The 107,427-nt window shown below is 39.3% G+C and overlaps 1 protein-coding gene across 3 annotated transcripts; it reads left to right on the top strand.

The window, feature by feature from the left end:
* The first annotated feature begins 3,272 nt into the window (after nucleotides 1–3,272).
* ATG5 (autophagy related 5) lies at nucleotides 3,273–79,991 on the top strand. 3 transcript variants are annotated; one of them, XM_071548835.1, is made up of 8 exons: nucleotides 3,273–3,358; nucleotides 4,057–4,226; nucleotides 9,532–9,659; nucleotides 16,535–16,613; nucleotides 23,198–23,360; nucleotides 36,563–36,657; nucleotides 52,259–52,376; nucleotides 77,832–79,991. In XM_071548835.1, the coding sequence occupies exons 2-8, from the start codon at nucleotides 4,119–4,121 to the stop codon at nucleotides 77,966–77,968; spliced, it is 828 nt and encodes a 275-aa protein (XP_071404936.1). In that variant the 5' UTR covers nucleotides 3,273–3,358; nucleotides 4,057–4,118; the 3' UTR covers nucleotides 77,969–79,991. The 3 variants fall into 3 exon arrangements, with proteins under 3 accessions (XP_071404936.1, XP_071404938.1, XP_071404937.1); XM_071548837.1 differs by lacking the exon at nucleotides 77,832–79,991 and adding an exon at nucleotides 54,334–54,436; XM_071548836.1 differs by lacking the exon at nucleotides 3,273–3,358 and adding an exon at nucleotides 3,365–3,488.
* The last annotated feature ends 27,436 nt before the right edge of the window (nucleotides 79,992–107,427 follow it).

Below are 107,427 nucleotides of genomic sequence, written 5' to 3'. Positions count from 1 at the left end.
ATAATAATAGCTAAGTTGGCATTCACTTCAGGTTTGCTTTATTTGTTCAGTAGTCACATTATATCTTGTGTATTTATCTACAGTCATCTTTGTCCAGTAGCAGAGCCTCCTTTGCCTGTTGAACTATTGTCTTTATAATCTCACATGGATTATTACAATGTATCTTGCTGCATGTGTGTCTGGTAACATCAGACAGTTTGCTAGGACCTTTAAATAGGAATACCCTCTAAATTACAAGTTATCTCACTTTATAACTTAACTATGTTTTGTTCCCTCCTTGGCATCCTGTATCTAGATCTAGCAAAAAACTTGGGCACTCAAAGGTGTTTAATTTTCAGCCTATGAAATGGAATCCATATGCCTGAGTCCTTATACTATAGATGAGAGAATAATGCAAAAATAAATGTTTAATCTGTTTGGCAGTCATCATTAAGAGAATGCTGATTGCACAGTCTAGCTGGCTAATGCCATGCTTCAAGAGCCACAGAGTGGAAGTTAAGATCCTAGGAGGTGAGCACAAGCAGCATCAAGAAGGGGTCATATCCTCAGTACAGACACTAACAGTACTATTGATGATAGCAGTGCTGACAGTCTCCTTCCTGCCTGTGAGAAAAAATGAGCTGGCATTATCTTTAGTGGTGCTGCTACAGTGATCAATCAAACCCTTCAACCTACAAATCCTACCAAAACAGCCCTCTCCTATAGAAAAACTCTGAGGAGCTCACAGGAGGAAAGGCAAAGAACCCATGGTTCTCATTGACTTCCTGTAGAGAAATCTATATGTGCAAAGCTTTCTGAAAATTTGTAGATCTTGTAACCAGGAAAAATAGTTGTAAAAATCTTACTGGGTTCTTTTTGGTTTTGTTTTCTAGTGGTGGCATCCCACAGCAGCTCCACTGGTCAATTCATTCTCATGTGACTGGTTTTAGTGGAGCTGTAAAGCTTTAGGGAGTTCTTGCAGAAACACACAGAGAAGCCTGTAGCAATGTGCAGTGCTTGTGGGTTGGATGCCTCTATAATTGTGGCATCACTTCTGTGCATGTCTCCTGCCATTCCAGGTCTGCAAGACAGTAATTTCCACACCATCCACACTATTTAAAAATGTGGTGAGTGCACAGGCAATACCTCTGGAGGAACCTCTCCCCTTCCACCATCATGCAGTATGTGCACCCAAGGTGAGTACAGGTTGCTTATATTTAGGAGTGTAAGGGAACTGGTCCCTTCAGAACCTAAAGCCCTTGCAGCATCACATGTGTTTCTTCTTTCCCTGTGCTTTGGGTAGACCATACCAAATATTATGTTTTTATTCTGGGTTTACAGCAGTTTTCCTGCTACTTTAATTAATGCATCACAAAAACCCTCGGAGAAAAGGTAAGGAAAGCTTCACCAAGTATGTCTCCAATCACAAAAGTGCCATGGCTTACCTTTTTGCTTATAGAGCAGTAACGAAAAAGGTAAATTTTATATTAGGGTTCATGTTTGGAATATTTATAAAAAATAGGTCATCATGACAAACTTGCCTAAATTGGGGAAACAAAACTAAAACAAACTTTTCAGACTTTTCTAATCCTTCAGACGACTGAAAAAATCGTTATGCAAGTCATACTATTGGATCAGCAACACACAAATTTAATATAATGCCAGTCTTGGTGTAAACCCCACGAAAAGGCAGTAATAACTACAGTCAGTTTCCTTAAGAATTCCTTAAGACTTCTTCAGCAGCAGTGGCCACTGTGTGACATCTGGTGGCCACAGGGCGGCATGGCCAGAACGTGACACTACTGAAACTGCAGTGTGCCACCCCCCGGCCAGGTAAACCCCGTCGTACCAGCTCTCCTTCAAACGTGCCATAACACCCACTGTAATGTTTGCTGCAGTTGTATGTTTTGCCACGAACAGCCCTGCTTCGACTACTGATGGTGCGTGGAACACTAGATACATATCTTCTTTGGAGTTATGTTGTTCCCTCCCACCTGAAAAGTGTTGTACTTGTGTGCACTCTTACAGCTGTAGGACATCGAGATGGAGATTTTCAAAGAGAGAGAATCGTGGGAGATGTCCTTTAAAATGCACTGTGAACTTGCACCTACTGGGCCAATCCAATCCAGAGTGACGCTTTGGTATGTAAGAAATGTTGCTGGTGGCAGCAGGTACTACTCATCCTCCTGTCATTGTGCTATAAAATCACAGAATTATAGTGTTAAGCGTTGGAAAGGACTTTAAAGATCAGCCAATCCCAATCCCCTGCCATGGGCATGGATGGGTCCCACAGGACCAGGTTGCTCAAGGCTTTATCCAGCCTGGCCTCAAACACTGCCAGTTCTGAGGCATCCACAACCTTCCTGGGCAACTTGTTCCAGTGTCTCACCACCTTCACAATAAAGAATTTTTTTCCTAATATATAACCTAAATTTCCTGTCCTTCAGTTTATACCATTATTCTTTGTCCTATCATTGCAGTTCCTGAGCAAGAGTCCCTCTCTCTCCAGCTTCCCTGTAGGCCCTTTCAGACACTGGAAGGCTGCTATGAGGTCTCCAAACAACCTTCTCTTCTCCAGGCTGAACAGCCCTGACTTTCTCAGCCTGTCTTCATAGAGGAGGTGCTCCAGTCCTCTTATTATTTTCGTGGCTCACCCCTGGGCTTGCTCCATCTATGAGGGTGGATGAGATCTACTATACAGAGTAACACAGTATTCCGAGTTGGAAGGGACCGACAAGGACGGTGGAGTCCAATTCCCAGCCCTGCACAGGACACCCCAGGGATCACACCATGAGCCTGAGAGCTTTCAAATGGTTCTTGAACTCTGGCAGGCTTGGTGCCGTGACCACTTCCCTGGGGAAACAGAAGAGATCAATCGGGTAAGCGAGAACAGAGAGAGTGCTCAAAATCCGCAGACGTGTGGCCTATCGGCTGAGCTACCCCGCGACGCCCCAAGAGCGGCGCCGGCACAGCTGCAACCCCCCGCCTCTGGCACTGCCTCTGCGGCATCCACAGCGCGCTGGGGGTGGCCCGAGCCAGTCTCTCTCCTTCACCCCGGGGCCAGTCTCCCTCCCCTAGGGCCGGTCTCTCTCCTTCACCCCGAGGCCAGTCTCCCTCCTTCCCCCCGGGCCGGTCTCTCTCCTCTCGGGCCAGTCTCCCTTCCCTGGGGCCGATCTTCCTCCTTCCCCTCTGCCCGGTCTCTCTCCTTCCCCGCCCCACCGCTTCCGGCTTCCGGCGCCGGCGGGAGTGGGGCCGGCCGCCGGGCGGAAGTCCGCGGCAGGCAGCGCGTGCGCGGGAGGGCGTGGCCGTGGCGGGGGCGTGGCCGTGCCCGAGTTCCTGCCCCGCGCGCGGGCGGCGGGTGTCGCCGGTCGCGACAGAGGTAACGGCAGGGCCCGCGACACGGCCCCGTCCGCGCCCTCCGCGGCGGGGCTGCCCGGGGAGGTACCGCGCCCCGGCCCTGCCGCTGCCCGGGGCCAGCACGCCCGACGCTGCCGCCGCGGCTCTCCCCGGTACGGCCCCGTGGGGCGGGAGGGCCGCCGATTCACCTCGGGCGGCCGCCGGCAGGGAGACAGACAGACAGACCGACCCCTCGGGGCCTGGCCGGGCCGCCCCCGTCGAGCTGCTGTCGGGGGCCCCCGGGGCTCAGGCGGCGCCGGGCGATCCTGGGGCCCGTCCTGCGGCCTCGGTGACCCCCGGGCCGGTCCCGGTCCCGCCCCCACCGGCGGAGCCCGGCGCGCTTCGCTGTTCCCGGCCCGGTGTACGGGGGGATCAGGGGCACTGTGCCCGGGGCCTCGGCGGCGGGTGTGGGAGCTGCGGGGGCACTGCGAGGCGGGAGCGGCAGAGGCCCCTTTGGCTCTGCGGCCGGGGCGTGATGCAGCTTTAGGAAATGCTCATTTACTCCTTATCCACCATGTGTTTGTAGTTGAACTTAACCCAGCCCCTTCTTTGTATCAAGGGATGCATTTAGTGCCCCAGTGACAGCGTTGATCGCTCCTTCTGGAGAGTAGTTGCGGGAGAACGTTTAATAACACTTACTTTATTCAGAGTCGTGTTGACTTATTTTTTTGTGTGGGGAAGGGGTTACAGTTTTAGCTGAAGAAACAAACTGATCTACATGTGCTTCACTGCCCATTGGAAGAATGACAGATGACAAAGATGTACTTCGAGATGTGTGGTTTGGGCGAATTCCGACCTGTTTCACTCTGTATCAGGATGAGATAACTGAGAGAGAAGCTGAACCTTACTATGTGAGTATGACAGAGGTAGTCCAGTTCCATGGCTATGTTTGTTTCCTTCATTCTCATCATATGTGCTACTGCATGTTATGAAACAAAACAATGTTTTTCTTATTCGTGGTACCTTCTGAAAGTAAACATACAACCTTGCTGTGTGATTCATCTCTCTTCACAACAGATTGAAAACTTCAATTTTGTTTCACTAGTAAGGGAAACTTACCAAAGATAATTAAGATTTATTAAAAAAAATTATGAAAAAGTCAACAAGTGATTAGGTAAAAAGAAGAATCTCTACATGAATTTGGATGTTCTTGGATAATGTTCTTGGGAGAGAACTTTTATGTTGTCTTAATAGGAAAATACTCAGAGCTTTATGAAATCTTAAACAGTAAGATCGGTCACCTGTATAACACAGACTCATAGTGACCACTGGCTCCAGTATTTCTGCTCACGGATGACTTCTGCCTGTTTTCTTTAAGTGCCTGCAGCCATGAGATCTAGCTCAGCAGTGAGAAAAGCAAGTATAATGATTTAACAGAACAGTGCCTGAACTGGATTGCTAGCTGATGATAAAAATGAGGATGATGGATGTATTTGAGTTGTAAGCTGGAAGTGCCTTCTGTAGTCACGTGGTATTTATTTATAGTGTGCTCATCAGTTTTCATTCTTTCGGCACCTAATAGGCATTTGATTCTTAGCAAATGTTAGCTGATTCAGTGAAGCTTAAATTTGAAATGTAACAAGTATATGGGAGGAAAATCCTGAATTACTAGTTTTTGTGTGATTCTGAAATTCTTAAGTCTTGTTATATCCTATTCTGCATTGGATAGAACTGTTCAACAGCATCTTTGTGTCATCAGTTTCTTATTTACATGAGTGTTCAGTGGGGTTTTGAAACCTAATAAACCATTAATGCTTTTTGTTCAGTGCTCATCTTGCTGTATTTTAGTTTTACTGCTGGTAAAAGATAAGCACTTTTACATCATAGGTAGCTACTTTCCTTCTGAGCTGCCTATTGGAAGTCTCACACTTTAAATTATATATATGTGAGTTAAAATATAGATGTCTGTGTTGTGAAAGAGCTACTTTAAAGGTATGAGTTTACATATAGAGAAGAGCAATCTCAATCTGTTTAATATCAGCATGAAAACCCTGAAACCACATTATCTTCATGGTGTGGCCATCTTTCTAAGCCAAGGAGATAATTCTAAGCTGGCAGCGTTTATTTTATTTACTCCACTTAAACTGTGCACAAAAATTCTCAATGCTTTGTTTCTGCAAAATATGTTTATTCACGCAAATCCTTTCTAAAATTTTTAGCTTCTTCATTTTTCAGGTAATTTTTGAGCTGGTAATACAGCTTTGCTTCTTGAAAGGGAGCAAGGATTTATAATAGTAAAAGGCAGAATAACAATCGAGGTTTTAAACCATAGCTCAGCTTTCATGGTTTCAGAGTGTGTTTATGTTCATGGTTTTGTTCAGACCTGGAGTGCACTTTGAAGCAAGTCTTCATCCTTTTCACTTACTGTGCCCAGGTTGGCATCACACAGCAGTCTTACAGCCCCAAGGCTGAATCATTTTCATGTGCAGCTGAAGCAGCAGATGTGCTTTGGCTGCTAATGGACATTGAGCATATGGGATCAAACTTGAGCTACACTGAAGTAAAACAGCATCAAACCCCCTAAAATTATGGGTAAAGTAGAAAAAGTATGTGCAGTTAACATTTCCAGCCCTTGACATCACCTCTTCCTGTCTCTTATCTCAACTTTCAATATAGACATAGTCTTTGTGTTCCAGACTGCCTTTTGTAAATGGAAAGGTTGCATGGGAAGGAAATAACAGGCATCATTATGTTAAGTGGGGATAAAGGATTCTACTCATAGGAACTTGCTTTATGAAGACGAAGTCTGTGTCAAGACTTGAAAGGGTTAGAAAAACAACCCAGAATCTGCATGATGGATTTTGGATTGTTGTGAGTGGTGTGACAGGAGACCTTTGTCTGTCAGATGGGTTGGGAAAGCACAGGAGTGATGCACGTGTGTATTGCCTTATGGCAGTCCATGGGGCGAGGAGAGGTAATGTGAAATTGTCTGTCTTTTGGAAAGAGTAGTGACCTAAAGACTAGGCAGCTCTGGTAAAACACTGTCCTGTTTCTTGCTATAGTCAAATCAGGTAGGTTTGTGCAGCATTACACTGGAAATGGGTACATCAGTTTTCATGGGAGTGTTTCCTACAGATGCTTGTTTTGAGGGGAAGGGTATTTAGGAATAGTTAGGTTGAATTGCTTTTGTTGCTTATCTGTCTGATTTTTCCCTTTTCCTAAAATTGTTACAAATTTTATTTTTAAAAGATACACTGCCTCTTGGTGCAAAAAACAGAAAGAAAATATATATGGGAAGTAGAGCTCTCATTGGTTGAGACTTGCCAGGTGTATAAAGAACAAAATTACAGCAGAAGACAGTCTTAGAATGATGTTCTACCCAAGGGACTAGTCTGTAACAGGTTCACTCTTTTAGCTTCCTGTAAGAGTGAGCAAGGTGAAGCCATTCCAAGTTAGGATGCTTTGTGTCATCTTCCTGGACACTTTGATGATCAGACTAGTCTGGTTCCTGTTAAATCTGTAATTTTTCTGTTTTACAGTGTTTTGCATTTTGCAAGGATATATAGCAAGCATTGACATTAGGAGTTCCTTGTATTTCATTTAACCTCCTGGTTAACAAGGAAGCATTCCTGGTTATTGTGATTAAATACTGTAGCAACACATAGTAAGAAGGTGCTGCTGTTTGTGTATTTAGGGATGGCATGTTCTAGCCTACTAGGATTTGTTCTGCCTGGTAATGTATTTGGAGACATACTTATGTTTTTTAATTTAATGAGGAGTCTTATTTATCTTTCAACTGGTAGAGAAGGGATATTAAAAGAGAACAAAACATGTTTTTAAACTCTGCTTTTAAAGGTCTCACTTAGCAAATTTAGTATACTTGTAAATCTCTAGGATAATTAAAGGTAGAAAAGCGATAGAATTGGATCCTTTCATTTCTCCCATGGAAGAGGGAGACTGTTGCAAAGTACAAGATGTGAGAAGACCACAAAAGAGTTTCGTAGAGTCTACAAATGCTCAGCATCTCTGAAAAACAGGTAGTCCCTGTTAAATCTGATTAACTGTTGGGTTTTGTACTCCAGAGAGGAATTTTGGGAGTGCTGGCTGCATTGTGTTAAATTCGGCTAAGTGCTGTTTGGTTATTGTTTACGATTTCTAATTGTGTTGAAATAGAAACTGCATTGTTTCTTCACACTGCAAACTGAAGTAAATAATTTTACAGAGGAAGTTATGCAGTTTAAAGCATTATGTCAAACACTGTTGCAGTAAACAATGTTATTTATCAATTCCAGCATGGCTGTGCCACATGCAGCATGCTGAGAACTGGCTTTTGTAACAGTCCAAATAAGTCTCATCAGAGTACATGTGCATTAATTTAACTGTAAATATCACACAGAAATAATACAGAATTATCACTAAAAAGATGAAGGTTTGATTGGAATAGCCTACGCTATATTGTCTCAAGAACAATCAGTGGATATGGGGAATTAGGTTAATAAAGGATAAGATTATATTGTTGTTCAGGTCATTGAAGTACCAAACAATTCTCACTTGAGTGTGTACATGATTTCATTGAACTTAGTGAGTTTATTTACCTTTTAAAAGTGAAGGCTGTGTTTTGATTACCTTGTGGAATTAGACTCCTATGAAACAAGGTAGAAACAATATGATGTGGTAATAAAAGCAACAGCTGGAAAAAGAAAACCATATGGTACATGGAAGATTGAGTGTTAACTGACATGATGACTGTTGACAGTGGTGAGACTTGATCTTAAGTAGTTTTACATAATTGTAAAATGTAGCTGTGTCACAAATGTAACCCAATGTAGCATTATCTAAAAGACAAATCAGTTCTTTTCTTATAAGAACTTGATTTATATTCCAGACTTCTGTACGAATCTGACATTTATAAATTATAGTATAATGGCCAAAATATTACCTAATTTATATATTAAAGTGTGGTCTAATTGTTCAAGAAATTCTGGAGGAATGTTGCAGCAAAGATCAAATTTTCTGTCAGAGAAAATATATCCTTATGTGGTTTGGGGTGTCTGTACCATAGATGTGCACTTAGGGCCGAGTGTTATCATGTACTTCTAAGAAAATACTTTAGGATGCAACACTAGTTATGAGGAACACTGGAAAACAAATGTTTCTCTAAATAAATATGCAAAGTATAATTTATGTATTCCTTAGGTCCATGCATTTTTATTAATGATTATGAAGGAAAAATTTACAGTATAAATACTATAAATTTTAAATGTCTGTTCTAAAGCTAATTGTGTTTTTATGGGGAGGTTAATCTTTTCTCGTTGGGACACTGAAATACATTGTTTGTTATTGCTTATGGACTGATTTATCTTAAGTAAATGAGCCACACAGTCATCAGTCAGTGCACTCATTGATGCATTCTGATTAACCACTCTTATCAGGCATGAAATTTTTTTTTAAAAAGTGGGGGGAGGAGGTTGCAAATAAAAATAGCATGGTATTCTGATTTGGGTAGGATATAATGGTACACTTGAGGAAAAAAAGAGAAAGCTGTAAAAAGGTGTCTTGTTTCAAGTGATAAAATATTTACAGTTTTCATTCTGATTTTAGTTGCTGGGCGAAGGTTAGATAGTGGAAGAATAATAGCAGCCTTGACTAGTATGTTGAATTGGCAAACCCAGTGCAAAGAAAATAGAAACTGCCAGCTATTGGAAGTAAAAACACTTGGTAATCAAACCCATAAGCAGCTAGTTTTCAATCTTTGTTTTCTTTCTGATGTAGTAATTTCCATTTTGAGATAGTAGTGGATACACAGTTGCTCATTCTATTCAATAAGAAGTTAGAATGTCTCAAGTGTTCATGCGGGAAAGGTTGAAATTTCACTATGTAGCTTGCTTCAACACAGAAGAGCAGAAATTGAATTCCACTGTTCTCCATCCCACCCCACTGAAAGAATCAAGAACTTCATTTTCTACTATTTTTTACTATTAATTTTAATACTATTTTTGTGTTAGTGTATTGGATACTGATATTCTGCATCTTCTAAGTACATAATTGTATAGCCTTTCATTGACAATTAATAAGTAAACTGTCTAAACGACACCTTAAAAAGGGGGAAAAGAGAATGGTGACTGAATTTTTCATATGAAAATGCATACTTGTTACAGATTTTTATTAATTTAGTATATTTTATATATCCTTAAAGCTTCTGTATTTTGTTTTCAGTTGCTTTTGCCAAGGATAAGCTACTTGACACTGGTAACAGACAAAGTGAAGAAACACTTTCAGAAAGTTATGAGGCAAGAGGAAGTTAGTGAAATATGGTTTGAATACGAAGGTACACCACTGAAATGGTAAGTTTATTTAACTTTGTACCTTTAAGGAGTTTGTCATGTAAAGAGTTCCCAGGTTCAGCACAGTGTCAGGACTTTTCCTGAAGTAATCACTCCCTTGGGTTTCAAAGATGGCAAAAAAGGGGGGGAGTAAAAAAAGCACATTGCTTGGGAAAAACAAAAGAAGGTTTGGAGTTATGCCTATAGTAAAAATATAAGCAGAATAATAAAGAAATATGTTCAAGGCTGTGGTTGTGCTATGCTTACAGTTTTTGTTCTAGTTGTTACTTTAATACAAAGTGCCTGTGGTTTTGGCGTTGCGGTTTCTTGCAGGAGAATCACCAAAAAAAATCTTGCTTTAACTTATTCCACCTTCTCAAAAGGTGCTTAATTACACAGACAGGAAGTAGTATCTCTGGAATCTGAATGCAAACATTATATGCTTAAAGAATAAAACATGTGCAACACTTTGCACTGGTGTGGTATGTCCTTGCACTGTAAAACAGTCTAATACTGACCTGCAAGCCTTTGTTGAATTCAATTAGTTCAACTTTATTGAACTAATTGCTGTTGATTCTAATTTTGTTCTGTCCTTTAGTATATTAAAACTATCTTCTTTTGGGGTTTTGGTTTTTTTTATGAGAGGTTAGGAAATCAGACTGACATTGTTTCATTTAATTGATTTTCATAAATATTGTTCATCAGACATCTTCTGCCATTAAGAATTATAAAGAAAATATTATCTTCTTGAACCTGAATTGTTTTATGATTAGCAAGCATCACATTGTGGAGTCCCTGTAGGCTTGGTGATGCAGTAGATCTCTTTAGTCTTTTGTTTCTTTGAGACCAACCTTAGTGTAAGCCATGAAAATACATAAATAGAAAAAGTATAAAAATGACCCTTTTTTAACTTTCTCATAACTGGCTAGCAAAGCCAGCTTTAGACATCTATTTAAATTACTAAGAACTTAACAAGAATTTCTTGTGTGCCGTAGTGACCTTGAGTTGTGGATGCTTGTCTAAATAAACAAGGTACCAAGCTTGACTCAGTTTATTCATAATCTCAGGTAGATAATGGGAGGAAACTGTAAGTTTTCACTGAAATTGTAACAAGAAAGGAAAGAGAGGCTTTATATTTCAACAAAAAATAGAATTATATTTTCTATAATTTTTTAAATACCATCATGTTTAGACTAAAGTAAAAATAGAAAAATTGTAGAATATATGTAGAGAGTAAAAATACAAATTATAATTCTAAAATTAACTGTTAGTAAACTCATTGAACATTGAAACAAAAATGAATAGTGTAATTATGATCTGCTAATTAAGGCTCCAGTCTTGGAGAAAAGCTCAGCATATTCTGCCAGGAACAGTGCTGATTTCAATGGAATTGCACTTCTAAGGAAAAGGCTGTCTGCACACCATTATTTTAGGGGGATGGTAATTCCCTGTATAGCTGAAGCTTCTCCCAGAGGAGACCCAAATACCAGAGCAGAGAAGTAGATTGTTAGTAGTTTATAGAGAAGGAATAGTGAGCACTAATGTTTAATCTTCTCAGCTATCCCTTCTTCATTCAGTATCAAATATAACTTGTTAATGTTGCGTATTCTAATTGCCACAGTGAAGTCATACTGCTTTCAGGCAGTGCTGGTTCACACCTGGTTGGGATGAAATGTTTCTCTGTTCAGCTGCAGCTCTTCTGTTTTGTAATGAGATTTTGGAGGAAATCTGAAACATAGTTTCAACTTCATGGTCTGTAGCAAGAGGTCCAGGCTCCTGAGGGAGAATGAAGCTCTCCAGGACTGGAGTTACAGCGGCCTGGGGCCTCCCACTGAGATTGTTCAGACAGGGGAGGGTGGTCTCTTTGCCTGCAGGAGGTGTGTGGATTGCAGGGGGAGGGTCTGTGCCACCAAGGTAAGGAGCAGCAGGAAGGGGTTGACTGTGCAGCATTAGTGACTACAAGAGACCCCGCAGATACAGGAGCCAAAGCCTACAACTGCACTGAAGGAGATGTAAGCAAAGTCTGTGATTATTGGATTAGAAAACAGTCTCCAAGTTAGGAAAGGGCAGCAAGTTTATGACTTCTGGCAACAGGAGGAAAGTTCCTCCTACACCTGTGTTTGTGTAAATACAGGATAGCTTCAGTGCTCTAGCTGCAGGACTGAAATCTTTGTCCAGTGATGCATGTGATGTTGCTGAGCCTGAACTGTGCAGGGCATCAGGAGGAAATGACAAAATTAGGTCAAAAGCCTGTATTCTGCTTATTGTAGTTTCTCCAGGATTTTTAATGCAGTCATTTCATGGTCACTACAGCTAAAACTGCTACTGATTATCACATCCAGAACTCTTTTGTCATGTTTGTAAGTAACAGATTCAGCTGTGGGTCATCTCTGGGCCATCCAATGTCTTTATCAAGAAATCTTGACTACTCACTGTGTTGCTTTTCCAGTAGATGTTAGAGATTAATAGGAGCCAGGGTCTGTGATGCAGACACTTCTTGAGGTTTTTTAAGAAGACATTTTTCTATTTCCTTGCCTGAATTGCATGATCTGTTGCCCTTTCTAGTCCCTCCTCTGATCCTGAACCACAAGAACTCAACCAACCTGTTGTCTGTCCCATTAAGTTTCATACATCTAAGTTCCTCCCTCACATGGAAGACAACCCTCTGTCCTCATCTGCCCTGCCTATCTTTACTAAGCAGTTTACGTCTGTTCTTCCACAACAGTATTCCAGTTGTGCAAGCTGTCTCACCACACCTCAGGTAGACCAGCACTGTCATGGTTATATTGCTACATGTGGAGCTCTAGTTTCTACTGCTGGTTTCCCAAGTGGTGTGCACTTACATGGATACCCTTGTGGCAGGCTGTCTTCTTTTATCACTGACATCTCCCTTGTAGCTGTCACCTTTCACCACTTGCTTTCCACTCATGTCCATTAATTTATATTTATCTGTGGGATGTTATTCACACTGCTGTTGTTTATTGTCTAAAAAGCTCCTCACGGAGCTGGCTAATCTGAAGGCAAAGATACTTTTGCCCCACTTAGGTGGATTCCATCTCTCCCCAGCAGTCCTTTACCCCAGAGACTCTCCTGTGTGTATGTAAAAGCCAAGTCCTTATTGTCACACCAACTGCACAACCAATTGCTGACCTGCAGTTACTCATATCTCTTTGAGCTGTCGTCTTTAATGGCAAAACTGTAGAGATGCCACCTTGCCCCTGGAGCTGTTTAGTCACTTTTGATATGCTCAGGGGCTCCCTTGCCGCACGTAAGGTTTGTGCCCACGCAGGTGAACAGCAAGGACTAATAATCCAAGCACAGGACAAACCTTGCTTGTCTGCAACTTCTTAACAAGCAGCAAACCTTCACACCTCCGCAGGTAGCAAGTGAGGTTGACAGCTGGGGAGGGCTCTCTACTGTGCAGCATAGTGTCTTTAGTGCTATGACTGCTTCCTCTTGCTGTGGATATGCTGTTCCTCAGAGCTTCCAGACTGCTGCCTGCCATTGAGTCACTGAGAAGGTGGGGAAGGAGCCTGCCCTCTCTTGCCAGAGATTAAAGAAACTTATCTGTCTGATCAACTAGGATGGTCTGGCAGTCACCACCCGAGCTGGGATGAAGACCCCTTTGCAGCTGTTGGCTCCAGGGACCTGATGGTTGTCCTGCCTGACTGCCTACACACCCCACACCCACACAGTCAGCCAAGATTTCCTTACCGGATTGATCCTCGGTTTCCCAGAGCAGTCCCAGACGTTTGAGTCTGAAAATAGTTTAATCATGGTGCAACAACAGAGTAACAGCTGGAGCTGGGTGCCTCTGAGGAGGGACCCCAAACAAAGAAAGCCCTGGATTTTTATACTCTCACAGCCTGTGTTCAGTAGTCTGGCGTTTTCCCACTGGGTCATTGGCTCCTGCTGTGTCTCTGAGCGTCAGGTCCCCTGGCCCACAGCCCCCTAGTGCCCCTTGTTATGCAGAGGGTTGGTGCCAGTTCTTGGCCTTTTGCTTCAGGCTCCCCCCACCCAGTGCTCAACCTGCAGCTGGCACTGCAGCTCGAATGTAGTCCTGAATAGCAGAGGTCATAAGACTCTGATCTTCTCCATCTTGTGAGTCTCCACTGACCCCTTGGATGACTGCCAACTCTGCTTCTCTCCAGTTCTCATCTCCACAAGGTCTCAGCAAAGATGCCATCAATCTCTTTTTATCTTTTCTGGCGCTGTGCAGCCCTGTTGACCTCCTGCAGCTCTGTGACTTAGTGACATAGCTCCTCCACTAAGAAGCACCTCTTCTAGGCAAGGACATTTTCTCTGCTTGGCTCAGCCCTCAGGAGAGGTCCCAAGCTCTCCTGGCAGCTTGAGACCTGGAGCACTGCATCCGTAGTTAGGAGCCATGCCTGAGTCAGATGCCACTCTGATGTGCTGGAGTGGTTTCTTCAGCAGGTGCTAGGGAATGACTTCCTTTAGCTCATTTCCATCCTGTTTGAGCACTTGCACGTGGCCTTCAGTGGAGTTTTTGTCCCGTTTCTATGGATTGTGCTCTAGCCCTGGTTGCACAGGTGTCTCTAGTACCAACTGGGTGGATGCTCGAGCCTTCCTATTTGTGAATCAGTGGAAGATAGAAGGTCAAAGCATCATTTGATCAGGCATCTACCAACTCAGCAAAGCACAGCGATTTTACTGAAAAAAATCTTAATTACACAAACTTAATTATATAATCTAAGCTGGGTAGAAAATACAGAGGTAACCCAAGACCTCTTGCAGGGGTTTTTGTGGAGGTGTGATGTTTGGATTTTTTGTTTGTTTGTTTTATTTTTGAAGTTTGTTTTGGTTTTGTAGTTATGTGTTCTATTGTATAGATTGAAAGTAACTGGAGGTCACTGTTCATGTTTGTTAAAGTTTGCGTTCATCTGATTAGCAAAAGAAATCTGATTTTTCTTAGCTAACTCACCTGGAAAACCATTCTTTCACAGAACTCTAGCTGAATTCTTATTAAGGGACGTCATTGGCAGTTAGTATTAAAAAGTCTTTGTGGTAAAACCTTGAGCATTAGCAGTGAATCATCATAAATCTGGATATTCATTCTCTTTATTCTTTATTCTCAGATAAGTTCAGAAATCTTAGTCGGTTTTAGGTTTTTAGTTTGCTGTTGTGGTGAATTTGCCTTAGCTTTGAAGTGACTCACCCGTAGAGGGTGCTAAAGCACTGTTGTATGAGGGTTTAACAGCTCTAGTAACTGGCTTGGCACAGGTGCTTTTAGAGCAAAGCTCTAGGTTATTGCTCTCCAGACTTTCAAAACTTATGTATGTACTTGGTCTACGACCTGAGATCAGTCTCCTTTAATTCACTAAAGCTACTGGGTTTACAGTTAAGTGTTTATCTCTTTGTAGGATAAAAAGCTAAGAAAGCTATTTTAGTTAAGATTTTTGAAAGATAAGAGAGTGGAGCTTGATATGCTGAATGCAAAAAAAAATCTTGCCTTGTCTGCATGTGAGAAAACTGAAGAACTTTTTTACCAGTGCCTGTAGAAATTTTGTGTATATGAGATGTATTTCTTATACTTCTGGGGTCTTTATCTTCTAATTAATTTAAAGGAGAGAAAGCTAGAAAACAGAAGTAAATATTTGGAGGATACAAGCTTCTTTATGTAACTCTTTTAATCCAGAGTACCACGGAAATACAAAATTCCAGTTAATCTTTTTTTTCCTGCCATTTCATTCTTTTTAATTTAATAGCAAAGATACAGAGTTCATACTGATCGATCCTCTTCCAGCCCTTTAACAGATAGGTAATTTTTTCACTTTGCTACTTATTCTCTACAATGACATCAGGCATGTGGGAGAGGGAAGGGATATTAAGGGTCAGTGTGTTATGAACCCAGGGCATTGAAATATCTGTAAGCATGTAGGCTTTTCCTACCAGCTATTTCTACCATTGTTATGCATCTTAACTGAAAGTTGTGTTTTGAAGGCTTCCACAGAGCAGCTGTAGGCCGTGTAGTGCTGTTGCAAAAGTAGCAATGTTTGTGGGCCCATCTTGGAGACCACTGGTTTAAATATTGCGCATGTAAATTCCAGACTTGATTCTGCCAGAATATGTCACTCATTTTACACTTAACTGTATAACTTTTCTGAATCATAGAATCATAGAATCAGTTGGGTTGGAAAAGACCTCCAAGATCATCAAGTCCAACCCCAGTCCATTTACTAGATCATGGCACTCAGTGCCACGGCCAATCTCAGTTTGAAAACCTCCAGCAATGGTGACTCCACCACCTCTCTGGGCAGCCCATTCCAATGCCTGATTACTCTGTCTGGAAAGAATTCTTTTCTGATATGCAACTTAAATTTCCCCTGGCAGAGCTTGAGCCTGTGCCTCTTGTCCTATTGCTGAGTGCCTGGGAGAAGAGACCAACCCCCACCAGGCTAGAACTTCCCTTCCGGTAGTTCTAGACAGTGATGAGGTCACCTCTGAGCCTCCTCTTCTCCAGGCTAAACAACCCCAGCTGCCTCAGCCTCTCCCCATAGGACTTGTGCTCCAGTCCCTTCACCAGCCTTGTTGCTCTTCTCTGGACCTGCTCCAGCCCCTCAGTATCTTTCCTGAACTGAGGGGCCCAGAACTGAACACAGTACTCAAGGTGTGGCCTCACCAACGCAGAGTACAGGGGAAGGATCACTTCCCTGGTCCTGCTGGCCAAGCTATTTTTGATACAGGACAGGATTCCATTGGCCTTCTTGGCCAGCTGGGCACACTGTTGGCTCATGTTGAATAACCAATAAAGAATGCCAAGTGTGAGATTCAGACAGCTAATTTGTTTGTGTGTGTGTAAATGCAGGTACGTTAACTGTTATATGTAGAATTAAATGCACAGCTTTTGCATTAAATTAATATCTCATCATTTTTAGGCATTACCCAATTGGTTTGCTGTTTGATCTCCATGCATCAAATACAGCCCTTCCCTGGAGCATCACAGTGCATTTCAAGGTAAAACTGAACACCCTCAGTTAAGAACAAGTGCACATAAGTTTGCATGAAGTGTGGAAGTTAGGGAAAGGTTTCATAATTATTTTAGAAAATAAGTGAATCATTCCTCGGAAAGTGTATAAAGCTTTCTGTAAATCTGCAGTTGTTTTCCCTGAAATTGTATGTGCTTTCACATGACTTTCCTTAGAAAATTACTCTTTTGTTATCTGAAAATCCAAAATTGTTTTTCATGATAAGATATGAGACAACATCAGTGCAACTGAGTACATAAAAGAGAACTTTCTATAATGTTTTCAATTCTATCAACTGGAGTTGACTGAAGATTGGGAAGATTGAGGAGTGCTTATCCTTTTAGGCTTATATGAGCATGGATATGAGATACTGTAGAAATCCGTAAAGTCAGGGAATGCTGTTGTACTTCATGTACTTCACTTTTTAGAGATAAGTGAAATAACTTTGTTCTTGTGACAGCTCGGTCATGAGAGAGACATTGTTTTGATTACACATTGTAAAGCCATTAGGGATGACTTCATAGCACCTACTGATCTTTGTTTAGAAAGGTGCTTGAATCAGGGTTAGGTTTGGTGCAGGATTCTTGCATAGCCTGAAATGCATTGAAACAATAATCCTGGGTGTGTTTTGAAGCACAACTGAAAATCACAGATATTTGATTTTGAAATGTTGATTTCTCCATTTTAAAAAAGAAAGTGCAATAGGCAAATGGATCTGAAGGAAAGTGGTAGGTTAATAGGCTTGACTTTGGTGTGTGAGAGATTTGAGTGAAATGAAAAACATACTGGGAAACAGTTGTGTTGAACGTTTTCGTTCAAACAATTCTTCTCTTAAAGGTGTGTTAGAAACGGTTTTGCTAGCAGTTGATTCTTTTTGGAAGTGTATACTGAAATCATACGTTATTATGATGTATTTCTACATGTTGAAACTCGTAATATGACTGACTAAATGAATCTGAAGTTGGGTATGTTTTTGAAACCATTGCGATTGCTACACTTCTGTTTGCTAAATGGGATAAAGAAACTTCCAGAGTCTTGTGAAGGAAGTGTAGGGCATCTAGTTTCATAAATCATTATTTAATTGTTATGTTCTGAGAGCTCTGGGATATTAACAGTGGCAGTGTGTGGATGTTGCCATTGCAAAGTAGAGGCATCTTGAGAATTAAGTCACAGCACCACAATGCTTTTCAATTTCATGCGATAATGTAAATTGATTTTAATGTCCTTATATTACTGCTTGCCAAAAGATCAACTACTTCAAGTTTTTCTCTAAGGTGTATATCAAAAGATCAGCAGAAGTAGTTTACTGCTAAGGCAGTATTATTTTACAAGCTGATTCAATTTAGTAATATAATACCTTGGAGTTAGCACCTGCATAATCTCTCTTCCCATTTTGATGTAATTTGAAAGTTTATTTAAATAAACCCCTCTTAATCCTTAAAGTCAAAACATAACTGAAATATATCAAAGTATGTCAAAATATTGAAGACATTTTCATGTGCTACAATTCCTTACAGCTAAATAGTTTAGCTGTGGGATTTCCACCTAGATTATTCTTCTAATTTCTCTGTAGTTATTCTTCAAAGAGTCATAATTTTCGTTTGGTTTAATTGAACAGTGTTAGATTGTTTTTGAGGTTTAACTTTTGCTGTCAGGGCTGTCTCCTTTCTTCTACCAAAGCATGCAGTTGACAACAGATATCTCAAACATCTGTAAAGAGTGTTTTTCAACATTAAAAAAAGTCAAATGCCCCCTATCAGGTTTCTTTGTTTAAAGTTAAAAACATGAAAAGGGTTTATTTCTGTTCAGCGGAAGTTTGGAGGTTGACAGATGCTTGTAATTGTCCTCCAGTGTTATGTATGCAGACCAAATAATAAACACCCTTAGTCTTTGCATTGAAGAAACAGTTTCTTAATTTGTACTTCTGGTGTGTAATAAAACCCCATGCATTTGTATCTTGTAAAGTTGAAAACCAGTTGCATTAAATAGTTGTAGAAGGATGAGCTTGAACAGCGTACTAAGGTCTGAGAAGCATGAGAAACTGTAGCCTGGGAAGTTGCTTTTGTTACCCAGCTGTGGCTTTAGGGAAGGAGGGAAACTCTATCCCTTCCTGTTAAAATCATCTCATGTTACTCTGCAGCATGTCTAGCACTATTCCTGTTCTCAGGAATGAGTGTGGCAACCAACTCTCCAGATTTTGGGCAGTAGATAAGAAGTGGTGTACTGTTCTGGAAATGGCAGCACTACTGGAGGGGAGGAAATTGGGTGTGCTGGGGAAAGGCTGATATTCTCCTTCTGCTGAAGCCCTTGTCTCCTCATGTCTACCTCTCCACCCATGACCTGGTGTAGAGGAGGAGAGACCGCGTCTGTTCTCAGCCATCGTCTAAGGTTTTTAGGTGAAAGTTGGGTCAGATGGAGTGAAAAGAAAGTACTTTTCCATGTAGCATATGGATAAATTGTGGAACTGCTAGGAGATATTGCCGAAGCCAGAAGTACAAATGTATAAATTTTGAGAAAAAATACCTCAGGTGGTAACTCAGCACAGATGCATAGATGTTCCCCCTCCCACTGGATACATTCCTTATGGTTTTTAATACCCTATTTTTTGTAAATGTAGTCTAATGCAACTAGATTGTCACAGTATAAATAGATGTTTTGTGAACTAGAACTGATAGGTAAATATGGGTGGAATGGAGTTTATGAAACCAGACTGTTGAAATTGCCTGTGGAGTTTTTGGATCAGTTTAATGTGAGAGGTCATTTAGTCCTCCTACCTGTATAGGTAATACCTGTTTCTTTATGAACAGTTCATGCTGTAAGGGTCTGCTGGTATGTGAAAATAAAAAACAGTACTCCTTGGGCTTTCTAAGAAAATCTGAGTCAACTCTTAGTAACATAGAATCATAGAATTGATTGGGTTGGAAAAGACCTCCGAGATCATCAAGTCCAACCCTTGGTCCAACTCCAGTCCATTTACCAGATCATGGCTCTCAGTGCCATGGCCAAGCTCAGCTGAAAAACCTCCAGGGATGGGGAATCTACCCCCTCTCTGGGCAGCCCATTCCAATCCCTGAGCACTCTCTCTGCAAAGAATCTTTTCCTGATCTCCAACTTCAATTTCCCCTGGCAGAGCTTGAGCCCATCGTGCCCCCTTGTCCTATTGCTGAGTGCCTGGGAGAAGAGACCAACCCCCACCAGGCTAGAACTTCCCTTCAGGTAGTTCTAGACAGTGATGAGGTCACCTCTGAGCCTCCTCTTCTCCAGGCTAAACAACCCCAGCTCCCTCAGCCTCTCCCCATAGGACTTGTGCTCCAGTCCCTTCACCAGCCTTGTTGCTCTTCTCTGGACTCACTCCAGCACCTCAATATCCTTTCTGAAATGAGGGGCCCAGAACTGAACACAATACTCAAGGTGTGGCCTCACCAACGCAGAGTACAGGGGAAGGGTCACTGCCCTGGTCCTGCTGGTCAAGCTATTTTTGATACAGGACAGGATCCCTTTGGCCTTCTTGGCCACCTGGGCACACTGTTGGCTCATGTTGAGCTTCCTGTCAATTAGTACCCCCAGGTCTCTTTCTGCCTGGCTGCTCTCCAGCCACTCTGTGCCCAGCCTGTAGCGCTGCAGGGGGTTGTTGTGGCCAAAGTGCAGGACCCAGCACTTGGCCTTATTGAACTTCATCCCATCGGAATCAGCCCATCTCTCAAGTCTCTCCAGATCCCTCTGCAGAGCCCTCCTGCCTTCCAGCAGGTCGACACTCCCTCCCAACTTGGTGTCATCAGCAAATTTGCTGATGATGGACTCAATCCCCTCATCTAAATCATCAATAAAGATGTTAAACAGGACTGGACCCAACAACCCCTGGGTCAAAGATACAGAACATGGAGGGAGTAAGATATTACCAATGAAAGTACTTGAATTAAAGCCACTTATGGCATCTGTTAAAACTTTTTGCCAGTCTCCTGGTTGTATAGCCAGGGGTGGCTACCAGCTTGTTTAAAATTGACTCTTCAGGGAACTGAATAAAGTTACTTGTGATTGAACACTATTTCCTCAAGTAGAAAGAAGGCAAGTAGAATTTAAAAAAAATAAAAATACAAACATGAGTGATCTATATCTAAGTATGAAACTTATTATTTTGTGCCCTGATTTATAAATCAGTGGGGATGCCATTTTTTCTGTTGGTAGTCTCACATAGATGAAATGGTTTCATATGCTGCTTGTAGCAGTGTTTTTTTTCTAAGTTATCACTTTCGGGTTTAGGTTTTTCAGCTACTACTGTTTTTCTACCAAAGAAAAGAGTAGACAGCATTGAGATTGTTTCTCGGAGTGTTTCCAGCCTTTCACAGTGCTACTCCTTGGAAGCTGGGAAAATTAATCACGCCACACCTAGTTCTACTCTTGTGGCTAGATTCTTTACACTGGCTTAGCTAGCTTTGTCCAGTTTTAAATATCTCCTTGTTATTCTGCAGACTACACTGTGTATGATTTCTGGGACCCATCCCCAGGGAGTGAGATTTCATGCAATTTGAAATGCATTGGAAGGAAGTCAGCAGGAAGATGTCTACCTGTAGAAAGAGAGGAATGTCCAAAAAATACACTGTAGTTCCATATTTAGACATATGTGTAGCAAGACAGTTCTTGTAACAAAACTGTTGTTTTCATAAACTTAGCTAAAACATGAGCTTAATAAAACATGTTTTCATTAACTGTGAAAGTCAGTTTCTAGGTTTGTGGATTACTTGGCATTGGGTATAGTTCACTGTTTCTTCCCTTATTTTGAGAGATGGCAGTGTCTCATTTTGAATTCTTGCATGTAAGAGAACTTTTTTGATGTTTTAAGTATGCTGTTTCTGTCTGTTCATTTCTTCTGGATTGGTTACCAGAGGTTACATTTTTTTGTTTAATCAAGTAAGTTGAACTTCTGAAAGTACTTTACAGGCCTACACAGATGTCAAGTGGCAAATAATGATCCCAATAACATTTTTCTAGGAATCTTGGGCCCAGTTATGCCGAGACACTCAGCTTTGTTGGGTAAAACAAGAGTGAGGTCTGCCCCAGAAACTCTTCCCTTTTTTTTCTGTCCTCTTAAATGTCTTTATACTTGGCCATGCTCATCTGAGAAACTACATCTCTGTCTGTAGATTTCTAGTCGGCTTAACGTACATCACCCCTGAGTAACAACAGCACTCCCTTTGCAAGTTCAACATCAAACCATGTAAACTTCAGTGGAAAAGGTATTAGAAGTCTTCTCTTTGCGATATGGCACTGTTTTTGGAAAATATCCTTTTGATCCACAGTTCCCAGAGTTTCGATTCACTGTCATAAGGACCAATCCCTGTTTGAAATTCCTTTAGTGTCCAACTATTTCCAGTCACACAGTGAGGAGGGAACTATCACTGTTGTCCGCAGAATTTCCTTTGGGTAAGGCAATCCGCAGCTCCCTTTTACACTGCCTGCTGGTAATGGGTTTTTAATATTTTGTGTTCTTGTTTTTGAAGCAATCTTCACTGTTTTTCCTGGGGTTGTGTGGAGGAGTGAAGGTGCAGTAGGAGGAACATAACACTGGAAAAACACTGTGAAGTGTTAACTATGTTGTAAAAGTTTTTGAAAAATATCCCGTTACATGTACTTGTATTTCTAAAATAGTTTTGACAGTCCTCACAAAAGCTTTTTATAGAGCCAAATTGTAGTGGGTTAAGAGGAAAGGGCCTCTGGTGGAATGGCATGAGAATCAAAGTATAAAAATGTGACAAGCCCTTGTTATGGAGGGAAGTACTAATGCTACCACCCCTCTGGTTTGGCTCGGAGGGTTGCTCAGTTCAGTATGGTCATTACCACAATGGTGTGCATCTACAATGCAGGGCTTCTGATCAGGTAATCTCCAAAGACATGTTTTTTGTACCTGAATGAGATTTACTACTCTAATTCCTTAATAAATGAGATAGGAGAGAGAGCTGTCTTTTACTGAGGGGCTGAGAGTTACCCGAGGAATGGCAGTTGTGCATTTGCAATGCTGAAGTGCAGTGTGCCAGCTCTAGCCAAATAAAGGGCGTATGGAATCAGGTTGCCCAGGCTAGCAATAGTCACATGAATTGGGTAAAGTTGGAGCTGACAAGGATTTCCAGTATCTCTAAGGAAAAATGTTTGTAAGTGGCAGATATACTGTAGTTCATTTATGTGGATGATTCTACTTGGAGGAAACATTTTTCAAGTGCCTGCATAGAAATGGGTGATAAACTCCCATTGAAAGTCAATTTGAATTAGGTGCTTGTTGGTTACTTCCCCCCATTTTCTCCTATTTATTGCCTGAGAATTTAACATCTGCTTGAAACACCTTAAAATTCTGGTTTTTACAGAAAATTGTTCAGCTTTTATTTTTCCTGAAACATTTTCACTGCAAACTGTTTCTTTTCAGCAGAGAGAGAGAATGGTTGTTACCTTCTTCCATAAAATAGAAGATTCCAATATGCTTCTTTTGCATAAATATATGCCTGTTTAAAATTATCATTTATTCTTCATCATCCAAGGTATGTGATGCAGTTATTTTTCTTGATCTATCATTTCTCTTTGTAGAATTTTCCAGAAAAGGATCTTCTGCACTGCCATTCTAAGGATGTGATTGAAGCTCATTTTATGGCTTGTATAAAAGAAGCAGATGCTTTAAAGCACAAAAGTCAAGTCATCAATGAGATGCAAAAAAAGGATCATAAGCAGCTGTGGATGGGGTTACAGAATGGTAAATACAACACATTGAGTATTGATTATATTTAGGTCTAGCAAGCTAATGAATAATTTTTCAAATTTGAGTTGTGGTTTGGGATGTGAAATGTCATTGTTCTGCAGAATTTTTGTCTAGTGGCATGGAAAGCATTGGTGGTTTTGGTGGGTTTTTGTGTTGGTGGGATTTTTTTAACTAGTCATAATTTTGGTGATAATTCAAATGCAACTGGTGTTATTCAAGGAACTAGATTGGGCTGTGACTGTTTTAACAAATCAGAATTAAGAGAAAATGCAAACAGATAAATATTGTCCAGAGTACTTTTGTGCAACTGATTGTCTGTATTTGGGAGACACATGGTGTGTGAGTGCTCAGTATTAGCCATCTGGGACCATAAAGAAAAGAGATTGTCTTCTAGTTAATGCTTAAGGGTTGTCAGTCGTTAACAGTACGGGTAAACTTTCAAAAAAGTTGCCCAGTAGACTAATAATTTTACTTTTCTCTCTGCCAGGGTTTTTTTTGTTGCTGATACTGCCATGGCTTTCACAAAGATTTGGTGTAAATAACTATTGACTTGAAAAAGTCAGCAAAATAATTCAGAGCTGGATCTTATAAAATAATTAGTGTTCTGACTTTGCACAGATGACATGAATCTATACTGCAGTGCAACATAGAACTTCTTTTGTTTGTAGTGTCTTCTCTTACCATGGTTCTTAGAGTCCTTTAAGTTGAAAAGCTTTTTTAAGTATTTCAGAAACTGCTCTCTAGAATGGGTGCTCATGCCCCTTTCATTGCATTTTTCTCATCTCCTGAACATGTCATTTATGTTATTACTAGTAAATTTATTTAATGGAAGCATTTTACTGTAAGCATGAAGATGTATCATGACACAGAATAAATGAAATATTAAATGCTCAGAATTAACATGTTCCCATATGTGTATAAGAAAGATTAAATTAAACAGGAAAACCTTTTGACTGCAAGAAGACTTGAACCATGCATTTGATTTAGATAAAGAAATTACAAGTTGGTTTAAGTTTATTGTGTGTATTTAGTGATTGTGTGGGGTTTCTTTTTTTTTTTCTTCATTGTTGTTTAGTGGCACTGCCTTTCATATTAATGGTACTTCTTTGATAACTTTGAAGATTAGTGCTTACTCTGGTTTCTATTTTTTATTTAATTGGGTGAGAGAATTGAGGGATTATCTTTGTTTGTCATTTGAGTAGTAAGATCTTGAGGGAGGCTATACATACCTGCAAAATTTATCAAGTAAGAAATTACTCTCTATCTGTTTCAATTCCAAATACTTCTTGAGAGATTTGGTGTTGTATAAATACTAGTGAGCAAACTGACTGATAATATGTTCAATTTTGTGAATTAGCAGTAAATAGGAGTTCTAGTCCAGTGAAAGCCAGAATCAGTATAAAAACAGATGTTTCCCTAAAGGTTATATAATTACAAGCCAATTTAAAGTTCAAATTTAATAATACCATGGGAAAAAGTGTTTTGTTGTAATAGTATTTATCTTGCAAGCAATTTGGTTCGAATAGCAGTATGCTATGCCAGCATAACTTTGTTTTCTATTTCAAAAATTATTAGCTTTATTGCAAAGAGAAGTTGTCACTTTGTCCTAGTTCTCAGGTGTTTCTGGCAGTGTACTTTATGTGCTCTTTTTATTAATGCTTTTTAAAATTAAAGCTAAAATATCTAGTTACACTGTGAGTATGAATTGCAGTGTGAGTGTAATAATGATAGAAGGATTGACTATACAATGAAACAGTGTGAGTTAAGATTCTTTTTTTAACTGGAAGTTATAGAACTTTGATACCCTCAATATTTAAGGTAAAAGGACAGATACACAGCTGCTCATCTTAGGCTTTATCTTTTAGTCAATTATTTGTCTAAGAATATCTTCAGTTGTAGGGCAACCAGAATTTTTCTGTTTTGCTCTATAAAGTTAAAAACACAGGTTGCTTAGCAAGGTTAATTTCAAGAAGGTTTCACTGTACTCAATAAGAAATTGCACCTGTGGAATCTGACACCTAAATGAGAAGTTTAAGCAATCTTTTGAATACTTTCAAATGCTAATTTTAATTTCTCAACTCTTCATAAAAGAGAAACAAGAAAAGCTTGTGAAACCAAGAAGACTCTTTTTAAGCATGTTGTATCTTTCAATATGTTTTTATAGGCTTTCGTTTGAGATCTAATAATTTTAAACCCCTTTGTGAAACAGCATGAATGACCACAAAAAAGAAAAGAAAGTAGCATTTGTGATAACTGCTTTGTAAGTAAAGATACATCTGCAGGCTGGTTTTTTTTCTGTGAAACTTCAAACAATTTTCTTCAGTTCTTAAGTATAGGAAGTGTTATTTCTGTAACGAGTGATAGCAATGCTCGCAGGATATGTATTAAATTAGATTTTTGGGGGAAAAATCCAAGTTTGCTTTTTTTGAGAAATGTATCTATTAATGTGTAATTTAGTATAAATGTTTCTGATGAGAAGCAAGTACTTGAACAGGTAGCATGTGAGACTTAACAGTTGCCTCTAGATGGCTTTTAAGGGAAGAGGGGTAATAGTGAACTTGTGGGAAAGTCTTGTGCTGGTAACAGCTGGTAGTTAGTCATAACAGCCTTTACATCCCTCCTCCCACCATTTCTGGTTTTGTGTTAATCTGCTACCAAATCAGGAAAGTAAACATACTCTTCTATCTTATGCTGTGGTTTTTCTTGTTCTTCAGACAGCATATTTTTGTCCATAAATCAGATATTTCTTAGCAAGAACACTTCTTTGGGACAGGTACATTTGATCAGTGTCATGGACTGGGGTAGGGAATTGATAAAAGCAGACCATATACCCATACTGATCTGTGTTCCTTTGTAAGAATTGTTGAAATTCTTTGGTAAGAATTTGTGGAAAATATTTCTACTGGCTTTGCTTTAATAGAGTTATGGCCATTTTTATCATGTATAAAGAGGATTTTCAAGTGGGTGGTTTTTTTAGTTCTTGCCTTTTGTGTGGAAAAACAAAGGCTTTCAGCTTTGAAACAGTAAGACTCTGTGGGTCTGCTGATGAGTCAGGATCAAACAAATGAAATCTCAACAGGGGGAGAGCTGTATTTTTTGCATGGTTCAAAGAATTAATATCTATAACTTCAGTATATAATGATTCTGATAAATGAGGGGGCTTAGATTGAACACATCTGCTTTTCGTCAGTTGTGGAGTGACATAAGCAACCATAGCCTGAAATTTTCACAGGCATCCTTTATAACCAGTAATGACTAGACTTGGTATTTCTGATACCTGAGTAGGGGAAATAGAGAGTAAAAGCTCATAACAATTTTAAGTCTTCTTTTATATATTATAAAATATAATTAATTCATTACTGAAAATAATATAGAAAAAAGAATGTAATGCTCATTCTTACTGTAGGGCTTACCATAATTTAAGTGGCCATATTGAATTGTTCTTCTTAAAGGAGAAAAATCCCGCATCTTTTAATGCATGTGATCTCTTTCTTGTTTTACTGGCAGAATCAGTTTTGTGTTGTTCTAAATTTTATGTGAACTGTTCTTGGGTTTTTTAGAGGCAGTAGTTGTGTCTCTTCTGGATTATCACATTCCTGTTTAGAAATGTTTGAACTGCGAAAAAGGAAGTGTCTTACAGTATCAGCATCTCTTGTACTGTGTACATGTGGCCCACTCAGGTTTGATAGGTGTTTCCCCTCTTCACAGAGAACTGGTGGAAGCAATGCTATTCCTCACCTCCTGGTGAGCATGCTGTGGTACCTGAACAAATCTCTGTAATCTCAACTGATCATTTGAAAATTAATTTAAGCACTCTATGCTTCAAAAATCTTGAGAGGTTTATCAGGAGAACGAATGAACAAGCTATTAGTTTTTAAATCACAAAGGTATCTTTTTTTTTCTGTGTATTGCTACCAAAGTGGGGATTTCTTTCCATGTTCCATCTGAGGAGGTTTGGTGAACTGTGAAGAAAGGTTAAACAATTCTTTTGAGCTTTGAAAATGGATGTATTGGTTAAAAGAGATTTTAAAAATAATCGTTACCTTCCTGGGCTGGCAGTTAAAAATTTCCCCAAATGCATTGAATCACCTTATAATTAGCCACAGTATCTGCTTATTTGGGAGTTAAAATATCATGGGATACACCCATCATCAAGGTTGCTGATGTTACAGAACTGGGAAGGTGCAGTGTAGACAGATTCAGATAGCTCTACACAAAGTCAGCCCAGTGCTGTTTTGGTGCTGGACAGGGGATGGGTTCAGGCAGGCTGGACCTGCAGAATGAACAGCTGTGAACAGGCCTTCACATGGATTTTTTTAAGTTCATTTTTCCATGGCACTGGGGTTTGTCTAGGGTTTGGTTGGTCGTGGTGGTTTTTCTGGTAATGGATTGTGACCTAGACTTTATGGTTAGCTCTGCAGTATTTACTGGCTTGTTACCCTCTCTGCACAAATGACTAAGCCAGTGCTCCACCCATATGGGTGCATTATCACGAGTCTAAACTGCCATCCCAGTGAAACTGATTTTTGTCTTGTTACCCCACTGTGCTGGCCTGGTGTCTGCTTGCATAGCTGCCCTTTGTTGCAGTGCAAAGGCGGAGAATTGATGGCAGCCTGGATTGCCCCCCAGCTCTCTTCCTCCCCTCCCCTCCCTTCCCTCTCTTCTCCCTCTCCTCCCTCCCCTCTCCTCCCTCCCCTCTTCTCACAGTGCAGGGCTGCTCTGTCTGACCATTGAGAACCAGTGGGTCTCAAGGAGAATTGTATGAAGGGAGAGAAGGGAGGAAAGCAAAAGGTTACACAGCATTCACAGGCCTCCTTTATACTGAATTCCCTGCCATGAGAGGAGGCTGCCTAGAGATAGGTAGACAGAACTAGATACTTTCAAGTGTTTTCCACCATCTTGTGTTAGACGTCCGTGTAGCTGGTGAAAACCATTGCACTCAGGGGGAGCAAACTGAGGTCTCATTTTATTTCCTTCTTTACTTCCTCCCTTTGCCCTCAAAATAAGTAATTTCCTGAAAGATGTGTAGGGTCTAACTAAAACTGAACTATCTCCAAAAAACAGACTTCACTTTTAAAACTGACATTCTTTAGTTGTTGAGGGGTTTTTATGTTGCAATATGAAATGTTTCTGAGTTACTTTCTGCTAGTAAACTCCTGAATTTGACAGATACATTAACATAAAGGCTCCTTTTTAAGAAAGGCAAGTAAAGTAGGGGTAGCAAGATGTGTGGTGTTATGCTGCTCTGTTTTCATGTAAATAAAGAGGGCATAATTAGAGACAAAGAAATCGAAATGTCAGTGTTGTCTGGACTTGGAGCAGAGAGCTGGAGGATGGGTAAAATTGTCAGGAGGCCTTTTCCCTTCAACTGACTTGGGGAGGTTTGTAACAAGCTCTGCTACTTTATTCCTATACAACGTGTGTATTATGTGTTTCAAAAATGGGTAACACTTGTTTGTCGTTCAAGATTTTTTTTTAGCTTAAGTAGCAATACTTACTGAGATCACCTGCTTTTCAGGTACACAGAAAGCTTAAATTCTATAGGATGTCTGCATTTTCATATTTAAATAATAAAAAAGAAGTAGTTTATCTTGATTATTTTTTCCCGCTAAATCTTTTTTCAGGTAAACTGGTGGCCTAAAAGTGAAGGGAGGCAGTGTTAAGGAAACAATGTATTTAAAGTGAAACTTCTGGTTTGTGAGTACCTTTAGTAAGCGAGAAGAATGTTGGTAAGGTGTGGCTTGCTTGCCTGTACTACAAGAAAGCAGCGGGGGAAATTGCCTTTTTGAATCTGATAGATAATCTGAAAAGTGACACACTGCTTTCTCACACAGTTTTCAAAATCTGCCCTTAACCTGCAAAACTTAAGCAATATGCTCTTATTTCTCTATCTTCAGAACACTACTTTGCTATAAAAACTAATGGATAAATTACAGCATAAAAGCAAATATGTTAAATATACTGATCTCAAACCTAGTTGTACAGTAGTAGGAGAGGGATGCCCCTTTTTTCCTTGGGTTGTATATGTAGTTAAATTTATAGTGCAGCTTATAAATTAATGGTTTTTTAAACTATAGTTAAGAGCTAACTAGGCATACAAAGTTTGTCCTAATTGTTCTCTGGTTGTAAACATTGCTGTTGGAAGTTTGTTGTAGTGCATATAGGCAAGCAGAGTTGAATTGACTTGATTCATTTACATGATAATTGTACTAAAAAGGGAGTGACGGACCTAGGTAGACACCCTTGAAGCCCATACCACTGTACTTGACTGTTACTACTACTTGAGCTAGTTGGCATGAAGTTTACATTTGCAGTGAATCCATGTGTGATTTAGCATGGACAGGCCAAAGAAAGCCTATTTGTGTTTTACTTTGAAATTTTACAATTGCTACTGCTTTCTGGTGGTATTATGTAGGAACACAGCAGCTGAATGCAAATTTGGAGAGTATGTGAGATTAATGGGCACATCACATGGTGCAGATATTTCAGATAATGACTCTTGTATACTTGCAAGGCAAAATTATGATTACCTCAGATAGGTACATTCATGTTGATTTTGGTTACTTTACTATCTGTGACATGAAGAATATTTTCACATGTTTCTGTAGTTTCTGCCACATTAAGGCAAAGCAGTTCTAAGGTCCAGTCTCTCCATATCTGATACTCATGTGCGAAGGTGGTCTGAAAAGTTTAGTAAACCTGTGTTCCCACTTCAGTGGTGGATTTATATTACATGCTGTGATCTTTCAAAATACCCAAGTGTTTAATAGCAAGAATATTTTAACCGTGGCATTGCGTAAAATGGAAAATAAAAATAAAATAACTTAATGATGCCATATCAGTATTTCAAACTGTGCTCTTACTAAGGCTGTCACTGACCTGTAGTAGTCAGCAAGAGTCAAAAGTGTACCAGAGCCTTCATGAAGTCCTTGATAGTTGTAATTACCTGTGTTTGTTGTACAAGAATGGTGAGTTTAGGTGGACTAAGTCATTTAGAGACAGGTCTTTAAATAGCTAAGAAATTATAGCAATCAGCTGTAAATAAGGTTTCTGAATAGGATGGTGATGACTTTAAGGTGTTTAAAATATGTAACTTTCATCAACAAAGCTCCTTCATGATTCATGCATATCACACAACATTTACTTTTTCTATACAATTTGTTAGAAATGCTCAACCAGTGAGCAGAATTGTGTATGGATGCAGAGTCTTAGTCTTCTTGGAAACAATGTGGAAGTAGAGTTTATACTAAATTTTGAGAAGACTCTTTTTTGGCTGTAGCAGTTAAAAGCAATGCTTGTTAGAGCCTGAGTCAGTAGAAAATACGCTAGCTTTAATGTTAAGAAAATACGCTTTGTATCCTTGACTTTTCAGCTGTAGCTCTCTGTACCTTAGAGTTTATTTGATGTGTTGTGTGTGTGATGTGTTTAAACTCTTAGTGAGTTTGACTGAAATAAGAAGTTGGTGCGAGCAGTCATTAAGACTGGAGGGCAGACCTGCTGTTCACAGGGACTGTGACGAGCTCAAGCAGTAGCCAGCAGGAGCCTCCTGGAGCTGACTAGCATGTCCTGTGCCAGAGACAGGAAAACTCCCCTGAGTCGAGGCAGGCTAGAGACTGACTGGAAGCAGCTTTGTGGAAGTGGGTAATGGTGAGCAACGAGCTGAATGGAAAGTCTGTCCTGTGGTGTTGCATAAATGAAGATTAACTGGGGAGCTGCTTTAGCCCTTGTGCCCCTCCTTGGCTGAGCACTTTTAAAGCTGCACTGGGAGTGCTGTGTCCTCTTTGGGATGCCAGGACAAAAGAGATGTGAGCAAACAGAAAAGAATCCAGCAGAGTGCTGGTAGCATTACTAGAGACTGGAGCATGTGCTTTAACAGACAGTGGGGGAAACTGCCTTGTTTAGCCTGAACATGAGGAGGCTGAAGGTGAACCTAGTAGCTGCTTTCCACTACCTGAAAGAAAGGCTTGTAGAGCAGATGGAGTTTGGACATCTCTGTCATGTCTCCATTGGTAGTGGAGGCAATTATCAAGAACAAACAGTTACAAGCTGCAGCAGAAGAAAGTCTAATGGGACTTTGGGGATGGAGGGAGGGGTGGGTAGGGGCTGAGCTGCCTGAGGGAGTGAAAGTGGTTGAGTGGAAGCTCATGGGGTCAGTCAAAACTTCACTGGGCAAGGCCTTGGGCAAACTCCTTTAACTTTGTGTAGGCAGCTCTTTCAGGGCAGTGGGAGATGCTACTATTCCAAAGCTTGACCTCTCCAAAGGCACTTCCAGACTAAAGTTTTACTGTGGTTCTTGTACATCAGTTGGAGAGTCTTTGGTCTCTTGGTTAATGCTGTGGGTGGTGCTTCCCAAGTACTTCTGTGATTCATATGGTTGTTAGACAGTGGTGAAGCACTGGAAACAGGCAAGTTTTGTGAGTTTTGAACTTAAGGACTGGACATATTTTTATTCAAGCTGCAGGTTGGAAAGCTAGAGATACAATTTCATTCCAAGCTTTTTTTTTTATTACTAAATTCTTTTAAGAAGAAACCATGAATATTCAAGATTAAATTGTGTATATGTGCTACACTGAGGCCTACACCATTTTGTTTACTTTTTTGACTTTCTAAAAAGATACTGGCATATAAAAGCCATTAATGACCCTTTCTTTTCTGAATTTAAACAGTCTTGACCTTTTTTACATTAATTCTTGTTACTATTTAAACCTTCTCAACAGCCTTCTTGAAAATATATCCAATTCTGGAATCAGTACTGTGACAGCAGTTGCATCTCTGTCAAATATAGAAAAAATAACTCCTTCCTCTTAAGGGTTTTTTGTTGGTAAGTTTAAAGATTAGAGGCTGGCTTATTGCTTTTGCCCATTATACTGCAGTAGGATCTCCATTTTAACTGTCTATATGTTGTTTCCAGTGTGTCTCATTGCAAGTTATTTGTAGATGTGATTTTCTATTCTTACATAATTGCTTGTGTCTGCAGATTTAAAGCTATGCTGCAGTGCAGTGCATATGTTGATGACAAGCACTTTAGTAGTGCCCTTTATTCCCTCAGTGATCCATCCTGTTGTAGAGTCAGGTAGGTGAAAGACAAGTCTCTAACACCAAGATCCCTGTGAAATTGCAAGTTGTTTGAAGCATGACAGCAATCAAGTTTCAGAAAATGACTGTAAGAGGCTAGCCTGAGTGAAACCAATTTTTCTGGTTTTCTGAAGAATATTCAGGCTGAGACCCAGGGGCAAAAGAGACATAGCCTTCAGCCTCCACTAGTCCTTTGTTAACACTACTCAGCAGTGAAAGGCTCAGGAGTTACTGTCTGTTAACAATAAACTATGATGGAATTACCAAGAACTTTTTTATATAACAGGTATAAATTTGGATTAAGTCCAGTGACTGCTAAAGGATCTGCAGTCTTGCTTAATGAAGGAAACAAGAATTCTCAAAATGTTTCCCTGTAACTATTTTTTACTGTTTTAATGGGCACTTTAAAGACATGAACAATTTCTCTGAACCTTACATGCATAATGTGGCATATTGTATTTGTAAATTTATATTTGATGTTTAATTCATTGCTTAATGAATTTGTGTACTGAAATTATTGTCCTGGATTAGACACTATGTCTTTGTAGTTTTTGCCAACTCATACTTTTTATAAACATGCAATCAGATTATTTTCAGAGCTCTCAGATTCTGTGCATCTCTGTAGTACTGAATGCTAATGTTGTCTGGCATTTGGGCATTCAGTGACTGCATTTCTGATAAATGAATATTTATAAATATAGGTGACTTGGGTGATACATTTTTCATCTGATCTCTCATCAGTTATTTGGTCATTAACTTTCTGATCTTTAACATAGAATACAGAGAGAAAAGTTTTTATATTGATTTTTTGCAAAGTTGTATAGCAACCCTTATCTCTTGTTTGAGAAGTTTGATTAGTGGAGTTATATGAAACTTTTGTGCTGTCACCTCACTTTTGTTCAAATCTTCTTGTTACTTTATTGTTATTCAGATATGAACATCTGTCTTTTGCAAATACTGTTTTTTGCTAATACAGAAACTCTCTAACGCCTTTGATCAAGCACTTTCTTAAAAACAGGTGGATTGTGGAGAACAAAAACAAATCTGATTTGACTATTATGGTAGTTTAGATATCATGCAGACTGCATAACCTTTTCATGAGGAAGGGAGACAAGTGTGTGAAGTGCTTTTACTGACAGGTTGAGAACTCTTCCTTGTTTGCTGGCTTGACGAAGACTCAGTTTTGTTTTCATTGTCAAAGTTTCCGCCAGGACCTGTCTTTGTCCTATCTAGCCAACAAACGAATTAGGTCTTATAACTCATGGTAGCATAAATAACTTCCTTAAGTCTGTTTTGCATAAAGAGGGGGTACAGATAAACAAAAATGGGAGAATGAGAAGTCCTTTCACTTGTACTTTCAAGGAGGCGGGGGGGGATTTTGTGTGTTTGTGTTAATTTTAAACCTTGAGACTTAAGGATTCGTGAAAAGCAGTTGGTTTTGGATTTTGCATTTTTGGTGTTTTAGGGTTCTGGCATTTAGCCAATGCTCTGATTGCTCATTAAAGCTCTTGCCAAGTCATATATATCAGTGTGCAGACTGGATACCCTTTTCCGCTGCTTGCACTAAAAATATGTTGTCGTTTTCTTACACCTGACTTGGTTTCCTATAGTAAAAATGCTGTATCCCTGGAAAAATGTTTGGAGGACAGCAATATAAGGTTATGAGGAGGAATTAACTTAGAGGCCTTCAGATAGTGCTTAACACACAGTGAAGATCCTTCTTAAGAAATCTGACTCCATTATGTCTAGGTAGTTTACTAGAAAGTTTTTAATTCCTGAGAGATTAGATGAATTGACAGAAAGTACTTGATTACAAAACGCAACAAGTTCATCATTCAGCTGTTGCAGATTTAGTGCTCTTATATTTGGCAGCTATAGAAACTATTAGAAATTTAAACAATAGTTTGTCTTAAGCAATGTCTGAGTGTTCAGAGAATAATCTGAGAAATACAAATTTGTAAATTTACATGCCTTAAATAAAATGACTTGCATGTTTTCTGGGAGATAAGGAAGCTGGAATGAAGAACAGAAGTGAGTTAACTGCACATTACTCTTTTTTAACTTTTTTTTGCCCTTCAGGGTCAATACACTTAAGCTTCTAACATGTGTGTTATTTTTTCAGAATTTCTAGTTCTTCTGATCCATAAGATGTGTTGCTCATCTCTGTTGAATTTTGAGAACAGAAAACTGTTTCCTAATTACTGTAATGTGAGCCTTAAACAAGTAAATAAAATTAATGTTTGTTTTATTTTTGTTCAAGTAGGATGTCTCCAAATATGTAGAATCCTTGTTTGAGTCTGCTAGAACTCACTAGCTTAAGTAGGGCTTGACTGTTTTGTTTTGTGTATCATGGTAACAGTTTTATCTATTGAATTATAGTCAGAAGTGGTAATGGAAGTACAAATTGATCAATGCCTGCTGTAGGATGCATGTCCACACATGTGTAGTAAAAGCTGTAAGCTGTTCTCGGTGCTGTCTCCAAGAATGAAGGAAGTATGCTAAATCTTCACCTTCCGCCTGACAGAGTTCTTGAGGAGGAGGCAGTCATTCTTTGTGCTGGACATTTTAAGGGTAAAACTCTGACTCTGCAGGCTGGGGTTCCCAAATACAGAGCTTGAGTATATTTTGCTGCAGGGTTGTCACTGCTGCCTCCTGAGCTTCCCAGCTACGGGGTGGGACCCTGCAATGGGGTAACACCCTGTGTCCAGACAGCTCCTCATCTAGGCCAGGCCCCTGCATGGTGGTACTGACTGGAGCTCAGGTAAGTGCCTGTCAAGAGGCGCTTGCTGCTAATCAGAAAACAAGGGTGTGGAAGTATTTTCTGACATAATTATCAGGAACTGCTCCTACAGAATACCTGGCGGGAGTTTGTTTACAGTTTCTTGGAAATTCCTGCCTTGTGTTACATTCAGTCAGAAAAAGCAATGTGTTATAAACCCTGCAATATATACTAAAGAATGCCTTTTACTGCACTGACAGACATCTGTGCTGTATGCTGGAGTGAAGCAAATCTCAGAACTCCTTTTGTTTTCTGCAATTGCTTCAATTTTTGTCAGCGGTTTTGGAAACAGGAAGAACCTTTGTTCTGAGTTTCACCTTGCTTCAGGGGGGCTGAATTCTGTCATGGGTATATAGCCCAGCTTCTTGAGACTTGATTGAACATTGTGCCAAGGAGGAAAAATTGGAGACTGTGTTCCATCTGAAGAAATGCCCATTTTGTTTGGTGCCATGGAGTGATAGGGCCTACAAGGAAATTTATCCCTTGCTTTTCCCCTTCTATAAAGCTGCCTTCTGCAGCAAGGCTAGCAACAGCTTTATTCATCTTAGCTTTTTGTGTTCATTTCTAAGCACTTTTGATATTAGTTGTTTGCTTGATTTGAATAATTGATTTGCATGTATAAAAACCTTTATTACTCTTAGACATATGCTCTCCTTAATACATTTGAAACTAAAACTATTCAGTTCGTGTAGTATCTGAACAGGGTGAAATGGTGCACTGCCTCAGGCTATTTTAGTAAACCTAGTTACTTGGATAATAACAAAATTCTGTTTCAAGCATAAGCATTTATTTTTGGGTTGTATCATGAATCTGGCAATGTATTACTTGATTATATCATATGTTGTTGCAGATTGTTTTGAGATTTACATATACAAATGTAAACCCCTCAAAAAGTTTTTCTACTGCTGTAGTTTCTCTTATACTTGACACCTGTTGTTCATCTGTAGTTAAGAACAATTAGATGTTCAAAACCAATTGAAAGGCAGTGTAAACCAGTAGCAGCAGGGAGTGGAGGAACAGACACTGTTAATTGAGGTAATAAAATACATAATTTATGGCCTAGTATTTCCTTAACAGTGGGAAATAAGATATGAATTCAAGTTGCTTTCTCTTTCAGTTAGATAAGTTGCCACATCACTGTTTTCCTAGGAGAATTCAGATGACCTACCTTTTGGCTTCAGGCTAAATAGGGAAGAGAAATGTGGGGACAATAAATTCAAAACTAGGTCAAGCTTGTATAAGAAAAGTTTTCATGTTGTTCCAATCGTGTCTCATTTACTCTTTATAGCTGAAAAAGAGTATGTGTCACTAATGTTAATAAAGTCTAATTTTACTTTCACAGATAAATTTGAGCAGTTTTGGGCAATAAATCGAAAACTCATGGAGTATCCTCCAGAAGATAATGGATTTCGGTACATCCCATTTAGAATTTATCAGGTAGGAGTCAATTAAATAAAGCCACTTTTACCAAACTCTTCCACTGAAGTGTCATATATCATAATCTGTTTACAGAATTATATGTTCCCTTTTTTAACATTATAGTAAAACTTCGTACGCTCATATTTGCTGAACTCTTGAGTTGTGTGGATTAGCACACAAAATAGACTGTGTTTATTCTAATAGGTAATTGCCATTCATTATGTTGTCAGTGTGTAACATTTGAGAATGTGCTAAGGCTGGTATAGATGTTGTTTGTCAGTTTAAAAAAAAAAACAAACCCAAAAATTAATTTGATTATTAAAAATAACTGCTAACTATGAAGTCTGCTTTGGATGCCAGATGCCATCTGAAAGGTCTCAGTCAAACACTTCAGGAGCAACACTTTTCCCTCAACCACTCTATAGGCTTCTTGTTGGTGTTTTAAAGTGGAAGTAATGACATAGATCCTGCATCTAGTTCTTACCTTTGTCTTCTAATTGTGTACTTTACAATCCGATCTGTAGCTTTGAGGGGAGGGGGGGAATGTTGTGTTTCTGTTTTAATACATGAGCACCCAATTTTCCTCAGCAGTTTATTTGAAGATGTTGAAAAATTGTAAGGATTCCAAGAAACATCTCCTTAGTTTGTATAGTATTGAGGTCACAATGAAGTGACCTTAATGAAGTATTAGTATGGTTAAAAGCTTAAACAAAACTCATGTCGCCTCTCTCAAAATTGAACAGTTTGTGCTCTCTTGGAGTGTTTTAATCTATTTCTACATAGTTTTTGCACCTGTAGCTATCAAAAGAAAATCCTCTATTCATAGCACTGAATAGTCTGATTGTACTTTTTAACAGGCTATAATACCCATAGAAACTCTACAGTCTTGCAATGGGACTGAAGTAGCTTTTAATGTCACATGTAAGACATTTACTGTCATAATGAAACTTTAAATTGAGAACGGAAGTCAGTTATTTTGTCAGAGATCATAGCAGATGGCCAGGCTTGTATAAGTATCAAAAAGTATGTATCAGGAAAAGTAGTACATTATTTTGTTTGGTTGATGACTAAGTTGTTTGCTTGTTCTCTGATAGGTGTGGGGTTTTTCTAAGTCTTTTCGTAGAAATCACGTAAATGGGTTTGCAAAATGAAGGTTTTTCTGTCTGAGTCGGTTGCAAACCTTTAAAGCATGAGGGAGACTTTCTGTGATGTCAAACAATTTCATGCTAGTAAAGCTTTTAAATAAAAAAATAACAAACAAAACAAAAAACTTCGGAAATATCTATCCCTTTAGCCAGTAGTACTTATCTTGATTCTCATTATCATTTTGATTGGAAACCCTTACTTGCTCTAGTTCAAACACAAAATATCTAAGAATAGAAGACCAAAGACAACTAAAAATTATGCTGAGACAGTCATTGGGAAGGCTGTTATATATTATTTTCAGTAATAGATATATCTAAACATTTTTAGTGATGTTCCCCTTTTTAAAAAAGTGGATGCAGATGTTTCTAGCTTGTTTTGTTTGCTTTGTTAGTTTGCATACTGGATACTGCTCTGTGTTTTTAAAGGAACTTTCAAAAAGTCTTAAGAAGGGTGAGATTATAATTTAATTCCAAACAAGGAGTTAATTCCTGTGGTTTTAACGTAATTTCACAGTATTTAGTGACAGACTTTCATATGTAGAAGTAACTGATTTAAAGTGTTCTTAAGATGTATTTACCCCGAATGCATTTAATTTCCATTAGTGCTAGTAGAAGTGAGCTTTGCATTCTAATTGGTTGTTTGTAAATCCCTACATAAACACCTGATTTAACCTGGGTTTGTACTGCAGTGGATCTTTATTCCCTGTGTGTTGTCAGGTAGTATTCTTGTAGATACTTAAGGATATACAGATGAATGGCAGGAAATGTCTGGGTTTTGCCTTCAGTGGGGCAAGTTCCTCCTCTTAGTCTCTGTACCTTCCATTACTCCTAATTATTAGAAGAAAATTCTGTGAAGAGAACTGTCTAAATTGTTTCTTGTCAGCAGGAGGTGGATGAATTTGTTTTCCTTCAAAGAAATGTATTAAATTATGGTATCGACTAGCAAAATTAGTCTTAGCAGCAATTAAATGTGACTTAGCAAAGTTGCTGCAGAAAACAATGCATTCAGTAAAGTGATCTGATGTATTTTTCAGTGAAGGATTGATATTTTTAAAAACTCAAAAGCTCTTTCAATTATAAAGTCTGTCTATTAAAATACATTTCTAAAGAGTAATATGAATCATATCTCCTGTGGTGACCAAATCTGATGGAGTGTGTGGGAGAAAGATGGCAAGAATGCGAGCATTGCACTTGGATAAGTCAGAACTAAACTAACCACAGGTAATTTTAAAAACCTCTGTCCAGCACGTCGTCTTCTAAGTATAGCAGCTAAGATTGGACTACAATCCTCATATGATGATGAAGAATCCTCATAGATGATGAAGAAAAAGGCTGAGTATCACTAAGGATCAACTAGTTTGCAATTTAAAAGTTAGCTAAAGAATCTTGGAGATTTTGCTGCCAGCTGTCATATTCTGTTATTTGTGTCATATGGAACTTGCACCAGATGAACCTTTGACATAGGTGGAAACTTTTTCTACCAGAGACAGTTTAAAAATAGTGACTATGTTTTTGTGACACTTTTACTGCGATGTGTAAAAATAATTTCCCCACTTCATCACTTTAGAGGTATTTTGTCTTCACTTGACAGGTGCACAAAACCTTTTTTGCCCTTCTGTCTGATGGTACTGTTGAATAGACTGGTTTTTGCACTTGTTCTTCAAGAGCAAAAGAGAAAATAATGGTAATATTTTGACTATGTTTTGAATATAAGTGTTGCTTTTCATGTCCAGTACTAGAGCTAGTTTGACTTCTGGAATTTTCCCCCATGTTTCTAAGACCAGCTGATGTTGCACACTCTAATTGAACAAACAGTTATTGGACACTTAGTTTGCACTCATTTTTTGTATCTTGCTCTCTCCCCGTGTCACTCTCCCCCGCTTGCTTACTCTCTCCCTGTTGATCTTCTTCCTTTCCTCTGGAGTCTGCCCTATGAGTGTAACAGATTTAAAGTTGTGTATGGCATTTAGTTCTTGAGAATAAAATTACAAATGTATGTGAAAGAAAATGCATGAAAACTCTTCATGACAAGTTCTGTGTTTAGATTTCTGGAGTTGCAATTGACCTGAGGCAGGTTGGCTGTTGTGTATTTGCCAGCCCAAAGGGGAACGATCTGGGATTGTTTGTTTGTTTGTTCCTTTATCTGGGTACGGGGGAATGCCATGGTACTGGAATGAGCATTTCCTTTGCTTTTATTTTCTAAGGGTTTTGACTAGCTTCTTTTTTTTTTTTGCTTAATTACATAGTAGGCCTTAACTTTGAGCAGTTTTTCCTATCACAAGTTTCTTAAGATGTTGTGACTAAGTCATAATCACAAATTTGTTATGATGTTTATCTTCCTTAGTAACATGAGTGAAATTCTCCATACTTACATATACTTATATATCAGTTAAATCCAACACTTTACTCTTTCTATCAGAGTTGCAGGATTGAGATGTCTGAATAGACTTAATAGTTCACTATGACCTGTCCTCTAAAAATAGCAAAGAGGGAGTGTCAAATGAAATACAGTAAGACATTAATATCTAGGTCAATAAATGAAGCAGAAGCTCAAGCGTGGCTGTTTCCAAGCAATTGAAGGCTGTTTTACCCATATTTCCTCATTAATTGGCAGAGCTCAGATAATTAATTGCAAAATCCATTAAAAGTATGCAAATAATCAGCACAATTTGGCCCATGTTATGACAGCTATTGAAAAACTAATCAAAACAGATTGTTTGGAAAGATACTATGTTCACCTGTAAAGTTTTCAAGTAATAACAAATTACCCTTTTATATTAGAAGGTTATGAAATTTTTCTTTTGTTGAAAACTTGTCATTGCATTTCAAGTCTGAATTTACCTAACTTGAGTTTCTAGATTCTGTTTTGCCTTACACCACTTTAAAGTCATCTGACTTTCTGACCTCCCAAGTTCACTTACAGAGTGATTTCAGGAACTTCGGTTTTCTTTGGTAAGTGGAATCAACTGAGCTCTTTAAGCCTCTTGTTTACCTCTGCTGAAGTTGGGTTTTTTAGTCATCTTGTCAAACTCTAGCTGGTTAGGGAATTTAGGGAGACATAGAGGTGATAAGTGAGGTTTATAGAATATTAAACCAAAAATACTCGAAGCACTGGTGTCTGGTGTAATACAGGTGAAGTTAGCTGCTACTTGAAACTTCAAATCTGAAAATTTTTATGAAAGAAGTTGAAATGTAATGACTCGTGAAGCAAAAGAACTAGAAAATCTAGTCGACCCGTTGACCTGAAGAGGGCAACACAACACAGCAAGTTTCAGCTTTTTATTGTCTAGTGTAAAATGCTCTTGAACAGACCTGTGTGCAATGCCTTATTTAACTTTTCTCGTATTTATTCAAAATGATGTTTTCACACAGGACCTGCTGAAAATAGATCGAGTAACATCTTAAAAATTTTCTTTTACAAAGAGGAAGTTTGAGCAAATAGGAAAATTATGTGAAATGATAATTGATTTGTGTAACAGCTGGGCTTAGATGAATTTCTGTGCTGAAGAGAAACAAATGGACTCTGGTTCATCATCAGTTGAGTACACAGAATGATTTATTTTAATAACTGATGTTCAGCACTAAAGAAACAGTAGCACGCTTTCACCAGTTTTAAATTACTTCAAAACCAAAGCTCTATGATTGAGAAAGTTTAAAAGCTTTGTTAGATAAATCTTTTTTCCTAGTGCCTCATAATTAGGGAGAAAAAAAGCAATCATCTATATCTAGATATTACATGTGGGCAGCATGATCCGTAAATTCTTGTTTTCTGAACTGGATTGTTTTGTTCTGTACTGAAAGTGGTAACAGTTTGACTGGTTGTCACCTTCAGTTGAAGGTCACTGTGACCACAGTTGAGGTTCCAGAATTGCATAAGCTTTTCTTGTCCATTTAAGTCACACTGAAATGGGCTGGCTCAAACCAGGTCTATTAAAGATGACTTTTTTTACATATTCTCTGTTAAGGAGTGTGTATGCAGCTCTTTTAAGAGACTTAAGGAATCCATGTGGAAGATCATCCTTGTGCCTTTAAGAATCTTGGTACAGGATGGGACCTGCAGAGTTTAAAAGATAAATTCTGAGATGATAAACTGTTCTTGTCAAAAATGTGACTAAAGTTTCCATAAATATGCCCAAGTTGTCTGTAAAATTGTCACTGCCTAGTTCACAGCTGTTGTACAAGTTGCACAGTGCTCAGGGATGGAGATGCAGAAGAGATGGGGCTGTAAAAACCTCGACAATTCAGGTCACCTCTGTAAGCTGTGGTTGAGCTGTCACCAAGCTAGATAGTTCTAAGCTAGCTCAGGCTTGTCAATAGGACCTACAGCAATCCTGACTGGTGTAGATGGAGCTTGCATACAATGAATAAAGTAGTTTTACTTGTATGAAAAACAGTTAGTTGTGGTTCTGAATTTATAACTAGTTTAAAGCAATGTACTGGATTCTGCATATTGAGAAAAGCTGCATAGTATATTTTTTAAAAAAAACCTTTATCTTGTTGTATTTAGGATACTCTTAAATCTCAGAAGAATCTAAGTATTTAAAGAACCAGCAGAATCCTAGTAGTTACTAAATGAACTGTGTAAACATTTTTATAGATTTTTTTTTTTTAAGTCAAAGTACATTTTGAGTTGCAATAAAATAATGAACGCTTCTGGTGAAAAGAGAAATCGTCTGTTCCTAATTTGAAAACGTCTTAATCTTACCAAATGTCATATGCACTCCCTAGTTACAAATTGGTTGTTTCATTTTTAGCAAATTAATTTTGTATAAAACTCTTCATTTATTGTCTTTTCTCTGAATTGTCTTACGATAATGAAGTTTGATATAAATAGGTCTGTGTAAATGTTCATGTTACAAGTTTGAATTTAAAGTGGGAAGTTGGACTTCTTGTGGCTCTATTTCCCTAAACTGTTTTATTAAGATAATACTCTTGTAGATTTATGTATCATCCTAAAGTTTTTAGGAAGTTAATGTATGCATGCAATTAAAAGTAAATTGCACTTTTCAGCCTAGCCTTGAATGTTAATTCTTAAGACTATGAATACATTGAGAGGCTATGATGAAGACAATGAATGAAGCAATAATTCAGTTGAGTTAGGTCTGTGTATAATTAATATTATGTCTTGTAATTTAAATGCAGTGCTCTTTAGTGTATTGCTACCTTCTGATCATTAATGCTGGTCATTTTACTTCTCCATTTCACTTGGTTTAGTCAACACAAAGTGATTTGCCACTATCCCTACATACTTTGTAATGTGGTCAGGTTCTTATTTTCTAGCAAAAGGGACGATTACAGGCTGGAACTATTTCTGTGAGATTGACTCTCTGATGTAATAGCAAATTAAAAAACGAACCAACAAACCAAACCAAACCAACAAACAAAACACAACCCCCAAACTAACAAAAATCCCCAAACCCCACCCTAGCTGGTGAGCTGCTTTGCTTTCAGAAAAAAAGGGAAAAGCAGGTAGGGAATTATTTTCTTCAGTGAAATGAGGAATGTCATCTTTGAGGGTTATTTCTGTGTCTGTGCAGCATGAGCAGTGCTTATTGCTTAGAAATTAAGGTAGAACAAGGCCTGGCCTATGATGATGATGCAGAACTCTGCATAGATGAAAGTCACAGAAGTATCTGTTTCGATTTGTCAGTAATCAGTATGCTATGTTATTTATCCTTTGCTTATTTTTGAGTAAAATAAGTAAATAAAGCTGGTTAACTTTTACATAAAGATGAGGATTAAAAAATACGGGAAGTGTTCAGTATTTTACAAAGTGCCAAGACTTCTATAGTCACTTTCTAGAAGACTGAAAGCAAATTCTATACAGGGAAATGTGGAATGGAGCAAACCTATGAGGAAGTTGTATAATACTCAAGAAATACAATACAAATTAACAAAGAAATATTTGAAATTTATCTGTCCTTGACTAAGGAGTTCCTTCTATTTAGTTGTTACTGTAGAAAACTAAGGAGAATTGTTGAATTTAATGGTTTGAAGTAGATTGGAAGTGGTGTATGAAGTATCGTACTCTTCGCTGCTCCTAAGCAAGCAATGAAGTGTTTCCTTGTTGTTTCCTTTGTAGGTAGTCAGTCCTCTGTTGCTTATTTTTATGTAAGATTTAGGTCTGCATGTGCACATAAGACTCTGCAGCTGTGAAGAGTGCTAATGATTTGTTGTCCCTGACACTCCAGATACCTTGATATTTTACCAATTACAAATAAAAATCCTTTTCTTTGATGGAAATTTAATATTTCAAGGCCATGCTTTTATTGTAGGCGTCTTTTGTCTTCTCAGTGTTGAACAAAACTGCTTCTTGAAGCTGTTTCTTCTGTTTAGTGTCTGTTACTTCTGGCCATATGACAGTTGCCTGCTCTCTGCTCTGTGTATCCTGAGTGTTGACTTCCTTTTGCTTCTAGTATCTGTACAATTCACCTGAGATTAAATAATGCACATTCTGTTGTTTAGAGACTATAGTGCTACTTTACCTGAACAAGAAAACTTAATGTCACCAGATGACGGGCAGAGTGTGGTTCAGGCATGCTTGTTAGGTATTTTGAGTGGTGTTTCTGCAACTTTTTGGATGGAGTTGGTAATAGAATTTTTAACATTTCCAAAAATGATCCACCTGGTATAAGAAGACATGTACAGTGAGAGCTGTGACCAGGAAAGCTAAACGATATCCTGGGTTTGCTGTATGTTGAGAGTTGCCTGCATGATGAGGGAAGTGATCTTTCCACTCTACTCAGCACTGCTGAGGCCACGCCTGGAGTTCAGTTTTGGACTCCCCAGGGCAAGAGAGGCGTGGAGCTACAGGGAGAGAGAATCCAGTAAAGAGCCACTAGGGTGATTAAGGGTGCATCTAATAAGAGAAAAAAAAAGTCTGAGAGACATGGGACTGTTCAGCTTAGAGAAGAAAAGGTTCAGGGGGATTTCATCAATGTGTATAAGTATCTGCCTGAACATCAGGAAATACTTTGACTACAAAAATCAATGTGGACAGCATGATGCATCTTTAGATAAACAGTCATAGAAACAGAACCAATGTCTTCTATTCTGAAGTATTGCTATATACTCGTCCCATTAAATTGTTAATCACAAATTTAATGAATGCTTTTTAACTAGGCATATTTTTTTATAGGTAAGTAGAACATGTGGTGGGATTTTAACTTTCAAATGTTATATATGGTTCTAATTACTCATTCCTATTACATAAAGCTTTTTCTAAAAGATTGTAAGGAAGCATTCTCTGCCAGTTTAAATAATATGGAAAAGGGTGATATATTAAATAGTTCTTTAATCTTTCTAAAGATGAGCAAGTAATGGCCCTCAACAATGTGTGGGAGAATTAACCGAAATAGTTGCCATATTTCTCTGCAGGTTTATAATAATGCTAAACTATTGTTAGTTGTGTAGAAAGTTAGGATAGGACTGCAGTTGCTTCATAGAGTGTGATCTGTTCAAAGAAAGGCTTCAAGAAGACATGAGTTGTTGCCCACATACAATAAGGAGAATAGTCCTTAACTATTCATGATCAAAAGTGGTTCAATATTATTGTCTAGACATAACTGTAATAAGTCCTACTGCATAAAATTTTAACCTCATTCCAGATGTGTTTATAATTCTAGTTGTGGCTTTCATTTGACTGCAGTCTTGAGTAAGATACTAGATAATTCTGGCATTATTACTTGCATCAATTCTTCATGTAATGTTTGCCACATGTTATGGTGGCCATTGTTATGGTCTGTTAAAGCTTCCACCCAGAGAACATGTCATGTAACTGTCCTTGCTTTTAGAACAGTGATCCTTAGTGTTCAAAACCCAGGGGATTTCTGACTTGTGTAATACTGTTAGGAGTGCTCTCAAGAATAACAGTATTTTCATTTGGAACTGTGATTCCTTGATATCTGTGATTGATAGAATGATTGCCTCCCCATTTAAGAGATTTAAAGATGTGTCCAAATACACATTTGTTAAGATCATTAATATGCATATGTGCCTGAATTCATAGAATTAACTTAAGCTTCAAGATAGTGATAGACTTCTGCACGCTAATTTAGGTGACTGCTGTTAGTGTAATTAAATGTATAAAGTGTAGCCTGTTTGTTTAATCTTCTTTTGCTCTTGTTGTTTCAAGCCTCTTAAAAATATTAGGGACTATAATGTTCCTGTCCATCACCATAAACACTTCTAATTTAATGAGGAAACCAAAGCTTCTTGTAACATAATTTCAGAACTTCTAATACGAACTCAAGGAAAAGTGAAAGGATGCATTTTTGCCACCACTAAACTAGATAATTTATTAGTGCAATATAAAATGTAGTATGGGAAAACCAAGTAATTTGATTTATTATGTATATTGATTTTAAAACTCGTTCTGCAACCCAGAGCACATGTTGTCAGTGACTCAATTTTTGTGGTAATTCTAGATGGATGTGTTGAGCATGTTTATACTCCTTTTTGTCCTACAGTTTTTAGCTACATGTTGGAAATATAAAAACATTACTTAGTTCTTTTATTCAAAAAAGTTAATTGATTCTGTTTTATGAGATGTACCTTATTCTCTGAGCAGTGCTGTGATTTTGCATGTAAGCAGTTCACAATTTTGAATGCTGACAAAGCAATGCCAGCCTTACTCAAGGCACGCAAAATCATAACTGGGGCGCCTACTTGGAGTTTACAGAGGCTAATTAAAGAAATACTAGAAACAGTCTGGTTTTTTTGACTGTTGTTCCAGTCCTAACATCTTGAAGAGTAAGTAAAATAGAAAAATTATCAAAGGTATAGAAAAAAGCTGTGTGGCCTCTGGGAGATGAAAATCACCTTTGTGAAAGAGATGAAGTTTATTTTAAAAAGCTTTTTTTAAAAAGAATAAAAAATAAAACAAGAACAACTCCCACCTAAAAACATTGCTTGCGCCTTCTCCACAATTAAGTACTTGGTGATTCTGTTCTAATACTAAGAAAAAGTCACCCAGAAATGCCAGCAGAAAACCAGCATTTCAGCACCAGTGAAAGAGCACTATTTCAGACCGGGATTTGCAGTATCATGTTTTCATACAGACATGGTATTGTGATAGTTTGCGACTACAGCAACGCATCGTCTTTTCAAATAGTCACTTCTAATTTGTGCACTGAGATTTTTAATTGAAAACATTTCTACAAAGTAGAAGACCCTCTAAAAATATGAAAATATTCTTTAGCAAATATTTAATAAAATTTAAATAATTAATTATATTTTCAAGGAGTAGGTATTTTCCTGTTGGGTATTCTTATATGAAATAACTTGCACCACTGTGTAAACTTACTACTTTTAAAGCTTCTTGGTTGAGTTTAAATTGGTTTAAGCAAAATGGGTCTAGGAAATTAAGAGAGTTTTTTTTAGTATGAAGTGTTTCCTTACAAAACAGCACAGACTATGAACTTGACAAGTTACTGAAAATATGATGGAGTATGTAGGGAAGTCTCAAGTTTTACAGTTTTGGGCTGCCAGTGTATGCACATGTCGGAATTGTAAGAAATTCTTTTTTTACTTTGTGGGTTCAATATGTATGCTGACTTTTATTTGTTTGAATACTGAATAGCAGCTGAATGTTTAGTCAGAAAATCCAAATCCCTTCCTCTAGATGAAAATACTGGTAACTGTGATCTTTCCAGATTATAACCCAACAGTTCGCAAGTTATGTTTTTTATTTTAAGATGCATCCTGTATAAAATGTCGGACTAATTAAATTGTGGATTTCATGCAGTGTTTGATGTTCTGTTGATTCTGAAAAGGACCAGGCAAGCTGACAACTTTTTTTTTTTTTTTTGGTGTCAGGGTGGTAGGGAAAAAGTTACAACTGTTAGCACAATATGTAACTATATAGCTTGTCTCCAGTTCTGTGAGGCTTTACACTGCCTTAGAGGGCCTCTTAAAACTTGCCCTCATCTATTACTCTTGTCAATGCTGCTATACCTGAATAGGTAATTTTAACCTGTTTTTTTCTTTCTCACTCTAGTGTAATTTGTCTTCACTGTCATGTCCCTGTCACTGTAATGGTTTAAATTTTCTTTAAAAAAAGAGTATAAGTTTTCCTTTGTTCTGCAAAGAATGAGATTTGTGGTGCTACGTAATAATGTCGAAGAATGAGAAATTGCAGTTAAGTCCAACTTTATAGAAAATATGTGAATTTAGAGATGAAGATTTGCTATCATAAAAGTGTGATAATTTGATACTATCTATGGCCAGACTTGGCGAATGCAGATTTGGGCAGGGCTCTCCCCATGTGGATGTGCCCTTCCAGCCTGTGCAGTGGATTTTTTAGGTGAGGCACAGCGTGCACAGAACTGGCCCCACCGTTTAAGTCCTGAGGTCCATCTGCCACGGCCGAGTGAGCTTGGACAGTGATAGTGAAGTCCTCGGGACTGTCCCAGCATCCGGTACTAACTGGGGCTGACCCTGCTGAGCTCCTGAGATGTGACGGGATGGGATGGCAGGGAGGCATTGAACTGCCAGGGGACGTTCCCACTGAGACTGGAACTCAGGACCTTGGGATTCAGAGTCCAGAGTGCTCTCCTTTACACCACGGGACTGCCCTAATTTGATACTATAATCACAGTAAAATGCACTGCAATTTTTGTGTCAGGTGGTTGTCTTCATATGCTCAAATACTTGAAGGTATTTCCTTTGCACATGTTGACAGTTACTGGTTGACTTTCACCTGTTGTGTCCTGCAAATGCATCCAGAGTCTTAAACAGCTCACACCTACATGGAGGCTAGACTGTAAAATAAAATCAAAAAGTGCTCCACGCTGTTGAAGCTATGATAATTTTAGTAGGAAAAACTATGGATACTGTATGAATACATGCTTTAGGTCTGATGTAGATTTATTTAAAATCATTGTCAGTTAGCAGTTATGCAGTGATGTCTTTGTGGGTTAAATTACAGGTGGTACTTTTTTGCATGATTGATTAAGCAAATATTGTACAAAACATAACATGAAGGAGTTATTCTTGGTGGCCGTTCTTTCATGTGTTGTATTAAATAGAATCAGAGAACAGTTTGAGTTGGAAGGGGCCTTTCAAAGGCCATGGACAGGGACATCTTTCACTGAACCAGGTTGCTCAAAGTTTCATCCAGCATGGCTGGAAACACTTCCAAGGATGGCAATACTAGAGTAGAAAGTTGTAGTCAAGTTTGGCTTATGTTACTACACTTGAGAAAGGGTAATGGTAAGATTTTTAAAAAATTATTTATGCTCCTGTATGACTAAGATACTTCAAAAATTTGTCCTATAAATATTGTGGATTGTAGGATGGGACTTCTGACTCTTTTAATGTGTAAGGGATCTGCAGCATGTGAGGGAAGAAGTGTAAGCATGTTGGTGTAATACTGTGCCTGTAGGATTAGATTTGTGAGCCACAGTCTTTGTATAAACAACATGCAGTTACTTTTATCATTTTAACATTGATGAAGACCAGTGATTTTTATTTACATTACCACATCTGTGTTGTTTAACACTTAGAATACAAAACTGAACTAATTTTCTATAATGTTTCATGATGGCAGCTAAGGATATTGTATTGCAGCAGTCAGCAGCTATGTGGGAGGCTTGAGAAAATACATCTTTGGTTTTTTTGGCTTTTCCTTTCCTATTATAACTAGGGGGGGAAATTATCATAATTTATTAATAAGAAATGAGAAATTGCAGTACACACTTGGGTAATTCTTGTTTTAAAAATCTGTTGATGATAATGACCTTTGCTTGCATAATTCTTCTGGTGTTTATTTCCACTCCTGCTTCTTGTGGGAGCTATGACTAGACTTCTGTGAATACATCATGATTTTTAAAAATCAAACTGGATACTAAATTGTTTTGGCTATGTTTTAAGGGTTTTTTTCCCTTTTTGTTGTTGTTGTATTTTGGAAGTTCATGTCTTTGGTGTAATGTGCCAGAGCTCCCTTCTCAAGTGTAGAACTTTCTGAGGTGGATCCTGCTTAGCTGTGTGCTTCCCATCATTTTTCAAATGTTCAGACATTTCATTAGCACTGTTTGCTATCCTGAGGACACACAGAATTGGCCGTAGCAGCTATAAGCTCCTTCGGATCGGTCTTCATAAGAAAAACTGGGAAAAGACGCTTTTTCCATTTTTGGAGACTATTGTCAAGAAGTAACAAGTAGTTGTGTGTCAACAGTTCTGCACTGTACAGTCCTGGAGTTACTTCTGAGTTCATGTAGCACTCCTGGGAAAAGACTCCTTTCCTGCCTGTGACTGACAGTTATGTTGTCATGGTTAACCTACTTCTGGCTTTTCATGTAGGCAGATGACACCATAACCTCTTTTCAAAAATAATTTTTAACTTTTGAGTTTTTTGCTATACTTGGTTTATTTAGGTTTGGGGTTTAGAGGTTTTTTTGTGAGGGTTTGTTTGCATGATTGTTTTTTTCTCCCCAAAAACCTCTACTGGGAGACAAAATACTTTTTAATGTTCAGTTGGGTTGTTTTCTTTCTGTTTGTTAGTTACCGTAGTAGGACAGGAACCACTTTCCAAGAGGTAGGAAACTAAATTTGAGAGGGGCAGTGGCTTGTATTGCCTTTTCCAATTAAGATACTATTAAGATACTATGGTGGAAGCGTCATTTATTATAGCCCAGTCCCCCATCATGCAGAACACATCAGCTGTTTTCAGGAGTTAGCTGCTAGCAGAAAATTGTCAGCAACAATTTAGAGCTTGATTAAAGTGCTTGGGTTGGTTGAATACAGGATTTTTAACTTTTCTTTTCTGGCTCAGGTACCAAGTTTGGGTGGAGAGGTCGGGTTGTCAGGAAAAAAACCTTTGTCCTTGCACTGTCAGGTTCTTGCTGACCCTGGGGTTGCTTTTACAGATACTCAAAGAAGAAGATTGCATTAACATAACCACAGTTTTTAAGTAGCTGCAGATCATTCAGCCATAGGAGGTCTGCATGGTTTCACAAGGAGCCCCTGGAAAAACTCAAGCACAAAAAGGAAGCCTACAGAGGGTGGAAGCAAGGGCAGATAGATAGCCTGGGAGGAGTACAGAGAAATTGCCTGAACCGACAGGGATCAGGTTAGGAAACCTAAAGACATGTTAGTATTAAATCTGGCCAAGGACATTCAGGGCAACAAGAAAAGCTCCTATAGAAATGTCAAGGATAAAAGGAAGACTAGAAAAATTGTGGGTTCTCTCCAGAAGGAAATAGGAGGGTTGTTTACCTGAGACATGGAGGTACTCAGTGTCTTTTTTGCCTCGGTCTTCACCAGCAAGGGCTCAGCTAGACTGCCCAAGTTGCAGAAGGCAAAGGGCAGGGACTGGGAAAATGAAGGAGGAGGAGATCAGGTTCAAGAACACACAAGTCCATGGGACATGATGAGAGGCATCCCCCCAGATCCTGAGGGAACTGGCAGATGAAGTGGCTAAGCCACTACCCATCATATATGAAAAGTTGTGGCAGTCCAGTGAAGTTCACCCCAGTTTTAAAAAAGGAAAACAAGGAAGACCTGGGGAACTACAGGCCAGTTGGTCTTACCTCAGTTCCCAGCAAGCTCACGGAGCAGATCCTTCTGGAAACTGTGCTAAAGCTTATGGGGAATAAGAGGTTCAGCTTGTTCAGCCTGAAGAAGAAAAGTCTCCAGACAGACCTCACAGGAGCCTTCCAGTACCTTAAGGGGGCCTACAAGAGAGCTAGAGAGGGACTTTTTATGAGGACTTGTGGTGATAGGACAAGGGAGGGGAATGGCTTTAAACTGAAGGACCCACAACTGAAATAATTCTGAATTCCTTTGCATGTCTGCAGCAGATGTAGGACATAAATATTCCTATATATATGACTGATTTCTTAAGTAGGCAGGTTGTCTATCAAAGCACACTTGTTTCTTTTCTTTTTCTTTTTTTTTTTAATTATACTGTTTCTTGCATCTGAAATAGTTTCAAATTTTCTACATGAAATCTATTGGAAAAAAGTTCATCTGCCTTGACATGCAAGGAAACTTGTTTGCTACTGAAAATGCCTTATGTGCTTCTAAAAGGAGGAAGGTACACTATTGCAAAAAGTACTGGGTATTTTGACTTGGCAAAACATAGGTGTATGTTGAACTCTTAAAGTTTGTGCTCACTGCTTGTTTTCCTTAAAGAATATATTAAAATGTTTTGTTCAAGCAGATCATAATTCCCGTAAAAGAAGGTTTGGTGGGTTTAAAAAAAAATTAACAATTTTATATCCATGACACTGTCTGTAAATTATCTTCACATCTTTTCTGGGGTGACAGCTTACTTGCAATTGTTAATAAACTAAAATTGCCCTGCATTTCCTGGTATGAATGAAATGCAAGGCCGGGGCGGAGACTGTGGAATACCAGATGTTTCTTTTGCCTGCAGCCTTTTGTTCTGTCCTATCTTCTACCTATCTCAAGTGGTTATACTGCATATTTGCACAGTCCTTAAATTGTTTTTGCTGATTTTGTTATTAAAACAGGCAACAACAGAGAAACCTTTTATACAGAAGCTGTTTCGACCAATTGCTTCAGGAGGACAGTTGCATACTTTGGGAGACCTGCTAAAAGATGTGTGTCCCAGTGCTATCGCCCCTGAAGGTACTGCAGAAATAACTTTTGCCCTATAAGATAATTTTTTTCTGTTGATTTATTGGTTTTATTGGTGTGATTTTATTTTCTAATAGCAGTATTTTGGAGGTAGAACTAATCCACAGTACCAGAATTTCAGATTTCACTCCTTCCTGGCTTTTTACTGTGACCTGCATCACCTGCACTGTTCTGAGAGGATAAGACTGAACCTTAGCCATTCCTGAAAAATTAATCTCTGCAAATTTTATTTCAAATTTCATGTACTACTTTGCCATCATGGTGTTCTTAATAAAAACACTCACATGTTATTTTCTGCACTTTTAAAACATTTTCTTAAAGCATCAGCAGAAATTTTGTTACCTTTCATTTTGTATTGCAAAAGCTTTTCATATGTAAAACTCTAATACTGATAGAAATTGAAGATGTTTTCAGAATGCTTTTTTCCCTGTTGAAGCCCATCCTCGTAAAATTTACCAGAAAGAGATTGTTGCTAGTGGGTAATAGTATATGTATGATTACTAAGTAGTATTGTGTGACGAGATACCAATTAGTTCATGTAGCATTAAATAATTTCATGCATTAGCATTTGTTGGTCGGCACTTATTCAGAAAACAAGCATTTCTTAATGTTATTTTAGCCTCAAAGATTACCACTACTGGAACTCTCATATACTTTTTAGATGGGATAAATATAAAAGTAATGTACTCTGCAAATTAACATCCAGGTTTTTTAATATGAAAGGTTTTTTATCATGTTCCTGCTAGTGTCTTACCAGTACCTGTAAATGAGTAACTTCTTTTTTTCTTCAGTCAATAAATCACAGTTTCTTTTGAGAAATGTGTGATATTCTAATGAAGATCTTCATACAGAATTTACTGGTGGAGTATCAGTGTTTTTTGAGAGTGAAGCACTAAATATGAAATCAGTGTAAAAATCTGTAAGATTTTGTTACACATAGAAATTGCCTCATTCAAAATCAAACAGTTGTCATAGATTTCTGTAAGTATCATGATCTTAGAAATTGACAAAAATCTCAAAGTAATTTTTTACCCCTGTATAATACTTGTTAACACATGGAAACAATTTCCAAAAATAACAGACGTTAAGAAAAAGATGAAATGTTTCTAACCACCTGTCCATGTTTCATAAAGCTACTATAAATTTTGGAGCATTATTTTAGGTAATGCCTTTAGCTAGCTGTCCAAAAGATAAGGGAAGACAAATAAATACTTTATTGGTAGCACAAGCAAGTTTAACTGTCTTCAAGTACTGTCAGTATCCTACAGACACCAGTGAAAAGGCACAGAGTGAATTTAAAAAAAAATGAATGAGAAGGATGGATGTATTTAACTTGGAAAGCAGTCAAAAGCACAAATTAAATGAAAGAAACTCCAAAAGCATTTATACAAAAGTTATTCCAGGATATGGGGGATGATAATTTTTATTTTGCCAATTGCTGCAGGTGGCAAATGTGCTAGTTACTGCCTTTATTAAAAATCTGAATGTAATGCTGTTCTGAGTACCAGGGATGGTGCTTCCCATCTGTAGGCCTTCTGAAAGTGCCAGCCCTCAATAGCAGAACAGAATATGTTGTGTTAATTGCTTCTTTCATTTTTGTTGAAGACTAGAAGAATGTATTTTTTTTACTCAATGGAGACAAAAAAATTGTTATTATTTGGAAGAAAAATTAAAATAGGTATTATACTTAAGAGGAGCAATTTGAAATTTGGCATATTTCCTTGTATGGGAATGTACTTCTCTGTTCCTGTATACATCTGATTACATTTGGCCTGATTTCTAAGAAATGTACAAACTTCAGAGTTTAATAAATAAATTTGATCCCTCACATGGGTGTGAGCTGTCTAGAATTCCACAGATTTTTCTCCTGTATTGTAGCTTTGTATTGTAGTGTTGTTCAGTTGCTCCTCTTGTAATCTGAGTCTTCTCCTTTTGTGGTATGTAACAGAAGGAAAGCTGTGGAACCTAAATGCAGAAAATAATGTGGATTCTTGAGGAGATAAGAGAGCAGACTGATACACAGAGGCAGTGGATGGCTGAAGCAGACTCACTGAACAAGTAATTTGGAAGAAAATGACAGATCTGGGAGTCATTAAATGTGGTGGGGCGAGCAACTTTAAACAATGTGACAGGATAAAAGAGACTGGGGCAAAAGCCAAAGCCTGACATAATAAATGCGAACACCTGGACAGGGTAAGCAGCATAGGAGATGATAAAAGCATGAGGGTGAAAAAGAAACATTGCCTGTGGAATATACATAGAGATCGTGCAAGACATCTGTGAAAGAATGGGGAGTAGAAATCCTGCTTGACAAGTGATTCAGAGAAGGGATTTGGAGGAACAATTTGAATCAGAAAAGAAGGGCAGTTTGCCTGGCAGAATGACAAGATGCAGGTGAATAGGTGGCCAGGTAGAGCTGGAGATAGTAAGATGAAAGACTGAGGAATGCTTGTTGAGGGTTTGCTGTACCCCAGACAGGAATACAAAGTAGAAAATTAGGCATGGCAGCATGGAAAGAAAAAAGAGAAGCAGAACTAGAACAAAATTGGGTGCTGGAGCGGGTCCAGAGAAGAGCAACAAGGCTGGTGAAGGGACTGGAGCACAAGCCCTATGGGGAGAGGCTGAGGAAGCTGGGGTTGTTTAGCCTGGAGAAGAGGAGGCTTAGGCTCATCACTGTCTAGAACTACCTGAAGGGAAATTCTAGCCAGGTGGGGTTTGGTCTGTTTTCCCAGGCAATAGGAAGGTTGTCCTGTCAGAAAGCTCCCTCCTGCCTTGAAATCTTGACAAGAGACTATGATGATGAACGAGATATTAGCATATAGACTAAACTGGCAAAAGTGACTGAAATAAAACTTATGAGAGTCAACTACTTTTCCACTTTATACGTTTGATTAGAAATACATAAAAATTCAAGAAATGTTTTCCTTATTATCTTCTCACAAGGAAGGCCATGAAAAGCGTTCCCAATGTCTTTGAGACAAGGATGACAGCATTTTATGATAGATGCTCATTTTCAAAATGTTGTTCATGAGATCTGCCTGGAACTTTTCCATCTTTGGAAAGTTTGGCATGTTAACTCTCAGTAAATTCCAAGCCGTTTGTTAAAGATAATACACAAGAATTTTACAACAGGACAAGGGGGCATGGGCTCAAGCTCTGCCAGGGGAAATTTAAGTTGGAGATTAAAAAAAAAATTGTTTTCAGAGAGTGCTCAGGCCTTGGAGTGGCCTGTCCAGAGAGGTGGTGGATTCACCGTCCTTCAAGGTTTTTAAACTGAGATTGGATGTGGTACTGAGTGCCATGATCTAGTAAATGGACTGGAGTTGGACCAAGGGTTGGACTTGATGATCTTGGAGGTCTTTTCCAACCCAATCAATTCTATGATTCTATGAAAATAGAGGGATGATAGAGAAAAGTTCAGATTTAGTGGAAACTGACCTGAAAAGATGGATGTCTGTGACAGCAGTGATTTTTACTGCTGAGGAGCATGTACAGGTAAGACAATGCAAAGAGGTGTGAAGGCCAGTGCTGGTTTAGGCTTGACTGCTTGAGTACATCATACTCTGTTCATTGATTATTCAACTTAGCCAATAAGTAAATTTGAGTATTCTCTTGCTTGGCTTAATCCACTCATTATTCACATGTATTGTGCACCTTATTAAGTGTTCATGCTCTGTTACAGCTTTGAGCTTGTTAAAAAACCAGTTGACTCCCCAGACTACCTAGTGCCACTTTTGAGTTTTGCTTGTAGAAACATTAGTAGCCATGATGAGGACATGCTCCCTTTTCCAGCAAGTGGACTAAACTCCTGAGACTACAGAACCACAGCATTTCTGTGCTACTAAAGTCTCTATTCAGTCAACTCATTTTTTTCTCTGATGCTGGATCACAGAGTTTAATAACCTTACTCTGTCAATAGATGTTCCATCACTTCAAAATAAAGAGATAGAGCTGTAGGAGAGTTTAATTTGCAAGCGTATTTTGGAAACTGGGGATACTGTGTATAAGTGTTTTCCCTCTAAAGTAATTGTCTCCATTTGAAGTTGAATATTTGAAATATAGAAGGTCTCAGAGCTGCAGACTGCCTGTGCAATCTTAATTTCCTTACACATGCACATTGATCATTATTCAGCTTATAATCACTCTCTACCTCTCATCTCCACTTTGTCTTCCTGCCCAGGCTGAGCATGTTTTAATGTCAGGCCTGTGGACTGAAAAATCACAGTGCTGATTCTTGAAAGGATGAATGGAGAATGAATGTGCTTCAGGAAGTATTATAATTTAGGCAGCTGAACATTACCTTTGGGAACTGAATTCAGTTTTTTTTGCCCTGGGTAGTTCATTCATAGGCAATAGAAGGCAAGCTCAGTGTTACAAACCCACCTATTTTATAGGAGAGCATAAGAAAAATCCAGTGATCATCATGAGTGTTCTTCTGAACAGTTTGCTTGCTTGTACTTGGGATTAGTGAGAGTTCTGGGGCTTTGAATGTGCAAACCCCAAGTACCCTGAAGTAAAGTTTAGGCCTCTCATTAATCTTCTTCTATCCCACTCTCCGAAAAATTAGTACTTCTTGTTATATCTCTTTGACTTCAGTATGATAATACAGTCTCCTTCTACATGCAAATCATGTTAAAATGGTTTCTGAAGGAGAAATAGATTGTGGTCAGACATTATAAATAGTCCTCCTTGGATGTTTTTTGGTATCTTCTAATTTTTGTTGTTGTAATCTTAGATGGTTTGTCTTAATCTACACTTTATTCTGACTGAGGCATTAAAATAATAATTTTGTTACAAAACAGAATACATTATGAAAGGTATATTAGAAAATGATGGAAAACTTTTTCACATCTGGATTTTCAGATTTCAGTTGGCATTATCAAAGTTAAATATACTTAATTTTTCTGAACAAAGTGGGAGAAAAAGGTAGTATCTCAAAGATGTGCTTAAAGACATAATAAGTGCTGGAGAAGACAGTTATCTGCCTTTTACTCTTCTTTTCAAAGTCATTTAGATCTTTTTCCAAACTGTTTTTAACAACCCTCTTTAGTGAATTGGTGACATTAGCTGCATCTTTTTGTCCGTGCAATGCAATCAATATGAGCTTCTCCTTCTGTTGAATTTTTTTTCCTTTTTCCTCTATGGTTTTCTCTTTTCCAGTGACTTTTCATTCAACTGGAAGCTTCTTGGTAATTGTGGTGGTTGCTTGTCTGTGGTGACATCCGTAACAGAGCTTTGTGCCGTGGGAACACACAGAATTATATGGTTTTCAGATTCAGCATTTGTAGGCATATATGTGAGCTGTTCCTGCTGCCAGATTCTTAGGGACCACCACAAGAAGGAAGGAGGGAAGGGTTTCAAGAACCACCCACAGTGTCTATATGCCTTTGCTTTAGAAAACATGGATATAATTAAGTCTCCCTTTTAACTGTGCTGAGAAAAATATTTCAATGAAAAATTGTATTTATATATATGTGGATTGAATATATGGATTTATTACCAACTCCGGAAAACACAATGTACAGAACACTGTCAGAAGGATAACAGGTGAAATAGTGACATTAAAAAATTGATAGTGAAAATCATCTTTGTAAAATACTGTGTCAATATTATTTTGGACTGTTACAGTCTGTGGGTAACTGTTTAGAATACTGTGTTTTATTTAAATTAACTTGTGAAACTATTTATTCAAGGTTTTTATTGTTTGTTGAAGTGCTGTAAAAAGTAAAAAGTTGAGCTGTTATTATCCCAATCTCTACTTCTCTGTTGCTCCTCAAACTGAACCTTTATTCAATTTTTCTTTTTCTGCTTAATGAATGCTGTACAGTGTTCACCTTTCTGGGTTATGAAATAGTTTCATCTCCTTCAGCTGTTAATCAGAGGAAAATTGATGGATAAAAGACTTTTTGTTATGAGCATTGTTATACCAAAGGAAGGAGTGGTTTCTACTTAGAGTCTATTCTTTAACTCTTCAGACTGGAAGGAGTGTTAGCTTTATCTTCTCCTGTCCTTAATCACTGCTGGAGTCAGAGCAGAAAGTGAAGCAGTTTGAAACCCATTTGTCAAAATGTGTATCAAGCATTTTATATGGTAGTAGTGATGATCAGAAATTGTGAGGAAAAGCAGTACTCGGAATAAAACAAGCACTAAGAAGCCAATATGGTTCTTAAAACTTTTGGCAATTACATGAATTATCTGGACGGTAAAGGATACTTTGTTTTTCTTAAAGCAGCAAGGAGAATGTGGTTACCTTTATTAGTAACAAACACAGAATCACAGAACGGCTTGGGTTGCAAGGGACCTTAAAGATCATCTAGTTTCAACCCACTGCCAAGGGCACTGACACCTTCCATTAGACCAGGTTGTTCTAGGCCCCATCCACCCCCCTTCCGGAAATGGGGCACACAGAGCTTCTCTGGGCAACCTCTGCCACCATCTCACCACCTGCTGAGTAAATTGGATCTAAACCTGCCCTCTTTCAGTTTAAAGCAATTCCTCTTTGTCCTATCACATGCCCTTGCATAAAGTCCCTCTCCAGCTTTCTCGTAGGCCTGCTTTAGGTACGGGAAACATCTTTAAGAATAATAAAATGTTCAGAGAATCTTCAAAGAAGATGCTCTTTTTTCACCTTACAGTACTACTACTGCAGTACTGTACAGTACATTCTCCTGAAAGACTAGGTTAGAATTGATCTAATAATAACGCTTGGCAATTCTCTGTCTAAATGAGTATTTAGACAGCAAATGTGTTAATCAGTTGTTTTCTCTTAGCTGAATAGTTCTTTTTACATGGTGCCTATTTAGCTGCTTCAGAGCCAACACTTGGGATTATGTGCCAACAGAAACAGTAAGACCAGGCCATCACAGGAAGGGCATCATTTTGCATCTTACATTTAATTTATTTCATTTTTTTCTTTGTTCCGATCCTCCCTTGTTAATGTGAAGTTTGGGAAGCAGTGAAATCCTTGTCATATTTAATAAATATTAAAGTAATTTTCAAATACATACTAATCCATTAATCACTTCCTCTGTACTGTAGCCTGCTGTAATCAATCTTTAAGGCATGTTATTTTAAGGCATGTTATTTTTTTGGGTTTTGTTGCTGCATTAATAAATTGTGTTTTATCAGTTACACAGCAGTTAATAAATTAAAGACCTCTCAGTCCAAAATTTTGCTATGGGTAAAACTATGTTGTGTATTAGTACATGTTATTTACTGTATTTCCATAATTATTGTTTACTTCAGTTCGTCTAAGGGCTGCATATGTTGAAATCAAATTTGAGAGTTCTATGGTTATATATATGTATGTGTACTTAGCATGCTATTCATGAGCTATTATTCCTGACATCTTAGAGTTATTGAAAATCCTTACTGGAAGATGTGCAATTCCATTTCCGTTTTCAGTCTTTCAACATAAAACTTTGCAAGTTCTGTACTTGGAACATAGTAAACTGTGGTCATACTCTGTTAAGGGGGATAGGGGGTGGTGTATGCTTGTTTTTTGTGCTTACTTTTCCCTAGTTCTTCATACTTCAAGGCAAGCCAAGCTGGTCATTTAGATTTTGGGCAATGTTTATTATTTCTGATTCTGATGGCAGCATCAGGGTAGAGTGGCATTTATTTTTCAGTCCTCTTTTCAACTTGTGTTGACCCATCTTATTTTCTTTCATGTCAATGGCTCTTTTCCTGCTCATGTTCTTTCAACATATGTTCTAGCAATAGATAACTCTTGCTTTCCTTTGTTACCCTTTTAGTGCTTTTGCATCCTTTAAAATTGGGTCTCTTCTTTTACAGCTGACTATAATTTATATAACTGATTTTGTAGTTTTTCAGACCTTAGATTATTTCCTAACAGGAATAGATCTAGTTCTTTGAGGAAGTTTAGTCATTGTCACTTCTGCTTTGGTTTTTTCTTCTTGCTTTGCACCTTTTTGTCCTGTGCTCTTCTATTATCTATACTTCTACTTCAGTTTCCTTAAGTTTTCCAGCAATTTTTTGTTCTACTGGATATGAAAATCTCAAAATATTTTGACGCCTAGGGGCTGTGCCTCTCTATCAGCATTTTCCATTTCTCAGTTTCTCCTGTTTTTCGGTTGTCCTCAAGGACACCCAATGTCCTAGTTCCTCAGGGAAGTCCAGAATGAAATTTTCCAGTGTCTCCCTTTTCATTCACCATTTTACAGTCTTGAAATTGTACAAATTTCCTTTGAATACAAAAGTCCAAAATCCTGTAGTTCTACTTCTTATAGACTGTGCATTGTGTCATTTTGAATCTTAAGCTCATGACAGATGTCTTTTTTTATTTTAACATGAAACACCCATTTCATGAGGACTGCAGGGTTAGAATCAGATTATTCTGATTATTCATGCTACAGCTTGTAAACTCATTGTCTGATCTTTTTTCTTATGCTTGTGGATGCCACTTGCACAGACAAAAGTTGGTTCTTTAATTGGACAGTTCTTGTGTGGTAAAGTGGAATTGTCTGCAGTAGTTTCAGTTCCAGAAAATTAGGCAGTCTTTTAAATAACTTCAGAGCTATTACTATTTGTGGGAAGATTTGGCGGATTATGCAGGAACAGGCTAAGATGAAATTCGATATTGCCCGTGGTCTCTTAGACTGCACAGTTACAGTTTTTGTGCAGGTAAGGAAGAGAAGATGTTAAGACCATGTTGTTGCCTGCAAATACAGCGTAAGGCCACATACCTGATCACAGAACATGTTGCCTATGGGTATTCTTCCCCAAACTGCCAAATAATAAAATTCTCTGTGCCAGAAGGACATAGCACCATGGCTATGGTTTATCAAATTTGAAAAAATATAAATAATTCACAGCAATTGAAAAAAAAAAGTTTGTTTAGTAGACATTTATGAAGTTCCTGTAAAAGAACATCCTAATATTGTAAACAGCTCATTTAGAAATAATGACTCATCGTATTAGAACAAGGAAGGGAACACAGTATGATCTTACATAACTGCAGAGCAACAACTATACAAGAGGAAACAGCGTTGAGTTCCACAGAATGCTTTTAAGAGGCAAAGGGTTAAAATGATAAAAAACAGAGTTGTTCTGGGGAAGGGAAAGACTTCTTTCCTCTTCCACACTAGAAATGTAAGACACTGGGCATAATGCAAAGATAAAAACTGTATAATACAGAAGGAAGACGTTTTCTTCCACTGCTATCAATGTCTAAACAATTCTGGATACAATTTTAATTTGCCAGTGTTGTTGAAGTCTTCACAAAACTTGTTTTGATTTTTGTCTCATGCTTCCTTGAAGACTCAAATGGTAAACATTTGGACATAATGACGCAAACAGTAGGCTATCAATCAGTCCCAGTTTTCACAGCATTGTTGTTCATTCAGAAAAGCTGTGTGAACTGACCTCTTTCTACAGCAGTGTCATTAGTTCTTTCAGAAATAAAACAAGGATCAAAAAGACTTCCAGGATTTTTCTCTTAAGACTTGTTGTACTGAATGATTTTGAGAAATTAGGATCAACTGTTTTCAATTAGCTCTCAGCTTTTTTTAATGTATATTGTAAGAGAGACTACATATTAATTGTTTTTGTTCTCCCTCAGTTTTCTAAGCACTGACTTCCAGTAAATTAGTCAAACAGAAAATTGAATTTAGATTAGATTTGCCATGTAGGCTCCTAATTTTGATGCAAATGACAAATAGTGCAGCAGAAGGAGGTAAATATATGCAGTGTGAATGTCTTTGGATAGACATGAAACATGACTGGGCTTGCTCTGCCTGGGGTCAGAATTAGCTTGACTTGGGGCTTACTATGGGAGCTGGAGCAGCACAGCACCATCACAGTCCTTGCTGCTCCCATGGCGAACAAATTTAGGAAGCCTTTGCTCCTCATGTCTTGCTGCTAAATCTGGCTGCTTGTGCTCTGTGCAGACTGGTCTCTGCTTTTCAGTGCTGTGGAGGTACAATGTTGAAATACTTTCCCAGGCCACCTAAATTTAGAAATACAACAAACCTTGGTCGGTTTTAGGTGGTTTATTAGCCACACTTTCATCCCACATGAATGTGAGAGTATTGTGAAGGGTTAGAGGTCTTGTAGAGTGTAGGCAGACTAAAAGATGATTAAAAGCGCACCAGTGATACTAGTTCTAGTCCCGCCTCCTCTATTGCAAGAGTCATCTTGCAGGCCACAACTGAACTTCAGACCACTACTTAAGCTATTCCACCCTCCTTCCGTCCTTGACTCAGTGGTGCTTTCCATGTTGGAGGAGGTCATCACGCATGTCTCCTTTCTGGTGTGAGTCATTATTTGTGCCTGTTATCTTTTCCTAACTTGGCCATCTGCTTGGATTATCCTTCTGCATCTGACTTTCATCTGACTGACTGCTGACTTTAATTTCTTTTTTTTTATGCCCACAAACACCTACCTGGCTCAGTTGCTCAGTTACCTTTTTTTTTTTAAAGTTGTAGGGGAAAAGTGGGGGGGTTTTCTGTGTTAAAATTGCATGCATTTCAATTTACTAGTCCTCTTTGATCAAAAGGGGAGAGAAGTCCAGAGGTTGGCTTGAGATTAGAGAATTACTAGTCATGATTACAAAATTAATTTGTCATGACCACATGGAAGGGTCAAATAATCTGAGAGTTAATAATGTGGCAGCTGTGCTATTTATACGGCTTCTTGTTAGACATCTTGATTTCTAAACGAAGTCAGAGAGGACTTCTGTGAGTGTAGAGTGTTCTGTCTTACTTGCTCTCAAAGGAAAAGAGAAAACATAGTGGAGATCTGGGGCCGGATATGATCTTTCTGCATAGAATTTCTCAGGAAACAGCAAGCATAGCTTGGTTTAAGGATTTCTCCAACATTACCTCAATGGACTCTATAAGAATTGTCCTTTTGGTAGCTTATAAATCCTTTGCCTTTTTTCCTTGTGGCAAATGGCATGAAATTTAGTATCAGGTGCCAGACTCTGCATCTAGTAACATGAAGCACAGGTATAAACTGGGAGAGGAGCAGCTGGAGAGCAGCCCTGCAGAAAGATGCCTCAGGGTGCTGACTGGCAGCAGACCTGGCAACCACTTATCCCAGGGTGCATTAAACACAGCACAGCCAGACGGTCAGAAGAGGTGATTATCTTGCTGTGTTCAGCTTTGTGTGGCCTCACCTGGAGTGTTCTGTGCAGTTCTGGGCCCCCCCAGTTTAAGGATGTTGAGGTACTTAAGTGCATTGAGGAGTGCAGCAAAGCTGTTTGACAGCATGTGCTCTGAAGAGCAGTTGAAGGCTGTGGGTTTGTCTCATTTGGAGAAAATGAGATTGGGGAGCACCCTCATTGCTTGTCGCAGTCTTGGTCTCTGGGAAGGGACCAGACCAGCGACGGGGGTTCGCAGACTGCCAGCTGAGTTGTCGTTCGCCGGTTCCCAGGCCCCGGGTAAGGTTTGCCCTCGCGCGAGAAACAAACACCCAGGAGCCAAGGATGGTCTGTGGTGATCAGAGCTGATCTGAGTTTATTAACAGAACGAGGGGTTTATATAACCTGGGGTAGGGAAGGTTCTGGAAAGGGGGCGGAGCTAAGGCGGAGCATGCAAATCTGCTACAAACTACTGGGTAAGAGAACTGAAGGGGTGTGAACAGGGGTGTGAACTAGGGACAGGCAGGATCAGGACCGCCCCTTGGAGGGAGCCGTCCAATGGCAGCTGTACCCTCTGTGACAGCTCTGGCCTGCCTGGAGAAACCGCTAGAACAGGGCAGGTAACAACAGGCAAAGTCCGTGGTATGGAGACACAGTCCGAGTTAGGAATGGTCCTCCTGGACCTTCCATACGTCAAACTCGGTCCGGCGATCCCTCGCCCTCCTCCATTCTTGCATGTCCATATAATCGCCATCTCCAACATCTGCTCTGTACAGATTTGTGAGGAGGGGAGTGGAAATGGTAATGAGCTCTTCTGCCCTGGTATCCAGTGATAGGATGTGTGGGAGTGGTTCAAGGTTGCACCAGGGAGGTTTAGACTGGACCTTAGGAAGCATTTCTTTACTGAGAAGATGGTCAAATACTGCAACAGGTTTTATAGAGAGATGGCCAATGCCCAAGCCTGTCAGTGTTTGAGGTATTTGTACAATGCCCCTAATAACATGCTTTACTTTTTGCTCAGCTCCAGATTGCTTAGGCAGTTGGACAAGCTTATTACTGTAGGTCCCTTCCAGCTGCAATAGTCCATTCTAGTCCTTCCTTTTGCATCCAACAACTTTCATAACATCACAAGAGTAATGTGGTTTTTTGTTGTGACTTAGAAGTGCACAAGAACACACGTTCAAAAGGGTAGACTGTAGGAAGAGGTACAGCAAATAGGGAAATAATCCTGTTTCTTGAACAAGCCTTTGGAAGTTTTTTCAGCTTCAGCTAAATTTGTTCTCCTGGCCACCCAATAAGTTTTATTAGTATCAGACTCCAGACTATTCTCTTTAAATTTGTCAGAAGGCCAATGCCTTTAATCAGGCACAACAAAGTTTTTTAAGTCTCTCATTAACAGTAGTAATATGAAATGGAGAAAGTAAAATCCTCAACAGAACAAAATATTTTTCGAAATTGAACTTATTCTGTTTGAAAATTGCAAGTCAGCTTTTCTAAAATTCTCCACTGAAGAGAAGTGGATTTTTCATCCTAGAGTAGTCTGTTCTTCTGGGAACATCAGCATCCTACCACCAGTTTCTTGATGGAATGCTATAGATTTAAAAATCTAGGCAGTTAAGAAAAGATTGTGGAAAATTGCTGACAGAAAACCTGCCCAGTTTCTAGTAATCTGTCATGTATGTGAGTTTCAGGAGAACTGCTTGGATCAAAGCATCTTGTTTTGCTTGTGTTGAATTTGCAGTTTTAAAATGAGTAATTTTTGTGTTTTAAGAGGAGACCTCAGGTTCTTTATGCACTGTACACGTTGCACTGGTTGCACAGAATTTATCACTTAGACAAAAAGATGAGTGAAGAAAGGCAAAAAGGAAGGAGAAATTAAGAGGCACAGAGGGGTGATGTGGCTTGTACCTGATCACACCGAGGTCAGTAGCAGAGTTAAGAATTGGATTTTTTTGAATGGTGAACATAGTCTGTCATACTACAAAGGGGTCACAGAGGTCTAGCAGTTTGACTGAGCCATCAAAAACTTCACAGAAAAGAAACCCATGACGCACCTTCTTCTAGTTTCTCTACATCCTTTTTCACAGAAACAAGCATGTCAATAACAACTAAAGTATACAAAGTAGACTTACAGGATATTTTTTATGGTTAATTTCATAGAAAATGTGACAATGCCTTTAGTGTAATTGATGCAAGGGTAACTGGAGGTTTGGGTCTACCAAAGCTTTCAGGAAACAATAATAACCCTCTGTGAAGACCCACAATGTGAAGTTCTCAATCAGGACACTGCAGCACACAACCAGATTTAGATGTTGTGGCCTCAGTGTTTTGATTTATACTAGTAAACAAAAGAGGGCTAGAACATGTGTTGCTTGTGCTATATGACTATTAGCAGTTCTCTGGCATAATTTTGGTCAAGGCCAATTAATATTCTCCCAGAAAATTTCAGCACTTACCCTGAGGTTCAGAGAGTGAGTTATGGTTCATTTTAAAGGTTGGATCAATACCTTTAAATTAGGTATATGTACTGTGTCTTTAGGGATTGCCTGAGTAAAATCATTCCCATCTTCCTTGCATCTCTCTTGCAGTCTGGTTCTATTCTGCCTTGATGCAAATAGGTATAACCTGATTTTTCCAGGAGATAAACCTTTAACAGGGCTGGAAAGAACAGAACCTGCAAAACTAAAGGACCTACAAAAATAATTAGGAGAAAAGTCTCACCAATAATGTATAGAGGAATAATTCACCTGATAATGCTTCATACTGTGTCCTGCTCTCTTGTCTAAGGATTCAGCAGCACTTGCTAATGTTAGTTGTGCCCTGCTTCAATACCTCATTTTAATCAGAGATTTTGATAACTTCACATTCAGTGGATAAACAGTAGATAACTTTGTATCTTATATCACCTGTAGCCTTTTGGAAAATAGTAGTAAGAAAACAGGGGTAACACTTATGTCAAAGCCAAAGTCTTAAGCAGTGGCTTGGCATGTGCACAGAGGTGCTACAGTCAGTGAAGATCTGAATGCACTTGTGCTCCTTGTCGTTTTTCTTGATGGTACCGTCACCACATTTACAAAATGTAGCAGGTGTCTACACTTTGGGAAACTTCCCTAAGTCCAGGCTGTTACTGTGTATGGACCAGATGCACAAAAAGATGACATTCTACCACTTGTGATGTTGGGCATCAGTATCCTCAGATGGAAGGGTGGTTGCAAGGCCAGTTCTCTTTAATGTTGTGAACTAAGGCAGCCAAATTAGCTGTAACTCATTTCAGAGCTATGTACCCACAATGTTTTGTCTACATAGCTAATGATTTCTAGTAATATTGCTAACTAATTAACAATACTAACTTACCAAATTTTGTTTGCAAATGCTGTATGTGTTCTGTTTTATGGATCTGTTTTTCTACTAAAAAATGGAAAAATACTTTCTGAACTCTTAAAAGTGCTTAAGTTATGAGCCAAACTCTCATGAAAAACAGAGATTATATGATAATTATCAGTTTTGCACCTAACTCTCATGATATTTTGGAATGGAAAAACTAAAATGAACTTTTGATGAAAATTCACTTCCAATTTTTACTCTGACCTGGTAGCTGTTTTGAGAAGGGTTTGTTTGCATTTTTAAACTTAGTGTTCAGTATAAAGAGCCCTGCAGGTATTCCATTACTCCTTTAGCCACTCTTTCCTGAATTTTTCATTACTATATTCTTTAATTTTACTGTGACAGAGATCTCTAAATACTTTAGTCTAATAGCTGTTCAAAAGAACCTACAATACTCATACAGGAAAAATAGTTATTTCATGTTTGCAAACTCCACGGCCTGCTCATTACAGAATTTATTTTTCAGTGAGTAAAGGCCCGGAAGAAGCTAATGTAAGTATTTTAGCAAGGGTTTGTATTTCTCTGATAAACAGCACTCCCCTTCTGTTTGTGATCACAGGATGAAAGCTCTCTAAGCTTGTATATGTACATTTTTACTGCTACAACATGTAGTGCGCTCTTAAGATTGAGATCTCATTCCCCAGGAAGCATTTCTGTCTAAGATTAATTGCCCTTTTAAAATCAGTGTTTGATGTATTCCTTTGGCTATATCCTGACTTGCTTTAACCCTCTTTGACCTGACCCCACTGACTATTACCGCCATGGCTGAAGCAGAAATCCTTCAACTTGATGTATGCAGTACAGACTCGAGCCTGTGGTTTTTCACATCGATGGATTCAATTAGCTGAGTTTTTATGGATCGGCTTAGCAGAGGTCAAAGAATTTGTCAGTCATGGAGCAAAACTGTCCATACTTTGGACATAATTGAATAGCTCATCTCCATGTTCACGTATAGTTCACTTGTGAAGTTGTTTACTTTGTTAAATAACATACTATTCCTGGAAGTAGAATTTTTTAAAAAGGAAAACCCAGTTTATTTTTCTCTAGTTAAATGGGGGAAGGCTCAAAACATGAAATAACAACCATTAACTCTTCTATCTGTATATGTCACTTACCACTCTTCAACCAAATGTTTTTAAACTGTAATTATGTCCAAATGTCCACTTTTGAATTTGATTTATTAAACTGAGCGGATAAACTAACAATTAGCATTATGGCTTAAAAACAAGCAAATATGCTCATCTCTTCTTTTATATTGACTGATTTTTCAGAAACAGTAATCATTCTTTGCCTTGCTAGGAATAGGTCATCATTTGGTTAGCTGGGAAGTTCTTTATAAAAGATGAACAGCCATTAGAATCACAGAATATTTGCAGGCATGTTGTGAATTATAGTAACTTGAAAATGAAGTAAACTAGAGGTTGAAAGTTCAAGAATGCCATTAAAACCTTTAAAAGTGTATGAATCTGCATATGCTTAGGCAGTATATAGTATGAGTGCATAGAGAATTTGTTATTAAATTCTTTGGCATAATAGTATTTTGAAAACAATGACATTATAACAGCTCTCAGAAACTATTAGCAACAAGGTCTTTTTGCAGCAAATTGATATGCTTTAGGCCAAACGTAATAGCAAAAAATCTTTGTCAAATGTCATTTGGTTTTGTTGTTTGTTTTTTTTCTTTCAAGAACCACATTGATCACATTTAGCTCCCTAGCTGTATGCAAGGATAGCCCTAATTTCTGAAGGGCAGTTCTACGCAGTTGGAGGGAAGGACAATCTCAAATCTAATTAAGGGCATAGTGCATGAAAGGGTTAACTTATTTTGAGTCAAGATGCCTGCTGTTCCAAAAAGCTGCAAAACTCCTAAAAGTGATTTAGCTTTCCCTCAGCAGTGGAAAATATATCCTGGATGAGTTGGCCTCATCACACATTCAAGTGTTTATCTTTTGATGCACACCCTGCCTGTGCCTTGTGTATGTAAGTGCATTGGGTGGTTACTTGTTACATGGAACAACAGCATGATTTGCAATGGACTTTGTTCACATGTGGATGGCCAAACAATGTGTTGCAGAAAATTGTTTTGTAAACCTCACTTGCTAACCCCAGTCTTTTCTAAACTAGCAGAGGTTTATTGGTGGTTCAAGGCTGAGGGTAAGGCATTGATGCTAAGGAAGAAGGGCTTATAAGAATATTTTCTGGGAATTTAATCTTTTTTTAATTCTGTCTGAAGCTAGATGTTTGATGGGAAGCATCTTGGGCTCAGTGTGGTAAGGTCTTCTAAAACCTTTTAAATACTAAAATATCAGATGTTTAAGAAAAGTGTTTTAGGGTTCTGTAATAAATTAGTTTGGGACTTATTAGAATAAACCCATTAAAAACTTCTATGAAATATATAAAAATAAAAATAATAATAAAAAACAACAACAGCAATGTTTAGTTAAGTAAAGCTTTCATTTCCATTCTCTGTTTGCTTTTCCACTGAGCTGCATGAACTCTTTTACAGAAGGAAGAATTCCCTTGGTCGTCTTAGACAGCATTACTGTCAGTGTTAACTGTTTTGGGGAGTTGTTTACAATAGTCTGATGAGGCTTAATCTGCTTAGTAGTGTTTGAGGCCAAATTCACTTTCTCTAAAAACTTTTTCAGTGGACTAGAAAAAGGTTTTCTAGTTCATTTACATGCTTTCTGGTTCCTGTGAGATTAGAAGTATAAGCCAAGTTGTTGTAAGACGCTCCAAAGTGTAATTAACTTGTGGGGGCTATTTTAATCCAATTTTTTTTTGTTGTGTTTCAGAAATGTGGCTATCTAACCTGAGGATAGACTTGAGGGAGATGACAGGAAGTAACAAGAGAGAAAAAATTGGATGGAGAAGAAAATTATTAATAAAATATTTTAATTCCATCTCAGTATTTAATGATATTTGATGTTGATGATAACATTGCATATTCATCTACTTCCATTTTGGGGATAGAGAAGGCTAGACATGTGGTGGAATATAATCCAGGGGATCTAATCATACTAAGAACTGTGACAAAGAAACTTCTTTTCCTCTCCTTTAAATCATAGGTTGAGATGTTTTTACCACAAGAAGATCATGTAGAGATCAGCCAACTGGCCTGCAAAGAAGTAGAGTAATTAAAGCTAAATCAGTGAACATGAACTTAATGGCAGTCCATATTCCTACTTGCCTGGAGTTGGGCTTTTGTAGTCAAGTACTCTGCAAGAACATAGTCCACTGAGGTTGATACAGGTCTAGTTCTATCACAGCATTTTGAACAAGAAGCAGTAGTTCTTGTGAGAGGGTCTAGTAAGATGACATCAAAGTGCTGTAAGGGTTATATTGAGATATGTAATATGAGTGACTAAACACTCCAGGATGGAGAGATTGATGTTTCCAGCTGTTTATTTTGGAGAAGAATTTTAAAAAATCAAATGAATGAGTTAGAAAAGATAGTTTAAGCACTCTTACCCTGTTTTTGTGAGTTGTTCAGTAAACATTAAAAATTAACATTCCTTTTTTAAGAAATTTTTAAACAAAGGTGGAGATTTTATTTGCCATTAGTTGTCTTTGAGAGCAGGAATTTGCCATAGTTGAAAGCTCTCTGGGATGTCTGTGCAGATATCAAGAATATCCCAAGCTGAAAACATACATTTAGGAAAATGATGACCTTCAGCTTGAGCAATTGAATTCATGTTACTAACAATGGTTCAAATAAGTGATATTATCTTGTTGCTGATAGTTAACCAGATCTATGTGATTGTTGATTTATGTTCATGTTGGGCAGTTCTGTTATATCAGGGAACTGAAATTCTTGTTCTCCAAACTCTGTCTTGTGTTTGGAGCAATGTTTATTCCAGATATGGAATTATTTTAAGAAAGAGACTTGTTCTGAACAATGGGTTGACCATGTATTTCTGTGTGCAAGTTCTTCACCTGAAATCAGCTTCAGTGTCTTTCACTTCTGGCTCTTGAGATATAAAGGCAGGAAGAAAAAGGCAGTCCTGTGCTTTCGTGTCACATATCAGCTTCTAAAATTTTTGAGGTCAGGGGAACCTTTTGTTGTGGCTAGGCTATTTCAGAGTTGGCTTTGCAGAATTTTTTCTATATTCTTGCTCTTGGTCAGAGGATACTGAACATTTGCTGATTCGATCCAATATGCCATCTGTGTGTCTCTTTAAACTGATAGCTACTCGAAATTAAGGGAGAGGAAGGGAATAAGAATTTTGGTAGCTTGTGTGGGTAAAGTGAGGTTTAAAAGTATGTTAAGATTGCCAAGGAAAATGAGTCACTTCTAGCAATAAAGCCTATTACCATGACAAGCAGGGTTGTTTTAGCATAGTATGGAATTCACAGAAAAGAGAGCCTGGGGGGTTGTGTGAAGCTTCTAAAAACTCATGCTAAGATTTTATTCCTATTTCAGAAATTTTAACTACAAAAAAAAAATCCCTGCTCAGTAGAATGTGTAGTACATTTAGACCTTGTAGCTATCATTTCTTAAATATGAAATAATTTGTGTCACTAAAGAGATTGTAAGTGTTCACTGTCTGAATTGCTTGTGCTGAGTTCATTCAAGGAGCAAGTGATCATTTGGCCATGAGATTTGACCAGAATCAACTTTTTTATGCAATTCCCATGAAATTAGATAGGTGTTGAGTTTCTGTTAGCACTCAGTTAAGCAGGTAAGATTTGTTCAGAATACAAGTTTGTTTTTCTGTTTGAGACCTTTATATTGAGGTTGTCATTACTCTGGAATCAGAAAATCTTGCCACATTTCTGTAATTTGGCCACTATTACACCTACATATGCCAGAAACTGATGGGATGTATTTCAGTTGAATTGGAGTTTATGAATGAAAAAGCCTGAAATAATATGTTTTAGCTTCTAATATTTTTTAAAGATACTGAAGAAAAGCAAAGCATGATTATTTGATTTATGGATGGGTTTAATTCATTATATAGCATAGCTAAGCTTGCTCACTGAGCAAAGAAATATTTTGCCATAAATGAAAAGATATATGGTATCTATCTGTAGTAAATATCACAAAAGTGATATGAAAATGTTCATAAATACCTGTTAGTCTAATTTCTTTTTTTATTTTATGAACACATGAGGGGTTTTTTTGTAGCACACACACAATGAAAATTATCATGAAGCTTATTTTGTTGTAAATGGTACCCAGTCATTGTCAATTTCAATAATGGATATTGGAGCTGTTTTTAGGTTTGGGCAGGTTACTGTTGAAGGGGTAGATGCTATTGATCAGTTTTCTGTGTCAAGTGGAAACATTGATGACAATACTAAGGTTTGAGGGGTTTTAGAGGTGCTGCCTACTTAAAATTGCAAGACGCGAAGTGCATTTATCAAGTGCATGTTTGTTTCTATTCTACTACTAGTGCAGAATTCTGAAGGAGTACTTCTTTAGACTACAAGGCTTGTTTGGGACTGTTTTCTCTCTGTATGTCCTTGAATATCCAACCTGAGGTGCCTAGAGAGGGGAAGGATAATGCCGATCACTGTTCAGTACTTTCTTACCAACTGTAGTTACAGGTTAGAATGCAGTCTTTGAATTTGCTTGGTAATATAGAGTGGTCTTTTGTAAATCATTGCATATATGTGTGTATGTGTCACATATGTGATCCTTTCTGCTAGACCAGAAGCCTAGCTTCCAAGAAGGAAAATTTCACTTTTGCTTGCTGGAGACTTAGCCCTGCCCAGCTCTGGCTTTAGGCTTTCAGAATTGGGTCAGCAGTATCTGCCAGTAACAAACTTCGTGGTGGCACATTACATGAGTCACATGAAGTACGTTACTGAAAGCTGTGTATCTATGAGTAATTTCCTAAGAGATCCTAAAGAGCTGGATTAAAATCTTCCCAGTGAAGGTGTTTGTGTGTGTCTTCAGATTCAGAGGTGTCCGAGGCACCAAGTGCTGAGCACACACTGTCAAGGAGCGCTCTGGCCATTTCAAGCTGCTTACACCTAAGGGCCTATTCTCCTGCCTGGTCATCTGAAGAGTGGAAGTGGAAAGGAAAGCAGCCACACCACAGCTACAAAAGGAGAACTCTGCTTCTTATAATGACCCAAGAGGAGTTTTCCTACAATATGGCAGAGCTATTGTTTTGAATACCTGTAGGATCATCTAATCCAGGACATATGATGTGTTCTGAAGATAAGCAAGCAAATGTCTGTGGTCCACTTAACAGCTGAAAAAGCTGGAGTCTAGTTATGTTACACTATTAAAATGCTGCTACTGCATGACACTTGGTTGTATTTACTCCTTACATATTTTAGTATCCTTGTCCAATATAGTCCCATGGCCTTGTATCATGCAAAGAGTGCATTGTTTGCTCCTAGTTTGAAGCACAGGGTTTTATTTCCCTTTTTAAGACTGTAAAGCCAATTTTATAAATGGTGCTGCTGCTGACTACAGGTAGGTTCTGGAACTTGCTATACAGAGGATTCTAATTGAGTACTCCAGGGACACTTTTGCTAAATCCTGAATGTCTTGTATTGTCTATCAGTGAAGGGATTAAGCCTGTTAAATTGTCCTGACAGGTGATTGCTTGAGGCCACAAATCGGAAGGGGAGTATTTCATCCCACTAAAGAATTTTAAGTGGTACATCACAGGTGTAGCCTGGCTAGAGAAACTGATTTGTGTAGGTGAAAGGGGGTATGTCTCTGCAGCATTGGTGAGCAAATGAGGTGCTAATCTGTGTGAAAAAGTACCTCTGGCAGAAGTAGTGCCTTCTCATTATTCTGCTCTTAAGCACTTGACTGTATCTCTCAAAACCAAACCAATCTTTTCTTTTCCCCCCCATCTGCAATTCTTTCTTTTTAAATAATAAGGTAATTAATAATAAGGTAGAAAAAATGTATTTAGAATGCATCACAGGTATGTGCAACAATCTGAATTGATGCTGAATAAACCAATTTTCCTAATATTAAGTGGTTTACTTTGCAAGTCGTAACTTAGCTAAAGGAAATAGAAAAACTTACCACCATGTGATACCATGACATTGCACATCTTCTCACTTCCTCTGAAGACTACAGATTTTCTTTTTTGTTATTTCGCTGTGTCTCACTGATCCCTGAATATTGAGGGCTTTTAAAGGAAGCTGTGGATTAGCAACAGCAAGCATTGTAGTAGTTAGGACATTCCCCTTAAAGAAGGGAGAGTGGACTCAGGCCGCCGCAGGTTGAGGAGGGCTTGGAGCGCTGCTGCCTCAAGGACTTCGTTGAGATGCAACAGGCCACTCTCTCTGGCTTCCTTCCAGCAGATGCCTTTCTGCAAAAGAGAATCCTTTGCCAATACTTTCTTCAGCTGGATCCAGGTGGTTTCCTAATGAGAAACACTGAGCCACCTTTTAGATGACAGAGCAGCAGATCTCCTCATAAGCCCTTTGATTCAGAGGTGCCTGTTTCTCTCTATTTTCTGGACAGCTCTTCTGACTTTACATGGTATGATTCATTAGCCTGGATCATGTACCTGCTTAAAGCGTTGCAGCTTTGAGTTAGTGTCTAAATTAAATGATCTGAAATGTCTCAAAACCATCTTAGTACATAACACATAACCATAGTTATCTGCCTTCTGGAAATGGAATATTTTTAAGTTTTACCAAAAAGCTTCATCATCTGTGCTCATCACTTGCCACTAGTGATTTTTAGTGGCTCTACTACCTTCTTTATTCTTTATTCACAGGAAAAGCAAAGAAAAATCATTTAATCCTGAGACAACCACATTGATAATTACTTAACTGGGTTTCGGCTATTTTTTTAAAATGCCAAATAAAAATATTCTGATTGTAATACTTACTATATACACACACAATAACAACTTCCTACAAAGCATATATTGCTATGCTTTTTTTTTCTTGTATTTCCACTTTATCTTATTTCTGAGATTAATTTGCAACAGAGTAAAAGTAACCATCTTAAGTCATGTGATAGGTAACATGTTCTGACATGATTTTAAGAGGAAGTAAAAAGTAAGTGAGGTTACTGGAAAACTTGAACTTACTGGTTTTGAGGAAATTGTGGGGTTTTTTTTGCTACATTACTGAATATTGTGAGATGCATATTGACAGCAATGATATCTTCAGGCTTGGACCCTGTGCACTACAGATAAGTGGAGTTATTTGCCCTCGTTTTCATGGGCCTGGTCCAATGACATAGAGTGGCATTAATCTTTGTAATTAGGTCATTTAAATCATACACCACTCATTTAAATATATGTTGTGTTTAGCAACTTGTACACTTTGTGGATGGATTTTGTCACTTTACAAAGACTTTGTTATCATAGAATATGGGGTGGGAAAGAAGAGGACAGCAGTTGGTGTGTGTTTTGTAATTCTCTTTGTAAAACAGGTGGATGAAGCTTTCATGTTAGCTAGCAACTCATCCAGAACCCAGATGACAGTGGAAACAGATAAGAATTAGACAGCTGCTGAGAAAACAAGAATACTTTTCAGTAATTTTTTTTAGTGTATTTGCTGTTGACAACTTTTTGCTACAAAAAGTTGAGAAGACATCTTTAGGAGAGAGACTCTGTGATTTAAAACTGGGTGTGTGAAAACATGGAAGTTGAGGAAAGTTTGGATTTAAGGGAGAGTTTATGGTCCCTAGTAACAAAAGGAGGGAAGAATGTTGAAGTAAAAACAATGGATTTTGTGAAAGAAAGCTACAGTAAATACAGAATTTGTAGATAAGATCTCTTTAGTCAAGCCTCAAGGGGAAAAGGAATTAAGGAGAAATGATGCTTTGTTAGAGATAATACTCAAGCACAAACAAGGCTAATGCAGAGATTTGGACTTTTAATTAAACTGTAAATTCTTCATTGACCTCTGAAACTTTCTCAGTTTGCTGAGGAGCAGAATAAAAGACTTGTATGAGAAAGGGACAAAGCTGGGTAAGTAGCAGGGAACAGGGACATCCAGATTAACTGCATTTCATTTTTAAGCAAGAGGAATCAAATACATGCATACACATCCAAAAACATGTCACACAGTAAAAGAAAAGCCAAAGGAAATGTTTATTGCTTATAAGCCTTTCCTCCAATGACAAGAAAATGATACTGAGGTTCTAAAAGCTTTTAATCCATTTTTAACAAGTACTTGCTAAGAAGAGTCAGATATGCATAGGTTGGTAGCACAGCGCTAATGCTGAAACAGCATTCTGTCATCTGTTTTTATGTAAATGAATTGTTTCTGAATATTAAATAATACTATGAAATGTTAAAAAATTATCACTGACTCTGGCCAATTTAAGGAATGCCATAGGTAGATTTTTATTTGGCAGTGTTAAGTACATATATTTGGAGGTTACTTAAATACTAGGAATATTTACATGTTCCCTAACTTCTGAGTGTGAAAACTGGGTTTCTGAAATTTTTTTCTTTTTAACAATCTGACTGGTAATGTTTCAGCCCAATAAATACTTGTTTTGGCTGGAAATACTAGAAGTGTTTTTTAAATTACGTGCTTCGTTCTTCAGATTTGTCTACAATAAACCCAGAAACCAGCAACTGTTTATGCTTATTTTAGTGTGATAATGTGTATATTGTGCCATTCAGGAAATCAGGAATTTGTACAGAATATACCATATGTAGGTAACAAGTAACAGAAGTATAATGCTTCATTTTTAGCAAACATAACTGTCTAGTCTTGCAGGAAGAATTATTACTAGCATGAAGTCAACTGCTTATTAAGGTTGATTCTTCCCAGTGTAATTTAGTGTGCTGGCATAGATACCTGGTTATACTACAAACTTCTTCACACAGCTGTCAAATCATTCTGGTTGCCAAACAAATAGGATTTTACCTGTGTTAAAAGATAGAAATTATGTGACTACTGGGGTAGTTGAATGAAAGAGCCAGTAATGGTACTTTCACTTCTAGATTTTGCTCTCTTCTGTGCAGCTCTGGGAGAGGATGGTGATATGTTTTGTAACACAGACAGTGAAGGGAGGCATAAAATGCCAATTAGAAAAGGCGGTGATACTTTTGAGCACTGAATGTGGATTTCACTGTGGTAAGTCCATGTGAGAATGCCATAATATAGTATAAAAATCAGTGAAAGGTCACTGCCTACTTTTCTCCCACCTCACCATTATTTGGAGCATATTTCATATGTTGTTCTCATCTCGAGACTCTGAAATAAATTTTCATTTTTTGTTGTTTTAGTTCATGTCATGACAGTTATGTCAGTTGCTTTAGCTGGTTCCCATCATTTGAATGAAAGGATCAAAGTACTTGCATCCTTCGGGACAAGTATAAATAAAAGAGAATTGAAATATTCTTAGAAGATATTCTTGTCATGCTGGGAATCATTTGCTAACTTAGCTTTTCCAAGAGATGAAACTAAGTGAGAAAAAGCTGGTGTCAACTCAGCCTTCAGAGTCACACAGAAATTTTGCTAGTGATTTACGTAAATTATTCTCAGGAAAACAAAACTACTTAAGGAATATTACAGATATTTTATGTGTTACATATTGCACACAGTCCAGCTCTTTCAGGAGATCATAGTATTAAGAATACAGCCTACCAGTATTGTTTTAGGAAACTCAGCCTTAAACGTGATCTGTGTAAAATTCCTATGCCTTACAGCCAGGGGAGATGGGTATGCCTTTACTGGGTTGACACCAAGCTGTGATCACTCTAAGGATAAAAAAAAAACAAACCAATAACAGCACAGAGAACCTTGCAACTAATAAAGAAGAATGGTGCTTTCATTAAGTTTCATTTTAGCCCAGTTTTTTCTTGGAATTAATTTTAACTCAAAGTTTCTGTTTTAGATGATAGAAATCTCAGCTTTCTCCACACTGATAGTTCCTGCTGTTCATTCTGTTAAATGTTAAACTCTGTAACACCAATTAAATCTACCGTAAATGAAGTATGAGTAAATGTTTTAATCTTTCTGTGAACTTTGAATGGTATACTAGTGGTTTCTCTTTTTCTTTGAATTAGATGGAGAGCAGAAGACTCAAGTGATGATTCATGGAATTGAGCCAATGTTGGAAACACCCATTCAGTGGCTAAGCGAACATATGAGCTATCCAGATAATTTTCTCCACATTAGTATCATTCCCCGACCTACTGATTGAAACTCAGCTATATTCATATGAGGATCATTCTCAAGCTGGAATTATAAGGGCATGTCAACTTCTTGCTTCTGTCAGTCTTGACAGAGGCAGCCTGACCAGAAAAAAAGAAACCAACAAAAAGCCGAAACAAAACAAGAAGTCCTCACTACTGTAAGCCAAACAGGAAGAGAGATCCTATCATCAGATAAGGGCAATTGGGCTGATCTTATTTTGCATCACTGCTGCGTTTTTTCACCGCTGTAATTAAATCAGTTGCGATATGAAAGAATTTACAGGACTTCTGCAAGTCTGCTGTTTTCTTGTAAAATATAATGAAGCTGAAACTGTCAGCCGAAGAGCAAATGGAAATATGCCACTTGGTTGTATTTCTGATTAACAAATAAACAGGGCTGTTTCCTAAAGTGGTAGTGTTTCAGCTTTGAGGGTGGAAACATTGGTTTAATTTTCTAGAAAGTTAGACACTGAGAGATTCGGTTACCAATAGCTTTTTGTAAAAGATCAAATTACTGTAAATCCATCTTTCCTTAATGAGAAGTTCATGTTTACAGTATATGTATTGGTATGCAGATGATCTTTTAACTTTGATAGCAAGCAGTGAGAGATTTTAAAATAAGCCTGTGAGCATGTTTTGTCAGTTAAAAACATGCACAACTTAATAATTTACAAATACTTTTGATTTGTATACTGTCACTGCATACTCCAGTGTGTTTATTATTCAAACCAGTTTTCATAGTCTAGCAGTGATGTAGTATAATTTGTCTCAGGATTTATCATGGCATTTCTTTGTGCTCATCTAATTTTTTTCTTTCACCAAGAATATTTTCTTCATTTCCTTTAAAAAGTTTTTTGTTTTTTGGTTTTTTGTTTTGTTTTCTTGGAAGGGAGTGTGTGTTTTTTAAAAGAAAACTAAATGGATGTTGCAAACAGGATTGTATCCTCCTGTTTATTCCCACAGACTAGGAAACAGTTAAATCATAGAATGATAAACAGATTGCTTTTTAATGATTTTGAATTTTGGAAAGCTGAGGCTTTTCCAAGCTAATACTTCCTTAAATCTGTGGTCCCTGAGCAATCAGTCCAAAATGTGGATGCTTCTAATCTCATTGCACAGATTTTTCATTAGTTTAGCAGATGTATTTTTAGGTTATTGGATCATTTTGGTTTCTAAATGTTTGTTACCATTGCAGCTGCTACTAGAACTCTACCAATTTTTTTTGTTACACTGAATTCATCAAACTGTGCTCTATTGCTTTGTCTGCAATTTGTGGCTGTTTGTGGCACAAAACAATGTTTATAGTAGACATATTATCAAATATGTCGAGTATTATCAAGTATAAAGAAAGCATGACATTTTTCTTTCAAAAATAGTGGCTGTCGAAGTTCCTACTCACAGTCTTGGCTTGTAAATGTTCCGGTAACTCCCAGTGCTGTTCCCATTCGTTTCCATGCTCCCTTTATGGTAGGATACTTACCTGTATCTGAAAAAGAAGAAAGTGAAACTCAGTCAAATGAACAAAATCCTCTTCATGAAGCAAGAGGGGAAAGATCTCCATGGATGAGGATAGAGCTGAGATCAAAAAGAGCCTTAAGGGCGGGCAGAAAAAGTCGGTAGACAGGTTGGATAGTGTTTTAAATGTTAATGAGGAAATAGCATGAAGGAAATGGAAGGGAAGAGGTACTAATGAAACAAACCTATGCTGTATTCTGCAGGACATGAAAGATTGTGAAAAAAAGCAAACCTTGCTGATCTGTGTTTATGCAGAATTGAAATACAATATTCTTATAGTGGGATGATTTGGTTGAGTTATTCTAATTTCCACTTCTGTTTGGAATTTCGTTACAATGTTGAATTGGCATTTATAAACTTTCTTAGGCAGACATATCTAAATATTATGGGCAATTTCAAAGTCCTGCCAATGGAGAAAGCAAATATTTTGTAGTCTTCATGTTTAACAATAAAGCCTTTTGTAGGGATAATTTTTTCCATTAATCAGGATAAGTGACAATACACTTAAAAACTGTAGAGATTGTGTTTCCTTTGTTTTAAGGTAAGCTGGAGTGAGTCACTGGCTATTTTAATATATTCTGCACCAGCATTTTAAGTATACAGCTCTTCTCATGGCCCATATTTGTCAGTAAATCTGACTTTAAAGCCTAGCATGGAACCAAGAAATAGCTTGGCTTTAAAACATACTCTTTCCTCTTACTTTATTTAAACTTTATTAAAAAATAAAACAAAGTTTGAGTCTGTCTTTATTTCCAGCTAAATAAGAATCTTTGTCGTGGAGTGACAAGAATATTTAATTAATACTTAATAAGTAGAAACTTCTCAAAGAGCTGGTTGGGTGAGGTATCTAAACAAAAGCACATCATCACAAAAATGAAGCAGCATCTTTGCTTTACCTGATTTAAATCATGTCTTTGTAGTTTCTTTTATTTAGTGTGCCAATAACAATACCAACAGAAGGTGTGTTGTGGTGTAATTAAATATTTCACTTTAAAATGCTGTAACTTTAGAAAAAAATAGATTTGGTCTAAATTGGTCAGAATCTGAAATAGTGATCACTAAATTAATTTCAGTATTAAGGAAAAGTTCCAAATACATCCATTCACACTCCTTAGTATTTAGAATTAAGCGTAACTGGTGAGCAAGTTAAATCACAGTGTAAAATAAACCAAAATACAAACTTTGTTGCCACCTTCATTGTATTTCATGGTTGTCAGTGGCTGCTTTTGATTTTTGATAGTTCAGTGAAGAAAGAGTGAATATTCTAATTATTTCTTTGATACCACTGACTACAAGTCAGCATACATAGTGATACCTTTTCATTAAGTGGTTGATTTAGTTTTAAATTAATTTCTATTAATTCTTGGATGAGATGAGAGGACTGGAATGGAGTGAAGGAACATCCTAAATAAAACAAATTTGTACTGGTAAAAAGTTAGATACCATTGCCACTATTAGGAAACATATGAACTTGACATCTGATGGCCTGGTAACCCTGAAAAATAGAGAATGGGAAAAATGTTGAAGTGAATTTGGAGAGCAGCTGAGAAAGATTTCTGCTGGGAAATGAGTAGTGCTTCTGATATGGTGTATTACTCTGCCAAAACACTTGTAATCCTGGGTTCCCATTAGGTACAGAAAATTCAGAAAAGGTGGGGAAGAGGGTTTTTTTAGCCTGCAGAACAGTGGTTCTTACATCGAATTTTGAGGGGGAGGGATCTGGATGTTCACAGAAAGGAGAGATTTGGGCTGGTGTAGGGTCTGTGCTGCCTTAGTGGCAGAAATGCTGGGTATGTGTATTGGTGTGGTCAGGAAATCTTGCAGAGATGTGAAGAAATACTAAATCTCAAGGACAGATCAAGCATAGGAACATACAGTATGAGCTACCATTAATAATCTGTTAAGCTATTTCAAATCTGGTTACTTCTCCACCAAGTGTTTTGGGAGATGTGGAGCAGTTCAAGACAAAGGTTAAGTTATAACAAGGGTAAGAGCTGTTTGCTTACAGTAGCAGTCATTGGATTCAGTGACTGGGAAAGTTTTCAGTTCTGTATTCCTTTGTTTTGCTCTGACAGCCAGATACCCAACAGATGAAAAAACTTGATCGTCACTTCCAGTATTATTTATATCTTCTATAATAATTACGACTTTTTTTAATTACCTTATATGGTGATCAATGTCTGAGTGACAGCTCTGTGTTTGTGACACTGATGATAGCTGGAGTTTTTTCAGTTTTAATATTTAGGAAAATCTGCATCTTGGCTGTACAAGTGTGTTAGCACAGTCTTAGAAGATTTCTAGGGCTGAAAAAATGTTTATTGACTTAAGAGAATGTTTTAAGCAAACTTCACAGCTAGCCAGTGAATTTACCAACTCGAGGGACTGGACAAGGAAAAGATAGGTCAATCCTTTTTACAGATACTTTCCAAAATTAACATCTTTACATGTAATGATTTTAAACTCTCCAAAGAACATAGATGTTAGTTTGCTTGCAAATTTAGCAGTAGTTTACAGAATTTATTCATTTGCTACCATATGTAGATGTTAGAACTGATTATATGCTTCTGTTAGTCTAATATTAATATTGATGATTATCAGATTGTGTCAGGAAGAGAACCATGTTGGTAAATCGTGAGGCCTCCTCTGGGTGCCATTGCTCTGGTGCTGCAAGTGGATGCGATGTGAAGATTGAGTGCACCTCTGGCAAGTACTACCACTTTTTCCAACTTCAGCCTTCCAACAAAACCAAGTGTCTTTACTGAGAAAATAATGTTATTTTCCTGACATGGTGAAAGTGTATTTCAGGAAAAAAAATTCCTTTTAAAATTTGGAATACTATTGCAATAATAAGGCTTTTGGTAAGTGATTTTAGCCATTGATTTTAGCAGTCCATTTAACTGGGCAGGAAAGTGATTTCTGAAGTGATTTTTTTTTCTTAGAATGAAAAAGGTTATGCACAGAGTTTCTTAGAATGTCACCACTTATAGAATAGATTCTGAATGAAAGCAGGTAGGTATCTATTCTGTGTTAAAACATCTGGTTTTGAGACAGGCATCGTGACATTTCAAAATGTCACACTAAACCTGAGTAATATCTCTTGAGAGAGAGGTAAAAGGATGTTAAGTTTCAAATGCTCAGAACTAGATTTCAGATTTCTCTACTTTCAAGTTGCACTACCAAATTAGCTCGGGGAAGATGAGTTTAAAATAAGAGATGTTTTCTTCCCTTCCCTTGCCTTTCATGTCTCTACGATTCAAGTAATTAAGTTCTTCTAACTGTGAAACACCAGTTTCTCTAAACAATAGATTGAAGAACACAAAGGAATACAAAGCAGCTATGCAAACATGGAGTTTGATGTGTGTCAGGTTTTCATAAGTATAAAATAACTAGCATTATATGGAGTTTCAAGGTGTGGGTTTCATAGTACTTACATGTATAAAACCCACTTAAGGTAGAAAGATAGGCAGTCAAACACCATATTAGAATTGGAGGAGCTTGACTGCAGTTGAAACTGCCAAAATGTGTCCAATTTTAAAATAGCACTTTTCACTGAAGATGTTTAAAGCCTTAATCCTTGCATCATTTCACTAAACTAGGTCAGCAGATACAATAAAATGAATGTGTTGTGGAAACATATCTGTGGTTGTTACTAATGTACATTATATTCTCAGCACTCGCAGTAATTGTGAGTATAACGTCATGGAAAGGGTAAAGCCAGTATGTGATGTAGTTTGCTTGCATCTTGCCAGAATTTGGAGGATCGCTTGCTAGACTTTTGTCAAGTGTGTTTTGCAAGTTCACATGCATGTCTTAAAAACCTTTAGAAGTTAGAGAAGAGAAGTTAGGTTCTTTTTCAAAGAAAATTGGGCTGTAGTGGTGGGGGGGGGAAAGAATCGATAGAGTTGTTCATTAAAGCTGCCCCTTAAGTGGCTGCCTTGTGGTGAAAGAGGGCATGTGGAGAGAGTGCACAAGTGAAAGTTGGTGATGTGTTATTTTGCACAGATATGTGTATAATTCCTTCATGTCTGTATTATTGTTTAGTGTCCCAACTGACATAAAACCCAGACAATATGTAATTCTTTAAGCTAGACAGAGGCACTCAAGTATTTTTATTACTACAGAATTAAAGATCAGAATGGAAAGTATCTAGCTGAAACTTGCACCTTACATGCTTTTCTGGCTATAATTAAAATAATCTGCACTTCAGAGGTTTGATTTCCATCAGCATGATGTACACACACCCTCACTGGCTTTTTTCCGTGTTTCAAAATTAGCAAAATAGGCTAGTCTTCCTTCATGTTAAAGTTTATCCACGTCAGTACAAGGCAAACAGGAGCAGGTTAGGCTGTGGGGGTGACCCTGGAGCCCTGAAGTGCTGGCATGACCCAGGAAGTCATACAGCTTCTTCACTATTTCCATGGTGACCATTTTATCACAGGAATCCTGGCCCTTACTTGCAGATTCTTCTTTAATTTGCAGCTTCTCTTTAGCTGATGCTTGACCTCAGCTGACTGGCACTGAGGCTGTGCCTGCCCCTTGCTCTGGCTCTCCCCTGTGGGACTGCGGGTTGGCCGTCGGTCCTTGTGCCCCACAGGTGACTAAAGGCTATGGCTGGAGCCCTCACTCAGCTCCTGTTGCACCATAAGAGGTGGGAGCTCATTTCTGCTGGCTGTTACTATGACCTGGGTGGCCCTGCAGGAAAACGGTGAGAGAATGGTGCAGAGGGGCAGAGAGGGAAAGGAGAGGAATTAAAAAACAGTGAAGGTGGGGCTTGAGAGAAAATACTTTGTGGGGAGTGAAATGACAGAGCCATGTTCTTGATCTCACCCAGGTTTCTCATTCACTCATCTTACATCTCCCACCGCGTGCTTTCCTTTCTATCCTTTCCATGAATACAGTGTAGTGGCTTTCACCTATGGAGCAAAGTGTCTGGCACCTCTGGTGTGACCACCTGCTATAACTGCTCCTCCTTGGAGCAAGCACTGCACTGCGGGGGTGTATTTAGCTGTGATGTGTTAGCACATTGCTGAAGGCGGCCTTTATTTACAAGAATTGTTTCGAAGCTTCCTCCTCTGCAGCAGGTCCTCGGCTCAGGCCTCCTTCAGCTGTGAGGTCTCAGTGCACAGAATGGCAGCCCAGCCTGCACAGGCACTGCGGTTACTGTCCTAGTACACGGTTACTGTCCTAGTACACCATAATCTGGAAAACGAGTCATCAGCATTGTGTTTTTATCGGGATGGGTGGATGCATGGATTCATGCATGGGTGGTGGAGTCACTTGAAGACCTATGTGTCATGAAAATTAGTTTCATGGCTCTGAAGTTTTACTTTACGCAGTTCTGGATGTTTCATACAGAGCAGCAGAATGCATTTTCAATGTGTGTGATAAATACCAAACCCCGTTTTGGTCACAAGCCTTTTCTGTTTCATTTTCCAGTCAGAATAAGATTCCATTATATGGGGTTTAGTTGTAGAACAAGATGTCAATATTCATAACAAGGCTGTATAGGCAGTAGAAAGAGGATGTGTCATTTTTAATCATCAACATTTCTGCACTGTACATCTCAACGCCTTTCAATATGAAGACACACAAGAACTTCTGCCTTTCTGCTGAGGCATAGTTCTGCTGAGCCACCCAGGTGATTTCTCTGCCAGTCTGGGAGGTCTGCTCCCCTGTGGAAGCCATCTAGTTTGGCTTTATTGTATATAAATTTCTACTTGATGGCTGCTAAGGAAATCACTGGAAGAATAGCGAAAATGGCAATTAAAGAAAAAACCCCTTTAATTATTGCTCAAATATCTTTCACTGGGAAATCATAATGTCAATTTTCAGTGAAATTAATGATGTCTTACTTCTGGTTGTGCATTCAATTATTTCGGTGGTAAGAGGGCACAATCCTAATGGGTCAGCTTCCAATTGCCTTGAAATATATTATATGTTTTTAATTATTATGTCAATAGCAGGAACTACGTGGTCTTTATTTTATCTCTTACTGAAACTTGAATGCATTCAAGGCTTCTGCTGCAGTGGTCTTCCTCAGGGACATGCAGCAGGAGTTATGTCCCCTCTGGCCTCCATAAATCACACTGGAGCCAATGTTTTTTGAGGGTATGGAGGAAAATATTCCAGTTCTCTGCAGCCTACCTACTTGCACTCTTCCCTCCTTCCTTCCTCAAACCAGATGCCACAATTTTCCATCATTTTTGGGGTGGTTTTGTTCTATGCTTTGAACACAAAGCAGATGAATTATAGCTACTGAGCATAACAATGAATTCTTCAGCTATCATTTTAGAGGACTCTGAAATTTAGGTCTTTCCAGTTTCCGAGCCACACCTCTGACAGAGACTTATTCTTGGGAAACCAGACAAGCTTCCAACAAGATACCACAAGGTGTAAATTACTCTCTTTTAAAATTGGCACTCAAGTAAACAGAAACATCCACAATCTGCATTCCCACTTGTTTTGCTGTCTCTGTATAATCAGCTTTCGTATACATTCAAAAAGCAAAGCTAACCCAGATGGTGTGATGGCAAATGAAAGTGCACAGTTCCCCCCTCCCTGGCCACACCCAGGTCAGCCCCTGTTTTGTGTCATTGCGGGCAATTAACAGTGCTCAAAACCACATGTGACTCCTATTCCAAAATGCTGTGTGATAGTATCGTGAGGTTTGAGCATTCCAGAAGAAAATATATTGGGTTTTTTTTCCGGGAGTTCATTCTTCAGCATTAGAAAATGCTGAAGTAATAAAAGGTATCAAGTGTGCAGCATCGACAAGTAGATCTTTGCTGCAAGGTATGATCTGGATAAAAAGGCTTCATCTTTAGTATAATATATGCTTGAAATGAACTGTAGTATATTTATGTGTTCTGCTTTGATCCTACTGTGTAGTGAGGTGCTGCTATGTGGAAATGAATGTGGATACCATCAATAAAGGAGAAGATCCTTAACACCTTAATGTATGGGCATGTGCCACCATTGCCACATGATAAATAAGGGTGTAAGCTTTTCAGAGCTGCCCCAATACAGGGGACTTTTACCTCCTGTTGTTCCAGGCTGTCTCTGAGAGCAGTGGAGTGCTTTCTCTGGCATTGGCCAGGGAGGGAGAACACGAGGATGAATAATTACTGTGAATTTGCCAGATACCCTGTAATCATACATGTGCATCTTGACCCCATAGTAATGAATATGAGCGTTCATCTTTACCTGCAGGATTTCTTCTGAGTGATTTTCTTACTTTTATCAAAGAGGGTTTCAGAGATTTGAAGTAACCTTCAGACAGGGGTAATTTCACTGACTAGCCTTGGTGCTAATTATTTGAAGCAAATTAAGTCATTGAGATTTTTGTTAAATTTCACTGTGGAGTGGTACAAGATTAAGTCTGAATGGAGTGGCTGGAAATTTGAGAAATATTTATTTTGCAGTGGCAAATAGGATCACAACAACAGGAGAATACTCCCACTTTTACTGTCTTTCTGCTGAGTGGTTTGGTGGATCACTGTTTGCCTGAAGCACTGAAGTATCCCTTTGCCATTCTGATCATATAGTAAGGGTGTTGTCCTGGTGGAAAAATCTTCTCCCCTAAGATAAGGGCTGTCCTAAACCTGAGTCTGGTTCTTCTGAATTCTGACACTAGTACACTCACCAAGCATAAGCCACATTGTTGCCTGCTTGGCACAATCTGCAGCTTTCTCTGGATTTATTGCCTTGCAGAGATAAAGTGTGCTATTCAGTCTTAAAAAAATCCTACCTCAGCAAATTAAGAACATGTTAAAAGTTTTTAAAACTAGAGGGAGAAGCCAAGAGATAGGAGGAGCTAGCAGCAACTCCCATGAGGTACCAGAAAGAGAAAAACTCAAATCTGGCACTTTTCATCCCTTCATAAGCTTCTTGATGCAGTACAAGAGAAAAGTTTCCCTATCTGAACACCTATCTGGTGTTCAGATAGGGAAAATAACTGGGGATGTTACTGCTGTTTATGTTGATGTCAGTACCTTCTACTTTGCAAACAGTTTATCCGCTTGTGCCATGAATCTACTGTCCTTCCTCTCCACAGATATGGAAAGTCATCTTCCAGGAGAACTGTCTTTGCAGTTTTACTGGGGGAATGAATTGGTAGAAGTTTGGGAATAAAAGACAATATCTAGAAGGTTAGTTAGGGCAGAAGATGCTTCTTGAAGCCATATTTAATCCTGCTGTGGATCAGGCTCTGGTCAGAGCTGGGATTATATTGAACCATCTGCCAATATGTCGAACAAGCCTATCAGTAATATCTGGATGATGGTTTGGAGCTCAGAAGGGACAGATGCTGTCATGCTTTACAATGCAGTTTAAAGGGTGCATGATACTGAATTCACAGGATGGCATAGTTTGGTAAATGATGGACAGCCTGTATGGTTTCATTATGGAATGACTCTTTCATGGCATGGTACTCTATTAATATGAGAAGCATTGTTTTAATTATCTGATGTTCTGATAACTAAAATTATCAGGTTAGCTGATTAGCTAATGTTCCTCTGAAACTGCTTGGTGGGTAATTTTATTGGATGCATGTCATGGTTTAGGAATGGTATTGTCCAACTTAGTCTTTCCACCGAAACCACTCCAAACCACTCTCCACTCACTCACTTCCCCCTCCAATATCCCAATATCTCATTATGGTGGGCTGGAAACAAGAACTGGAGGCACAAAAGGTAAAGATCATGGGTTGAGGTAAGAACAATTGACTGGAAACAGCAATGAGATAAGAAAACTAACAGCTACAGCAACAATACTAATGACAGAGGGTACGAGAGGCAAATGATTCACACACCGAAACCCCCAACAATACCCAACTGCTACCTCTGCCATGCTACACTGACCCCGAAGGGAGCTCTTCTCCGGTCCCGAGAAAGTGACATGAGGTGGTATAGAATAACCGCTGGGTTCTAGCTATGCCCCCTTCTGGCTACTGCAAAAATTAACCCTGTCCTGGCTGGAACCAGGGCAATGTGGCACTGGCAGGTACAATAGCTGGTCATCTATTTGCTTACAAAATGTCCCAAGCAATCACATATGACACCTTCCTGCAAATGAGGCAAAGCCCGCTTGGTGCTCAAGCCTCTGAGGAAGAAAACTTTTATATTGTAACATTAAAGGCAGATACTTTGTTTTAATCACTTGCCAAAACAGCTGAAAACAATTATTAATTAATAGGAAACATTGACTTTTAACTTTGTAAACTCTCCAAAGAAGTGTCTGTGACAACTTGCATCTGGATTTATGGATAATTTGGATGCAGTGAAAATGGGCATTGTACTGCAAAGGTTGACTGCTTTAAATTCATTTTAAGTGTACACTTAGTGCTCTTAAAATTAATATGTTTATAAACCTAAATTGGTTCAGTTGGATGCCTTTTGTTCTCTTTGCGGCTTCATTTGAAGCAACAACAAAAAGCTGTGCTTGTTTGTGTGTTTAACCAAAACGTTAAATGCAATTAATCCACCAAAAGCATACAAATATTTTTTGAATAATAGAGGCGCCCCTTTCACAGTGTCTGTGGTATTTAGCACTATGGTTTGGAGAGTCAAAGGCAACTTTTATACATCTCATAAATAAAATTTAAAAAATCTTTTGCTTGGCATGTTTAATTTGAAGCAACACAGTGCAACATCCTCAGTTTTTCTTGTCTGCTTTGATAAGGCTGAGGTTAGAATGTATGGTTAGGGGAAGACAGCATTCCTAGAATTTTAGATTCTGGATCTTACTTTACCTTTTGAAAAATACTGTGTCTGACAAATACAACTCCTAGTAAATAAGAAGGAGGGGATGAATATTGCAGTCTGAGACAGAGCTCCTGTTCAGTCTGACTAGGAGGTGATTATTTGGGGTTTCATCCTGCAGATCTATGGCTTTTGCCTCTTTTGTCCAAAAAAAAAAAATCCTTGCACTTCTCAGAAACAGAGAATATCTAAAATATCTCAACAGCATAAGACCAAAAAATTTTGTTTGTTATCATAACTGAGGATCTTGAGACATCCCAATTATTTTAACTATGGGAGACTGGCTTCTTAACCTGTCTGCTTCTCCAGTCCGCTTCTCAGTTACTGAGAAAATCATGGGGATTCCTGTGACAGATGTAATAACTGCAGATTTTTCATCTGTTAAGATCTTTCTTCTAGCAAACATGAGAGCTTTGCTTTATGCATTTTCTCTAAGACTCTTCTCTTAAAAATGGTGTGTGTTCTTTATTTCAAATTCTAGTAGTCCTGCTAAACCAGCAACTTGCTCTTTGCCAGGTAACTCAATCTGAGCTCATCTTCTGTGCATGAAGCTGACTGTTAATGTGAGGGTTGTTGGATCACACTGTGTAGCTTGGGTGATGGACAGTGTGGGTGCGTCCAGAGTCTAAACCTCGATATACACAGCCAGGCACCAGACTTCATCCATGTCACTTGAAGAAATATCATGTGTTTCCCTCTTTAGAATGCTTACTTCTCAATAGTTTATAATGACTGGGAATTTGCTTAGTTGTCCTTTTGATCAAGACACAACATACCTAGCTATTCAGCAGCCTATGGAAGGCAAATGGGTCTGGTAAGACTACATAAGTCCTATATTTATGGTTAAGAAGAAAATTGTTATGCTGCACAAAGGATGTGCTTTCTGATAATAATGCTTTGCTTTTCTTGAAATGTTTTGCACAAGTCAGAAAGAAATTGAACTTGTCCTTGTTTTATCAAATAGCTCAGAGTTAAATGGCTACTGAAATGATGCCTTCAGCAAGTTTTCCTTCCCTTCTCCTCCCCACCCAGCACCCAGAAATACAGAGTTGGAATGGTGCAGATACATGGATGCAGCAGCTTAAAAATCAGATGTGTAGGAACAAAGGGCAGTGCTGGTGCATTGATGGAGTGACATCTCTGCTCTTGTTCATAGTGGTTAATTATCTCAGTAACAACAATGACCATATAAATATCTGGGGATTTTATGGGCTGAACTGTAGTAAGTACTCTACGTCCATTTATGTTTGTGACTACTGAATTCATACACATTTATTCTGAATTACTTTTTATTACAAACGGTGGCTATTTGCACAAAGAACCTCATAATCTCAAGCAGTTATCTGTCTGCAAGTAGGTAATTGGGTCATTACCAGCTTTTGCTCAAAAGAAGGGGAAAAATTGACTAGTCTAATACTTTCCAAATGCAGACTGAAAGTTAAAAAAAAACATAATTTCTGCTGTGGGTTGGGCATTTTCTACACTTTTGTTCTCTACCACCTGTTGCTTGATACACTGCTTAGTCTGGAGACCTGTACTAGACATTCAGCTTACCCAGGCATAGCAGAACAGTGAACTGCGCTTATGGCATCTCCAGAGCATTGTGACCAATTGCAAAAGAAAGCAGTAGATAATTCCTGGTTACTCTCTGGTGTATTAGATTTCTACAAATAGAACCATTATCAGGTTTCTGGGTTGTATGTGGCAGATGGAAATAATTACCTACAGTATGCTCTGGGGTATTGCTAAGTGAACAAGAATGACAGCATGACTTCCCTCTCCCACCACCCTGGGTTTAGGATATGCCTAGCTGGAGTGCAAAGAGGATCTAGATGACTCCTGAGTTTTGTTCTTCTTCATTATTTCCACAGAAGCTGTTGAGGGATAAACATAAATTCCAAATGTCAACCTCCACAGAAGGTGTGAATCTGAACTGTGATGGCACTTGTTGAGTATTCAGAGTAGTCTTCCTTTTAATGCTTGGTTTTCACATGGATTGTGCTAATTTGGGGTTTATCAATGTCAGTGAGGGTCCTATATGCCAGTATTGGGTTTGATCAGTGTCCTTTTCAAAGGCCTCGGTGTCTAACCTTGGGCACAACTCCCATGCAGCAGAAACCTTCCTCAGCTCTTAAGTTGCCTAAACACGGTCTGAGATTGCAGCATCCCTCTGATGCTTCTGCATGTAAAGAGTTGTTTGGATTTGGTCTATTCCTCTCCAGCTCTTTGGATCTGCCTGTATTGTGGAAATAATGGGATGTTAAAATTTTAGAATTATAAAATAAAACATGATTTGATATGCCAGCTTCATAGGAAAACTGCTGGTTACAGTACCCTTTTCTGTGCTGTCCTCTTGACTGCTGTTTTCTGTTACTGTAGTGGAAAGAAATTTGCAGATATCTAGGTATAGAAATCCAGCATTAAACAAGTGATTTGTTCATTTTCTGCAGTTGTCCAGAAAACCAAATGCATTGTGCTACCACAGAGCAGTCCTCAGAGCACTCCTTTAAATCAACAAGCTACTTCTTTTCTTTTGGCCATCTTGCTTAAGATACAGAGTGCTTGCCAAGTCTCTCTCATGGCTTTCATCTGTATTTGTGGAGCATTTGGCAAATGAAAATTGGGAGGTTTGCTGTCCTTGTAAACAATATTGCAAACCCCAATTCCAGAACTGGGAAATGCCTCCCTATCCTCACAGGTGGAATTCAACAGATGCCAAATTTTGCAGTTGTTTTTTGTCTCACAGCATAAAAGCCATAATACGAACATGGAGAAAAGGCCTTTTCCCCATCAAAACTTCCAAGCAAACTTAGCAGTGAAGAAAAGCTGCTTCCCCTGTCCTGAAGAGAACATCAGCTAGAGGCAGGATATGCAGCAATAAATGAGAAGGTTTGGTCTAACTGGTCTTTTTCCTCATGTAAGATCAGCAGAATACTATTTGTCTCACTATGTTGTTGAAGTACCAATATTGTTCTTTCTGTTAAAAGAAAAGAAGATTGATTTTATGAAAATCAACAGAAAAAGCTGCTGATGTGGAAAATTTTCACATCATGCCAAACCAACATTTTTTGATCAAGCTTTTTTCTTTAAGGTGTCACTTTGCAAGGTTGCATGCTGATGATAATGTTTTGCTGCTAAAGCTGAAGGAAATGAGACTGATGAAAATTTTCTGTGTGAAAACTTGTAGAAGTCGACTTCAAACAGAGAAATGTCCGTAAAACTTGAATGCGTCAGAGATGTTCCACAGGAATGTTTCAGTTATCAGGAAAATGAACTGTTTTCAGCATTTCTCCTCTCAGATTTGCATGGATGGAGATACACTGATTCAAAACAGAAGGATTTTGATGAACAGATATTAGCTTCAGTCACAGCTGAGTAAAGAGGAAAAAAGGTAGGTCACATTCAAAACAACGGAAACTCAACAGCTTAATTACACGCTCTGAATGGTCCTACCTCTTCAGTCAGCAAAGATGGAAAAGTCCTTCGTTAAATGTTATTGGTACACATGAAACTGCAGTCTTCAAGCCTATGCCAGGTGCTTCTGAAATCGCAACAGCATATACTGCAAGCTGTGCTGCAATTTCTTTTCCTGAAATCATGTGGTTTAGCCTACAATTGAAACTTCACTGGGTCAAATGAAAAGGTTTGGATTTGATAAGTGAGTTGATGTTTTGTGAACTTCTGTTGCTGTTTTGCCTTTTCAATTGAGAAATACTAAAACCTTTGGACAAAATGAGTTAGTGAAAGTAATGCAACAGCTTAGATAATGTAACTTTCATGATGGCTGAAAGATGGCTCAACATCAATTATACATGATCAGTATTAAGAGTAAGCTAAAATTATAGCCTGACAGTACTTAGGAGGGGACTCGGAGGATGTGTGTAATACGTTTGCCTCCTTCCAAAACTTGTTGGACTAGGAACCTTACTAGAGGAGAATCACTGTAATTTAGCTTTTGCTGCCAGTATCAGCAGTGGAATCTAGGGCATAAATACATTGCTTTGTATATGTCTTAGCCCAGATCTAACATGGGAGCAAGTGAATATAGGAAAGTTTGCACTGTTGTTGCTTCTTCTTTTTTTAAACAGGCACAGGAACAGCTCAGATTTCATCATGCTGGAAAGCAGACATACATTGAAAAACATTACCTTTATTTCATCCCAAATATCTTAGTGAATGATGATACGAGACCACATTTTACCTGGTCTAACAGAGATGCTCAGGCAAACATCAAGGCTGCTCTCAGGCTGCCAGGGAGGAGGCAGATAGGGAAGCTCATGGTTCAAGTCTTCAGGTTCAGTATGGGAAGGCAGCTCCCATTGTATCCAGACCCTGTCTGGGATAAAAGCAGTAATCACTGCAAATCTGAACTGTCCCCGTGCCTCATGTGTGACAGAAACATCCGTATTTCCTTCAATCCAGTTCCTAGGAAGCATCTGGCACAGCTCATGAGCTTTGATTTGTGGTGTGTCTGGGAAAGACTTTGTTTCTTATGGTACATGGAGACTACAAACAGGGAGAATTGTTTGTCTTGGTTTTAAATGCTGGAAGAGTAGGGTAGCCAAGCTTTATACTGGATGCATTCAGTTCCAGCTCGTGTGAGCTAAAGATGCACTCATAGTGACATGTTTTGCCAAATAAATTAGCACAGGCAGTCTCAGCCAGCCCAAAATGTGTCACTGGCCACTTTGGTGGCCCTTTTTGCCAAAACCAAAGAAACCAAGAAAGTGCTGCAGTATGGAGAGACAAACTGCTGAGTTTGTGCCATCATGCACCCGTTAACAGGGCTTTGTTGAGGTCTTTGACCTCCAAAGATAGATAAGCTGCTCTTGTGGGTTAGGAGATTTGAAGCTGCTGGGCTGAAATCCAGCATGTTACAACCCAAGCTCTTTACCTTTTTCTTGGTTAATAGGTGCTTGAACTATTTGGCAGGGAGCCAATGAGGTCTGCTAGGTCTGCAATAGGGCAAGGAGTTATGTTGAAAGACCCAGTTTCTAATAAATCCAGGGCCTTTGTAACTCTAAGTGGCTTCCCCAAAGCAACCTTGGTGCAGGGTCACTCTGTCTTCTGAGTGTGAGACAGGGTAGCACTGAACTCCAGCAGAGATCTTTAACACTTTGAAATTAATCTTAGAAAAGTGCTATAAAATTATCTGTGTGTTTATATCTTGAGGGGCAGAAGGCCAAACAGTTAACTGACTGATGTTTTCTCTCTTGGGCTGTATTTCAGCATTGCCCCACACTCTCTGCTGAGGCTATTTTTCAAATAAAATAGAACTTTGCATGGAGGTGTTCATGGTGTGGCTTCTGTTCAGAGGTGATGAGAATGAGGGAGAACTCATAACCAAAAATTAGCCTAATTTTTCTCTTCTTTCTGCATTTCTGATGGTAGGTACTGACTGTGGAGAAATTGCTTTGCTGCACCAGTCTGGAAGCATTAGTGTAGCTTTGGCCAAGGTTGCAGGAGATAGTCCTTGCTGCAGATGTTCCTTGGCTTTACTAACCCACTTAACTGTTTTTGATAAGCTCTTAGTTCATGGCAAGTATCTCCCAAAGGTAATCTGTACTCTCCATCACTGAAGTACCTCACATCTGAAAATATAGTGATGTGGTAACCCTACATCAGACCTTTTTGGTGTAGTGGTGTCATGGTGAATACCTCTTTTAAGGAACTGGGATGGGGTTTGCTAGCAAAAGGCCTTATTAACATGATACTTTTATGGTTAACTGATCAGAGCTATGATTAGCAGCACAGTGCTGGCTGTGCTGATTCCTCTGCTGCTGGTTGCGACTGAAATGGTGATCATCTGCAATAAATGGTGATTCAGTCAGTGCAGATTCTGGATATACCTGCCCATTGCTTTAACTATTCTTCCTCATAGGAGATTTCAGATCGCTCAATTTTTACTTGCTCAAAGAGAACTCATTTAAAAAGCAGGCCAATAACAAGACTCAAGCAGGAAGTTTATTCTGTTCATTAATATAGTCTCTGTGAATATAGTGTGTTTGTTAATATGGTATAAATTGAGTGGAGATATAAGATCTAAGAAACAGAACTTGGGTTGCTGGAGTTCTGTGTGGTGTGTGTTCAATGAATTTTCACTTAATCATCCATTAATATGTATTAATAAAATAAACATGGGAATTTAACAACACAGTACTAAATACTGTTCTGAAAGAAAAACATATTGAATAAACTAAAACAACTGCATTTCTTACTAATCTACACAAAACATTTCATTTAAAAGCAGAATTTATAGTATTTGATATATCCTACCACAGACTGAAACTTTTAGTGTAAACTGCCACTTTCTGACTATCACATATTGAAATACTTGTGGTGCATAGTGAAATTTATGTTACATTGTGTAAAATATATAGTGAAACTGAACTGATGTATAATGAGACACACATGTGCCTGCGATGACTTATCAGTTCCATTATTTTCTAACTAACATTATTTTCATGATCAAGTTTTTCTGGGTCAGAGGAAGATGATGGTGAAGACCAGGATTAGTACTACAATGGAAAGTTTAGACCCAAACTTGCACGAAATCCCAGTCCAGCTGAGTTATTCTTTGTCATCTTCTGAGATAAATTCTAAATGTGAAGTCTGCTAATGGTTACAATATGTCTCTCTTTCTCTGCCAAAGCTTCATTACGAACATCAACATCACCCCAGCCAGGGAAATACCACCAGCCACAAGTGGAGAGACTGAGTGCCCAATTCTCAGCAGTTTTACCAGAACAAGGCTGCTGCATGAGAGACTCTGGTGAGGTATATGGGGCCTTGCAGGAGCACCCAAGCACAGGTTGGTTCATTCAGACCCACTCAGGTCTTGTGGAAGAGGGTAGGTGGACATGTCAGACCTGACCTCCTTTGTCCACCAGTACTCCAGACCTCCTGTGAAGACTGAGGTTGGATGGGCAGCACTGGTGGTGACTGTGACCTGCAAAATATCCTTCTCTGCTGCTTGGATTTGTTTTTCTCTTATTTAAGTTATGTCCTGACTACACAACCAAGCATTCCTGCCGGGCAGGGCAGGCAGGCTGGCCGCTGGGTGTGCCCCGCTGCCGGCCTGGGAGGAGGACTGTGGTAGCCAGTCCAGCAGCTCCTGGCCTCCTGGTGACCTGGAGTGCTCCTCTTCAGGGCTGTTGTTTGCAGTTCACATTTGCTCTTCAACTTCAGCAGTGGTTTGGGCTGAAGATGTCAGCAACCAGGCTGGCTGGCTTTGGGAGGTGGTTTTATGTACAAGTTGACTGTGATCTTTGCAGGTTCCACCTGGCACAAGGCTGCAAGTTTTCTCCAGCCCTGTCCACTCCTGCCCAGAACCTGCTCTGACCACAAACTGTGCTGTCTCCAAGAACTAGCCAAAAAAGAAACTGAAGTTCCAGTGTTGCTCAACCAAAAGAGTGGCTCACACCTCCTTGATTCTATTCCAAGCTCCATCAGAGGGATCTCTTTTATTTCTTTTACCTGTTTTTGCACCCATGCCTGTATGACTAAAGCATTTAACACTTGGAAAGTGATAACTGCAATGAAGTTTCCTCTTTCTGATCTGCCTCGATAACACACAAGTCAAAGTGTGTTTATCCCATTCTTGCATTGGACTGTTGGCCTTTTGCTAAACCAAAACAATTTAGGCCATACTGAAGTTGAAAGAACACCTTCCTACTTCATGACTGTTGTGCAATCAATGCTCATCAAGAATGGTTTAAGGCACAAGACAAAACACACCCTGCATTAGAGGGTAAGGTATATTAACCTTTCCACTTGGAATGCCTAATTGCTCAAATATTGCCCACATTGTTCAAACTGCCAGATATGTTAGGGAACAGGCAGAACTGGAGGGACAACTCTATATAAGGGGTATGACAAATTTATTGGGTAAATTGTATGGGAGTGCTTAACCCTTCTCTCTGTTCTGTTTTTTGTAAAGACAGCTGCCAAGTAGAGTTGGTCATGACTAATTCATGTGAGGAAACAGCACAGAGAAGTTAAACAGCAACAACCAGTTTAATTTCACTTGTCACCAATAAGGCTTAACCTAAATTTCAAAAGGAGATGAAAGGCAAATTTTCTATTTGCTCTCTATGTTTTAAAAGCTGCAAGAGAGCTTGAAGAGTGACACGCTCTGCGTTATTAATGCTACCTCTGTCTTTAGAGCAGGGCAAGGACACAAACACAATTTAATTTCTGTGTATAGCAGGACAAAAATTTCTCCAAATCATCGAATTTGTGTTCTACCCTATTCCTGGCTTTTAAAAATCATTCTAGAGGTACATTAGTTATCCCTGAAGCAGGGCAGAGCATGGGCTCTTACATGTGTCAGAGAAGAAGCAGGAAACGTATCCTAAGTATCTGAGCGTTGACTCCAGCAAACAACACATGAGGCAAAAATACTTCACAGGTGGTACAACCAATCACCTGCTACCTCTTTTTTTGACCTGTCTTCTTATCTCCCCTGTATCAAAGGGTGCAACAATGGTGATAGTGAGTGGCTGTATTTAGACAACATTTAGAAGACGATTTGTCAACAGGGAAACAGAAACATTTCATAATGCTTGGAGGAAATTTCATAGAGTAATCCCAGAATAATAGATTTTTAATCCTTAATTGTTTCCTTGTATGATATAAGCTACTGAATGTCACCCACTCCTTTGACTCTTCTGCAACTTCATTGACATAGACCATTTCCTTTTGGAAGATGTTAGGTCCAGAATGAAACACTTACCAATTCTTCATGTCTTTGGCTAGATTGTTATTTTACTAAAACAGTGTAGAGCAAAACAAGAATCTTTTCAAAGGCAGTATATAAAATTATTATCCCTTTGGGCTAATTTCAGGAAGCCAAAACTATGGCTGAGTTTTTGTAAGATCAAGCTTAAATTCAGATCTCTTTATTGAAAATGCTTCTGCAGAAGCCAATCTTGATTTAAATATCCAGTGCATGAACTGTAGATGAAGACCATTCAAAATCAGGCTGCCAAGCTGCATCTACTGTTGCCGACCGCACTAGTGAGACTGCACACACCAATATGATGTTCAAGCAAATCCCAAGTTTATTCAAAACCACAGGTATATATGTGACCTCAAGTGACCCCGTCCTAGGTGCGGTGGTCTGACTCCAATTGGTTGAGGCTGGAAACATGTCCTTTTAAGGTGAAAATGAAACTTGTAAGGTGGTCATTCAGACCCACCTGAATCAGGGCTGCAACAGTCTACCCTCTGCTGAGCTGGGTGCATCTCTGTGAAGGTGCTGAGGGCAAATGGCTTTTGCATACATTAGCAGCTTAGCAATTTTCTCAACATCCACAGAATAGCTGGGAATGATCACTTGCCAGCAAAGGGGACACTTTGCTAACATGGGCTCAGTTATTTTCTTCCCTGGCTGCCCATATCCAATCATGGAAATGTCAGTGTGATAACAGGAGCTCCATGTCACGGGGCTTTCAGCTCCAGGGAGAATTTTTAATGAAGTAAGGTGTGTCAAAATAAGGAAAGCCCTAAAAAATTGGTAATTTGGTAATATCAACCCAGCAAAATATTGGAGGTGAGCTTTGGCAGGGTGACAGCAAGCTTCTGAGGAGCCACAAAGCATTGTGGATATTATAGTTTGTCAAGTCATGGGTGAAATTTCATGCCTCAGAAAAATGTCAGAGATGAGAAACTCTGGGCCTTTCAACGTGGGAGAGTTGAATCTATCGAAATAGTTTCACTTTGCATCTACAGACTGTGAAAAGAAGTTCTTCCTTTTTTTTTTTCTTTTTCTCTCTCTTAGTATTTCATCTCACCCTTGCCCTTAGTTGTGTGGGTCCCCTCACTTAGGAGGCACCAGGTTTTCCTAAGAAATGTGGTGTTTCACCACTTCCCTCCACCAGAAATTCTCCTTCTGGGAAGACTGAAGAACTTGGTAACCCTGTGGTCAGTGTGCTGGGAGGGCATCCAGGAACCCCAGAGATGCTCACTGAGGAGACAAGAGGATGGGACTGGGTGCAGGGAAGGGGAGAATGAGAAAGGTTACAGGGATGGAGAGAAAGAGTGTGAGGTTCACCACCATTCTGTGCTGATCTGCATAGTGGGTGACAGGCTTTTCCTGCCAGCAGTACCATGGCCAGCAGAGCTGGTGGCTTGATTCATGGAAAATATCAATGCTGCTGTGTTGTGCTGACATACCATAGGACAGCCACAGAGTGGGACACATCTTGCCAGTGCATGTGCTTTCCAAACCCTGACAGCTTGCCCAGGCATCCAGTAAAAATGGCACCAAGACAGCAAGCTTGGATGCTCAGAAGTCAAGAAAAGCCAGAATAAAGGCTTAGTCAGGACTGTATGGACGTATGTAACAACATGGTCTTTACAGGATGGGTGTTACCTTTCCCCTTGGCTTGTGGAATCAGAAACCAAACAAGGCTCTAATCTGTAACCCCCACACCTTAGAGGTGGTCTCTTTTGAGAGGGGCGGGGTAGATGGAGGTGCTGTCTTGGCCAAGGAGTGGATGGAGTGCTGCCTGGGGGAAACATTTTCCACTGGCTGTCACCCAAGGAGTTGCGCATATTATGGAGCAAGTCACTCGACCTGTGTTTTCACAGGCTGTGTCGTACAGTAATGTCTGGTTATGTCCTTGGCTTGAAGGGATTGAGGATTCCCAGTAATCCCTGAAGTTATGATAAGCTATACTACAGTCAACTGCCCTGGAAAGTCGAGGCACACAAAGAGAATACTTGACTTGAAACTCCTGTATTTTGCTTTTTTTTACTCATGCATAGGCATACCACCTTCCTGTCCCACAAGAATGCTGCATGACACAGGTGAAGCCTTCAGCCATCTTCCCAATGGGTCCACTGAAAGCACTGAGGAGCAACTGGCCTCAGCTGGAGAGCGAGACAGGAGCACACAGGCCAGAGCCGTGTGGCCAGCAACAAACATGGGAAGAGAGGGAGGGCATTCCCTGCACTGTGCCATGCAGGATGAGCATTTTGCACATTGTGTGCTGAGCAAGGTGTAAGTCCTGTGGCAAAACCAGTGTGTGATTGAGCAAGGGCTGCTCCTGAAGGTATATGTGGACAAGCTTAATTAATTCTCTTTGTAACTTTTTTTGGTTCTTGACATTTCAGTCTTGCTTGCAGTGTGGTAATGCAAGGAGAGGGTGTTTAAGTAAGCATTAGCATTTTGATTAGAACAAGGTTTCCATTAGATACAGACACATGTCCAACCTGATACCTGTTTGTTTGCAAGTGATGTGAAGTGAAGGCCCACTCAGTTCAGCACACTTCTGGGGGCCCAAGCTTTTAATAGCATGTAATATTAATTTCTGGCAACAGATGACAGTTAATACATTGTGTTTAAATCTGGTATGAGTTGTTGACCAGCTGTGGTCTATGTGCAGAGATACCAAATGCTTTTCTTTGGATAATGTCAGTTCCAGCCTGCAAACCACATGTGGGTCAGAGGCAGGACTGAAGACCAGCAAAAATAACCCCTTGATCTCATGAAGCCATGTTTCTCCTGTGAGTGCTTGGTGCAGTTGTCCTCTAATGATTTAAGCCCTTCAGAAAGTTCTGGGTGAGCTGGCTCCTTTTTCAGTGCAGCACATCAGTCAACACTGGTGGGAGGTTTCTGCCCTTCTGTCTGCACCAGAGAGGTAAGTTAGTTAAGCAGCAGCATGAATTATTTGCATGCAGCTGAGGTGGCAAATGTGTTATCTCAACAGCAGAAAAGGAAATGGTTCTCTGTAGATTATTAGTTACTGAAAAAGCAAAGGCATGTGTTTTGTTGCTGCCACACCATTGGTCTGACTGTTGAGCAGATATGGATCAATATCCCCCCTTCCTCCTCACCCCCCTTGCTCTTCACATTTTCACTTAGGCCGAGGTGAAGAGGTTTCACTTTAATTTATGTCATTCTTGTATTGCCAAATGGCATGCCAGAGCAACCGAACTGGGCATGATCTGAGTCTCTGTTGTGTGCTCTCACATGCAATCCCCTCGTGGGAAAATGCTGAGAGAAAATGGAAATTTAAGCTGTGCACCTAGCCACTGTGGTTTCTTGGGTTTTTTAATTGTGCTTCATTTGTGAGGTCCTTGGGGCAGAGAGAGTTTGTGTTGAGTTCAGGGTAGTCATAGCCTGTGAACGAGGATTTCTGAATATTCCGATATTGCAGATAGTACTGTGAGCAACTTGTTCTCTCTACGAACAACCAAATACATGCTGTTACAGATGTGAGTGTCTCAAAACAAGGTCCTACACCACAACTTGCACAAGTCTTGTACCTATTCTACAAATGACTCGGGCCCTGTATGGGAAGGTCAACTGACTTGTTCCAGACCTCACTACTAGTTAGTGCAGGTACCAAAACCAGAACCCAGCCATCTTGGCTCCAGGGTCGTTGTCTTTAATGCAAAACTTAGCTCTAGCCTTGAGGTATTGAAGTTTCTAGACTAAAAATTAAAAGCTTGTATTTAAATTGCCATCATTAGATAAGCTTAATATTGGATATATACCCCTGTGTAGATACTCATCACTGCCTTAGTGTTTAGATTGATCTAAGTAGTAGGAATGGCATCAACTGCTATTCCCAGACTTAAATACCCCAAATCTGGGAGAAATGAGAATCTATATCTGAACTCTGTGCCTGGGTCTATCACTGGACATATTTTCAGAGTCAGACTCACATGGCGTTGAGGCGTTCCCTTGTGGCTAACAGGTGCAGAGGGAGATGGCCGGCAGGAGAGCAATGGCAAAGAACTGAGATTTAGCATGTTTATGTCTAACAAGACACCTAAAATCTTTTGCAGGAGTGAGTGCTGCTTCAGAAAATGGGTATGATGGTCAGGGAAGACTCTTGTTTTCTGACCTCCTCAGTTTGGATAAGTAGCTGAGATTTTGAAGGAATTCGAAGATCACTGTGCCTCCATTAGGGCCTGCACCCTTTGCTGCTCAGCCTGCCTCTCTGGCACATGCTTATGAGCAGAATAAGGAAAATCCTGCCCTAGACAGCAGAAGGCCCTGTGCCACATTGCCCCAGAGGAGCCTGAACCACTTGCACCTACAGACACTGTTCCATCTCATCTCCTGGACTCCATTCTGACCTCAAGCAAGACAAGTGACAGTGCATCAAACAACACAGTCATTCTTGAATGTTGTATCTGGAGGGGATTACAAACTCAAGCAGATCTGAGGGAGGAAGAAAATCTGCACATCCTTCTTAGCTGCCATGTAGGTCATAATATCATTTAAGAAATACTTGGGTATTTTATGAACAAGGCTCCCAGTGATTTGTGGCATATGGCACCCAAGGAGGGTGAGAAGAACCAAGATATCCCAGGGGAGCTGCACTGAACTCCTCCTGAATGCCTCCAGATGTAGGGGGCCATTTTTTCTTCAGATTTTGGCAGCCACTGCTGAGGGTACTAAGGTGGTTCTCTCTGCAGGGAACAGGCTTTTCTAAAGGGTGATGGAATATGGGAAGAACTGCTGCCATGGGGCCGGTGGTAACACAGGACCCCCAGGCAGGAGGAGCAGAGGTGGAGTATGTGGGGCATCTCTGAGTCAGTCCACAGTGGGACAGCCACTATGGACATTGGCAAGTAGTCTGAAAGATGGGTGTTTTTAGCAAACAAACATAAAGAAAGCAATGCTCATTTGGAAATCAGCTGCAGGGCTGGGCACAGGGATTACTCCTGAGACCACAACCCTTTGGAGTCAAACTAGAGCCATGCTTCCCAAGAGCCATGGATGTACTTCTGCCCTTCTCTTACTGCTGTCTCTAATCATGGGCACAATTTTTGTCAGTAGCTTGTGGCCAGACTTGCCCAGGGCCATCCCAGAGAGGGATGGGGATGGGCAAGCAACTCCTGCAGCTGCCCAGTTTGCAATGGCCAGGCTCGGCCCCCAGTGGTGGGGCATCAGTGCAAGGGGATGGAGGTGGTGCAGGGATTTAGGGCAGTGCAGATGTCAGAAAAGAGCCCCAGTCCTGGGATCCTGGCTCTGCTCCCTGGTGTCCCAGCCAGGGCCTCTCAGGTTGGCACCAGGGCTGTGGCTCCCAAGATGGCTTATTGCCCTACTGATTGGGTTATGAGGGTTTTGGCAAATTGGGATGCTCTGCTGAGAAAAAGCCCTCTGGTTGTCACCTCTCTTGCTTCTCTGTGCTTGAAGCATATTTTCTCAGTTTGCAGTGTCAGGAGGCTGGTTGCACTCTAAAGCAATTTGGATTCTGTGTTGATAAGGCAAGTGCAAACTGTCCCCACAGTTCTCGAGAGCAGAATCAAACTGAAACTTACCACTCAGAGTAGAAAGCACATAACACCCACAGCTACAGACATGCACAAATTGCTGCAATATAGGTTAGAAAACGAGCCCTGTTCTGCACTCTCTGGTCTCATTAAAAACACACACAGAATCTTCACTGAATGACTATAAGCACCAGAGCGTGTTCCCTCCTAAACACCCAACTAACTTGTAACGGCTAATTAAAAAGGCAAATTTTCACTTTTCATGTATCCTTGCTCCCTTTTGCACCTGGTTGCAGTTTCTACAACATTTTTAACTTCTGGGTTTTTTTCATGACTGGTTGCAAGTAAAGTGAGACCCCTCCAGAACACCACCCAGCCTGCTTAACTGGGTCCCCATGCAGGGACATGGCTCCAATGTGGCCAGAAGAAACCAAACTCTCCCCTCTTAGTGAAGAATTTCTGCATGGAGCTGTGAGGTCGACCTGAAAAGCAGATCTTGTCTGTAAAGATGCACAGGACCTGTCCTTTAAAAACAAAAGGCCATCTGACTGCACAGGGTAGACCAAAGAAAGGGGTGGGAAAGAGGGACAGTTCTCACACAGAAAGTTTTACCATAGGAAAGCTGTAAGGAAGCTGGGAACTATAATATTCAAGAAATCATGTACAGAATCCTGCCTGCCACACTCCTCTTTCTGTGCAAAAACTGATCTCCACTTTGCTCATTTAAGATTTACTTTTTAATACTCAACCAGTAAAGGCAGGAACATTGAGGTTTTCTTAACCCCAAGATGAGTATATCGTTGCAACACCCAAGTCCTCAGAACAGGTGAACTGGGAAAGAGGTCTTCAGCTTCTGATTTTGCTCTGCATGGTTTCCATATTGCAGGAATCACTTCTCTTCCCAGCACAGTGTGGTCACTTCAGGGCAAGGAATGTTGTAAGGAATCTCACTTGGTCCTTGGATAAGGAAATGATCAAGGACTTGCTTATTCACAATTAATGGAGAAAAAGAGCTGAAAGCCTTTATTAATCATTGCACAATAAGGAGGTCATACTGGTTTTGCTCCCTTCAATAGGGCTGTTTGGTCACACCTACCTAAGTAGTTTGGCATCCCAACCATCTCTCTGCGTGCAGCCAGGGAGAAGGAAGGGCCATTGTGCCCTAATGTCACCAGGGTGCCTGGCTGCCAGCTCATGGGGCAGAGATAGCTCTGAGTGCCCACCTCCCTTTCCTGAAGGGCTGGGCATCTCCTTTTGGAGATCTCTGCCCAGTGCCCACACCAGCATTGCCTGTGCCCATGCTTCAGGCATGGGTTTCTACCCCAAGCCCTGGTGTCAAAAAGGAGCAGAAGTTCATGTATGCCCTATGCCAGAGTTCTCTCCTGCCAGGGAGGATCAGGTCCTCGGGGTGTGTGCCACCTGCTTAGTGACTGCAGCTCCTTGCCCCACTGCTGGACTTCTGCTCCCTGGCTTACCTGTTGTGACAGCCACTCTGTTTAGTCTCTAGCCCCAGAAAGCAGTTTTCAGCTAGATGTGATGTCTGGCAGGTGCTTTTAAAGTGCCAGGCGACATATGTTCCAGCTGCAGACTTTGGCTGCACAGGGGGCTGCATTGCCTTGCCCTAGAAAAGAGTACTGAGGGTAATTTTATATTGAGTGATGGGACAACACCAACATGGGATAAGACAACACTTCAGGAGCCTAGGCTGTCTCTAGGGCCTTTCCTTGGTCAACTTGTGCAGGCTGAAGTCTGCAGAGCTGAATGGCCTAAATCAGCAGAGCCTCTGCTGCTTGGAGCTGGAAAGTCTCATCTCACCTTTCCTGGGCTGGGTTTTCCTGCACTGTGCACCGCTTGACTTGTGCTAGGCTCCAAGCTGTCCTGGTAGAGGTAAGGAGACTTTTGCTTTGAAGCAGAAGGTGATGTCTGCTTGTATGCATCTCCTAGCAGACACCTGACCCCTGTATCATGAGTAAAGAATACAACTTTACTTTGCATCAGAAGTAGGTACTGAGGCAGTAGGGCCTTGGTGAGGCTTAATAGCTCCTCTCCCCTTTGTCCACCACTATGAATTGTTGGGAAATCTTTCCCAACCTCTTAAAAATGAACAAAAGCTCATGCAGCATGTTGGAAGCTCTTGAGCCTTATGTCATTGGTGGCAGTGCAAAGGTGGCCTCAATTGGTATGCGAATATGCTCTTTGCCAGCTCTTCCACGTGGTGCTCATGAGTACAGGAAGGGCAGCAGCCATGCTGGTTGCAGGATGGGCCTGTTTCAGCATCTGATGAAAAATTAAACACTTGTGGTTTTAGAAAGTGTCACATCTTTGACAAGAAGTCTTGTTTTTCTGCTGTTCCAGGACTGGTCTGTGCTGAAGTTGTCAAAATGTCAATCTATGTCCCCCATGTCCCAGGCTAGGCAGCTGCCTTTTCCCTATTAGTCTAGCCCAGACCCATGCAGAGGATGGAGACCTCTACCTCAATGCCAGGGTGGCTACTTTGATGCTGTCAGTGAGTTTTCCTTAAGCCGCCATGTCAGCCAGTGTTTTGCAGATACCTGCCCCATGACGGGCACATTCCTCAGCCACACTGCAACCACTTAGCTCCAGCTCATGCAGTAATTAGCCAAGTGTTTCCTGGCTGCCTTTAATTATAGCCACAACTATTTCCCTCACTCTAACGTAACACCGTAACACCTCTGAATGACAGCAAAGCTTTTGGGCTCCATCCCACGCGGACCCAGCACGTGTTGAGACACAGCCAGGCACTGGCAGCCTCTGACTTGAACCCAAAGGGCTCATACCCCCTCAGTGAGTCACATTTTTCATTTTCAACCTCAAGGCCATAATTGCCCACACTGGGAATTAGCGGTGTCTCTCCCAGTACCCAGCTAAGAGGCACTGGGCTTCATAAACCAGCCAGAAGGACAGGATCCTCCTTACACCTGTGTTTGAGTCTGGCTCACCTCTAATTGGCCCCGTCCTGTGGCAAAGCAGCTCAGCTGGCAAGGCCACATTGCCCAACACACTTGGTCCCCCATTTTCGCACTGATGGCAGCAAGATGGTCATCAATCCTGCCTGCCCACAAGCCGTCCGTGACTCTGTGCCAGGGGCACATGGTTTCGCAGGGCTGCATTTTGTGGCAGCACCCAAATCGACAAGCCTTTCCCCCTTCACCTGGCTAACGCTGTTGTGGTTCGCCGACCTGGCAGTGGTGGTGGTGTTGCCGTGGCTTTAAGCTGCTCTGTTGATGGTCAGAGCACAAGCCTTCAGCAGCTTCCAACCAGCTTGGGGGCTGCCAGAAACCAAGGCAGCAGCTGCCGGGCTCAGCCTCACAAGGCTCTGATCTATAACGTGCATTGTCTTTTTATGTAATGTGTTTTATTAAACATCTTCTAAAGCTTACAAGTGTCCCCAGGACATAACTCTCCAGCACAACGTAATGCTTTGCCAAGTAATGAAGTATGATTTATGGTGGTAATGGTTATCCTATGGGTTTTTTAAAAAAATTATTACAGCAATAGCTCTGTCGAATATAAGAATATAACATGCTGCATTTGGCACGTTTATGACAACAGTGCTCTGGTTTTCTTAACTCCACAGTTCAGTGCTGGCAATATTTCAAATTCTTGAGACAGATGTTTAAATGAATTTTTTAAAGAGGACAGTGAAATACTTTTAAAACATCATCCGGCGCTGAGTGTCTCAATATGCACAGAAACGTTATTTCTTTAACATTCAGGTAGGGCAGGGCAGCACATGGCCTCTCTGGTTTAGATCTCTCGGTAAGTGATGGAAGTAGCAAATGTTGAATTTGCTTTCTGGGGCATTCTGGCCTGCTGTTACTTTTGGGCTGAGGTGGGGAAGGGAACAGACACTTGACCTTCTCCTGGATTTGCTACGTATTCACATCTCCTTTGTGAGCACTTACAACACATCCACATTTGTTTTGAATGCAGTTCCC

This window comes from Pithys albifrons, chromosome 2, assembly GCF_047495875.1.
Source record: "Pithys albifrons albifrons isolate INPA30051 chromosome 2, PitAlb_v1, whole genome shotgun sequence".
Taxonomy (NCBI): Eukaryota; Metazoa; Chordata; class Aves; order Passeriformes; family Thamnophilidae; genus Pithys; species Pithys albifrons.
This window is presented reverse-complemented; position numbering and strand designations above follow the sequence as displayed.

Bases quoted from the DNA above. Each gene is read 5' to 3' on its own strand.
- ATG5 (XM_071548835.1), top strand. From the start codon at position 4,119: ATGACAGATGACAAAGATGTACTTCGAGATGTGTGGTTTGGGCGAATT. The intron at 16,614-23,197 runs GTAAAACTGAAC...TTCTCTTTGTAG, and splicing joins GCATCACAGTGCATTTCAAG to AATTTTCCAGAAAAGGATCT. The intron at 36,658-52,258 runs GTAGGAGTCAAT...TTATTAAAACAG, and splicing joins TCCCATTTAGAATTTATCAG to GCAACAACAGAGAAACCTTT.